The sequence below is a fragment of the Athene cunicularia genome (assembly GCF_003259725.1).
Source record: "Athene cunicularia isolate RWA chromosome 2 unlocalized genomic scaffold, athCun1 chr2_part2, whole genome shotgun sequence".
Taxonomy (NCBI): Eukaryota; Metazoa; Chordata; class Aves; order Strigiformes; family Strigidae; genus Athene; species Athene cunicularia.
This window is the reverse complement of record NW_020799096.1, coordinates 6,320,345-6,464,523: the sequence shown is the minus strand read 5'-3', so window position 1 is coordinate 6,464,523 and position 144,179 is coordinate 6,320,345. Positions and strand designations below refer to the sequence as shown.

At 40.6% G+C, this 144,179-nt stretch overlaps 1 protein-coding gene across 2 annotated transcripts; it reads left to right on the top strand.

Annotated features, from left to right (window-relative positions):
• The first annotated feature begins 70,419 nt into the window (after nucleotides 1–70,419).
• NPSR1 (neuropeptide S receptor 1) lies at nucleotides 70,420–132,148 on the top strand. 2 transcript variants are annotated; one of them, XM_026843899.1, is made up of 9 exons: nucleotides 70,420–70,572; nucleotides 86,471–86,603; nucleotides 113,909–114,012; nucleotides 114,320–114,413; nucleotides 118,268–118,469; nucleotides 127,448–127,524; nucleotides 129,462–129,551; nucleotides 131,717–131,897; nucleotides 132,021–132,148. In XM_026843899.1, exons 1-9 carry the CDS (start codon nucleotides 70,426–70,428, stop codon nucleotides 132,112–132,114), a joined length of 1,122 nt encoding a protein of 373 aa, XP_026699700.1. In that variant the 5' UTR covers nucleotides 70,420–70,425; the 3' UTR covers nucleotides 132,115–132,148. The 2 variants fall into 2 exon arrangements, with proteins under 2 accessions (XP_026699700.1, XP_026699701.1); XM_026843900.1 differs by lacking the exons at nucleotides 113,909–114,012; nucleotides 114,320–114,413 and having other exon boundaries at nucleotides 132,021–132,114.
• The last annotated feature ends 12,031 nt before the right edge of the window (nucleotides 132,149–144,179 follow it).

Here is a 144,179-nt window from a genome sequence, read left to right as displayed (position 1 = left end):
AACAGAGCCAGATCTGGACACTGGTCTGATGAGAACTTAATGGACAGATCCACCTTATACTGCTGTGGGATTGACTTCATACAGCTTCCATTAGCAGCCCTGAATCAGAATCAGGACATTTAGATCCAGCTTCAAAGTCACTCTCTTAACATGTCCATCTGCTTTTTAATACCCTGCTGCTATACCATGGACAAGCAAAACACAAACCTCAGATTCTTCCTAAAGATGATCTTTTTATTAAAAATATTAGCTTATTAGCCATAAAAAATATATTCTACAGCAAGTTCTTTCATTCTTGTATTGCAGTACTTCCCAGCAGCCACACTCAGCTATTTTAACTCCTGACCCTATACCAGATAGTCTAGAAAGTCTAGTTCTAGATGGTCTAGAAAATCAACCCTTACCGAAAGAAGGGACAAAAGGTGTTCTGGGTTTGTGGGGCAAGGTTTTGGTAGCAGGGGAGAGGGCTGCAGTGGTAGCACCTGCGAGAAACTTCTTGAAAGTTCCCCCAATTCCAAGTCAGACCCATCTCTGCACCAAGGCTGAGCCAATTAGTGATTGTGGCTGCACCTGTGCGGTAATGTTTTTAAGAAGGGGAACTTGGGAGAAGGAGTTGGAGTTGTGAGGAGGAGTTACGAGAAGGACATCTATGTGAATACCAAGGTAAGTGGAAGAAAGGAGGAGGAAGGGGGGCAGGTGTGGTGGAGCAGAGCCCCCCTGTATCCCGTGGTGGGACATCAGCTCCACACCCACCCCGGCCCAGGAGGGCACCATCAGAACAGAGATTCACCTGCAGCCTGTGGAGGGTTCCCGGGACTCTGTGGGAAGAAGCAGCCCCCACAGTTGTAGTTTGGCACTGGGAGGACTGCAACATGTGGGGGTGACCCACACTGGAGCATCTCAAGAATGTATCCCATGGGCAGGACTCATGGTGGAGACACTACATGGAGGACTGTCTCCCATGAAAGGGACGCCACATAGAGCAGGGGGAAGAATGCAGAAGAGTGAAATACCCCTACCTTGGAGGAAGAAAGTGGCTGACTGACTGCACACCACATCCCCTACCCCTGCACTGCTGTGGGAGGAGGTAGAGAGATCGGGAACAAAACTGAGCCCAGGAAGTAGGGAGGGTGAGGGGAGGTGTTTCTAAGATGTGGTAATGCTTCCATTCTGTCTTTTAAGTGTTGTTGTTGTTGTTAGTGTTTTGAATTAAAGTGGGTTTTTTTCTTCCCCCAAGGAGTCTGTCTTTTGCCTGTGACCATAATGGGGGAATGTATCCTTAACTCCATTCTAAATCCTTTTAATTCATTTTCTCCTTCCCAGCGCTGTAGGGAAAGGAATGAGTGGATGGCTGCATGGTACTTTGTTGCCAGCTGGGTCTACACCACGACAAAAGGTTTTTCACAATTTGGGGTAAAACTCTGAGAAGAACTTTCTGAAGTTTATTACAAGCAATGACTAAAAGCTAAGGCAACGCTGAATATTCATTTCCATAGCAGAATGAATAATGATTATGTTATCAGAGTGATGTGAAGTATTGACTAAAAATGTATTTCCTCCTGTAATTGCATGGTCAGGTTTAACTAAAACTAAACAGCAGCTACATTTTTTGGAAAGAATTTCAAAATATACTCTTCAGTATATTTCATACTCTATATATAAACTTTTAATAAACTACCTACACTAGCAGGAAATAAACCAGAACAATTTTTAGTTGGACACAAATAGTGCGTTTCTAAAAAGGTATATAGGTTGTTTATAGCATTTAAAACAAAAACTACATTTTTTTGCTTATTTTGAAGGCAAGTGACAACTTTGCAAATTACTCTTTGCAAATTGTTTTCATTAGCTGTAAACAAGTCACATAGAATTTCATACCCATGCATTTAATTGTACAGAAAGTTTGACTAGGGTAGGGTAAAAGTGCGGTTTTTAGAGGACAGTTCCTCCATGAATTTGGTTTTAAGGATTCCTCTACTTATTAGATAGAAAACCCAACAGAAATAAAATTTTAGACGGCTGACTTTGAAGGCTGTATCTATGCAAACTGCCTTTATTAACTGTAAACTATCAAGAGATTTTGCTCGGAATACTAACAGACAATTTAAATTCTTTGTAAACCAATTAGTTCTCAACAAGTGGTAATTGCCAAAGGGGGAAAATAGTAATACCTACTGACAGATTAAGGCCTAACTCTTGCAGGGTTTTTTGGTGAATGTCCTCATTCACAAGAGGTGAATACATAAAAGGGTTTTGCTTTGAAGGTGGTAAGTTGAGGGAATCCACTTTGAAGTTCGTATCCTCAGCTATACACCAAGCTTGTCAGCCCTCTTTGAGGACTGTCTGATGGCCACATCTCAAGAAGAAGCAGCTCCCAATTCAGTGAGCATTTCACACCAGGGATTCTTTCAGCAGAGGAAGGGATGATACACATAGCACAGCAAGACTGCTGAAGGGCCGCTGGATGCTACACACAGCACAGTAAATCAGAAACACCCTTCTCATCCGTGATCTTAAGGTAGGAGTTGTCAGTGTGGTTTAGACCCACTATGGGCTGGGGCGTTTGTGTCTCTGCCATCCCAGGCAAGGTGCACACCCGTTTCCCCTTGTCTGTAACCAGTGATGGTGCCCATCCACACACCAAGGGCATGGAGTTCCCCCCACAGCGGTGCGAGGCCCAGACCTGCCTTAGCGGGAGCGCTGGAGGACGATGCACCGCAGGTACATGGCGCAGAGCAGGGGGACGGCGCACAACATTGGCTGGCGCATGGCAGCGGCCCGCCAGGCCTGCACACTCCAACGCCCGCAGCGAGTCCCTCCAGCGTGGCCGCTGCCCCGCCACCAGCCGCTTGGAGATGGCGTCAAGGCTGCTCAGCCTGACAGCCTCCGGCTGGCTGAGCACCTCCTCACTCCATGGAGCGTCCCCTGGTACCGCGGGGTGCCAGGTGAGGAGTTTCACGCCACCCATGGGGCCATGGCCAGGGCGGTCGGGGCCTGCCCGCCGGGCCGTGGCCGTTGTGGGACCGCTTGTTGCACCAGGGAGGCGGAGGCCTCCCTCACCTCCGTGGGTGGCGGTGTGGGTAGGGTACGTGGGGGGCTCTGGGGTGGCGGCCTCTGAGGCTGGCACGAACATCCACCCAGAGAAACAACGGGGGCTGGTTTTGCTGGTGTCTCCGTACAAAGCACTTTGTATTTCCACCATCTCTTCGTACAAACTGCTTCTTCCTGCTGTGCTAATAATGCTTTTCTTTTTTCTCCCCACCTGTCGTCAGAGCTAAAATTCATCATCTTCTCTCTTGATTATTGCGATCTGCTTTACTGCAATCTCCATCAGGGCGTGCAAAATAATTACTGGGCTCATCTTCACCTGCTGGTCTGAAAATACAAGCGGTTTCTCCCAGCTTGCTTAGGATTCCTCTGTTGTGTTGAGCTCAACTGTTTTTATCTGGCAAGAAATTAACAAAGCTTCCTTTACCCAAATTTTCAGCTGGAATTAATATTAAAAATTTTCTGATTATGTTGAATAACACTCAGTCTTCTTTCTTGGTTGGTAAGATTTTATTTCCCCGTGTATTCAGAGGCCTTGTAGTCTGCTTTTCTAGCTATCTCTGTGAGTTTCTGCTGCTGGAAGGTTTGAAATTTGGAGTTTGGGCAGATGCCTCACAAGGGAGAAGTCTGATCCTCTTTCTAGACAGATAGTATACATGCAGTTTTAGTTTTGGAGTGTTTTGACTGGCAGTTGTAAACCTACCTGCTGCAACACATGTTCATTTTCTTTCAGCTCAGGGTCACTGTGAATATATATCATGATGTGAGTTGCTGGATTTTCTTCTCCTTAAGGGGGAAAAGTTTGTGTCATACAGATGCACAGATTTTGCATAAGTGCTTCTGTAGAGATGGAGGGATGCTGCAGCCTTTAAATGGGACTGATTTGATTGTCAGTTAAAAGCCTCCAGCAGGGTGGGCTGCTATGAACAATAAAATGGCTGAAATAGAAGAAAAAAAAATGCTTTCCAGAATGAAATGGTTATCATGTATGCATTTTTTTTTATGTGTTTGCTTATTTTGCCAAAGGCATGTGCATAAATCAAGGGACTCTGTTAGGGATGACTTCTCTAAATCATGTTCCAGTACTTCTTACCATCTTGCTACACATTTTTTTCTTCAGCTGTAATGATTCTTGCAGCAAAGTCTCCTACAGAGCTAGCTTAGGTTTTCTCTGGTTTAGCAGCACAATGACCCTCTCCACCAGTGGAGAAAAGTGGTGTCCCAGAAATTATAGCCTGAAGTGGCAACTAAACTCATGAAGAATAACTAAAAGAATGACACTGGTAACTAGCTAAACTCTGCTGTAGTTAGTTAGCTTGGTCTTTCAAGTTTTGACTGACTTCCTTGCACTTGTAAACAAAACATTCCCTATAAGTTGTTCTTGTTTGATGTAAAGCTGTTAGAATATGTACAGTTGGTGTGTACATATGTAGTACATAGGAAAACGTAACAAGTGTTCCCTAGAAGAACTAGAGCACCTAAATATTAAACCACTTATCACTGTTACAAGAACACAAGAAATTCACAGACTGGAGTTACAGTTTACTTGTGATCAACAAAGAAGGACCCACTATGGCCTATTTAACAGTGAAGAATAAATTTTCATTTTGGATTAATCTCTCTGGGAATAGGTTCTTTAATTCTCACTAGCATCTGTGATTTGCATTAATATATGCAAAGCATTTTAACAACATACTCTTTCCAAAAGCAGATCTCTTCAAAATTAAATGCTCCTTTTTGATAAAGGGAATTATTTTCTGTTTTTAAACAAAAATCCCTAAACATGAAAATTTTTTTAACCCACAGTCATCTAGCTTTTACAGCAGAATGCACAGAGCATTTAGAAATACTGGTTTAAAGGCTTTATTTTCGCCTGTTATTAAGCTGGCTAATTCCTTCACAATATATGCATATATGCTGGTTACACTGGAGTGTCTCCATCCAGGACCAATGTTATGAGTGAGTATATATATATATATGTGTGTGTATACATATATATACATACGTATTTTCTACATATTTCTGTGTAAGTGGCAGGTCATAATATTCTTTCCTTTAGTGGATCAGGTTTTCAATCCTGAGTTTATTACTCAGCCCTTTAATTTAGGACAATTTCCTACTGATTTCATGGAGAGTTTTTCTCCGTTACAGTCTGAAGAAGAAATTAATGGTGGCTTCACATTTTGGTGCAGAGTTAATTCTGAGTGACTGTGATTTGTTACTTGTGGGCTTCAGAGACCTGGATACCTGCACACTGTCTCACAGTTCTTGATATCCAGCCACCTTTTTGTCCTGCTTGTTGGGAAACCCTTCCAGGGCATCTTTTTCAGATGCCAGCATATGGTTGGATTGTACCTCACTATGAATTCCTGGATCATGAAGAAGAATTTTAAAAAATAATTAAAAAACCTGATGGAGACCGTGCCCTGTTTTGTTGGTTTAATTATTATTTCAGTCTTGAATTTAACTGCATAGGTGTCTGTACTGGGTCTGGCTGAGCCAGAACTGGTGTTCCCCTATAGCAGCCCCCATGGTGCTGTGTTTTATGCTGGGAGCTGGCAGAGTGTTGGCAGCACCCTGGTGTTGTGGCTGCTGCTGAGCAGTGCTTACACAGCACCAAGGATCTTTCCAACATTTTCCCCATGCAGTGGGACGGGGTGGGCAAGATCTTAGGAGGGGACACAACCAGGACAGCTGACCCCAACTGACCAAAGGATATTCCAGACCATAGGATGTCTGCTCAGTATAAAGCTGGGAAAAGAGGGAGAGGTGGGGAGGTGGGGGAGTGGGGAGTGTCACCCTTGGTCCTCTGAGTCAACCACCACACCGGCAACCACCACACGTATTGGAGTCCTGCTGCCTGAGAAAGCCTGACATTGCCTGTTAATGGGAAGTAGAGAATAAATCTGTTTTCGTTTTGCTTCCTTGTGCAGACCTTTTCTTTGCTTTGCTTACATTAAAACTGCTTTTGTCTTACCCACAAGGGTTATTTTTTTGCCTATCTTATCTTATTTTCTTTCCCCTCTTTGCCCTGTTGAGAAAAAAAAGGGGGAAGGGGGGGAAGTGATAGAGTGACTTGGTGGGTACCTGGCATTTAGCCAAGGTCAAACCACTACAGTGTCTTTAAAAAGTCAGAAGAATATCCATTTGGAAAGGTAAAAATCTATACACACACACACACACACACACACATATAAATATATAAACACCTTTTCTTTATATCTTAATGATTGTTTAGTTTGTTTCCTGTGACTGAAGGCCTCAAATTTATCTTAGCATTTCCCACACTTAGCTTCATGAAAGAGCCCCATGGCCTGCAATTAGTGAGATATGCTATAAATGTCACCACTTTGCTCGTGAAACAGTTCTATTTTTATTTGATTCTTGACATTCAGACTTGTTAGCATGCTGACATGTGTTTTACAACATTTCACTAACTTAGCATCTTGACTGCGCAGGCTAAATGGCAAATACCTTTTCATGGCTTGGACAAATGCAGTTTAGAAAAAGGTTCTCAGTGGTCTATCCCATTATCTTTGTTATTAGATTATGGTGATTTTTTTAGTCACGTTGGTTGGAAGTTTAAATATATCCCTCTTCTGGTGTCACAGTTGCTGGAACACCATGAAAATGATCATACCAAGTCCTCTCTCCAGTTTTGGCCAGGGGCGCAGCAGTGCCTTCCCCTGGCAGGTGAGAGATGCAGCAGGCCTTGTAGCCTCTGGAGAGTGAACCATGCCAGAACTAAAAAGGCTGGTTTTCAAAACCATCTGTTTTCTTGTTCCTAGCTCAACATATGCAGGTACCTGCATAACAGAAGGTGAGAAGCACTAGTACAAAAGGGTGATAGTTTACATGCTTTTTAGCATTAAATTGTAGTATAAGACCTAGGTGTTATGGTAATGGTCTGAAACCTAATGAAAGATAAATACTTAGATAATTAGGATAATTAAAGAGTGCAAGACTCTGGATTTGATTTTAGAAATAATTCACATTCAAAATCATTCGTTCCTACGATTTTTTTTTCTTCTGTTTACTTACTCAGTTTATCTTAAAGGTTTTAATCTCCTATTTTGCCATTTTACCTACAATTTATATATAATCTAAACAAACACAGCAGTTTTCTTCAACAGTTCATGGTAGATCTTCCCTTCCTCCTGTATGCCTGATTATTTGCTGCGTAAGCTCATCAGCTTTCAAAGTATTTTGGTTTTACATTTTAATTTTGGTGTCATCCCATTTTACATGGTCAGATAGATTCTGATTTTTTTTTTTTTTTCCTTAGGGATCGCTGGAAGAGATTACATTTATATTTGCAATTGTGGCTGAGGCAGACACATTATCAGCTCACCTGGAATGAAGATAATATCTATATTTGGAGTTTTGTCATCTCATTTTTAGAAAAAGGAAATATGAGAGAGGCTCCAGTACCAGTGCCCTCCTAGGATCTTATCTGTAATGGGCCTATGGCTGTGCAAACAATACTATTAAATGCAGAGTCCTTAAGGTGAGCAGATGGGTGCAAGGTAAACAAAAAAGGGACTAGTAGCAGCCCAGAGGAAACAAGATTGTTTCCTGATTGCTAAATTTAGACCATTTTTTTTTTTTTTTTCCCCAAAAAATTTTTAAAGGGATCTAGAATACTAAGATCACACAGACATGTAAGTTTGTTGAATATGCTGCTTTAGTTTTAAGTGGTTTTTCTATAATGAGATAGTGCCGTGCTAGCCCGAAACAGAAGAACATGGGTATGTACTTGATATAGCTATTTTTTTAAAGTAGCCTATAATTTTTCCTATTCTAAAAGCATGTATTAAGCCCTCTTAAACTGAGCATCTTTTAGAGATGACATTTCAAACTATTCAAACAGCTGGGAAGATGTTTTCAACAGAACTCTGGTCTAAGACATAGTTTTACAAAGCACAGGAACAATGCAATGCATTCATAAATAACTGCTGCCATTGCTTCAGCTGTTAGTGATTTACATGCAAAAGGCCCCTCTCTGTTCACGGTGCACTTTTCTAATTCTTTTCCTGTTAGAGGAGGAAAAAGAAGCTAATTTTTGACTCAGTGTGTAAAATGATCACACAAACCAACACTGTGCTTCCAAGTAATGATTCTAGTTTTGCATCACTTTCCTCATTTTTTGCTCTTAACAAGAAAGCAAAGATTTCAGCAAGAATATTTTTATTTACTTTGGTCAGTTAAATCAGTCAGAATTTCATCCATGATAGTAAATCTAGTCAAAGAATCGTGCCTGCTACTCATCTGGGGGGTAGGAGAAGGCTATTTTTTTCCCTAAAATCTCCCACCCCCCAGATTTTGGCACTGGAGGTCTTCTAATATTATCCATCCTTCTCTTTGTTTTTCATGTTATGCCAATAAAATAGAAAATAAACCAAAAGGCAAGCCAAAGCACATGCTTCCTGCAGCCCAGCCTCTGGTTTTGGGGAGGGACCAAGGCAGCTAGGAGTGAGTGTGTGTGTGTGTGTGCAGACACATGAGGGAGAGGAGCACTGATGGCTTTCTGAAGGGCTGTGCAGGATGCAGGATGGATGCACATCCAAAGGAAACCAGCAATCTGCAAGTTCTGTTTCTTATTGAACAGTGTTTTTCTGTATCTGGCTTGCTCCTACCAGTTCCAGGAAAAGTCTGGTATTGGTTGTTGCTGGTCCTCTGCAACTTATAAGGAATTCAAAAGTGCCAAGATGCTCAGTAACACCCTGTTTTCTGATGGCTGCAAATGCTTACATGCTTACATTCAGAGTAACTTTATCGATAATAAAATTCTTTGGAAGTCAGCAGAGAATATTTGCTTTATTTAGGACACCCACTAGAGGGAGTAGTGATAATGTTTTAACGCTGAAGATGCTAAACAAATTGCATTAGTACCATTCATGTAAATCTGGGAACTAAGAAAAGGTTTGGGTTCCTGCCTCTTCCAAAAGCCCTGTTATGTACTAAATCAGGAATCAGGGGGTTTCTCCGTGATCTGGATAAAATGGTTTTGAAGAAAAGCTGATGTTTCCTTTCTAACTTACATAACTGCATTGTTGAAAGACTGTACCGAACAGAATTTTCAATAATAAAATGAGCTTTAGTTGCTCTCAGGAATAACTTAGGGATGGGATGTAAGGGGTTTTTTCTTCATGGATATGATTCGTATGTAAAAGTGTTGTCCTGATCTTCAGAAGCAGATTTTTTAAGCTGGATTTAGAATTAAGAGTTGGCAGTTAGATATTTGGTTCTTATTCTCTCTAGGTTTGAAATAACTTGTAATTGGAAGGGAGAAAATATATCTCAGGTGAAATATTTTTTTTTTTCTTTTTTTTTTTTTTTTTTTTTTTTTTTTTTTTTAGCAAACAGCTAAATATTACTATGCTGTTGATGAAAAAACTAGGCAGCTTCCAAAGAGTGCCTAGATTTATGAAGAGATCCAGGGGCTGTAATGCCTGAGTATTTACAATGGTTACATATGCATCCAGTCCTGTTATAAAACTGACAATCCACTGTGGGGTACCTACACTCTAGATACAGTTAGGGGAAGAAGTGACACATACAAACAGGATCTGTAAAAATTTGAGCACTGAATAGGAACAACTTAGTACAGGTAGTCATCTGGGCAGCACTGTTGAGAAGGCATATGCGTAGCTGTCACAATACTTCTTTTTTCACTTGGTTGAAAACGTCATAGTAAACATATTTGGGAAGAGCTATTCTTGTGAATCAATTTTTATTTCACTCCTTCACTTCTCTCCCCACCCTCCCTCTTTTGCTAGTTGTGTGAAGTGTGCATCTTACATGCCCACAGCTATAATGCCAATTTGAGTGTTTTCTGTTCTTTCTTTTTCTCTCTTTTTATAATCCCTACCCTCAGAAATACAATTTTCTTAGTATAATGCTGAGCCTGAGTAACAGCAATAAATTATTTCAGAGGACAGACTTCTATACTTTTCGGGCCACTATTCTACACCTAGCAGAGAGGGGAAACTGTAAGTAGTGATTTACTAGTATGGAACTATCTCTTTAACCTGTTTAAATTATTTCCCTTCACCTCTCCCCAACTTCTCTTTCTCTCTTAGGATTTCTGTCTCTGGTAGTACGCAGGCAGGGTGAAGGGAATGTGGTACTACTCGTGCAGTGCTCAGCCTGGCAGACAGGGTGGCCATTCTGTTGCTGGTGGTGATGGGGCCCCAAATGTCGTACCCTATACTGGTTTCAGAACAATCCCAAACCCCCAGAATTTGACGATAGCAGTCACAAAAGCAGTAGACATGACACAGATTTTCACAGGCTGTGAAAGGGAGAAAGTGGGTAACTTTTACACAGTTAGTGGTCCATTTCTAACCCCGTATCACAAATTACTGGTACTGAATTCTGTAGATAGCAACAACAAGCATTTCTTTATACCAAAGAGCTTAACCTTCCTGGTTAGAGATGGGAGTAGCATCTTCTTGCTTTTGACACTTGTTTCTTTGCAGAGTTTTAATCCCTCAAATTTACTTCTGTCGGGGTTGAACATGAACCAGTCAGCAGACATGCATAGCATCGCAGGAACATATAAAAGTCCAGGTTGGCAGGGACCTCTGGAGACTGTATGGCACAACCTCATGTTGAAAGCAGAGCCTTAAATTGAGTTATCCAGGACCTTGGATATTATTGGTATTTCCAGTAAGGGAGATCCCACAGGACAACCTATTCCAATGTTTTGGGTTTTTTTCATGGTACTTTTTTTTTTTTCCTTTATCCATATGGAATTTCTTCTAAAGCCATTTGTATCCATTGCTTCTTTTCTGTCACTGTGCATCCTTGTGGAGGGAGTTCCTAGCTCTCCTCTGTAATTATGTTTCAGGTATTGGAAAAGTGTGATTAGATCCCCCCCTGAGCCTACTCTAGGTGGTATGCAAGTGTGAGTTTAATGCTCAACTTCAGTGAGAAATGAGAGAAGGAATACAGTATTGTGATGAGGGTATAAATAGCCAAATATTTTTTTTTTCCAAATCTGATCTAAAATGACTCAATTTTACAAAACCATACCACCGTTTGATAATGCTGTCTTGGAGAATAAACTATTAGCATAGTTTTCAAAGAAAGTAGAAGTGGATGCCATTTTCCAGGTGACTTTGTAAATGTTCATAACATCTTTCCTATGTCAAAGGCTTATAATCATAAAAGGAGAGAACATGATAGGTGGAGAAACCAGCACTTAGGCATAGTTATAATTTCAAGACATGGTAAAAAAGTCACTGACATAAATTGATTGTGTGCCCAGAACAGTCCTGATAAGTGAAAACTGGGTTTAAAAAAGGATTCCATAACTGAACATATGTTTTTGTAACTAAATCTAAATTTTGACACAAAAAGTGAGGCATTCTAGAATTAAACGGCATAATAACATTAAAAGAAAAGTGTTATTTTTCACACAGTTCTAGAAGGGAACAAGAGAAAATGAGTCTATATATTCAAGCCTTCTTGTGGCAGTAATTGTTGCCCAATTGTAAATCCAATGTGAGATGAAGGGACTGTAATCTGAGTGTCAGGTCTGTGTTTTGTCAGAATTACTGTATCTGTTTTCAGGAGTGGAATCCTTTTTGGAGTGCATCTGGTGTGTCCTCATTACAGACTGAGCATACCTTGTCAAGCTGAGTGAATGGTACCAAAACCACAGGCTGCTATTAATGTATGGCATCTTGAAATATCTGCCATTTAAATTGCAGAAAAATAGCCTGGCTATTCTCTTTCTTTTTTCTTTTTTCTTTTTTTTTTTTTATTCTGAATGATGTATGTGGTCAGCAAGCAGGCTGTTGTATTGCCAGATGGCATCTGACTCCTTAGTTTCTTATCAGTACAAGAAGACTAACTTTGTTAGATGAAAGAAACTGGTTAAAAAGAAAGAGAATTATTATGTATTTGGAGAAATAAAACGAGGTTAAAGACAATACAACCATGTCATAATTATGGAACTAATGATGCAATAAAATCTTTGAGAAATCTTTGGAGTGGGAGAAGAGGGAGTTCCTAGTACGTCAGAATTTTAATACGCAATGAGAAGCACTAATATGTTGTAATTGTTCTGCAGCCATCTGTGCATAAGCTATATTTTTAAGCATGAATTTATTTGCTGTGGGACTAGTCATGCACGAAAACACTCCCTCTCATCTATTTTCAGAACAAAACCATGAGACTTATCAAATGTTTAACACTGATGCTTTGTGCTTAAACTAAAAATTCCTGCTGTTGTTGCTTTGTGCTTTCCCAGCAGATTTCATTGCTGTTTTCCACCTTTCCTTCTGGAGGAATGTTTTAAAGGTTTTTGGTTGCTTTAAGAGGCTTGCTGTTCTAACAATAAATTGTTGGTCATGGTCTCCTTGAAGTTTTGAATGTTTTTGAATAAAAATGGATTTGAAACCGGTATGGGATGAAAAACTCTTACTAAATGTAATGATTTTGACAAAGAAAAATTGCAGTCTGAATTATTGTATGTATTAGTGAATGTTTAAATAGTCCAGCAGCTTGCAAAATTTTCTTCTTTCAGCCTCATAGACACTCAAGTGACTGCTCTTTTCTCTCCACCGGAATTCTCTGTAGTCCTTCATAAATGCTTCTCTTCGTTGGCTGATCTTTGTCAAGACTTTCCAAAGCCTTCCTGCCAAAGCAGTCTCCTGCCCAGCCAGAGGACCTGTGTGGCACAGATACACTGTGGTATCGCTGCTTGGAAACATGCATAATGTGTTTGCCTTTGTCACACAATTATGTTGTCCCTCAAACTGCAGTTTCTTTGTAGAGAACCTCAGAGGCCTACTTCTCACCTCATACAAGCTAATAAGTTTAAAATTAACCTTTTAAGGTGACTGATGTCTGTTATGGCATGACACTTTATTTTGGAGTTTACAGAATACAACAGTAAAATTCTGACAAATACCAAGCTGACAGTCTTAATTTACAAAGTTAAGGCATAATAAAATACCTCATAGACAGTAGTGAAAGGCATAAACTGTGCTGTGTGTGGTGATGAGACGGAGCAGCAAATATATCTTAGATACACATTAGATCCTTTCCTCTATCTCCTTTGGTCTCCAACAGTACTTTAAATAATGGCAACAAAGTGACAAAAATTAATTTTCCCAGAGGAGTACTAAAAAAAATCTCCAGACCTGTCAAATTACCATTGCCTTTCATGCGAAAGAAGAAATCTCAGGCTTAAGACTCCCAATTTATGTTGCTTCTGAATAACATTTCTTGTCTGACTTTGGATCTAAGAAGATAATCCTGAAGAATATGAACAGGTGTGCTGAAGGAGCACATTTCTCAAGCACACATTCGTACTGCTTTTCAAGCAGTTTCAGGTTGTTTTCCCTTGTTTCTAGTGGAGGAAGAGGGTGATGGCATTGTTGTCTGTGCTGCATTTGTAAGTCTTGCACAGAACTGCAACTTTCACAGGTGACTGACATGTCCTGAACAACACAGGGAAGAGTATTCTTGCACAATGAGAGAAAAAGTACTTTCTAATCTCCCAGCCCCAATATAAGACCAGAAAGGCTTTAATGGTCATGCATTTATATTCTCAAATTCCCTATCTCAAGTGGTAAAGAAATTATTATGTCATTTGTAATTGCAATTTTTTTTCTTTGTTGATGCAGATTTAACACCAATGAGATGAGGATTAAGTGTACTCCAGTCTGTCTTTACTGCCTGATTCTCTTGCAGTGAATAATAATATATAACACAGGGGAGACATGCAGCTTTCCTCTGTGTTTACTGGCAATAGCTCAGTCCCTGCTGCTTTGTAGAACATTTAGTAGAATAAAGGAATTGCCATATAAACTGGATGTATATCTGATCAGGTCTAGATGTTTTTGTTTTTTGTTTTTTTCTTTTGGGCAGAGTAATAGTCTGGCAAAGCACCTGAAAGGCAGTATAAGTAACCATGCTGAAAGGAAAGGGGAAAGGGCATTTCACTTTTTTTCTGTGTACAAATAGGATTTTGCGGGTCACATGCTCCACAACTTGATGTCTCCATGAAATTTCATAAGCTGAACAAGAACAGTTACCTTTTGCCTAATGCAAAGTTCGTGTATGTGCAACTTAAGTGGTTTTGATGGTTACTCTTGACACGTGCAAGTGTTAATTAGAAGATAGCTAATGCAATAGTTCTTGCTCAAGGGTTTCTATGAGCTAGTAATATAAACTTGTATGCAAAGAGAAGTAAATGGAAGCAGACTGTCTGTCTTTCTACATTGCACTTGGAAAGAGTTTTGTCCACAGCACCAGCATGTCTGGCTCAAGCTCACTGCTTGCAAGGACTTGAGGTACAATTAGCACTGAGACTGTAAGAAAACACAATTGAATTGTGCTGCACAACGCTGCCCCCAGCTCATACGTTTTAGTTTATGATGGATAACTTGGCTGCAAAACCAAATTCAGTTACCTAGGAGGAGTTTGCTGGCAGTACTTGGGGCTAGATCAGCTTATTATGCCAGATGTGGAGGGTACATAGTTTATCATTCTGTTAGGACTGTGTTCGCTCATCATGGGAGCAGAGATAGCTCGATCCTACAAGGCTGTTAATGAGCTCAGACTAAGAGGGATGGAAAATGAAGATTTTTGATTGGTGTGGTTTTAGATGTGAAGTGCAGAATAATTCTGGAGTCTGTCCAGAAGACTAAATGGCTTACCAGAGACTTAATAGGCAACGTATAGTTAAACTGGGGTATTGCCATGTACTGATTGGAAACATAAAAATCTTGTCTGTGTTCACTGAACTAATCCATTACTGTCATCTTGCCCTAATAGTGTCTGGAATAAAAGAAATCACTATTAAAGGAGGAAAAAAAATTACTACTGCACTACATCTCCTGTTTTCTGTTAGACATGTTTGAAGAGGGAAAGATGTTAACAGATAGATCAGAGGATGATTTATTTTAGTAATGGACCTTTGGCAATTAAAGGAATGAGTACCTCCTCTCATAGAAGGTAAAGACATGCCCCAGGCTTACTCCCCTCACCCCTGCGAGCTGAAGTTGAGGTTCTCATTACATATCCGTTAAATATCACGTGGAAGAGGCACTGTGTTATGCTGTATGTAAGCACAGCTGTTTGTTCCCTATGTAGAAAACTGGATGAGGATCAGAGAGGATGAGACCTGCTGGACATGGAAGGACAGTTCTCAGTGTGAGAGCCATCTACTATCTAAGGACTTTGTAGCTGCTAACATCTGTGATTTATGTTAGGAAGGAGTTATTGTGATGGGGACTTTTAAAGGTGTTGACAGGTTGGATAGTCCCCTTCACCAGCGGAATGGTTAGCCCAACTTAGCCATCAAACCATGGGAGAACCCCTCTCCAGAGCAAGCTATGAATTTCCTGTCAACTTAGCTGATCCCTTATTAACAAAGCAGATCCACAAGGCTCGCTTTAAGAAGAGGGGCTGAAACTTCATCTTTATTATTAATCTTATTGAAAAAATAAGGTAAAGTCTATTTTATATAATGTAAAGTCTATTTATTAAAACATTGATAAAATGCCCATGGAAGGCATTTTTACCCTGTATTCAAAGGCATCATGAACATAATTTTGGAGACATAAATTAACTACACAAGACCTTTAGTGAAAGCAGTGATAGAGTCTATACTAATACTTCTAAAACCACTGATCATCTCTTCTAAGATAAATACCATCTAACCAAGAAGTTGCAGATTTATTTCATAATCAGACACTGATTATGCAGGAAGGATGATGGTTACCAGTGAAAAGTGGCAGGTATTAGTCCTGGGCACTGTAGGTTGTCTGTGGTACTGTTAAATTATTAGGAACATCCTTGACAGCTATGGTTGACAAGTAGTGATCTCCCAAACAATTTCTGAGTGAGGGCCAGAGGCTAGCTCTCACTAGGCAGTTTAGATGGGGCTACCTTACTTTGGAGCATTGGAGAGATCAAGGGTATAAATGCAGACTGCTCTGCATGAATTGACCTTATTGCCAGAGGGTGCTCCTGTGCACATTTAATCTAATAATACTTGAAAACAGCTGACTTTTTAACAGTTTTCCTTGTGCAACACCACAGGCTTCACTGGATTTTGCAAACCTGGGAAGAGACAAGCGTCTCTTCTGACAAGATCTTGGAGCCAAATATATATTGACTTTTATCTTGGATACTTCTACTACTACTACTACTACTACTACTACTACTACTACTACTACTACTACTACTACTACTTATTATTATTATTATTAATAATAATAATAATAATAATCAATATGATAAACCATAATGCAAATTTTCATTACATTCATTCAGGGTTTTCTATTATACATCCTTCAAGAAGTGCTGTTTCTAATCACAAACTAGTCCATGTTCTTTTGCTCATTTCTTTGTTCTGGCATTATACCTGCACTGCAATCTTTAGGGAATTGTTTCCTCCCCTCAAGCAGCTTATTAAAATGCTGTGTTGTGGCTTCTAAAATATTGCAGTATTTGGGTGAAAAATATATCTTATCAGGAAATAATTTTGCTACCAGTGAGTTGCAGTAGTTTGTTGTCCCATTCACTGACAGCTGTTTCACAGGGTTAAAGTATTAACATGCTTCATGAACAGATCTTGATTTCTTTTTGTTAATAGAGATTGCGCATGTGATTTGACACATAAAAATTCTGAAGAAAAGTGAATACTCTGTCTGCTTTTGCCCTCGACCTTTTTCACTATTTTTATTCTAGACTTTGGTGCCAAGGCTTCATTCAGTGCTTCTGCAGACAAGAGATGTAAATCAGGTGCCCTTCTTGTACCCTTGTGAATCATTGTAGCGTATGCATTTTTTTTCCCTGGTGTTCGTTCACCAGCTAGAAGAGATTTGTGAAAAAGGAAATCTGAATGTTCTGAAATACTGATCACTTTAAGCATCTCTTGGTTCATAAGCTGTTAAAAAATTCTGTGTGTTTTGCTAAACTTTCAGTAGCCAAGTTGTCTGTAATGTATCAACTTTTCAGTTTAATGGAGGGCACTTATAAGAAATTCTATGTGGATTTCCTTCTGACTTTTGAGTGTTTATTCTTCCTGCAATTTCCTTGCTCTTCAAACAAACTTTTTTGGTATGTTTTTTGTTGTTTTGTTTTTTTTTTTTTTTTCTGATATTACGAGGATTAAATAGATTGTAGCCTGCCTTCACAATGAAAATGTCATGCAGATGATTATTAATTGGCAGTTAATGGGGTGGTAACTTCTAGTGTGTCTGACTAGGCTAATATGACTGACTGATGTTCTTTGGAGCAACTTATGATGTGAAAGTTTGTCTTCATAGTTTCCATGTCTTTTAATTTTTGTGCAGCCTGATATCTGAGAAACAGAAAGAAACAATAAAAATATCTAGGCAGAAAGGAAGTATGCATTGAACGCATCTTTTTAGGTGGGAAAGTATTGCTTATCAGAGCTGTAGCATTTTTACAGCAAAAGCATTCTCCCTACTGCTCTTCTTATTGTGAGAACTTTGTATAAAATCCCTTTTTCTGACTTTTCCTCTCATCCATAATCTTAGCTAAACTCTCATGCCATCAACTAAAAATGCATATATTCCTTCCTCTGTTGGTTCTGGGACATAGAAATTAGATATCTGTCATATCTATGGTGTTATATGCCAAAGGGCTAACACAGGGTACTGAAAGGGCAGCATGCCAGGGATGATTAGCAAGGTCATTTCACTGTGTGTCCACAAATACATGAGGCCATTTGGCTTAGACGAAAGAGGCAGCTGTCTCAAAGCATCTCACAGGCTGTGGGACCAGCAAGCCCAGCAGCATCTGGCTCATATAGAAGTAGTATCCTTCAATCAGCTACTTGAGTGTTTTATATTATTATCTATGAAGTGGGTGATCAGCGCATATAAACGTGTACTCTCAGTAGCAAAACTGTAACGATAATTATTGCTTTCATAGATCTGTGATTTCTGTAATTGGATATTTCATCTGAAATATAAGAAACCCTAAACTGTAGAAAGTCTGTGCTTATTGGAGAGGCAGGAATTGGGTGAGGAGGAAGGATGCTGTAGCTGTTGAATTACATTTCCTTCACTTCCAATCACTGCTACTGTAGATTTAAAAAAAAAATACATAGACTTTTAAATAGAAAAAACAGTTGTGTTGAGTGGATTTTTACAACGGACAACAGAAATTTGGCAGTTGACAACATGGCGGTATTTTTTAATTGATCTTCTTGCACCAGGTCCACAGCCTCCAGTTGACAAGTTGAATGGTTGCCAAGAAATACAGCTGGAACGTACCTGCTGTTACAGCGCTGCATGTGCAAAACCAGATGGGTTTTGGAAATCATTGTTTCTGAGCTCATTCATTATTTACTGCTAGCCACTACAGGCAACTTCTGGGTGGCATCTCACTGTTTGCGAGTCTGACTGCTACCAGTTTACCTTTTTTTCTTCTCTGTGGTGGTGTCTTGATTGCCTATTGCCTGTCAAATTCAATGGGAGATGAGTTAGGCTACCCCTTTTAAAGACTCAGGTTCTTGTCAGACTGGGACAGTTTTGAGAGAGAAAATGTCATTTATCTATGCTTCACTATCATTTGACTTTTCCAGAAAGCCCTAAGGCATGTTTGCTTATCACCTGCAAAATCCTAATTATAAGGTTTTTAATACTCAGTAGCTATTCTAACACTGCACACATTCACCAAACATCTAATTAGAACTGGTTTAGTTCAAATCCTTTGCTTATAGAAAGAATTCTAATGATCCTTGGCTAACTAGAGAAGCCCTATTACATATTGCAAATATGGCAAGTCCCTTCTAGAAATGCAACAGGGAAGGCAGATGTATGTTTTATTGCAGCGTCTACATTTTAACATGCAGTATTGTTTTACCATCAAATTTTAACTTGAGAAACCGTTACTGATATGCAGTTTTGCAGAATGTTAATTCCTGATGCTACCAAGCTTTGAAAACAATTATACAAAGTGCAAGTTTATATCTTTCCATTCTACTAATCTCAGAACACATGCAAAAAACATTTTAGATGACAGTTATGTATGCAAATGTTGATTAACTACTACAGTCAGGGTCTGTGCATTTTACTGTCATTATTGCCTTACTCATATTTACAATGTTACAGTGCCTTACATGCCAGACTGAGATCTTTGGGGATGGATGAACATTAAACAGTACCACAGAAGGAACACAAGAGTTAATATCATTAAATCACTCTGTGATGCTATCATTAAACAGGACATCAATCCCCCAAAATCTCAGTTTGGCATGTCAGGCACTTTAGCACTGTAAATCTGTGGAGTAAGTGTATTGTCCATGCCTAGACAGTGTGGGTCCTTCAGATAACATGATGTCCCACAGGAATGTTCTACAGAGATGGATCTTCCAAGACCACAAACCCACAAAGCAATGTCTCCCTCTAACCCACAGATGTAAAAGGACAAAAAGACACAGACATCAGGCAGAAGCAGAGTTATCAAGAACAGACTGCATTTCTCACCTACCTCCCATGGGGCCATGTAATAGCAACTTCCGTTTGTGCTCCAGATGGGGAAAGCACTAAAATCCATGGATTCCTGCTGTACCTCTCACTCACCCAATGACAGCTCTTTCCTTTGGCTAGTTTTGGTTTTCCTTGGGATTCATGGCTTCCAAGTCAGACAGGTGTGGGGAAGGATTGCATCATGAAGGAAGCTAAGCTACAGATTTAGTTTTGAACACAGAAAGTCCTGGTACAGGTCTAATAACTTTCTGACGCAGTTTCCCTTCTGAAGATAAAGGAGGCTGTGTTTTTCCTCTGGCTTTTGCTCTTTTGGTTTTTTGCTTGGTTTACGGGGATTATATATATCCTTACAGAATTCTGTGCCTGGTTTTTATTACTTGAGAAACACAGAGCTACCTTCCTGGATGTGGTAGAGTTGGCTATATGACTCAAAAGAAGTCCCTGAAGTTGCTGTTTTGCTCTTCCAGGGCTGCATATCACCTCACTGTCTTCACTGCTGGGGGACTGGAAACCACGTGACAAATGGCTCCAGAATCTCCTGTGCTTCTTTCTACATGGCTTCTGCGAGGCACATGGCAAGCATCCAATCTGGGATGAAAGGAAACATGCCACCCATTTTCTCCGGTGTCTTCTCAAATAGGGGCTATCCAGTTCTGCAAGCTGACGAGCACCTGGTCCTCATGAGGCTGATAGATGCTGTGAGCACTTGGGAGTACTGAGACAGACATGGGTGGCATCAAGTTAGATTCACTTCATGAAGCATATGGGAAAGAGACCAGCCCATCACAGCCCCTGTTCACATAGTCTTCAGCTTTGATTGCTACACATGCAGAACTAAATTTTATTTTCCCACATTGAATTTCTTACTAGTTTCTTATTTCAATTGAAATTCAGTGCTTCAGGAGAAGCTCCAAGTTTCCCATGCCTTTGACATTGGCACAATTAACTGGTGTAGGCTCTGAATCCTGCAATGAGTCCCAGAGGAAGTTCCAGACTGGCACACAGCCAAAGGATGTGCAGACTACCAGTCTGTGGACATAATTTTTGCACAGCAAGAATCAAAACACTATTGTTTAGAAATTGGTAGGGAAGTAAGTAAGTACCAGGTACTGCGATAGTCATAGTCCCTTTGGTAGTTTTCATCTAAGCTTTTAAATTTGGATGAAATTAGCCGGGACCCTGCAGCGTTGTTGGTGATGTTTAAAATGCTACTTTCATCTACAGTTCTTGCCTGAGACTGGTTCCTATGGCATTTGAATTTGCACAATGATATATGGGACTGGAATGCTGGGTTTGCAACACTTGTCAGACAAAACTCTATTCCCAACATCACCTGTAATGACACCCGTCAGTCCCTCTTTGTGCTGTTCTTTTGTCTCTGGCATTAATTGCAGAACACCCCATCAGTGCTCACTGGCACACAATAAGAGTGATAAAAAGTGATCGCTGCTGTTTGCAGACAGACTGGCATATTCCATGTGCCACACCATTGTAAAGAGCTGATTTTGCTCTTGGAAGGGCCTGAGGAGGCAGAGCTGAGGCTCGGGAGGAAGTGGGGCCATATGGGCAGGCACAGGAGGTGATGACCTGCAGCATGATAAAGGGGTGCAGCATTGTTCCCTTTTGGCATCAGGGAGCCCCTGCCCTTGCTCTGCTGCCTGCTGAGCCCTGGCCTGGAGGGGTGCAGCGAGCCCCTGAACCACTGCAAGGGAGATAGGAGAGCAGTGTGGCTAAAGAGGGAAGCAAAGGCCCTTTTCTGCGGCAGTGAGTACCTAATGGCATTAATTCGCTCAGCTGATGGTCTAGAACTTCCCCCAAATTCTCCCTAGGCTCAGACTATGTCATTAGCTTAAATAAAACAGATCAGCAACAACACTGAGCGCAACTCCAATGAGCAGCTCGCTTTCTGTTTTCCATAGCAGGAAATCTGTGTCCCTGGTTCCCAATATGTGTATGTACATAACATAGACATCTGTCAATTGTGTATTCATTATCTCACTGCGTCACATCTGTCAGGCAGATTCAATTAAGTGAACATGCTTCCAGCTCCATTGAGACTTTCTTTGCATGCAAAATGCATCAAACCCCAAATATGGTTTGGGTAATCAGAAAATTGAGCAGAATGAACTAGGGGAAAAATGGGGAGTTAACAGTGTTTGTTAATATTTCCAGGTTTGCTGTCTCAAAGACTGTGTCCTCAGGTTTTTAGAAGTGCTTGCAAATATCACGTTGTACAGTGTTGTGCAAAGAGAGGATACTGGAGACTAGTTAGACAGTTGGAAACATTTCATTACTATCTGTTACTTCCTTCTTTTGGTCATTCTTTAAAGAAATGCTGTTTAATCTTAGAAGTTTCCTCTGTTAAACATCAAATGCTCTCCATCTTTTTGAAGCCTGAAGTGCAGGCATGGTTTTACATATACGTGTGTCTGTGCTTTTCACACTTCTCAGCTCAGTGTTCTTACAAACCATCATTAATGTACAAGGTCATGCTCATTCTCCAGAAGCCTTTTCCAGATGGCATGAAAGTGTAAGCAGCCTTTGCCACTTTACAGGGAAATGCATTGCAGGATTAAGGCCCCCTCCTCTTGAATCATCTTCGACTGAAAAAGTGATATGAGCAACTCTAGCATCTGAGTGAGCAATAATCACCAGAGGATCACCCAGGGACTGTGATGGAGACACGCCAGCACACACATGTTGCACATGATGGGCAGCGATGCAGAAGTGGCTCTCAGCACCTTTGACAAGCTCCCTGCTGCTAGGAGGGGCCAGCAGTGCTTGCCTCTGGTGCAACTCAGAGCAGCCTGGCACCACTCTAGCTTGCAGCAGCTAGGTAACGCAATGCCTTGATTTCTTGCTAAATTAACTTCTGCCTTGAACTCTGAAAAGAAGGAAATGCAGCCCTGAATGTTTGAGGAAGAAAATGAACTAACAAGAGTCAAACACTGAGTTCTCAGGTGGATTTTACATGTTTTGAATATCTGCCTGTGCTCAGCATTATCGCTTTGAACTTTGAATCCTTGCAGTAAAGCAATTCAAGGTAGCAATCCTTGACAAGGAATGACACAGACCTGTAGAGAATAGGAAGGCAGGCACCAGACTGTTTGTATTGGAAGATTCTGGAAAGGAATTTGCATTATCAGTCATAGACTAATTTAACTCTGCTGAAGTCCAACAGTTTGCCTAGGTGCAACAATAACAGAATGGGAAGGATCAGTCCTAAACGGATGTATTTGTACTGATTTAAATACCTTCCTTAGCTTGGCTTCTATATGAAGAAGATAAAGGTGCCAGATTTCATTAATTTTTACATTAAATTTATTTGAAATGCTAGTGGTGAGGATTTTGTGTGTTGAACAGTCTAACTCAAATATAGATGTTCTGAAACTCCTTTGTAAAACTAGATTTAAGATCTAGAACTGCCAGGAGTTTCTGAGTTCAGGAAAAAGGATTTTGTGACAGCTTATTATATTCCAAACTTAATGTCCCTCCTGCACTAGATAACAATACAGTGTTTGCCACAGGAACTTAATTAAGCAGGTTTTCTAGGTAGATCAGTCATGAAGTTGCTAATATCCAGAAAAGACATTTCTTTTGAAGAGGAAATTTTGTCTGGGGCACTCTTACCAAGCAGCTTCTCCACTCGGCCAGGATTGAAGGTCAGAGGTAGCTGTGCTGTGTATAGGGCTGTGTACAGTGCTGCATCAGGAACCCAACCGATGTAGCCTAAGGTAAACTGATTTGGGTCTCTTTTTAAAAAATATTTAGTCTTGTGGTATTGGGTGTAGTATTTCTTGATGTTATTTTTAAAGTTCTAGCATCTGGATTCATGTTATTACATGAAAGTCAAAATTACAGGTGAAGTAAAATGCCAATTTTTAAAATTATGCTAAAATTTGAAGTCTGAAAATGGGAGCAGGACCTAAATTTTCAAATGTTCCCACTTTCCAGGGCTCTGTGTGAAAAAAAAAAAAAAAAATCATGTCTTGAAAAATAATGAGGGTTTAGCAGTACTACTGATTTTGTCTCACCCAATTCAGTGGACAGAGTTCTGGCTCCCAAAATTATGTAGGGTTATGGGGTCCCAACCCCTGCCTTTATTATTGCACAAAGATATTTTCACTGAAATGTCTACCTGCCAAAAAGATCAGAAACTTTGAACTTCCAAAAGGAAACAAAACTGTGGAACAAACCTGTTCATGGCCCAGCTGTGTCACAGTCCCTGGGAACTCCTGTCCTGGTCTTTCCTGTCTCTACCTGCCACGATTCTCTTCTGAAAAGTCTACAGGGGCTTTTAAAAATAGCTCAGTGGCTCCATGTAGATCAGGAGAAGGAGATGACCCAACTTCAGCTGTGATTTTTAAGTATGCAATGTATTATTAGGTAATTTCAGAGCAAACTTAACAGATGCTTGAAATCAATTTAGCTGCAACAATTTGAGCTATCTAAGGTGTTTTGATGTTTCTCTCTGCTTCTTGTCTTCACGAGGTTCAAAGGCTTAAAATATAAAACCCAAATGTTTGTTTGTTGTAGGGAAGCGCATGTGTTGTACATAAGCTCATGCTTTTATGTTTGCAGCTGCAGCCCTGTGTAAATTGCTGTTTCTTGAAGCCTCCCATTCATGGTCATGGTGGTAGATTACACATTTTCTTTCTGGAGGGCTAATTAGTGTCATCGAAATTCTGAACAGTTAATTTCTAGGTAGTCTTGAGGCAGCTGCAACATCTATAACCAAAGAAACACTTTTTACTTGAATAAATGGCCCATACGGTCTTTTATATTTTATCAAGCTAACTTGGGAAAGGCAGATGTTTAACGCTCAGATACTGTTCTCTCAAATAGGGTTCATCTGGTCCCTGCTGAAATCAAGAGGATTCTGCTTAATTTGCAAAAGTGTGAGATTAAAATCACAGGAGGAGGTAAGGTTGACTGAGCCAGTCAACCCAATATTTTTTTTGCGCAGCTCCTCTCTGGTGGCAGTTGTTCTTGCTGTAAGCATGAGGGGAAAGGAGTCATGCTGTCAGAGCAGTTAAGGAATGCTGACAGCCTTTGTGGGCACCCGTAGTGTCTGGGTTTAGCGCTTGGATCTCCATGGCTGCTTCAGACTAGGGAAGCAGACCCCTAGTCAGAGACTTCAGCTAGACTTCAGCTCTTTTTTTCTGAATGTAAATGTGCCTTTTGGGAGAGGGTTTCCACAGCCTGTTTTCTTTGACAGATGATTTGCTTCAGTGGAACAGCTGCATCATTGTGGGCAAAAGAAAAGATTAACAGAAATGTGTGTGTATTTAATGTTTAGAATTAATTTTAAAGTTTTTTAAATGTGTATTTTTTATGAACCCTGCTTGAATGTTGTCATCAGATTCCTCTCTTTATTTCAGCACTCCCTCTCTTTATCTCGTGCTCTCCTTTTTGACAGCAGCAAGATATCTGCTCTTTCTCTGGCGTAGCAGACCACAGTATTTTTCTTTTCTCTCCCTCTATCAATATTGTCATGAAACAAGAAAGTAGCCAAGCTGTCAAGTGGCCTTCCTTCTAGTAGGTAGCTTCACTCATTTTTTTTTTCCACCACTGCTGCTGAGACATATGCCCAATAGTTTTTCTTTTCTTTAGCAGTCCTGGCAGGAATGAGTTACTGTGAATCCAAGGAACAGACTAATCTTCACCTTAGCACTTAAAAGCTAGATGTCCAGTTTGAAGTGTCGTCTAGACTCTCTCCCTTGGCTAGGCAGAGAAAGGCAATTTCAAGGGTGATCCAATACATCCTAGAAGAGGAGGAAAAATTTTCTATAAAACTTACTTTTTCTCTACTGAAAACCAGCTGAATGACTGGTTTTATTAATCTAGAGGTTTAATTTCTTATCAGACTAGAATTAAGCGGGATGAATGTTTGTTCTGCTCAGGAGCATTTCCTAGAAATGGAAATGTGATCCTATTCAGTTCCTTCTGTCCTCAAGTGAAGACTTGTTAGGCTAGATCTGTCCTAGCTGAAACTAAAAGAGAAACAAGTGAAACTACTTCATTTAGCTCATTAGTGGAAAAAAAAATAATCAATATTACATCAAAGAATGATAGAACAAAAGAATGTTTATGATTTTCTGTTTGGGTTTCTCTTGAACTCACACCATTACTTTCATCGGTGCCATCCAAACAGGAGTTTGTATAAACTCATCAGCAACACCATCACAAAAATACCTGCAGCTCAATGCTCTTAGCCTTGCCCTCTCCTTGCCTAAATGGAGGTATTAGTATTCAATTATTACCACAATTTTTGGGGTTAATACAATTCAGCAAAGTCTGTACTTTCAAATACAGACTATCAGAGATGAGAACTCCACTGGGTAAGATTTTCTTTTTTTCCAAAAGTTTTCTTACTGTACAATAAAAAACATTTTAAGGTATTATTGATACTTTAAAGTGCTACTTTATCACAGTGTAAGGTCTGGATTTCCTGGCTGGGATACCTGCACGAAAGTAGCTCGATTGTTTGGCTGAGAAAATATTAAATAACAATACATAAGAGTTGAAAGCAGTAAATCTGATAGGCTGCTTTACAGAATTCTGGAGATAATGTCATCCTGACACAGAAAGGCCTTGGCTATGAAGACACAAAATAAGTAGTTCAGTCAAATCGGCAGACTTCCACACGATGACGCAGGGCTATCAGACAGGGATGGATTAAAAATACAGAACTGACGTGGAAAGAGTGCTTACTCAGCCCTCGTGTCTCTGTCAGCGAAGTGGTGCTCTCTCCATGTGTTTTCATGTGGAAATTTGGGTTCAGGCCACCTTAGACGTGAAGGAACAAACATTGAGTTCAAATCCAGACTTATTTTTCTTTCTGCAGTTCACTTTCTGGATCTCAACATTTGTTTCAGGTCAAAACTTTTTCTCCCAATAGAAGACACTGTAGCGAGTAGTGGTTACATTGCAGTCCTGAAGGCCCTAAGAAAGTTATGTATGAACAGGTGAAGAGAAAAAAAAGTGGAAAGGACTTTGGGGTACACAGGCCCTTCTTTCACTCTCAAAGCTACAAATTTCAAGCTAAACTATTATAGGAGAAGTTTCTTTGGGAATAATTTAGTTATGACAGGAGAGTTGTGAACATACCTGTCACTGGTGTAAAGCAGGAGTGTCAGCAGTGGAAGAGGGGAAGTCTTGAGGCCCGTGGGGTAAAAGAAGAGACTAAGAGTTTTTAAGCATAGATCTGTACAAGCAGGAAATCTGTACAAGCAGAGGTGTGGATGTGCCATAGTGAAGTTACATGGCACAATGAAGGTCTTTATTTGGTTCCCTGATATGCTGCAGGTTTCTGTTGTGCAGCACAATAATACTTTGTCTGTATGTTGCTCTCCCACTTGTGAAAGGGAGATAGTTTATACATCTCTCCAAGAAGTGTGAGCTAAAGGCTGTGAGCTATGTGCACTGGAATGTCTTGGACAGATGATTTGTAAAAGCCAAGGTAAATGCAGAGGTAGTCAAATAAACTGCTAAGTCTTTGAAAGGAAACATATGTTCAGTTTATAGGTTTCTTTTTCTGAATATGGCGAATTCATGCTTTGTTTTGCATTAAGGCTTACATTGTGGTATATGCTTTACCAATCACAAAATTCATGGCCTAACCAGGGAAGGCTATTCACAGCAAAGGTAAGAAAACTAGGGTCAAGGGATAGATACTGAGTTAGTTTTAAATTTTTCTCACTGCAAGAAGATGAAGTTGATTGGGAAGTTCAGAGAACAAATCTGAACCTACTTATTAGCAAATCCACTTCCAAAGGCTGAGATTTTATTTTTTTTTTTTTAAAGAGTACAGCCTCAAAGCTTTTTATTAGCTAGTAGAGCTTTGCAAATACTGGAGACACTTAATACTTCTAGGCAGGACTCACTGGGCTGATCCTTTCTCAGCTAGACTATCCTCAACAGTTCTGTAGTGAGAAAGATAAGCTTTAACCTGGGTGTGTGCATCTAACCCCCACAGCACCATATTGTTGGTAACTGTTCTGAAGTAAGAATATTGTGGTCATTTCTGTTCTTGCATTTACCAAGTTTTTGAGCCACATGGAATTGTTTGGTGTTGAACTCTTTGCTTACGAAAAATAGTAGTGTTCTCTTGATGTCAGGGATGGGGATGAGAGTGACAACTTTTTGGAAGCAGTAGCTGCCATGGGCAGAAGATATCTGCAAGCTGAGCTCTTGGCTCCTTCTTAAAGGAAAATTAAAACTTTCTTCTCTTTCCTTCCTAAACAATGTGATTAGCCTACTAGTTTCAAGCAACCAATTATTATTTCTTTCTCTTAATTAATTTGTATTCAGGACCTTTTAAAGTGAAGTAATAAGAGCATTGTGCGCTGTCTGCATGCTTCTGGGTTTACCTAGAAAGATGGGCCTCTAGAAATTAGTATAGCCCTGGGGACAAGATGTGTTACTGTCACTCAGGTGTTACAAGGAACCTCACTGAAACCTTGTTGCAGCAAGGTGGTTTCTGATCATTAGAAATAAATGCAAATCTGCCTCCCAAAAAAGATTTTCCTCTTCCTTTGTCAAGGCTATATGCTGGTGTAATTGAGCATAGGCAAATTAGAAGTAAACTGCCTTTCTCAAATCATCCTTCCGTAATTTGATCCAAAAACCTTAAGCTGTGTGTCAGTGATGATAACTAGATGCACAGACACAATTAATAAGATTGTCAGTGGAATCCAGGCAATCTGCCCCACTTCAGACATTAGAAGTAGACAATCAGTAGCTTATAAGACAGTGGGCTGTGGGTTTGGGTTCAGATGACACCCCAGAATATTGCAGGACCGCTTCAGGAAGGATAATAGGGTGGGGGGAAAAGGTCTGATCATCTCTCTGCCTTCTTTACTGCTTGCAGTATGACCCGAAGGCATTGGGTTGGGGTGAGCTTTCATTAGGCAAATTTTTGGTGCTGCTCCATCACACCTTCACAGCACTAATTTAGAACTTGCTGTTCCTGGCATTTGGTCACTGAAAGGACTGATGGGATCAACAGAAATAGCATCACTTTAATTAAAAATAAAAATGGTGCTTGGCAGGAAATGTGACTGGCTTGTGTTCACTTCAGCCCAGATTTTAAAGGTATTTAGGTGCTTAAAGATACAGGTAGGTACTTGGAAATTTTTTCAGAATTAGTTATATGTTCAACTCCAATTATTTTTAATGAGTCTTATGTGACTCCTTATTTCAAAGACACCTGATAGGAACATATGTGAGGCACAGGAGGGCCTTTACACGTCTGCTACAATGTCACTATTGAAAATGAGGCTTCATTATTTAAGCATTACAAGACTGATTTGACATTAAAATGATCTGTAGATTGTATTGATGCCTTTGACCTTTTACTGGTCTTATGGCATTCACATTGAGTAGCCAATCTGGAAAAGTAGGATTTTCTAGTTCATCAAAAGAATAACTGTGTTAAAGATAAAGGCTGGAATTATGCAAATGCATAAGTGTGAGGGAGGAGGCAGGGAAGTGTGTATCGTAGCACTAAACACCAAACACCAGAGTTCATTCTGAGACCACTGCAAGGAGCACCCGAGCTTTAGTGCTACTGTCAGAGGAGGAGTGGACCTCTGGTTTGAAAAGTCTCCTCTCAGTGGCCTGAAGGGAACACTGGGTAATGTGGCCCAGCACATGGGGCACAGGACGTGGCACCAGGGTTCTGCCCAAGCACCTGAGCTGGCACAAGACTGTAGGCACCTTACCCCTCTTTGCTGGTCCAACATCTCCTCCTTGGAGGGTATTTTGAGATTCCCCAGTGCATGAAGCTACTAGCAAAGAGTCACCATTACACGGTGAGCTCTGTGCCACAAATATATGGGCCCAGCTGTGTATGGATCAGGAGCAAGAATAGGTAATCAGTGGAAAGAGACACATTGCCAGCCAAAGTGGGTAGAGAGGTCTGGATATCCCTGTAACCAGAGACCAGGAGAAGTTTGCCTGTGCTCACCCATATTCATGGTTCATTTTACGCTCACACACAACAACACAGACACATCCTTTTTGCTCCCTGGGGAGCTCCCTTGCATATGGTATTTCCGCTACTGCAGAGAGTAAAACAAATGTTGGGCTGTAAATATGAATTTTAATGCTAGACAAAAAGCTGTGCTGATAATGATGCCAGTAAACGCTATGTCTTCTTAAAAGCATAAGTGTTTTTTTCAAATGATAAATTATAAGCAGTTACGGAAGTGGGGAGGAAAGGTAGGTAAAAGCAAACTGTATTGAAAGACTAAAACGTGAGCATACATAAGACATTATGTGCATTATGTAGGTTTTAATTCTTTTCAAAGCAGGATATGCAGAAAAAGTACTGAAATCTGAAATTGAGACAAGCATCAACATATAGCTGAATAATAATAATGTAAATAGTTACAAACAACATGTTGATAATGGTAACTAATGAGATCATAACCGTGATAATGATTTCTTTGATTACTTATGTTGTTCTGATGTGACTCTGAAGCCACATGCCAGATTTTCATCTCAAAAATCTCCTTTTTCTCTAAAATAGAGAGGAGAGGGACTGAAATATTGTTATCACTGTAGCTAATAACTTAGTTGCTAGGTTGCCATGGGTGCAAGATGTGTTCCCAAAGGGATGGCAAGGTCTGTTGTATTAGTTGTATTAGCACTGAATGTATCTGTATGGAGTTTGGTGAAAATTTTGGAACAAATAGCCTTTTCTTTTTAAAAGAAATGTACTTTCAGGCTGTCTGAAAGCATTTGTGCAGAAGTCAATGTAAAAGTCAATTTAGCCATAAGCAAAAAGAAAAATGAAAGCAGAAGAAATGTAGATCTTTTTAAATCAAAGCATTGCAATACTTTGTTTCAAAATTGCGTAGTTCTTCAAAGCCTGTCCTAGTATGCACTTGAAAAATAATACAAGACCCATTTATTGCTAAGGAAAAAATTTTTGTTTTATATAAAACAAAATATGAGTAATATTAATAAATTTTTACAGTTTTTGTCTTGACCAAAGCACAGAAATCTGGACTCCATGTGCCAGTGTGTGTGTGTATGCAATAGTTGAATTAAACCAAGATTTTAAGAAAAAAGGAGCAGTTTTGAAAAGAAAGGTAGCAAGAGTAGAAGCTTGTGATGGTTTCGATGATGCCTTTTGTGTTTTGATTCCTTTCTGACATTTACTACAGACCAAATGTAGCAATTAGCTATTCTTGGTTTGCTCTTTTTATCTGTTATCTCACAGGGACTGTCAGTATATCCCTTTGAAATACTACAATGCAGAAAACAATTTTCTACTTTTTTGGCTTTCTTTTTGTTTTTATATAATTGGCATTTACAAGAAGTGCAACACATTTCCATAACAACAGTCCAGAGCCTCTCCTTAATTCCAAGCACAAGGGCACCTCTTTCCATTTCCTAAGCAACACTGCAACAGATCATTAATAACAGGTAGGGTTTTTTATGTATACATATGCAGTAGTTAGTAGCTTTCCATACAGTTTAAACCTGAGAATCTGTGCATATGAAAACAAGTGGGACACTGGAGATGAATTAATTTTCAGACAGTATTGCTTGAACACACTGTAAAATAGTGCAGAACACTGATCTCGTATGTACTCATATTAAGAGGAGGCTGGTCTAAAACCAAGCAGGTAGTTTACAGTTTATAAAGAAAAGGCATTTGCATGTTCACAGGGTAATAGTGTCATTCCCAAAGACTGTAATCTTTGCTGCTTGGCAAGCTGGAGCAATAAACTGTGTAGTAAGAGATGTATATCCAAAATTAGAGTTGAGCACATGATCCTCTATCTATATGACAAAGAAGAGTGCAGGCAGTTACTTTTGAGATGTGGAGCCTTACTTCTGTCTAGTGCTGCTGCTTTGAGTGTCCTTAATGCTCATCCAGACAGGATGCAAACCTACCACCCTTGTGCTGTGAGAGCAGAAAGTTTGCTTCCTTCTGCACGGGGGGTGAATAGTCCCTCGTGGCTTCTACTGACTTTGGGATTTGATGTGGTCCTTATGGAATTGAGTGGGACTTTCTGGTGGTAGTCCAGCATTGTAGGCAGAAACAACTAGCAATTTCCTCTAGAAAATTAATGAATTTCCCCTGAAAAATCTGTCTCCTGGTTTCTGCTGGAAACTAGTTTTGCATTTCCAATTCCCCAATGATTAAAATTCTCTTGTTTTTCCAGACTCTGCTTACTTGCTGCCATTTTGTGTCCTTTTGCTCTCATTCCAATGTCATCTTGAAATTTAAAAGCTCTTCTTCCTGGTGAAGAATTAGATGTCCCTTTTCTGTAGTGTGATTACCAAAAGTAATCTTATTCTTTGCCAGCTATGCTCCAACAGTGTTCAGATGCTTGAAATCAGGTGTGTTTTTTCTATATAAAGCATAAGCAATAGTCAACGTAATAAATGACAAGAAAAAAATGTTGTTCAGCTCAGTGGAAGAAAAAATATATGGTACCGTTACGACCTGTTTGATTAGTTCTTCAGTTCTTGGCAGAAAGATTTCAAGTTGGCCAGACTTTTAAGTGGATTCCTCTTTTTCATCCTCTCTCTCCTCTACACTTTCTTCCCAGTCACATTGTGTATCATGGACTAAAGCTGCATTTTGGTAACATCAATTAAACACAGAACAAGCACTTAGATTAATGGTTTTGTTTGGATCGGAATGCGGGTTTGAAATAAACCTTCTGGTTGCTCATACTTACTGCGCTTTGTTTTGTACCATGGAGTGGTCTCAGCTCATGAGCTGCACTGTTTTAAGAGGAAAATAAGGTGGAAGATGTGTTGGAGTGTAGCACTTCAGCCACTACATTGAAGCTGGAAATCAGGTTCTCAGCACCAAGTGTTTCACTGCACAGGTCCACCCCCATGGTTCACATTACTTGCTGTTGCAGGCGTAAGTTTAGCCTTCTGCCCCTGTTTCTTGGCTGTCTGAGGGGGTGATTTAGGCAGGTCATACCTGCACGAAGCTTTACCTCTACCCTTATAATATCTTTGCATTCATCTGTATCACTTTTAATCTTCTATGGTGTGTGTATCCTACCTTTGGGAAAACAGACAAAACTACCCAGAGGAGAGCAAACCAACTGTTTCTCCCATGTATGAATGCAGTCTCACAGAAGCGCATCACTGGTAATCAAGATTAGGAACCAATGATGTATTCATCTCCTTGAAACAGATTCCTTTGAATGGTATCCCTTGGTTACCTACTGACTCATAAATACCAGTTTGGGGATAGAGAAGACTATTGTACTAGTAAAACCTACACTGAGATAGGTAGATTAATATTTAAAGGCTTGAGTTAGTATGGCAGATTTAAATCCTGTATTTGCATGTATTGACTTTTCTTTCATTGGGGCTATAAGCCTAAAGATTTGTCTTTAAATCTTGCCTATTAGCTTAAAAATTCTGTCTTTTAACAGAAAGAATAACACACAAACTGGTTATCTGCCTTCTAGTCAGATACTTTTACCAGAGCTTAGAGTAGGAATAAGTAATGTTTTTGATGGTTGTTCATCTCATTCAAGGTGAGCTTTGCAGTCCCAGTGCTTGGAGGGATGCTGAACAGGGCTCATCTGACTGCAGTGCTCAGGACCTGATCCTGCACTTACTGTGCTTGAGATGCTCTGACTTGCGAGGAAGGGCTACATTTTGAAGGAATATTTAAAAGACAGAATACTTGAATTAGCAGCTGATCTAACACAAGCCATGGGCTGTGCCTCTGGTCCTGCAAGCTTATCAGCTTACTTTTCCTGTACCTGAGGGATTTGCAAGGCAGAGTTTAAATGGAGATTTGGGATTTCAGTGGATAGGCAGGAGTTGCAGTTCCTGTAGCAGTAGTGGCAGGATTGTTCCTGGTGTTAATACAACAGTGAAGACAAGCCTGAAGCAATAACATTTTATATTTTCCTTAATCTGGCTTCATTGTGGAATGTCCGCCACTTCCAGTGAAGATGAATCCCAAGTGCAGTACATTGTTGGTTGACTGTAAAATTATATAATGCTAAATCAGTCCTTCTTTCTTTCAGTTTATTAATTTTATGGACTGGGTTATGACAGGGGAATGAGTGATCATGGAGAATATGAACAAGGAAGTTGTATACCTCCATGTATTCCCCTGTTCACGTAACTTCTGCAAATGTAATTGATCCTTGCATGCAGAGAACATAAACTGTATGATTGTATGGCTTTCTATAAAGTATCTTACTATTATTGCCCAAGGAAACATCAAAGTTAATTTGTACTTTATACAACTCTGTTCTTGGACAGAATATGTTGTGTTTGTCACGCTAAATCTTTGCAGATTTTACTTCATTGTTATTGACACTTTTGTATAGGAAGAGGAAATCACTCTTGTCATGTTCATTGTGGGGGCTTGTGACAAAGACTGAGATGTATATTTTTAAGAGCTCTCCTCAATGTGGGTTTAAAAAATAATGAATCAAACACAGAGAGATTGGTAATCTCTGAGAAACTGTTTCTTTCCACTACTTGATCCAAAGCTTAGGTATGGAGTCTGCGGTATCCTGCCTTGGGTGAGTGAATTCTCCTTCTCTAAACCCTGAAACATTTGTAAATTTTGATGTGAATGTGAGTGCACTAAATGCCATAGGGACAGTATGCCATAGGGCCAGTTCTCCTTCTTGACCGATGTACTCTTTCCCAAGCACCAGTTTGCACACCTTGCCGACACCCTGAGCCCGCAGGACAGGGCCCATATGAAAGGCAGTGCTAGCTGGCACTGTGATTTGGGAACCTCCCACCTCTTACTGCTCCAGAGCACCAGAGCATCGGTACTCCCTGCCAAAGGGAAGGCAAGGGGAAGAGGGAATTGGTATGACACTGCTCCCTCCTCATCCCCCAGTCAGGAGGAGGCCAGGCTGCTGGGTGCTGTGCAGGTCTCTCTGCACTCCTATGGGTTGGCTTGGAGGTTGGACAGGGGCAAGGAGGGATGTGGGAAAAGAACATTCTCTTGTTGCTTGTGCCTGGTTCTCATCCAGTTGGGAATGGCTTCACAGGAGCTGCACAGGGTTGTTAAGGCAGACTGACACACTTTCCCCAGGATACAGTTCTGGTTTAAGCTAACTTTCTCTCTTTCTTGTATGCTTTTTTAGTGCAGACATTATTAATTTGGAGACAAGTCTTTCATAAAGTGTTTCTCCTCTTTCCATTTAAACACTCCTTTTCAGTTACTATAATCCTGCCAGATAGTGTCAGTTCAAAGAACAGCTTATATTCTTGCCTTCAAAATAGGCTGATGGATATATCGTTTGGGGATACTGCTAGGAACTCCCGAGAAAAGCAGGCAGGAGGCGGGGTGGTGGAGGAGAAAGCCAAGTGACACATCAAAGATGGTGTCTCCAACAGATCCTAGTTGTCCATGGACATTCCGCCACCTCTGTGCTGAGGTTGCTGACCTGGCATGGGGAAAGTCTCCTTGTTTTTTCACACAAACACTGTAATTTGATACTCGGCAGTTTAGAAATATCTTCTCATACAGACCTACCTATATTTTTTTTTTTTCCCTAGTTATATATACCAGTTATGACAGCAGAATTGTGAAGATCATTGGCTAAATATGAATTTTGAGAGGGAATTGAATGTAGGCTAGCTGGGCTTTGATTCCCTAAAGGTCTTTTAATGTGTTCAATCTGTTTCACCACTTACTGAACCTGATAATTTGATCCTAACATATATGTTTTCTTGGAGTGTGTCCTACTGCAGACTTTGTAGCAAAGCTCATGTGCAGCATTCTGGTAGACATCCTTCCTTTTATTCAAAATAAATACAAATGGACAACCTTTACTGAGCCACCATTTTAGTAGTGTTATTTGGTGTCCACTGTGTCTCAGCATGTCCTGGAACTACTCATGGCCGCTCTTATGTTATTAGTTGAAAAAAGATTAGGCATCCATTAAAAAAAATCACTAAATTAATAGCTCTGCCATCCAGAGGGAAACTTTGCTTGAGTCCCCTAGGTGTTACTGTTGTTAAGTTCACAGATGAAAACCAGGATTTTCAGAACTGATGAGTGCTTTCTGAATGATGTGGGTTGCATTTAGAATGACATTTTAGAAGGCCCTAATTCTCAACATTTGGCAGTGCTTCTTGGAGAATTAGATTGTTCCCAGATAGCTCAGGCCGAACAGGGAAAACAGAAGTATCTAGTTTCCTACAGGTTCCTCAGACTGAAATCCAAATTTCATTTGCGGAAAGCTTTCCTCTCTCCCTTGTCTTTATACAGTGGCTTCTGAGATGTGAAAGAGACATTTTTATTTTTTCAGTCTTTTGGATATTTATTTTTAGCTGGATGATATTTACTTGGACCCAGTGCCTTGAATTTGACTTGTTATGTTTTTATTTCTGTCTTCATTGTTTTATAAATAAGTCCATGCATTTATTTTTAGCGCAGCTATTTTAGGAAAGTTTATCACATGCTGCACAAAGGGACACATGCCCTGCTGTGCAAGTAATCTTACAAAGATGCTAGCAATACATTTATAGCAGCAGTATTCATGGATGACCCTGAGAGGGAGCAGAAGTCGTCTGTATGAGCCATCTGGAGTGAGTCCCCGGCTGTGAGTGATGAGTGCTGGATGCAGCAGTTGTCCCAACGTGCTGCCAGGGCAGCTGCTCACCGGGGCTGGGGCATCACAGGGGTTCCAGCCTGGGGCATCAGGCACTTCTGTGGGGCTGCGGATGGGCTGAGGTCAGGCTAGGACATCAGCCCATAGCTGGGGAACAGGATTGGCGGATGTCATGGCCAGGCAGGGCAGGGCTGTGGGGAGCTGGAGGATGGCACTGTTGCATGCTGGAGCATGGGGTAAAATGGGGTCCAGGGCCATAGGTAGGGGCAGGGCTGTCCCTAGGAGACGCTGGGCAGGGACACAAAGGCCTGTCCATACCTTCAAGGTCCTGGCAGCAGCTCTAATGTTAGCAAGACTCACAGAGCCATCAGTAGTTTGGACTTTATGTGTGTTTGTGGGTAACATACTGGCAGTAAACAAGGCTGAAATTTGCTAAAGATGTTGGCCACTATTAATAACTTCCCTTGATCAAATTAATGCATTTCATGATGATAGCACATGGTAATCTCTCCTTGGAGACCATTCTTGGCAGGGAATAGATGCACGTAGCCATAGTCTGTCTGTGTATATGTGACAGGACAGGATGAAATAATACGGGTGAGCTGCTTATATGTGGTTATATTTGTATTCCCTTGCTTAAATGAATAAGGCCTTACTTCTGTTTTGAATTTGGCACATTGTTGGTATTAAAAGTGCCTTATAATGCTGCCTGTCTGAGTCTTTCTTCTAAGGATTATCAGTCTGTACTGCTTGCTCCCAGCTGTTCCTTTTCGCTGTATGCTGCTAAACTGCTGTACTGCTTCACCCCAGAAATTGCTGCTCATTGATCTCTGCCATGGTGTTACACTTACCAGACCATACATTCATCCTTCTGAGCCTTGCAATCCGAAAAGTGACACAGCACTACCCAAAAGGATGCTCAGAGTTGTCTATAAGTGAATTGGCTGACTTAAATAGACACAGACTTCTCAGCATTTGAAGACTTCAGGCTGATCTTTAACAGTTCACGGCCATGTATTTTTCAACTGGGCCAGAACATGAGTGGGCTTATGCATCTCTAACTTCACTGGGTATTATGATTCATTCTAGTCAAAGAGTCATGTTTTAGATGATTGAGGGATGTTAGTTATTTCTGGTTTATTGCCTTGTGTTTATTCATTTTCCTCACTGGTTTCCAGCCAGGCGTGGAAGAAGAATTACTCAAACTGCAGGAGAGTCTGCATTATGTTACCTCCAGCAGAAACACCACATTTCTGGGAAGCGAGTAAATATACACAATATTTTTAGCCTTGTTTTGCTGCCTTGAGAGGCATAGGTGTGTTTGAAGAAATATCCTAATGTTTTGAGGTATAGCTGAATTCTAACTCTGAAACTTCTGAAAGTTCACAGCAATGAAACTAAGCAGTAGAAGGAGGAGCCTGAGAAGTGTGACAGCTGCGTTGACCTGGGCTGTCCGCCTGCATCAGTAAGTACAGTGGACCGGTATGAGTGGATCTGTAGAGCAAAACCGCTGGCACTGCAGACCACACATCCAAGATGCACACATTTCAGGGGGATTTGCTTTGGGTTAGTCTAGTCTGTTCCTGTGGAGTCCATGTCCGTCAGCGAATGGAGTGCCATAGGGGCAGTCACGGAAAGCTTCTTTCAGATAAATTTCATTTCAAAGACATCTAGTTTGTGTTCCCCAGGACTCTCAGCCATGTGGACCAAAACATGGTAAGTGGAGAGATTCGAGAAGTTCACTTCAAAAGGGCATTCTTGATCTGAACTGAAGGGCTGACATAGACACACTTGTAATGTTTCCCAGTCTGTCCTGGATTTCTAGTAAGTAGGGAAATGCTCCACAAATCTGAAAGCACTACAGAGGACTCACATTTATTTCTTACCACAGTGCTGACAAAGGTAATATTTTTCCCAAGCTAAATGTCCAGTTATGGCTCAAGTAGTTTATTTAACTGGTGATAAAACCCACTGTGTGTATTGGGGTTTCTAAAAAGGCCAATCTGCTGCAGTCTAGCAGCCCACACAGATGGGTTGCTTGAAAGCACACTTACAGTTTTTATTCAAGTATCATTAAGGGCATGTGAAAACTGAAGGAATTTCTTAAGACACATGGGAAAGAGAATCTGCATTTAATGAAATTTGCCAGAGGAAGTAAATTAGGGCTTATGTTTTCTGTGATGCTGTTTCTGAAATGAAATTGCCAAGGGGGCCTTATGGAACTGTGATCCAGAAGCAAATGGATCAGCATTAATTGTCTTTTCCTGTGGAGTAGAAGCACAAGCTCAAACACCTACCAGCATTTCTTGACTGAAGCTTTCATCTGTTTTATACTGTGGGGTTTTTTTCCCAGCTGAATGTGAAGAGATGTGAAGAACAATCTTTCAAACATGTAAGAGCTGAGGAGGGTGAATGGGATGCAAAGGTGGATGAATGTTTTTGTGCTAAGCTTGCTGGAGTTTTGTGCATGATTACAGAAGTTGTGATCCTTGTGTGTTGTGGTCCAGGTGGTAGAAGGAAGCTGAAGCCACCAATCAGGATTCAGAATGTGAAATAATTTCCCTACTGTAAATTCAGCAGGGGTTTGCTAATGACACCTGTGAAGCCAGGATCTTATGCAGAAAATTTTGATGGTTCAGTCATCCTATGGTGACTTGAAAAAGATGAAGTTAGCTGGGGAAAAAAGCAACTAAGATAATTAATGTAGTTTCAGAGATGGCTTTTCAGCAAAGACAGGGAAGGAGCTTGAGTAAATGGGATGAGACAATGTAAGACCTTAGACCTTATCTGGAAGACTGTGTAAACTTTGTCTTTCCTCTTGAAAGACAAAGTCAGACTGGGACAGTCACAAAGGTGATGAGGGGAACAGGGAGCCTAATGTCCATGTAGAGAACGTTAAAAGAGCATTGTTTGGTTATCCAAATGAGATGAAAACTTGGGGCAACATGATGGCTCTAAATACTTGAGAGTCCTAACTTCCCAGTCAGAGGGACAAATCTAAGAGAAGTGACAATAGTGGCACATGAACAAATGAAAATTTAAAATCCATGAACTTAATTCCCAACAATCAGAACCATGAGGTTCTGGATCAGTTTTCTGATAGTAGTGGGGGCAAAAATCCCATGTCTAAATCAGAACTGGAAAAAGTTTCGTCAAAGGAATGGTGTTGTGCCTGCAAGAGGAGGGAACAGGGTACAATGATCCTTCAGGATGTCTCTTCAAGTTCTATGTTCTGATACAGAGCTATTGAAACACGCTAAAGAAAACAAATGGAAAATTCAACTCATGTAAAAGCAGGTATTTTTATAAATAAATAAGTAAATAAATTTGGCTTATTCCTTAGGATCATGTAAATGTCAAATACCATCGATTTAAAGGCAGTGTTGTATTCTTTACTGATAGAAGCACATTATCCGATACAGAGGTCAAATGATTATTGTGCTCTTGCCTGTACATTAGGTTTGGATATATTGCACCCGTTTTTACTTGCCTGGAATTTTGCTTGAGATATGTACATGCTGTAACAATGCTATGCGTGCCTGTAAACAGGAAGGCTAATTATTATAGCAATATGGATGAGGTAATGGAGCGTGACTGTCAGGAGTGCAACTGGTGAACAGGCAGATAGACTAACAACTGAGGTTTTGTAGCCTGTCAGAAAAGCAGGCATTCTATGCAAGATGCCTGCAGTATTGTGCACTGTGGATGTGAAGGCTGGAAATGGCCAAATATAGCAACTGAAGACACAGGGTTTAAGTTGAACACATGCTGGTGGTAATGGCTAAGGCTTGATGGTGTGTTTAATGAAACAAAACTTTTTAACTAATGGGAAAGTGTAGGATGCAGTGTTTGAAGATTTGACTAAGTATATGCAGACAGGAGTTGTGATCTGGCTTCTCTCTTGGGTGGCTACAACTGGACCCTCCTAGGTGTTGTTTGATCAACTAAACATGCTAGACGTTGTCCAGAAAAGGTCTTACAGGTGAAGACGGTCTTGAGGGAAGACTGTGGTTAAAGGGGACTTGAGGATGAGATCCCTTGCCAGTGAGAGAGAGACAGATAATTAGTCTACTAATTGTGGCTAGTGCCCCTGTTAGGCAGTTTCCATGGCTCCAAGGACTTCAGAGCACCAAGAGACAGTGTGGAAGAGACATACATTAAAAAGGAGAACTTCACACTCATTTAGTTTAATAAAAGTAGACTACTGTAAAAGATGTCTTTCCTTGCCCCCCAGGATATCTGCAGTGTCTTGCCCTCTAAGTGCCTTAAGGGAAGAATAACTCAAAACACAGTGTAGAGAAGGCTGTACAATATTAATCTATATTGGAGAAGTCTTTCCATGATCAGTACATGGAAAGGGTTAATAAATAACTATTTGAAGCAGGGTAATAGCCTTTACTTCTGACACTAGAGGAAATACAGTCTAACATGTTACATTGCTCACAGATAAGATTTGAATGAATTAAGCACAACACATACCAATTCAGTAAACTTGCTAATGAAAGCACTCCTTTGATTAAAATTGCTCATTAAAGTGATCATGTGGAAATTTTAACGAGCAGCATGCCTTGTAAAAAACTGAACAAAACCATGCAAAGTTTTGTCTAGTATTGGTCCAGGGGAGTATAGTGCAGGACTTCAGCAGGTCCCAGTAGGGCCAATGCAGCTGTTGAACTTTGTCAATATTAGTGTTATATTGCAGTGGTCTTGTGTCTGTGGGACATTCCCTGAGGCAGGAGGGCAGAAGTGCCCTGAGGGAGTGTATTCCCAGAAGGTTGCTGGAGGAGCCAGAGAGAGGAGAGAACAGCTGGAGGAAAATCCAGCTGGGAACAGGTGGGGGCTGTGCCAAGCACCTTTGGGCCAGGAAGAATATTGCAGCAGAGCTGTCAAGTGCATTGCTTAGGGAAGCTTCTGCAAGGTGTCCCAACAACAAGGGCATGCAGACTTACCAAGGCCAGGGGGACAGATAAAAGTGAGTGTTTGTGGGTACTCAGCAGGCCAAATGCAGTGTGCTCCCTCGCTTTCCATCCTCTGTGCTCATAGGACCCTAGCTCCCTTTGGGGTCTTGTTTTGCCAATTATCAGGCCTAGCATAAAAGACACAGCCAGAATAAAGATGAACCAATAACCAAATTGTATTTGATACAAAAGGGTCAGTACATGGGTTGAGCGTTGGGGTACAGAAAACTCAGTCAGATTATACATAATTGACATCAACTCCACTGACCCCAACAACATCACACAACAAACAATGGGTGGAATAAATGGTGAAATGCAGTCTTCCATAGAAGGGACAGGAGACAACAGTCAACAAGCCAAACACATCAGACCAAGGAAGCCACATACTGAATCTCTACACAGACCACATTTACAAAAACCAGGCCTGACTGGAGCCCAGTCCCAGGAGGTCCTTCCCCACCAGGGAACTCCGCACAGAGCATCCACCTCACAGACAGACACTGCCCCTCCTGCAAGTGGTCCCAGCTTTTATCCCTCAGTGGGACACCTGACCTTTGCTTACTGAATGCAGACACCTGGGGCTCATTTACCCAATGGCTCTCCCTGCAAGGCCGGCCCCACCCTGGAGGGAAGCCTAAAGGTAAACTTCCCTTTGGGAAGGGCTGTGGGAATCACCCATATGTCAGCCTTAATTTGGGGTTTGGGGTTGAAGCCCCAGCATTTCAGGTATTGATGTGCTGTACAGCTATAGATACCTCTCTGAGCAGGCTGTTGGAGTGAGTTTAGACTGCCCTTTGAGGAAGGTGAAAATGAGGGCTATTTAGGCAGCAAACCTGGATATATGCTACTAACATAGCAGGTAGGATTCTGCATGGCTGGGTAAGTGGTGAGTTTGGAGCGCCTCAGTTTACACGGCACTGAGCAAGCTGACTGCAGGGCTCCCACATACTTAGAGAGGAGGTGGTTGCTCACCTGAGATAACCTTGGTAAGGCTGCTGAAATTAAAGACTAACCCTTTATCCTGGGCTCAGTGTGTCATGGCATTAGAAGTTGCTATCAAATGCTCCTGAGCTTACTATCCAGCAAGGAGTTAAAGCAGAAAATCAGTGGGAATGCATGTTTTCGTTTGAGCCACAGCAGATCTACCAAATTCAAACTAGAAAGAAACTGTGTGCGTGTGTAGGGGAAAAACTTCTCAGATACATTAAAAAACCCCCTCAAAGCTATTTTAAGCTTGAAAGTGGCTTTTAGTGTTTTTTTTTTTCTTGGTTTTATTTGCTTTTTGTTTTTTCTTTAATAACACCTGGTTAAGAGTACTTTATATAGTTATGCTAGAAATGACAAATGGAATAGAGGTGATGTAAGAAAGCACATGGCCATCCTTTGCCACTTGGGGGGCAGTGAGGAGGGCATGGAGGGCATTTTTTACTCAATCCACTTCCTTGGCTATGCAAGGGTAGGAGAAATCTTGGATAGAGCACTAGGTCTTGAAGTGGAAGGATCATGCACAGATCAAGACTACTGTGCAGCATCTCAGACCTCTTACTGTTATTTTTCAAAAAATACATTGCTACCCTTAATTCAGTTCTGTGAAAATGTAAGCAGGCATCTCTTCTGCCTCTAGTTAATTCATAAAATGATACTTCCACTGTATGTTACCGCAATAGTTGAGCTGCAGTCAGGGAGAGAATAGAAAATAAACATTCCCCAGGAATGTTTTTTGAGATATGACAGTGCCAAAGTAAAGAAACAAATTTAGTGAGGGTACCAGGGCAGCAGTCTGCCAGTGTGAAGACGCTCAAATACACCAACCTAGGAAATCTGCTGCACTTGTCTTTCTTTCAAATTCTAAGTAACTTCTTCCTTGAACAACACATTCTTGGTTAAATCCATATTCTAGAAGGCTACTACAAGCTTTGTATTTCATAGTCATTACTACAAAAAGTGCAGCAAATGACCTCCTGTGTCCTCTCCTAGATTCAGTCACTCTAAGTGTTTACAAATCAGTATCCTGCAAGATAAGTTACCCTATACTAATAGGACTTTAAACTTTGACTAAATGCTGAAATTACTAAGTCCTGAGATGTGTAAGAACAGTGACAACAGTCATTACCATCAACAAAAATTAAGGGAAGACAAATTTTACTGACTGAGCATTTTGCCTCAAGACCAGAAGGCATAAATGTGTTGTTGCAGAGTGTTCTCTTACCCCTAAAAATGATCCATTTAAAATAAGAGGGAGATGTTCTTCCTTTCTTTTTCAAAGTTAAATTTAGTGCAATCTTTTCTATAATTCTTAAGGCATGATATGTATGTTTCCTTAAAAAATAATTGCTAAATACCGTACTGTATTTGCTGTAGTGTTCTCCTGTGTTCCCTTTTGTCTTTGGCCAGGCAGAAGTAATCATGTGCGATAGATTGTTCATGCATTGTAGTGGCTGTACGATGCATTTTGGTAGCTTCTGAGTGTGGATGCCTTTGTGTATATGTGGGGTGGCCTGGTGTTGCCCAGGAAAACAGAGAATCATTCCAGCAGAAAAAAAGCATTCTCCTTTGTGTGTCCTCTGTAGTGACACCAGTGCTTTCCACAACTGATATTAATGAAGTTGTAGGGTCTTAATGTCTTGGACACATCCAGCTCTCTTGGAAGGCCTGACTCCAGGTTCTCCCAGCTCTTTAGGGAGCAACATGCCAAAACATTGGACTGAGAGTAGTAGCTGTTGACTTAGTGTTAAAGAAAAGATGTCAGACCATCTAGTGTTAAAGAAATGATGACAGATCAGCAGACATTTTTGTCACACTCTTCTGTCCATAGTAGGGTGGGAAGAGAAGGAGAGGAAAATAGGAGGAATAAAGTCATATTCCGTTGTAGAGAAATGATGAAAAGGTTGTGTTTGCATCTCAGCAACTTATTTCAAGATTGATGGCTAGCTAGAGGGGAGCTGTTGACTTATGACTGTATTTTACTATTGCACTGAATTTATGTTGCTTGGCAACAGGAACACACATTAAGTAAGGGTGCAGCACACCTTCTGGCTAGTCCAGCCTGCATCCCTTCAATCATGCCGACCAATGTGTGAGACAGAGATCGTATCTGTGGCCTCTACCAAATTCCTTGTAAAATTTAAGTGCAGCTGCTTCTCATAAAATTAAAGGCTATTTTAACTATATTTCTTTTCCAAAAATACTTGTCATAACACAGGGAGGACTCTTGCTTCTCTTTCAAGGCCATGAAATTCTTAGTACATCTGGGTTTATTATGCCTCTCTGCAGTGCACAAGGCACTGTATTACACAAACTCTGTCAGGAAGTAGCTGGTGTTTGATGTGCTTTTGCTGCCTTCCAGGAATTTTTCCTTTCCATCACAGGTAGGGAGTCAAATATTTCTCTTGGTGTTAAGGGACACTCATATATGAATAAAGTGACCCCCCCCCCCAAAAAAAAAGAATGCTGACCAGGAATAGATGATCTTTACCTGTTTGTTCAAAAAGCTTGTTCAGTTAACTTGCCCATTTTTGTTTCAGACCAGTTTGCTTAGATTACATCTTTTTTTAAAAGAAATGAACAGCAAGCAAGCTAAGTCTTAAAAGACCCACCAGCACATTGCAGCTTTGCCAGACACTGCTCAGAGCAAAAAGTACAAAAGGAGTCCCGTGCATCTCTAGGTGACTTTCCAGGTAAAGCAGGATCCCTCAACTACCCCTCCACATCTCTCCCTACCTGTGGTGGGTTGACCTTGGCTGGCTGCCAGTTGCCCACCAAGACGCTTCCTTATTCCCCATCCTGAGCAGAACAGGAGAGAATATGATTAAAATGCTCACAGGGCAAGATAAGGACAAGGATTACTGTCATGGGTAAACCAGACTTGACTTTTGGAGTAGTAATTTAATTTATTGCCAATTCATAACAGAGGAGGATAGTGAGAAATAAACTACAACCACCATCCCCCCACTCCCCATGCCATTCTTCCTAGGGTCAACTTTATTCCTGACTCTTCCACTTCCCTCCGCCTCCACTCCCCTAGTGGCACATGTGGATGGGGAATGGGAAATGTGGTCAGTTGCTAACTCTTATGTCTACTGTCTCTTCCTCCTCAAATGTTTCACCTGCTCCAGCATGGGGTCCCACCTACAGGACACCGTCCTTCATGTGCTGTTCCAATGTGGGTCCTTCTCACAGGCTGCAGTTTGTCAAGAACTGCTCCAGCATGGATCCTTTACACAGGGTCCATTCCTTCAGAAATAGATTGTTCCTGTATGGTGGGACCACCATGGGCCACGAGTCCTGTCAGAATACTCTCTGGGCGGAGTATTTAGAAACAGCCCTGGGAAGGCTGTTGGAATGATGCACCCTTCTGTCTCTCTGCTGTTGGAGGGAATGAGCTTTTTGAAAGGACAAATGTGTTACATGTGTCACTTCAGGTTGGATCAGTGCGGCATTTGGGGCTTTACTAAAAACATGTCTCCTTGAACAAAAGAGGAGATAAACCGCAGGAACTTTAAGTGGTGACAGTTTCAGCAGCTGAGGGTGTCCATGTCAGAGATTTAAAATAAGTGGACAGAGGAATGAAATACCCAACACCTTCCATGAGAGGAAGAGAAGGGGTCCCTTGCCTCTCAATCAATCCTCATTTGAAAACATTTGAAAACCATTCAGTAGAGAGCTAAAAGAGGAGAACTGAAGTTGAAATGTATCAAGGAGTGCAGAGTGTTAACATTTCTTTCTTGTGCCATTGGATGAACATATAAATAAAGTACCTACTGACTGTTTAATTTATTTCAGCGAATTTGGAGGAAGTGGAAAAGGAGAGAATAATGACAAAATATTTATTATTACATTTGACTTACCAAATGGGAAAATTATATAAGAGTTTAATAAAACATTGTTTCAGTTACAATTAACTAAGCTAAAGTTGCATGACAATATGGTGCGGCTTGAATGCTCTGCATGTACCTTAAACATTTAATGAGAATATCAACTTTTAAGCAGCTAAGGTCTAAAGCTCTACAACTGCACGAAGACAAAGTCACAATGACAAGGCTACTGAGTTGAAGTTTTCTGAATGTCATTTCTATTACTCATTCATTAAAAAACGTTGCCTTTCATTAGAAGCAGGATTGAGCAAAGCACTTAGGGAACTGGAAATCTGATGGTTCAATTTGAGGGACTGAAGTCTCAGAATTTCCTGAGTTTTGCTTGGTTTACCCCAAGGTAAGTTGGGTATGTCAGCTTAACTTAGAAAATAGAGTTGGGTTTTGTTTGTTTGTTTTTTTTTTTTTTTTTTTTTTTTTTTCTTTTTACAGAGAATTAATATTTGCAATTAACTTCTGAGTGCTTGACTTTATGAAGATACTAGGTAAATAAAATAATGGGAAAAGGACAATTGCTGTGAAACAGTAGTTTAAAGAAATGTGTTTCCACCCCCCCACCCCCACCCCTCCCAACTGAACTAGGAATAACATGAGAAAGAGAAAAGAATGGGAAACAAAAATGCCTCCAAAACTAAGGCAACAGTAAAAACCTGAAAGTAAAAGATGCTTCTTGAATATGTTCTTAACCCAACATAGCTGGTGGAACAAGCCTTTGTTTGAAAAAATACTGAAAATGTAATGTAATTATACAAAATCCATGTGGGTACTTTTTGTTTCTCTGCTGCACGAGAGTGTTGCTATATAGGTTTACTTTAAAACAGTTTTCCAGTTACAAGCTTCTGAGGAAACTCATTAAAAAGAATCAGTCAGGAAGACTACTTAAAAGATAATGTTTCATGATGTCAGATTTAGATTAAATTTTTAAATTATGACTAGGTATTTTTTAAATGGCAGAAATGCAGTTCTATTTTGAAAGTATAGTGCCTTTTTCTGTCAATATTGTTTTCATTGTGCTCTTTCTTACTCTCTCTCTCTGCCTATTCAGAAAGGAAAGGCAAACAAAATAGCAAAGTGGAAGCTGAATAACAATACATTTTGTTCTTTGGGAAAGGTGTGAAAAGTTTTACACTGACTACACATATAGGCAGAGAAAAATTCTCAGGAATGTGCAAAAATCTATTGCAAAATAAAAACAATTTGAAAAATGCTATGAAAATATCTCAAACCTGTATTTTTTTTTTTTAATTGACAGTATGTGATATTTTGTAATTGGGTGATTGCTTATTATGATGGCAATTACACACTGACAGAAAACTGCACAATATACTGGTGATGTAACAGCACTGTTATTGAGTTTCATGGCAAATGACAGTTCTTTAATGAAGATCTCTACAATTGATGTGAGTTCTGGGGAAACCAAAATGCTACTGAAATTGTGTTTCCCCAGTCAAAAACCTGTACCTGCTTGCTTGTACTGCTCTCCTGGAAAACTGTCTTTCACCACTAGCAACTGTGTGTGTGGTGGTTTGACTTTAGCTAAATGCCAGGTATCCACCAAGTCACTCTATCACTTCCTTTCCTTTCCCCTTGTTTTCTCAACAGGGCAAAGAGGGGAAAGAAAATAAGATAGACCGACCCTTGTGGGTAAAATAAAAGCAGTTTTAATATAAGCAAAGCGAAGCAAAGGTCTGCGTGTGGAAGCAAAAAATAAAAAAGCAAACAGATTTATTCTCTGCTTCCCATGAAGAGGTGATGTCGGGCCTCCACAGGCAGCAGGACTCGGATACATGTAGTGGTTGCCTCAGAGGACCAAGGGTGACCCCACCCCCTTCCTCCTTTTTCCCAGTTTTATACTGAGCAGATGTCATATGGTCTGGAATATCCTTTGGTCAGTTGGGGTCAGCTGTCCTGGTTGTGTCCCCTCCCAAGATCTTGCCCACCCCGTCCCACTGCAGGGGGAAAATGTTGGAAAGATCCTTGGTGCTGTGTAAGCACTGCTCAGCAGTAGCCACAACACCAGGGTGCTGCCAACACCCTGCCAGCTCCCAGCATAAAACACAGCACCATGGGGGCTGCTATAGGGGAACACCAGTTCTGGCTCAGCCAGACCCAGTACAATGTGATAATTACATTATGGCAGGACAAGGGTTAGGACTTTGTGATATCCATGCCAAGATGTTTCTGTGTGGGATGTGCCCACACTAAGGATAATGGATGCCCATGCAGCAGTATATAAAGGTCTTTAACAGGCTTCAGAGTACGCAATCTTACAAAAAAAACAAGCGAGACAGCAGATCATTCAACAAGGATGCCTTTTACAATTGTCTAAGTATAGACAGAATGGATTCCCTGTATTATCAGAGCAGGCATTATATTATTCCTGTGCAGTAACTGTACCAGGTGAAGGTAGCAGAGGGAAGCTGTGACATGCACAGTCATTGCTGTAAAAAGTGCATTAACTAGTATAAATGTTGCTTCCAGATATTTTAATGGTGGATTTTTTTTTTTTTTGGTTTCTGGCATGGGAAATTAATATTTCCCTGACCAGTTCCTGTTACTGATTTAAGTTAAAATAATATGTACATGGTGATGTGAAGAAGCATATGAAAAAACCCGTGACTGTTCATGGATATGAGCCAGTACTAGAAAAACTGCTGTTCTTTAGTGGATGAAATTGTCGCCCTACTGAATTTGTGGGAGGTTTTCCATAGATTTCAGAAGGCCATTTAATTTTTTGTTGTTGTTGTTAGAAGATAATTCATGTTTTCATCCTAGATCTCCCACGAGCTGTATGTAAGAAAAAAAAGAGTCCCCACATCCTACTCATGAAAAGACCCAGAAGAAGAATGGGGCAGTTTACTTAAACAGAAAAGACCTAGATGGTGCCATGGATTAAAATAGCTGCTGCTTTTTTTTTTTTTTTTTTTTTTTTTTTTTTTTTTTTTTTTTTTGAAGGAGGAAAGGTTATGGAAAAGGAGGAAATGTTCAAAGGAAGAAAGTGGTTATGATGATGATTTGCTGTAGCATAAAATACAGATTGGAAGATGGAGAATTTAACAGTAGAATTTATGGCTTGGATATGAACCTGGAGGTTTGTTCAATTGAGATTCAGACCCACTATGTGAATGGAAAAGCTCTAAACTAAGTAAATTTGAAATGAATCCCTGAAGAGGGAAGAGAGGTTAGGAAAGCGTGTCCCCTTCAGTGCAAGACAGAGAAATTCAATAAATAAGGATTAGTAGCCCATAATATTTTTGCTATCAACAATATTCCCTCTAAAAATGAAATACTTCTATAACAATCTCTAATATTTCTGTGCTGATTCTGGATGAAAAAAAAATCATATATGTACATAGGTTGTGACATTTAAATAAAATAGCACCATATATAAAATGTATCCTGAGATATAGCTGGAGAGAGTTATTGTAACATTTTTCCTAGTGGAAAATAAACCACTGTTTATTAAATTAGAATCAGGATGCATCAGGTATGCCATACTTGCAGGAAGGTCAACTGCTGAGACCAGTGTCACTTCACCTAGATAATTTCAATCCTGTTAGGACTGCCAAACACAGATAATTTTTACAGCCTGGCATAAATAGTAAATGGGTTGTTAAAAACCCCAGATGAGGATACAGCAAACCTCATTGTCTTCTCTTTGCAGTGTGTTGTTTTGTGCAGCTGTTCAGAGCATGTTAAAATAGCTACCATGCAGTCCTGGCTGTGTTTTACATCACTTCTGTAGCTTCAGTGTAATGGACTGATCAAAGCACCAACTGGCGGATAGATAATGTCTGATACTTGAACTGTGGGCTTTACTGGTTGTTGCAAAAGCCCTTCTGAATGCTGTACTGGATTATTTCCAGACAAGGTTCCAGGCATCGGTGGCCAAAATCCTACAGATTCATACACTGAATTAAGCAAACTTTGTTGACATATTTTTAAAATTGAGCTAGTTGGAATTGCACTTCTAATGAGTTAACTAGAGAAGTACCTAGTATAGAGCAGATGTGCAAATCTGGCCAGTATTTATTAGTCTTCAGCTATTTGTTCACAGAACACTGAAAAGATGCTAAAACTGCAACTAGTTGGTTTTTATTCCTTGCTTGTATCAATATCATTGACTTCAGTTAATATTGGAATGGTAGGGTAAAAGTCGTCTGAAATTAATTTAGTATGAAGACAGTGGAGAAACCATTAAAAGAAATCTCATCTTCTCTGCAATACTCATGTTCTTACATCCTTTGGTGTTATGTCTTTGAGGGGAAAAGATTGTTCATTATAGATTATTTACACAAAACAGGATGCAGTTTCCTTAATTGCAACCAGAATAGTTAGGCCATTACAAAAGTTTTCAGGCAGGCTTGTGAATAGCATCATTTTTACTCCCTTTTAAACTTCACTGGAATAAGGGAATTCACGTATGTCTGTATTTTTCAACTTCTAAGGGATCAGTGGGAGTACTAAGCAAAGCAAAACCATCAGCAGAGGCTTAAATTCACTGAAGACAATACACAGCTTCACTGGAAAACTTTTATGGAGTCTTCAAACTGAAAAAGACCAGTGACTTACATCAAAGACTAGAAAACAGTTTTCCTCTTCTGGCCATTTCTCATTTGATTCATAAAGTTCTGCTTTATTTCTGTGCAAAGAAGGCTATATGCTCACATTCATTGCATAACTGAGTTTGCAACTCATTTTATGACTAACTTCGATGCTGACCTCTGCAGCTGCTCAGATTCTCAGTATTTAAAGAGAGACCGTGAGTCAAATGGCTTTCATTGCAATGACACTGTGACATTATTATAGACTCGGGCTGAAACAAATTTAGTGCTCTCTGCTTTTATCAAAGATTGCTTGCCATGGTCAGATACATTACCTTACATCACCAAAGACCAATATCAGGAGCTAGTTTTGCTAAGGCAAAGCATGTATGTATATGAAAATGGGAATGAAATCTATGGTCCCTCTTGAGCAAAGATCAAACTTTCACTGAGAGAGAGAAGGTGTATTTGCATTTATCTTAATAAATGGAAATTACCTAGTGGCTGTAAATGTCTGTTATGTGTGGGAAACGCCTCAGGCTGTGCCAGCCCTGTGGAGGGCTTTGTAGACCTTAGGGCATCTGGGCAGCTGATTGCTACTGCCAAGGTGATAAAAATGTGTGCATCATGGAGGGGAACTGTACGACTGTACAAGAACAATGTAGCATCTAACACTTCAGTCTGGCATGGGGAAGCTACAATGATTTCTATTCCATTCTCCTTTTCTCTATACTTTCTACTTAGCTTTTATCCTAGAATTAGGAAAAATACAGATGAACTGCATGTCAAGACATCTGTCTTCTACCTGAGTAGCAAGAGAAATTTATTCCTTAAACCCTTCCTGATGGATGTTTCACTAACCAAACTAGAAGAGTCCCCAGGATGGTCTTCCATTATATCCCCAGACAAATTGTCTCAGAGATTTCCCTTGCCTTACAATTAGAGATTCTTTTTATTCCTAATGTCTACCTTAAAATCCTCACTACAGTTTATGTCCATCATGTCTTGTCCCATCCCATGATGATGGATTTGAAGACTGGTTCTATGTCTTTCTTCACACATTTCCTCTCTGGATTAAACAGTTCTTTCATGTCTTTGTGTAGGCCACATACCCTAAGCTTTTGATCACTTTTACTCACTTTTTAATTTTAAATCAGTGAAAAATCAATTATTTGAATAAAACAAATGTGCTAAATATTGGAAAAAACAAATATTAATGTCTTGATGAACAGCACTTTTTTAATTAAAGTGTTGAATATGGAGATTTCTTTACATAAATGTTTAAATTGTTATTTAAGGTAATACATATGCATGCACACAGAGGTATTAAAGAATCCCACATATATGAAAATTATTAATTCAGTGTTTCATTCCTATGTTTCCCGAGTTGTTGCCCTAGTGTTGCATGAAAATTATGGGTAAAGAAGGAAGGTTTACCTGTAACAACTCCTAGATGTATTCAAGCCTCCTAAAGTAGTTTTTCATGAGCACAAACACTTTAGTGGAAGGTGAAAAATGAATGCTTACAGGAATGCCACTAATTCAATCTGAAATGAATGCTAATAGAGTTTATTCTGTCAGTGATATTTGTTATCAACTGAGATGTGCCTATGTGTTTGATGGCTTTATCAATTTCCCTGAAAACTGTTTATCCTGTAGACTTGGATGGAAATCATCATAAAGGTCATTCTCCTTTAGATCCTGACTCAGCAGAGCAGTCAAAAACATACTTAATTCTGAATAAAAACTTTAACTACTTCAGTAAGATACAAATATGTGCTTAATGCTAAGCACATTTTAAAGGGTTTTTACTAAATCACAATGTTATTTTCAGGAGGCTTCCTTTTCTTTACCATTCAACAATTCAATGTTGTCTGATTTATTGCTTGTTACAATGCATCTTTCATCGCTACCTTTCATGCTCCTTTGTTGTTCAGATGTGCACTGATGCTATAAATAATGCTGTGGTGTGAGTATGAAAGAACAGTTGCCTGCCGAAAATATCATTGTATGTTGTCACTATGTTTGCGAAGGTTAAAAATTAATGCTTAAATAAGGTACTTAATAACGTTCACGTTATATATCATATAACTTCTATTCACTGGCATTATTTTTTCCTCCTTTGCTAAGGGAAGAGGTGTTATTGAGTAAGAATGGATGCAATAGCTATTTGAAAACACTGAAGAGGACAGCTGCTTTATAGCTTCAAATGCTTCAGACTTTAAAAGTTTGGACCTTTTACTGATGACATGATGGGCTTGTCTTGCTTTGCTCCTGTGTATTACACAACTTCTGTAAATGGAGGACTCATCTTGGTATGTAGAAATGCTGTGATGCCTACCTACAGCTAAAGGAGGGGCTGTAAAGGTAAAGTTTCTTGCAGCTGAGAAATCTGTATTTGTAAATGTAGCTGGGGTTTAAGCAACACTATTTCCTCTTAGCTCCAGTGTTCCCTCATTCTACTTGTCAACTTCCAGGATCTTTGCTGTAAGCACCTAACTCTTCTGACTACATATGGAGCCTACCTGCCTGGGTGTCACACAGGGTGGTGGAGAATAAAGGTGCAAAGCTTAAGTCCTCTTGTGAATTCATAACTGCACTGACAAAGTTGGTTTATCACTGCACTAAGGATCCATAGACGAGCCGATGTTGCCAGTAAACCCCTGATTTAGGAGACGCTGCCTTTTATGGCATTGACATGCTATGGACCATAAAAAGGATCATTACTAACTGAGAGGCAGAAATTGAAAAAACAGCTGCTGGTAAAGTAGGAGACAGGGTTCTCTTTTATCAAAAGGCAGTGATTTATTTGAAGTACTGGATCTCACACACATCATGCTTGGTGTGTTTTTTTCTGAATCCCAGGCAGTTCCTGCAGAACCACACCAGAGCTGGCAGCGTCTCTGAGGTTAGGAAACCGAAAGCTCATGAATTTTTGGCTCTCAACAGACAGCTGTTCAGAGAAGAGACCCTTCAGAACTTTAGCTTGTCAGTTTGTACAAAGGAAAGGCGAAGTGCAAAGGCAAAGTGCAAAGGAAAGGCAAAGTGCAATGATAGGGATTGTGGGAGTGAAGGGAAGAAAGATTCTGTCAGCTAGAAACCCTGCTTTTTAGCTTCCTCCATCTCAAGGTAAGCTCATGAAATGTGTCTGTGCAGCATCTGGGAATACTTAAAGGTGTAGGTATGCTCATGGTTATGAGACAGTGGAAAATTCAATGATATGGGAGAATTGTGCAGTAGTGTGACTAATATTGTGGTGAGCTCTATGTAATTTGTCAGTTGTGTCCTTCCTCCAACTTTTTGCCGGAACCATGTGGGCAGAACTGGTGTGTCAGTCACCTGTAATCACCTTGAGAAACCCATCGTGCTGCCTCCTACATCTGTAGGGAATTTTCTGCTGGTTCCAATGTGCAACATGTGGGGCTCCTGCTAGGGACACTGCAGTTTGGCTAGACAAGCGCTGTTGCTGATTTTTAAACATCAGCACAGTTACTTTTAATTTCTCTTTTTCACAGGTTCTTGTGGTAAGAGTCATGGAATACCAGCTCTTCCTCAGGATCCTCCCTGCTGTCACTGATGCTCTGTCAAGCCCCTATTATCTCTGCAAGGCAACCCATAAAAGTTTAGCTGGATTTTAAAATCTCTTTGTCCTCAAACTTCCACCTGAGTTTGGAAACAAGCATGATGCCTCACACATAGGCCTTTTAAAGCCTAGGCCTTGTACTATGTGCTTTATTTTCAGAGAATGCACGGAGTTAAAGTCATCTTTGTAAAGCTATTTGAGAAAAAAGTGTTACAATACTGCAAAATGCTAGAATCTGATCAACTGCTTGCAAGGTGCCTTATTCAAGGTTTCTTATACCTGACTGTGGCAGTGTGCTTCTGGGAAAGCCATTGGTTTTGGTAGCATCGATGTACCTTGCAAAAAAGGCATGCCGCAGAACAGCTGTGTTATTGGTTTTTTTTTTATGCAGTTATGGGACAATGATTGTGTGTAAATATAATTTAGTCTTGTCTCTTCAGGCTGGGGATCAAATCGAGCTTTCACTATGAGCTGGGGAAAAAAAATAATATTTGGTTTTGTCTCCAGAAGAAAGTTAGGTGCCAAGGGGTGTGATGTTTCATTTTAAAGTCACACAGTGCTGCCTTTTCCCAGCTGCACAGATAGATGGGATACACCAGGACAAGCCTGGCTATTCACCTCCTCAAGAGGATTTGGTTTCCTCAGACCCACAAGCAAGTTTCACATCCCAAGAGATTCTTCCATGCTGTAACTGAAACCCTTTCAGCAACAATCAGATGCAATGCATTCATTAGTGAGGTGCTGTTATGGAGGTAAGTACGTCATCAGGACATGGCCGCTCCGGCGGTGTGGTCACTTCATAAGCTCTAGCATGTATTACCTTGGGTGGTCTTCAAGGTGGTCCATGCTGTGAACTTAACTGTTGATCTCCTCTTTCATTGTAATTGTTGGTGTTAAATTGTCAGGTTAACTCTTCCATTTGAAAGATGGCAATGAAGGCACAGAAACCACAGATAGCCGAACACATTATTTATCCTCTTTATAGCATTCAGGAGGGACAGCCCAATGTGGTTTAATGGTCTATGCTGTAAAAAAAGTGTTTAAAACCTCAGACACTATGTTTATGCCACAGATGGTGGTCAAAGCTTTAACCTACCTGCCACTCAAAGTATGCTCCTAACCCTACACCACTGTGTTCCCTAATCTGGAAAACATGAACCTCTCAGGGGACACCCAGGACTGAAGGTGAACCCTTCTACACTCTGAGCAAAGGAGCTGAGCCCAGGTGAAGAAGGCAGGAGGATGTTCCCTTCTCCGTTATCCAGCTCTTACCCACTGGCTTGGCTGCTACCAGGAACAGAGAGGAGGAGAAAAAATAGTCTGCCTCTGTCCTGAGCTGAAGGGTGGTGCTCCTAAAAGATGCCACGCAATTGAAGTCTGGGTTCAACTGCAGGCAAACCACTAAGAATGAGTAAGAGGCCGGTGCTTTAAAGCCTTATGTCTTTTTTCTTTCACAAGTAGTGTTCTACTTAGTAAAGAGTTTCCACTGAAATAAAAAGTCAGAGAAATTACAACTTCAGCACTTTCCCCTTGGAAGATTTAATTTTCATAATTTTGCAAGTGTTGAAACATTACAGATACATCTACGCTTAATTAAACTAAAAAAACTGTTACCTGACCTGAAGCAACAAAGCTGAAATTTTCAATTTTCATTTCACTGCATCAGTGAGCTCACAGCTCCTCTCCCCATTTTTTTTTTTTTTGTCATAGGTCCAAAAAATAGCGTAGGTGAAGAGATATAAAAGGTGATACATGTACCCAGTCTCAGCTAGACTACACTATGGGTATGCTGTGATGTGATACAGTCTACTGTTAGTTTCGTACAGGTACCCCAAAGATCTTATTATAATTTATTTAATGTAATTGCTGACCTAATACTGAGTATCTAGAGAGTCTGGGATGAATTAATAAAACATACTTTTTTTTTTTTTTCCTCAATTACAAAAATGGAATGAGAAATTGTACATATATATTATATATGTCTGTAGAATTTACTGTTCAGTCTTTGAACTCTAATCTATTTGACAGCCTGAAACAGTGATTTTAAATTCACCTATTCCTAATTATTTGATCTCCTCCCTTGACTACCTTAACCTTCTTCAAACAGAAGAGATTTATCTTTGGAGAATGTTAGAATTTGAACAGAACAAATTAGATGCTGACATGACTTTTTAAAAGTATAATTAAAATGCATGACCAAGTCACACTTCCATACCTTTAAAAAAGCATTTTATTACATTAAATATTTAATCTAGGACAGTTAATCCATATTTATTTTACAGGACCATGGCAGTGACTGTAAAATTGGAGGCCATCGATCCTTTCTTGAACTCCTTGGAAAAGATCTATAATAAACTTACGGGCTAAGATTGCCTTATAAAGTTCAGGTAAATACTTAAAGTTGAGTGGTGCTTAAATCAGTAGACCAGATAGCCCAATATTGTGCTCCACTCAATCCAAGAGGTGTTGGTCCCTGTTATGCTATTTCGTAGTTCCTTGAGTGTGCTTATCAGTAGGAATATTACCTGCTTTTTTCTGTTCTTACCTGTGCTGTGCTTCAGGACAGAGATCTCAGCCACCTGAGCAAGGGACAGAGATGTTCATCAAAAAGAGTAGCAGAAGTTGAAAAGCCTTTGCCTTAGACATCTTGCTTTTGGGGACTGAAGAAATGAGCCAGATGGAAGGCATGAAACTCTAATTGAGGACACAGGTTTTTATGGGGAGAGGCTGTACAGGAAAGGTTGTAAAGTTCTTCATTAGAGCCTTCATTCTTGATTACTTTATCTAGATATTCCTCCCAGTTTGCCATTCATTACTTATTATTCTTCTGGTATGGGATATGCATTGATTGCATGGACTATTTTTTTTTTTATTGCAAACTAACTCTGCATTCCCATATCTATTTTTTGGGTGTCAAAGAATATGTGGGAATCTCTGAAATTTGGCCAGAGCAATTTAAAAGTCTACTCATTTGAGAAAGAGAGAGAGAGAGAGATGTATGTGTATATATATATATATATATATATATATATATATATGCATAATATAAATTTATGTATAAAATGTGCCGGATATTTAATCCAAAAAATGGGTGCAGTTTAAGGATTGCTGGTATTGAACTCCCCATAAAAGGGAAGGTGTTACAAGAGTATAATATTCACAAGTGTAATAAAAGTTATCCTTGTAACAAAATTGCTTGTTTAGAGTAAAACTAATTAGTTTGTAGTCAAATAATTTTGACAAAAATGTTAAGAATTGGAATTTTTTGTCTGGATGGTTAAAATGGATTTTTTTTTTTTTTTAATGCCATTTGCTCAGTAAAATATTTCTTTTAGACTTTCATATCAGTGCTGGAGGGAATACAGATTATGTCTGCTGTCATTTTTATCATGAAACAAATAATAGATGATTTTATTTTTTTTTTTTTCCACAGAAACTGTCATGGATTGGTGCTTTGTGGAGAAAGAGAATAGAGGGAGCCAGGCACCAGCAGGTTTCCCATGAGATGCTCTAATTTGTGTCATTCCTGATACAATGTGGTAAAAGCCATTTCCAGACTTTCAGACCCTGAGGCAGGGCCAGATTAGTTGGATTTTCATTTTAGTTCTCTAAAACACCAGCTGCTAAGGTCTGCAAATATAATTTCATACTCTGATTTAGCATAGATTCTTATATTCACATCTTTGTGTAAATTAAACAGAAGTTGGTGAAAGGCATTTTACCTGAACAGATTTCACTAAAGGTCAGATGCTATTTGTAGTGCCTGCTGCTAGCTGTGGTGACAGATGGTTGATAGCAAGATGACTGATAACAGGAAATGCATCTTAGAAAACCATGTATTAAGATCTTCAGAATGGAAAATGCAGATTAATGAAAGAAGATTTTCCATATTATTTCTCCGTTATTACTAAAAAGACTGATTTTCTTTCATTCATTCAGGCATTTAAACAGCAGCAGTGTGGACAGCTGAAACTGCACAGAGGGGCAGTGAATAAACACAGAAATAAATTCTTGCTTTTTTATTTCATGAGTGCCACAAAAACAGTCAACATATATTAGAAATCAGTGCAAATTAGTAAACACATCCTTCTCAGCATCCTATCAGTGTCTATCCCTACTTTTAGCATTCCCTTAAATTGTAAGTATTGCAGGATAAAAATCTTTTGCATATGCCTTCAGTTAACTGAAACATGTTGGACACTTGCACATTGCAGCTGTGCATTCAGAGCAGCCACAGCAATTCATATAAAAGTGTTCCACTTAACCTGCAAATGGGCATATAATTCAGCTAGATAGAGTGTGTAAACAGTACTTTGCTAAAACAAATCCTACTGTGAAAATGAGAGGTAGATATTCTTCTTGTAATTGCTCAGGGCTTTGACTGATGGTAAATACATTGTCATCACAGTTGAATATCAATACGTGGACCAAATCTGAGCATCAGAAAATGAGCTCTAACTATCTAGAATATCTGAATTTGGATGATCTTTCCAAGGTCTTTGCTTAAAAAGTAAGCACAAAAACCTGAATTATCAAACAAGGGAGATACCAGTTCACCCGTGAGCCATGCTTTAAAGCAGACACTAATAATATACTTGCTCTTGGATAAATTTCATTAATTTTTTGGCAAGTGTTGCAATCCAAATAACAGGAGCTTCTGTTGGTTTTGGTTTGCTGAAAATAAAGGTGCGGGGCACATAAATAAGTTAAATAAAGTTAGGCACTAATCTTTTTCCAGAGTTTTTAAAGTATAGGACATTGTCAATCCTACACATTATTACAGGTGAAATGAAATTACAGCCATGTCCAAAAACATCACATTGTTCTTATATCATCATTCTTATTAGATTCAGCAAATAATCTGATCTGGTAATAACAGCTATGCATTAACAATGAAACAATCCAAATTGCACTTGAGTCTGAAAGAATCTAACAGGGAATTCCTAGAATTAACCAGTAAAGATGGACAAAAGAAAAAACTTGCTGAAAATATATTTGATGTATCATTGGATTTTTTTTGAAAAAAACATATTTTTCATGGTAAATGTCTGCTTGCATTATAAAAAAATTATATCACAAAAGTCAAATCCAGAAAAATGTTACCAAAAAAAGGGTCATGTATGTATACTCTTCAGGTTTTTGATGATAATCAAGACCTTTCATGAAGAGTGGTAACACCGTTCAGGAGACAATCTTGGAAATGGAAAGTGCAGTTAGGTCTATCAGCTAGCCAGTAAACTTCCTAACCAATTTCACTGTTAAGCAGGGGAAAAAATGAAACAAAAGCACGATTCTTAATGATGTTTAAGCAGTATTTGCTTAGCTCCTAAAAATAGATTTTTAAAGTTTTCTAAAGGAGGCTCCCATGATGCAACTCCTTTTGACATTTCGAAAGCATGTTAAAATCCCTTCAGCAACTGCTATGAACAAAATTCTAAAATGATTAATTCTTTTAAAAGAAAAAGATATGAAAGGAGAAATCATCATATTCGTTTTATTTCTGTAGAGAAATAAATCAAAAGCTCTGTATACATATGAAATTATTTTGCTCATCACCTTCCCAAAGAAGAGAGAGTTTAATTAATCCTTTTCCTGAGATATTAAATCCTCATCTAATCCCCAAGCAGCAGTTCATATAAAGTCTAGAATCAGTTTGCATGTTCATGACCACAGAAAACATTATTTTCTCCTAAAGCAAACTGTGCTACAAAAACTATGAATGCTTCAAGCGTAGAGAAGTTTTGCTTTTCCTTCCTCTGATCTCCCCCTTATTTTATGCACATGTGGATGCATAACATTTTTGTTCTTTTCCTTCAAATTTTATTTCTCTTCCAAAGAGAAAAACTAAGGAACACTTCAACAATTTTGGTCTTTTTAAAAGTTCTGAAAACTTGACTCTGGGCAGCAGGAGCGAAAAATATCTCCCACAGCTTTGTTTCTATTTTTTTCTAATGACTTTACAAATTAGGTATTGTATTAGCTATCTTATGAATTCCGCCCACACCACTGTTATGCACTGGAAGCTGTTTGCACTCCTGTATAACTTTATTACAAGAACATGACCTGTTCCAGAGGTATGTTTGGACAAGGACTGGAAATTTTTTTCCTAGCTAATGGAGATGTTTCATCTGTATAAACAGTAAATCAGCTCTGCTTATACATATAAGCATATAATCACTAATGCGAATAAATTAATAACTTACTCCCAAGCAGAGTCATCAAGCCAGATCATCAGCTCACATGCTTGGGCACAACCTGTGACCTGAAGAGAGATGAGTTCACTTATTTTCATGAAGATCTGGCACAGCCTTTCCATAACTTGCTGCAGCCAGAGCAGTCGTCCCCAGCTAGGTAACAAAGAGTGCCTAAGTGTAACGTGATCAGCTGGGTAATTAATTACACCCGTGCTGAAAACAACAAGCTTTCACATTTTTCGGAGAATTTGTATCATAATACCTTTACAATGGTGAGCAAAGAAGCATTAACATAAAATATCCAAATCATTGTGCACATCTTACTGAAATGCTGGTGGTCTAAGAGCCACAAAAGTCTATTAAAATGTGAGGATATAAAAATACTGGACTGAGTTGATTTGCCTAGTTACAATTTGCCGCATGTTCAGTCACTAGGGTATGTGAATTACATCAAGTGTATCCAAACCCTGATGTCAGTTGCTAAATTTTTTATTTTTCTTTCGACAACACTGTTTCTTTGAACTACCGCTTCTGCTTCCAAGTCAGCATGTGGAGCAGTTCTGTTTTACTCGTCTTACTTCACTGAATCAGAACCGTAATCAAATGGGTTTATTTGTGCAGAAATGGAAATTATAGCAGTCAATTTCCCCATATTTTAATGAAAATATGTTTCATAATGTGATCAGGAGCAATAATGTGCTGCCTTTGATATTCTAAAGAATTCCAGATAATATAAAAAAAAAATATACCTGAAAAACGTATTGGGCAAAAGACTATGGTATTTTGGAAATGAAGATTTGAATGACACCAGATTAAGTAATTTATGTCTGTATTCTAGTCTAGCAAGAACTGGCTTGCAGGAGAGTATTTTTCTGTATTATTTGTCTACCACTGGGAAAAAAAAAAAAAAAAAAAGTTGTTGTATAGTGTACCAGATCTGGATTGCTGTTCTGGCCAATGTATGTTATTAAACACACCGCTTGTGGCAATATGCAGTGACATGTATCAGCATGAACAAAGGAATAAAGACTTTATCCACACCAGCTCTCTGATGAAGCTGACAGTTTCTTTGGTGAGTATTTTTTCACTTCTCTCTGGTCTGTCTCCTTTTCCCCTGCTCTGCAATCCAGTGAATTCAAAGTAAATGCTGGCACAAAGCTGCTGGGATTTGAATAACTCATCCCTCTTGCTGTCTGAAAATATACATCATCCTCCTTTAGGGAAATGACCTGGGACACAATTGCCTATTATGACCAATACTATCTTCTGACCCCCCCCACATCTGGGACATGTTTCACCTGCTAATGGAGGGTTTTTTTTCTGTCTGCTCGCTGCTTTTGGAGGAGAGAGCAGTGGGTGAAGTGTGTCTTTTTCTGAGCTTCAATAATTGAGGAAGTTACACTCTTCAAACTGTTCTTTGGGTGCTTGTTAGTGGTAGCAGTACAGTACATTTATTTTACTCTACCTCAGGCTTTATTAAAGGGAAATTGTAACTCATTCACCTTCATACAGTGGCTTTTTTTATTTCTCTATATGCCTGTGTGTGTGTCCACGTGCAAGCAGTCAGAAGCACGCCTGCTACTGCAAAGGATTTTTCCTCTACCTCTGTATTTCTTCAGCCTTTTTATAAGTAGAATTAAGCCTAAGAGTAGTTAGAATTCAACTGGCTGCTTCTATATTTAATAAATAATAACCCTGCCATGAAATTGTAATTGGCAATAAAAAGTCCTGCAATTCATCTAATGGCTTTCCACCTCTGTTGTAAATCTGTACTTCCACTCTGCTGCTCATCGCCAAAAGACAGAGTGTATTCATTACTTCAGATACAACTTCTTCCATAGAAAAGAGAACTGGGATGCAGGCATTTTAAGTTCTTTCTTCCCATACTTTCTTTTATTCTCCTACCTCCCTGTGGGCAGAGAGTTCCTCCATTTTTTTGACCTACACTGTGGTTTGTGCTGGTCTTTTCTCAAGCTTTTAGTGTGGACAGATCCTCTTCTCTTTCTGTAGCATCTGAAGTACCATTTGATTGGAGACTAATGCTAGTCATATAATCTTAAAACATGTTCTAATGTATTAATTATTGGGTTATACCATGTTTTGAACTTTAATTTTAAACTTTACTTAGAATTGTATTTTTTCAATCTTCTGCCCAACAGAAATTCACAGCAAAAATTCAGTTTGCTTTGAAACGAGCAGCTCACTTATCATGAGTTTGCCTACCCCTGCTTTGCAGGGGAGGCTCGGTACAGTTTTAGCTCACTGCTGACTTCATTGGTTCAGATTTGGCACTCAATGACTGTGGTGCTGCAAGGGTGCACCCTTCTTTAAACAGAGGATTAGGTCCCTGTTCATAGAGGCTCTGACAACACTTACAGTTGAATGTTTAGCTGGATACTCCAAGTGCTCTGCATGCCCTGAGTCAGGGACAGCTATGCAGATGGCAGACTCCAGGTGGATGAGGAATGACAGCCAGAAGGGTGTGAATTTGTACCACACCTTCACTTTTTAAAGTTCTTCCCCATGGAAAAGGAAATCACTTGGCCAAGGTCAGAATAGGAATGTGCAGAGGATCAAGGAACTTAACATCTCCCCTGAACTCCAAGTCTGTGTCTTAGACATTGGATTATTCTTCATCCCCTGCAGAGGAAGAAGGAGAGGTTTATCAGCTCCAGGCATCCTCTCCACTGTAATAGGGGACCAACTCCTAAATCAGTGCAGGTTTGAGTGGAAATAATTTAAATGACATCTTGTGTGCAATCACCAGAGGAAGCAGATAGGGAGGTAAGGAATGGGAGGAGAGAAGTATTTTTCTCCCAAAACAGGTATGATGTGATATCCATACACTCTAGTCTAAGATGAACTAAGAACAGGTTTAGACTAGACTAGACTAGAATATTTTCAGCCATAAGGAACCTACAATAATCATCTAGTCCAACTGCCTCTTAAATTGGTTTTAGTTCAATTAAACATGGGCAAATGGAAGAAAAAAGCTTTTAAGCAGCAATATGAAAACTGCATTGAGAAGAATTCCTATTTATATATGTTAAAGACCGTATGTGCCAGTAGTGGCTGTTTAAAACACTGCAAGAAGTTGGCTTGTGGAAACCTTGAACCCAGTTTTCTCCCACAGCCTTCCTGTACTGTGCAAAACAGATCTCTGGCCCTGCTGAGGCTCTGTCTTCTATCTCAGAAGACTGTATAAATGAGCAACAAGCTGCTGATGCCAGCTGTAGATGAAAGGGGAACTAGGACCTGTGTCTGCTTAGCCTCTTTACCTGCCTCTCAGTATGCATTAGTGCTCATTGTAGTTACCTGGGACCTTGCATGGAGGGAGGAGAAGGGCAGGACATCCATATGGCTGGTGTTTTGTTCTCTGTGGTTGCCCTGTTAATGAGCATATGGTGTGCTGGGTGATGCAGCCGGCCAGACTGGCTGTGGGCTGCCAGGCGTGCTGGGAGACATCCAGGGCTCACCTGCAGCCACCTTTCCCTTTTGGCAGCGCAGCTTTCTTTCTGAGCTGTTTTCCCTTTCCAGCCGCAGCACTTTGAGAAGGGCAGACAGTGCCTTGGCAATTGGAAGCAGAAGATTTTGAAGGAAAAATATGGTGACGATGCGAGCTGTGAATTTATTCTACCTACCTACTGGCATCCATATGCGTAACTACTTGCCAGGACCTGATGGATGCCATACATGTTGGCTATCTGCTCAGCTTCTTAAAAGCAGGAATACTCCAAGTGACTATGTTGACTGCCTCAATATTTTATAGGAATGCACATTTATCAGGCGTCTGTTTCTGTTCATGGGGCTTGGCTCTTTTTTCACTAAAGCTACTTGCAATTCCAGTCACTGAAGAGGAAGCAATCCTGCTCTGCAACAGACTGAATGAATGGAGAATCAGGCCCTTGTGAAATATATGATTTTCTTGATGGTTATATTGAGGGCAACAGAGCTAAAAGATTTGAAGTTTCAGGGTGTCTGACAGTTCCACAGACACAATATTTGTATTTAATGGCATTCCTTTACATGTTTTCTTCATCTGCTTGCTTCTTTTCAAAGATAATTCCTTAAAGATTGCTTATTCTTCTGCGAGGGTTTCTTAGCAAAAACAGATAAATGGCTCTGTATCCTTTTCATAACATGGACCAATCTGAATTAAGACTACAAACAGTAATGAAGATGTGAAAAAAATCTCCTCCTTTTTAAATTTGTTTAAGTTATCTATGGAAGACAAACAAAATGCTCATATTTTATCATTACTGTTATAGAAATGTTCTGTGATTTCTACAACTCCAGTGCTTTACTATGTTTTTGCAAAAGATCTGATCCAAAACTTAAATTAATAGGAAGAATCTGCTTGATGGCATTTTGTGGATCTGATCCAAATCTGGATAGACTCTGACAGGTCAGAGATCGGGCTGGAGCCCAGCAGAGAATAGTCATCTCATTCTGTGATACTTTTAATATTTCAAACCTGAGTTTGTTCAGATTCTGGATGAAAATCAAAGACAAATTTCTCCATAAAAGGGAAAGGCTTTTCAGTTCCAGCTGCCAACCTCTAACTCCAGAACTCAGAAAGTCAGGGAACAGGTGAACGCAGCAAGCTGTTGGCCCCGTGGCCTGAGGTGACTCGTATGGCACAGCTGGGACAGAGTCACAACCCAGGAGTCTCTGCAGCATGTAGCTGAGATTCACACGCTTGCAAAGAGCAGCCTGGCAGCGTCTGAGATTGTCAGTGTCAGCATGCTGCTGCCAGGCTCCCACAAGGCACCTCTCGATCCTCCTTTGGGATACAGATCCTGAAATAAAATGCTTGGGCGTGAGGTTGAAACCAGCTTCTGAAAACCTGCTGTGTCCTCTGAATCTTCAAATCCTAAGTTGCAGCCACTTTATTCAAAAAGGTGGAGAATGAGAGACGTTTTCTGTCAAGAAAACCTAGTAACTGTCTATTTAGCTCATAAACAATCATTGCTATTTCAAATCTTTGAAGATTTAGAAACTTGAGGTCTTCTCCACCTGGAGGGGCTAAAAAAATGTAAAAATGTGAGTGCAAGTGTGATGGGGGAATAGTTGCATCCTAGCTAAGGCACATATGGAGCAACCTACTTTGCAAACAGCAGTGACGTCCAAGAGTTCAGAAGCACGGGCGTCCCTTGCCAGCTACAGCACAGGCTCTGGAGCCAATTGTAGCCTTGGTCGGTTCCAGCTCTTAGGGGAGCACTTCAGCCTGGCTTGGGTATTGCCTCCCTGTTGCTGAGCAGATCCACATCCCTTTGGAGCCACAGCACCAGAGGAAAACAAAGTGCATGCTAAGCAGCTTGTAAGTTAAAGGAAAATGAGCTTATGTCACGCAACAGGAATTGTGGCAGTAATGTGCAAATTCTGCTGCTCTCCTGTGCAGCAGGGATGAGGGAACGCAACTCTCTAGTGGTCCTGTGCTGCCAGAGTTGGTAGCTGAACCCCGCTGTGCTGCCCCAGATGTTCCACTTCTGGGGAGAAGGGCTGTGCAATGGGAAGAGCAGGCTGACCTTCCTCTTCCAAAGACATCATATACGGCTTTGGATAAGCATGTTTTTTTACAGAAAAGCAATTATCCTGCTGTTCTTTTAGAAGCAAGAAATATCTCATTCTCATTCTTCCTGCAGCCTGATAGCATTATTTCTTCTTTGTGTTTAATATGATTATGCCCAACTACTCCAGAGCACAGGAAACTCCAAACAGTAAAAATCCAAATATTTTTTCGATTTAGTCCCAATGCTGCCTAAACAAAGCAAAGAGAAATCTACTGTAAATTCTCTCTAAAAAAAAAAAAAAATAGACTCGAGCAGATCTTTTTTCCATCCATTTCAGATGTGCCTAAGCTTTTAAACAATTAGGCACATAGGAACATTTAGATTGGCTGACTTTCAGCAAATTATCAACATCATGCACAACAAATACTGCCACACAACAGTTTCTATTAGGGAAGACAAAATAATGAAATACATAGCATAGGAGGAATAACGTATTCCTGCTTAGTCCTCCTCCTACTGCTGCTGGGTTTTGGAGAGCAACGTTCATCACGGCTGCGATGACACCTCTGCCTGCCATAGTGTCCATGCCATGGTGTACAAAATGACCCTTCCCAATCTATTGTGCTTCACAGCTGCTGTGCGGGAAAGATCAGAGTCTCTGCATGAGAAATTTCTGGCTTAAATAATCAAAATCACTATCTTGTACCTGGTCTTTAAAAATTTTGACTCGCTTTTTTTTTTTTTTTCCTCTCCCCAAGGTACCTACTTTCATCTATCTCATCACATGTCCTGGCTTCACTTTCTACAGTTGTACAATGTTTCCTCTTCCTGCCAGTCAGGAAGATCATGCCACTGTGGTGAGATATAGGATATACATTGCAGGTCTCCCTCCATGTGTCTGCACATGGATAGTATGAGTTTTGTTACACACTGCAACTGCAGAGTATTCTCTTCAGCTTTCACTGGAGCCATTTATGCTCTTAGGTTTTCTGCTCTTTTGGTTCAAGGCTTTATTTAATAGAATTAATTTGTGTAGCTTTTGAGACCAATATACAGGGAATGGCCAATGAAGTGATCTCTAAAACAAGTCCTCTCTATTCTCCTTCCAAATAATCCATTCTTATTGCTTAAAGATTATTTTCAAAATTGCTTAATCTTTTCTATTTATGAAGCATGCTTATGCTGTGGTGCAATACTGAAGTGTGACTTTAAAAAAGTCATTCAAAAGGTTAAGAAAGCAGCATCACATTTTATTATACATCAGAAAAATTTATGTCTTTGAATAATATTTAGAAAGCATTTTATATTAAAGCAAAGGGAATACTCAATTTCTCTCTCTGTAAAACTCTTCAACCACTGAAAGTTCTTTTCCATGTCCTGGCTGAAGAAAAAGCCAAAGTCAGTTGTAGGAATCAATCAGCTATTCCTTCACAGAGGAAGTGCTAGGATTTGATCTTGCCTTTTATAAGCTTTTGAGAGTCAATCATTACAGTCTTTTAGTTCACCATTCATTTCAGAGTTATTCAAACACTTTGCTTAATCTCAGGATGGGGAGTGAGGTGGGGGAGAACAAACCCCAAACACCAAATTTCGGAGAGCTGTTATGGCTGTGTAGAGGTTTAAAAATAAAGTGTTATATCCTAGAGTCTTAGGTTGATTCTAGATGTGGTACCAGAGACAGTCCATGGCTTCAAGTTCTGTGACTAAATGGAAAGAAAACAACATTTCAGCAAAACCAGCCATCAACAAACCAGGACAGTGACAGTGACTGAGAAATACTCAAAGACAGAAAAGCTGACAGTAATGGAAGACCTGAATTATCCCTGTGCAGCCTGAAAAGTGCTGGAGCGGGGCACGGTATAGCCTTTTATAATACCATAAGCACTACTTAGAGAAAGTAGCTGGCAAAGCCACAAGAGAAGTCACTCTTGGTAAGTCCTGAGAGCTGTGCATGATCTGGCATACAATGCAACTGCTGAAAAGCCTCTTAGTGCCTATAATATGCTCAAGCTAACAGCTCTGTAGGAATGAGAATGACAAAAACAGCCCCACCATTCAGTGTAATAAATTTTAACTCTAAGAAAGATAGTTCTGTAAATACAAGAAAACAAAGTAAGAAGGAGGAGGAAGAGTAAAATAACTGGTAGGATGCTTTCAAGAAGCTTGGATGCTACCTAAATACTTCATAGTAGAGGTTCAGAGTCAAGCTGCACAATCAGTCAGAAAAAAAAACTTCAAAGGTATTTCCTCCTCTCTTTTGGATAATATGTTAATGAGAATTTTCCACACGGTTTTCCACAAAACTTAGTCGCTCTGGGACATTTTTTATCTGATCACATTCCAACCTATGCATCATTCACTGCTGTTAAATATTAATCACTGGTGCATATGGATCAGTGCTGATCCTTTCTCATCTTGACTGGTACTAATTATCTTGGACTGATTCCCTCCTCTGAATGACTCCAGCATCTCCTGGAGAAGTCTGAATATTGCTCAGATGCTCAGAGGTTTCTCCAGTCCCTAGAACAGCCTGGTCCAAAGCCCCAGATCCAAACATGTCCCAACTTGGGAGGGTTCTGCACTTGGGCCACAACAACCCCCAGCAGCGCTCCAGGCTTGGGGAGGAGTGGCTGCAGAGCTGCCAGTCAGAGAGGGACCTTGGGTGCTGATTGACAGCCAGCTGAACAGGAGCCAGCAGTGTGCCCAGGTGGCCAAGAAGGCCAATGGCATCCTGGCTTGTGTCAGCAATAGCGTGGCCAGCAGGGACAGGGAAGGGATCTGACCCCTGTACTCGGCACTGGTGAGGCTGCACCTCGATGACTGGGTTCAGTTTTGGGCCCCTCACTACAAAAGGGACAAAGAAAGGCAAGGAATCTGGTGCAGGGTCTGGAGCACACGTACAAGGAGCAGCTGAGGGAACTGGGGGTGTTTAGTCTGGAGAAGAGGAGGCTGAGGGGAGACCTCATCGCCCTCTACAGCTCCCTGAAAGGAGGGTACAGAGACCTGGAGATGAGTCTTTTGAACCAAGTAACAAGTGATAAAACAAGAGGGAATGGCCTCAAGTTGTGCCAGGGCAGGGTTAGACTGGCTATTAGGAAGTAATTCTTTGCAGAAGGGGTTGCTGGGGGTTGGAATGGGCTGCCCAGGGCAGGGGTGGAGTCCCCATCCCTGGAGGGGTTGAAGAGTCGGGTTGACCCAGCGCTGAGGGATCTGGTGGAGTTGAGAACAGTCAGTGTGAGGTTCATGGTTGGACTGGATGATCTTCAAGGTCTTTTCCAGCCTAGATTCTGTGTGATTCTGTTCAGAGTCAAAACCTAGACCTGAATTTCACTGTCTGTGCCCCCATCCCTGCTTTACTGGCCCTGGGAGCTGGAGGGCCCTGCAGCCTCCTCTCTCTTGCTGGTCACGTAAGCAGGGGCGGGCACAGCCCCACCTGGACCATGGTCATGGATCCTGTGGGAATGTGTTGGAGACTCCTGCTCCAGCAGTTGGGGAGAGGATGTACTGTCTCCTTAGCTCCCCTATGGCCATCCATGCTTGTACATGCATAAGCAGAGGACTGGGTTCTGCTGAGAGGAGGTAATGGGAAATTGAGGTGGTGGGGAATGACTGTGAAATGCATCGTGTTCTGCTTAGGACTGCCTTGGTATTGAGGTAGAGTATCTCCACAAACCTGGATAAGTTCTGGATTTACATGTGATTTTGCGCTCAGGGACGGTGTGCATACTCTCATCTGTTATCTTGGTGTAAACCCGGAGTAATGCCTCGGGAGATGGGGAATTACACCCAAATCAACAGGTGAGATCAGTGACCAGAAAGTCAGTATGTAGAAAGAATGATGATTACCTTGTTCTGAAAAGTCCTTGAGCCTCTGAGTGACACTAGCAATCTCTAGGAGACATACTTTTCTGGTCAAGCTCTCCATACAGTGAAGAAAGCACTGCCTGTACTGAGTGTGCAGCACATTTGAGCTCTTTGCAAAGGTAAGTGCGAAGGCTTATTTTTTTTTTTTTTTTTTTTTTTTTTGGTAAAGATAACTTCAGAAGTCAGATAGACACTGACAGGGAAACTTGACAGCTTAAGCCTAAACATTTAATAGGGTTTTGCTAATACAGGAGTATTGCTGCTTGTATATGGGTGTACTCTAATTCTGCAGGTAAATGAAATCGAAGCGGGCTGAGCTAGGGTAAGTAAGCAAAGCCACTGAGTGACATAGCAAGGCTCCAGATCTTAATGCAGGGAGGAGATCCATGCTTTTACAGGTGTGCCTGACTCCAGAGCTGACAACTTGGGGTGTGAGGCAATCTGGAGTCCACAAGACAAACGATTGGGTCCATGTGTGCTGACTGTCCTACTGGCCGCTGTTCCTGATGCTGGAAAGACCGTGTCGATGACTGTCGTCAGAGTTTTACCGAAGGAAAGCTCAAAAGGACGATGCCAGCTTGACCTTTTTTTTTTTTTTTTTTTTTTTTTTTCTTTTTCTTTTTTCCTGTCACTCAGCCGCACTGAAGCCTGACACCTCTGGTAGCCAGTGGTGGAGCAGTGAGAAGCTGGTTTTGTTGCTGCGCTTTTACAGGAGAAGCCTGGCTGCATTAACTCTTACAAAAACAAGCACCTAGACAACTCGAACAAAATCCAGTGATGGAGGTTGGCTCCACAGAAGCCAGCAGCAGCTCCCAGGGAGGCACCGGCTGGCTGGATCTTACCCTTGTCACCTGCACTGAAACAGTGACTTTCACTGAAGTGGTGGCAGAAGAGGAGTGGGGATCCTTTTACTATTCTTTTAAGGTATTCTTTTTAGGTGTGCGTTACTTTTCTCACATGCTTGCAGCTTTGGTGCATTTTCAGCACCTCTGCAGGGAGACAACTAGGATTATTGAACTTTTTTGCCCAGATATTGGTGTTCTTTTCCCCTGCAAAGACAGTGGACAGCATGTGTGAGGCATTTACTGAAAAAAGAAAAGAGTTGTAGGAATTGGAGTTCAGCCTTACATGTCTTAGCCACTCATATCTCCCTCCAAGAGGGAACGGTACAGTTTTTCTATAGAGGTATTGTAATTATACATACATGTTTAATCAAAGGCTTGTATTAGTTTAGCACATTTTTTAATGTAATCTTGACGTAAAGGATTTCTTTTCAATTTTCCATCTGCAACAAACTTTGTACACAAGTGAGAAGGGTTTTAGGTGGTTTGTTGTTGGTTTTTTTTTTGTTTTTTTTTTTTTTTTAAACACGAGTGACAGGTTCTAATTATTTGTTTGCTTGTTTGGTTTTGAGTGGGGGTGCAGTGTCTCTTGAAAACTGCTGTTAAGAATGCACCAGATGAATCATTCAGTAGTGAATGCTGTTAAATAGCATGGGAGGTGTATTCATTCATCTCCAGAAACAATCACTCTTACAATAGGTGAATGTACGAAAAAGGTGAAAGAGGTACTGAAGTTCATCTTTCCCTCAGATTTCTGTGCGTGTTGTCATTGCTTATTTTCATGCTGCGTGCCACGTGTCACAATGTACAAGCTAAGTTCAAGTTCTCAAAAAGTCTGACAAGGAGTACCCTGACATTCACTCTGGAGCTCAGGACCAGAGATCACTTTCAATCAGAAAGATACAGGCACTTGCATCATTTGACAATATGTTAGGTAAAAGGGGATATGTTCAGAGGAAGTTCTGATTTATGTGAGAATGTTAATGCTCTGACACAATGCCAGTGGAATTACAACAGGTTTCCAGCCCTGTTAAGGAAAAAGTTGATCTGTAGTTCTACAATTAATTAATAAGGGTCTCTTAACATGCTGCTGACACTTTTTTTTTTTTTTTTCCCTTGATAAGGCAGTACTTTCTTATCTAGGATTTCAAGGATAAAAATTCTTTTTTTCTCCTTCTTTGTTCCTCATCATGTTAGACTCCTAAAACACTCTTGAAAAAAATCAGAAGCGACAAGCAAAATATTTTTAACAACTTTATCTCCTTTGTTCCTTCCACAGTTATGGCTGTAAATCTGAATGTCATGGGAGCAGTATTTCATAATGGTAAAAGTGACAATTAATTCAATTAAGTCCGCAGGCAGAAAAATGTTCTTTAATAGAGGAGATTGAGTAAATTACAATAATTAGGAAGCCATGAATGCTCATCCAGTGCTAAACGAAACGATTCTGTTAGCTGAGAGCTTCTCGTTAGACTTGCATTCCTCTGTTGGATGTCTAGCTCTGGCATACATAGCATGAACTTTGCAAGAAGGTTCACTGATTTCACATCAATTACTAGATGTTGATAGGCATGGAAATATTTTTACTCTGGAGACAAGTGACAGCTGGTGCCGCTGCAGGAAAACAGGGATAAAGCACTGCTCTGGTGGCTATAGTGCAGGTAATACAAGGATCCCTGCCAGCTCTTTCAGCTCCTGGTAAAAGCTCATGTGTGGAAGGTGCTGCTGATACTTACTGACTCGGCTGGATGTCCTCCACCAGCACTGCCCACATTGTGGCCATGTCCTTGCCCCTTCCAGTAAGACAAGCAGCATCTCCTTCCTCTTCACAAGAGTCTGGTTAAGCAGCTGAAGCAATAAAAGTTTCATCTTGGAATAGGCTGAATGAATTAAAAAACAGTGCTCAAAATGTAGCTACAAATGGGTTTTTTGTGCTTTTATTGGGATTTTCAAACACATTGTAGCTCATGGTTGACAATAAAGGCAGGCTGGATGATCAGCAGCTATGCAGATTGACTCCAGAGCTTGTGTGCCAGGATTCAGACAGGGCACACGAGCTATTTATGCTTGGGAAATGCAGGTGTAACCTATCTTACCAAAACGGTTACAAGAAAACACGATCTAAGTCAATAAATGGAGACAAGGGAGTGACACTCACCCAGCACCTGGAGCAGTTCCTATGTTAATGACTTTTAGACAATTTTACCCAATGACAGCTATGTAGGGTATCTGACATGCTGCTCAAATCACAGGAGCATGCTTTGGTTTCTCCTTTTCCCTCCATGCATCAGAAGGACAGCCTGTACCCACCTAAGATAATGTCTGTGTTATATTGTGGTGGCAATGCAACAAAAGCAAAATAATGCACCTCAGAGCATTTCAGTGACAAGAAGTCCTCTTACAGGCTGAGCTCAGAGTGTTGCCCTCCTCCCCCTTTCAGAAGTGTCTGTCTATTTCTCTTCAGAGCTTAACAACTAAATCCTGCATCACTTCAGTTTTTTTTTTTTTTTTTTTTTTTTTTTTTTTTTTTTTTTTCTTTTCTTTCAGCTGGGAAATGGAGCATTTCATCCACTTGGAGGAATGTACATTTCCCGTCTGGAAGTCATTACTGTAGCTCCTTGGCCAACTGTTTGCCAAGGCTTTGCCCATGAAGTCTGCTTTGGGGCCATGGCCACGTGTGCTGACTAGGCTGGCTCTCAGCATGCAGAGTTGCAGCCTTTGGGGCAGGATCAGGTGCACCCACTCACCAGTCAGCATGCAAGATGAGCTGGTGCTTCCCACGGCAAAGGGACTGGCTCATCCCCACCTACGTTCAGGTCTTGCTGCTGTGTTATGGCAAACAGTTCCTGAAAACCTAGACTGTATTTCTTCTCGGGTGCCTTTACATGAGGCATCCAGGTAAGTTACTGTCTTAAACCACAAGAAGTTCTGTTGGCTGTGTCAGCACCAAATTCAGAACAGATGTGCAAATTGGTATTAATTACAGCTCCAACCTCCCAGGCCAAAGGACAGTTTATTACATCCCTTTACAATCTCCCCCATATGCATTTTATCTATGTGTAAAAGGGCTCTAATCGAGTGTCAGCTGCCCTCTGCCGAGTACAGTAATCCGAGAAGAACAGAGATCAGATGAACACCTGTGTCTTTCCTCCACTTTAGGATTTTCTTATCTCTATGAACCTGACAAGGTGCAAACCAGAAGCCTGACAGGAGAGAAGTTGAAATCTCAGAATAGGTTTGCCCTGGTTGTCCACAGTGTTGGGAGGCTTCATCAGGGCCAAAGGAAGCAGCTCCCCTTGCCAGGACCCCAACAGCCCCAAAGCTTCTCCGGTGGCAGGAACATGTGCTCGTCCTCAGAGAGGGTTGAGTAGGGCTCATTTCTTTTTTAGGAGGTCTGCTGAGAAATGGGGTGCCCTACTTTTATCCAAGAAAGGTTGGAGTGCTCAGGGCAAAAGTCACAGCTGCTGTTCTTTTCTCAGTGGAACTGTGTTCCCATCATCATCTCCTGCCTCCCAGGAGAGTGGGCTGCCTTCCATCATCTAGTACATTTTCTTATTTTGTCTTCTGATGTCTGGAGTTGAGCTCTCACCTGTGCAGCAGGACACAAAAGTTTTGTTGTTTATGGCCAAGGTAGATTTGGAACCCCAATCTCTCCCCTGCCAGGTGGGAACCCCAGCCATTGGTGCAATATGTTGACATCCCCCTCCCTCTGGCCCCATGAGTCCACATGCAACATTGTCATAGCAGTGATGCTGTAGCGTCAGAGCTCTCAGGAGGAACAACAGTGCATATTGAATCCACCAGAAACGATTTTACACATATAATCTAAATTCCCAGTTTGTTTCAGGGAGGACCGACTCTCTGCTGTGACTGCCCCCCCCCCATAGCATTCCCTGTAATTGCACGTTTTAGCCCAAGTAATTTGGATATTAAGCAGGACTGCATAGCCATGCCAGAGTCAGCACAAATCTAAGAGCATGTGCTGCTTATCCATGGAGCCTAATGCTCTTTACAAAGGTCAGGGCTTACCCTCTCCAGAAAAGAGCTGAGGAAACCACACATGGACAGAAGGTTTGCATAGAATTGCTTTGTAGGATTTGGCTCCAGGTGTCCTCAGAGACTGTCTAAGTCAGAATCTGTTGTCTCTGTCACTTCATCCAAATGAAGGAGTCTCTATATCTCCTGGAAAGCACTCGTCTATGCTATTGCTCATTCTGATTTTCAAGCAAACCTCACAGAGCATCCCATTATTGAATACATAGTGGAAAAATAATAATGGGTGCTGTCAAATTTCTGGAGTAATCTCTGCAAATGCAATCATACATTTTAGAAAAATAAGCATATCAAATAATTCATAAGTAACTTTGCAATCTTTTGGTGGAAGGAGAGGAGGAGAATTAAGTCTACACAAATAAAGAACTTCTGAACACAGCCTCTGCAACATGCTGTAATGACTGTTGCTATTCCTGAAATGCTGCACTGAGAATGTGATAGCTGATCTCCTTGTGAAACAAATCTGCAGTGCTTTTGGCCAGGCTGGCTTCATCTAATAGCTTAAATGCAACACAGAAGTGATCTGGCTGTATGACAGCCCAACTGAGGCTAGCTCTGAGCCAACTAGCAACCCTCATATATCTGATTTTGGCATTCTTACACTAGCAACCCTCATACTTCTGACTCCAAAGTCCACACAGCCACAGGGTTTGTGTCTGTCTGCCTCTCCTATATATAAATATGCCTAGAAAGTATTAATTTCTCCATCTTTTTGAGATGTTTTATTTGTATGGATTGGCATACTTAATCATTTTACCCCTTTTTGTGATTAAGAAAGAACAGCATTTCATAGTTTTTAATACAGCTATCAAAATCATACAATTATGAATGGACCACTGAGTGACCTAACATTAACTCTTTATGCTGAAAATGTTCTAGGAAAAAATAGATAGGTACACCATGAAATCTGTCTTTCCTGATGACGTTAAAATCAGGGATATCTGTTTGCCTGCTTCAATGGAAGATTCTTAGGGTGCAATGTGTAAAAAAAATCCTGCAATAACTGAACAGCACTGTCCTCATTTATTACCTATCTTGTAACTAAACACTGCAGGGTGGCAAATGTGAGCTATCTATTAGTAAAACTGAATTGTTGCCATTTGTTACTGACGGAAAACCTTCCCCTCTATCCCAGTCACACCTATGAAGGATTTTGAGTCTGGGCGGGGGGTGATTTGTTTAGCTGTTACTTGAGCTTGGAAAAATCACAGCAATTCAAATGCATTAAATGTTGTGCACTGAAAGGACCCTGCCTCATTCTTGATGTTGAAGGCAGAGCTAAGAGATAAATTTTTAAAAAACTGGGGATTCACAAAAAGATAGATACAGTTTTGCTACATTTCAAAAAGAAGTGAAAGTAATCTTAATAACATAATTATCCCCTTCCCATGAGAAAGTGTCCTGATTTAGTGAATAGGCTTCCTCAGATTGTCTGTTTCTTTAAGTTTAAGTCTAAAAGGGAGAAGATATTATAGATTTTTCCTCTATATAACACATTAACAAGTTGCTGGGGGAGGCAAACCTCAATCCATCTCTACTCCTACAAGCTTGATGCAGTGCCAGCAATAGATGTCCAGAGACTGCAGAGGGATTGTGGGTCAGCAGGAGAGCACCTGAAGAGCAGCACAAAGGAATTTCAGCCACTCCAGCCAGTCACTCGGCTTCACTGAGGGCCCAACTTAAATGCCTCTATGCAAACATATGTAGCATGGGGAATAAACAAGAGGAGTTAGAGACATGCACATGTCTACAGGGCTGCGATCTTATTGGCATCACAGAGATGTGGTGGGATGGCTCCTATGAGTGGAATGTTGGTATGAAACGATACAGGTTCTTTAGGAAGGACAGGCAAGGGAAACAAGGAGGGGGTGTCACCCTCTATGTCAATGACCAGCGGGGGTGCAGAGACCTCCGCCTGGAGCTGACCAAGAGTTTATGGGTCAGGATTAAAGAGAAGGCAAGGACAGGTGATGTTATAGTGGAGGTCTGTTACAGCCACCAGACTAGGAAGACTGAGTGGATTGGGCCCTCCATAGACAGATAGGAGCAGTCTCATATTCACGAGCCCTGGTCCTCATGGAGGACTTTGGTCTCTTCAGGGATCTGCTTGGCAGAGTAACATGGGATAAAGCCATGGAGGGAAGAAGAGCCCAAGAAAGTTGGTTAATATTCAAGGATCACCTCCTCCAAGCTCAGGAGTGATGCATCCCAACAAAGAAGTCAGTTAAAAATGCCAGGAGTCCTGCATGGATGACAAAGAGCTCCTGGACAAACTCAGACACAAAAAAGGAAAACTACAGATGGTGGAAGCAAGCACAAGTAGCCTGGGAGGAATACAGAGAAATTGTCTGAGCAGCCAGGGATCAGGTTAGGAAAGCTAAAGCCCTGATAGAATTAAATCTGTCCAGGGACATCAAGGGTAACAGAAAGAGCTTCTATAGGTATGTTGGTGATAAAAGGAAGACTAGGGAAAATGTGGGCCCTTTCCAGAAGGAAATGAGAGACCTGGTTACCCAGGGTATGGAGAAGGCTGAGCTAGTCAACACATTTTTTGCCTCAGTCTTCACCAGCAAGTGTTTCAGTCACATCGCCCGATACAGAAGGTGAAGGCAGGGACTGGGAGAATGAAGAGTCACCCCCTCTAGAAGAAGATCAGGTTCAAGACCATCTAAGGAACCTGAAGGTCCACAAGTCCATGGCATCTGATGAGAGGTATCCACCACAGGTCCTGAGGGAACTGGTGGATGAAGTGGCTAAGCCACTCTCCATCATACTTGCAAAGTTGTGGCAGTCTGGTGAATTTCCCACTGACGGGAAAAGGGGAAACGTAACACCCATGTTTAAAAAGAGAAAAAAGGAAGACCGAGGGAAATACAGGCTGGTCAGTCTCACCTCTGTGCCTGGCAAGATCATGGAGCAGATCCTCCTGGAAACTGTGGCAGGGCACATGGGAAATAAGGAGGTGGTTGGTGACAGCCAACATGGCTTCACTAAAATCATGTCTGTTGAATTTGGTGACCTTCTATAATGGGGTTACAGTGTTTGTGGATAAAGGAAGAGCAACTGATGTCATCTACCTGGACTTGTGAAAAGCATTTAACACTGTCCTGCACAACATCCATGTCTCTGTACTGGAGAGACATGGATTTGGCAGATGAACCGCTCAGTGGATAATAAATTGCCTGGATGTTTTTAGTCAGAGTTGCTCGATGTCTGAACAGAGAGCAGTGATGAGGGGTGTTCCTCTTGGGTTGGTATTGGGATCAACACTGTTTAACTTCTTTGTTGGTGACATGGCCAGTGGGATTGAGTGCACCCTCGGCAAATTTGCTGATGACACCCAGCTGTGTGGTACCATTGACACGCTGGAGGGAAGGGATGTGCCATCCAGAGGGACCTGGACAGGCTGGAGAGGTGGAACTGTGCCAAACTCATGAAGTTCACAAGGCCAAGTGCAAGGTCCTGCACATGGGTTGGGGCAATCCCAAGCACAAATACAGGCTGGGCAATGAGTGGGTTGAGAGCAGCCCTGTGGAGGACTTGGGGGTATAAGTAGATTGTGAACTGACTATGAGCCAGCAGTGTGCACTTGCAGCCCAGAAAGCCAACTCTATCCTGAGCTGCATCAAGGGAAGTGTAGCCAGCAGGTAGAGAGAGGGGATTCTCCCCCTCTACTCCACTCTCATGAGACACCCCCAGCAGTGCTGTGTCCAGCTCTGGGGCCCCCAGTATAAGTACATGGACCTGTTGGAGTGAGCCAATAGGGAAAGGCCACAAAGATGATCAGGGGGCTGAAGCACCTCCCCTGTGAGGACAGGCCAAGAGAGCTGAGGTTGTTCAGCCTGGAGAAGTCTCTGAGAAAACCTTATAGTGGCCTTCCAGTACTTAAGGGGGCCTACAAGAAAGCTTAGACTTTTTACAAGGGCATGTAGTGATAGGACAACAAGTAATGGCTTTGAATGGAAAGAGGGTAGATTTAGATTAGTTATAAGGAAGATATTTTTTACTGTGAGGGTTGTGAGATGCAGGAACAGGTTGCCTGGAGAAGTTGTGGCTGCCCCCTCCTTGGACGTGTTCAAGACCAGGTTGAACAGGGCTTTAGGCAACCTGGGCTAGTGGAAGGTGTCCCTGCCCATGGCAGGGGGTTGGAATTAGATAGTCTTTAAGGTCCCTTCCAACCCAAACCATTCTATGATTCTGTGATCCTATGATTCACAGACTATGAATGTAATACCATATAGAAAGAAGTTCATGCAAAACTGCTCTCAAGTTTGGCACAATAGAAAACACCAGTTTGGGTCCCTTCCAGCTGTGCCTTTTTTCCAACTGTAAGGACCCCCGGAGAATTGATTGTTGTCAACACCTCTGATGTGTTGTGAAGACCTCATGTGGCAGTGCATCCCAGGATTGCCAGAATGACCTCTAGGCAGATGTTGGGAGGATAAGACAGCCAACCTGTGATAAACAATCTCTGTAAAGCAGCCTCTGTGCAGAAGATTTGAAAACTATCATCAAGCATGACCGTTGGCATTGAAATGGGAAAGCAGCAGTCCCAGAGGCAAACCGGGGGCTGCACTAGTATTTATGGTTTGAATCAGGCTCAGTTCCAGGCCATGCTACCAAAAAAACCCAGCTCCTATAGGGCTCGTTGCCTGCCCAAATGTGTTCCTCATAAATTCGGTCATGGTGGAAGCACTTTCAAAGAAAAAAAATATTTAGCTTTGAACTTTCTCAGTCCTTCTTATTTTCACATGAGTTTTCCCAGAGCTTTTTCGTGTCAATCAAACTGCTTTCCCCAACTTTTCAGGAACATATTGTGTAAATGCTGTATAGAAACTTCTTCTGTTTTGCCTTGCTAGATAGAGAGTGTTCCTTCAAAACACACTTGTGTTACAGGGTTGGCCAGTACAGTTTCTGGAGCTTGTTGACAACCAGGACATAAGATTTCAGTGATCCTCTCAGGTGTTAGCGTGTTTCTCTCTTACTGAGACAAGACCTATCAGCAAATGAATCAAGAGTGGCCCAGCCAGATTTGCAGATTTTCCTGAGCAATAGGAGGTGGCTTGAATTAATCATCTGAACTTTCACATTCCGCTGACTTAGTGTATGAAGCTTACTTCTAGCCTAAGTATTCTGTCCACTGTCCCTCTTTTTGTAAGATATTTGGTGCCTCTTGCTTTGTTCCCTCTTAACAGTCAGAACTGCTACCTACAACTGAACTATGTATAATGCACCGACAACTTAGCTTTGAGCAGATTTCTGCAAGGGTTTTTTTTTCCACATCCAAATTGTCTTTCAAGTTTCAACACAAGAGGAAATATAGATGTTTCCAGCTGGCAATTTAACTAGGTTTGTTCTTTTTTATGTATTAAAGAATATTTGTTTTGTAGCTCGTAAAAGTAGCAACAGTCATGATCCCTTCAGTAGCATCACTTTACTTCTGACAGCTCATTATTTAAGCTTGTCACACCCTGGCAGAAAGTCCTCATCTCAGGTCTCCACATAAGCATAAAACAAATTATATCTTATACTTTTCAAGTCCTTTTTTTGTAAGACTAATGTGTTTGTGACATTTCCTTGCCAGTAGCCTTTACACACATACTCTTTCCCTGCAGAGTAAATTTTAATTTACATAAAGATTCTCACAAAGATCTGAGTTGTTCATGTTTTTATGATATGATAAATAATATACTCGTGCAAAGTGCTCGTCTGATTACATCTGTATAAGTACCTTCTAGTTTTAATTACATTCTTTAAGAAAATAGGTCTTATGCATACTTGTGTGTGCATAAGGGCTCAGGTAGGGAAGGACTTCTGGAGGTCACCTGTGCCAATCACTCAAAAGCAAATTCAAACTATGTCAGATTGCTCAAGGCAGTGTCCACTGAAGTTCTGAATATTTCCAGAGATGGAGATCCCGCAGCCTCTCTGGGCTCCCATCCCAGTGTTTGATCACCCTCACAATGAACTTTTTTTTTTCCTAATATCTAATTAAAACGTCCCATGTCACAAATCTTACTTGTGGCCTTTTGTCTGTTCATTGTGCACATCTGAGTAGAACCTGGCCCCATCTTCTCTGCTCTCTCCCGTTAGATAACTGTAGGCAGCAGTTAGACCCCACAAGGCTCCTCTAGTATTTCTGCTGTGGAGGACTCTGGCACTAAGAGACAGAGGAATTTTTATTTATTTTCCTTTTATTTATTTATTTTTAAATCTTTATGAATTATGTCAGAGGTTGTGCCACTACCATTAAACTCCTTAATTAAATTGTGTCTGTCTTTGATTTCTTTCAGTGTTGCAATCCAAAGTGCAATTTGCCTTAGAGGTAAACTGACTATAAATCCCTGACTGGAATCAGTCAAGCTGCATGGCACCTGTCTGACTCAGGAAAACTAATCTTCCTGATTTGTTTTTTTTGGGGTTGATTTTGGGGTTTGGGTTTGTTTTGTTTTTTTTTTTGTTCCATCCTAAATGGAGGCTGTTAAAATAGCAAACACGTCCTGAACATTTTCAGAATTGAACATCTTTTACAACAGGGTCAAAAAAATGCAAATCTAGCCTCCTCCATTTTCTTGCATGGCCTGCAATTAAAGTTATTATTTCAGAGGATGAGAAAAGATTCTTCTTCTTTCTTTATCCTCCTTTAAGAAAGTGCAATGTAATCTACTAGTGGTGACCTGACCATGAGCATGACAGTTCCACAATTTAGCAAGGCAATTTATGTGTTCTTCTTATGTGTTAAGAACATCCTTACAAAATTGTTTTTCTTGCTCCGTGATTACAATCTCAATTGCTGAAATAGACTACACTAGAAACATATTTTTTTTAATATACCAAAGGCTAGCAGTAAGACCATTTGCATATTCCCAGAATTTAATAAACTGTCAACAAGAAACTGTTGAGACTTAAGCCACTACTGACCTGCGATAGGGGTGATCAGCGCCTCTTCTTCACCCAGATGATCAAGGACATGGAACAGGAAGGCACCAGGTCAGCGAGGACATGAATTCATTATAGGTCTCCTCTCCTCACATTAAGAGGTCAGCCAGTCACATCAGGAATGGAGTACCTCTCCCTCCATTTTTCTGTTTATTTACTAATTTCTTACCTGGCAACCTATTTTTACCAGGCTGTTTCCCAGCCAGTCTCTGCAGCTAGAACAAAACTGTTTCACATCAAGCTGTTTGTTTTATGTTTTTCCACTGATAGTTGAACCTCTCCTCCTATTAAACAACTGCCCTGATATGAGACAAAGCCTTCTGCACCTCCAGACATGAGCAACAGCACCTCCACTGGGATGGGCTATCAGGTTTATCCCCGTTCCACAGCCACAGCTGGTGCCCTCCAACAGAGGGGATACAAGTCCTGAGAAATGAGTCATCAAGGAAGTTGGTTGGGGAAAAGTGAAAGGAGGGATGGTGTTGTGGCACCAAAATGTCTCCCAATGGCTCTGAAAGGACTTAATTATGGCCTTGATTAAAGCTGCTGGCAGGGATAAACTTCATCTCAAATACAAAGCAGAATACACCTCTTGCTAGACTTACCTAACTCAGCCTATGGATTCAGAAATTTTGTCAGAGAGACAAACTAACAAGCCTTTTCTACAGCAAAAGAAAATGCACACAGTCTTCAGACAGGTTTTCTGGCTTTACATTTCACCCATGAAGATGCTTGCTTCATTGACTAAAGCTAGTTTTACCCTGAAAGCAAATTAGCAAAACATGAATATGCACTCCAGACGTCAAGCACTTCCATGCTCCAAACACAGCCGTCTTGTGGAATAGCAGAGCATGCAAAGGTTGTAGTCAAGCCAAGGAAATCCTCTTGGCTTTGATTTGTTCTGTGACCTTAATTAAGTCAGCAGCAGCTTTAGTTTTTATAATCTAAAAGAACTGTGTATGACACTAGTCTCTCTCATGGCATTCTCATGTAATGTAGTTAGCAATGCCCATTGCAAAAGCAGCCCTTGCCAAAAGCTTCTAGACAGGGGTTTGGAGGATGTTATTATCTTTCTTTTCATGCAGAATGCCTGTGATGTCTGTGCAACATGTTATTAAACAATGTTTTTGTAAATCACCTTGCTGAGGATTGCTACAAAAGGAGGATTTTTGCTTGATGGATAAACAAGACATGAAATCAAACACCTCTATGTCTAAGCAACCTTAAGGTGATGAATAAAACAAAATTATAGAAAATGCAGCTGGAGTGAAATTTGAGGATCAATCGGTTCTAATCTAATAGCTATTTTTAAGACCTTCACAGATGGAGATTTCACTGACTCAATCAATCTATATATATGTATGGTATACTTTTAAGTCAATTTTTTTAAATTATCAACCTGAATTCTGTGCTGTAGTTTTCATTTACTGATTTTTGGCCAGTCTGCAGTGGATCTGAAGAAGAGATTATTCATTTCCTTTTTTACGTGAGCCTTTTTGTGTCTTCAAGGCTATGTTCAGATTTTCCTGCAGTCTTCTTTTTGCTAGATTAAGCAACTTGATTAATTCAGTCTTTTTGCCTGGCTGTATCCTCTACACTCAACCCGTTGCTCTGTGTCTCTCGTGAAGCACAGCGCCCAGGGGTTGGCATATTACAGCTGCTGGGTACAGTGGAAGGGTTAGAGCAAAGGAGATTTGTGTCGATCCCATGATGGTGGTTGTAGCTCTCATGGTAGGGTGACATTATTAAATCATGTTCCACTTTGGGGGGGGATGTTTTGAAGGCTTGCTCAACCCAATGAGTTTACACCCACTGCATTGTAGAGTCCTGAACTACTTTGTTGAACAGCATCTTGTTTTTTTTTCCAGTGCATTTTTCCAATTCATCAAGATCATTTTGCATTCTAATCCTAGCCTCCATAAAGGCCTTTATCACGGTGGGCATCCCATTAATAACCACAGAAGTTTTCATTCTGAAAGCTAACACAGACTGAGAGGCTGCAGTGATTTTAGTTGCCCTTTATTATAGCTCCTTAATCCCCAAGAACTAGATCTTTTTCTCTTCTTTCTAAATGGCAGCTACCACAAATAGATTAATAGAAACTTTCACTTTATTCCTTTGTCCTTTCAAACTTACCACTCCTATATTCAGGTTTTGTACCATTTAGGTTATCTTTGTAGTTGAGTTTAATTGTATATTTCCATAGAGGCTTAGCCCAAAATTGCTTAACTCTTCAGTACTGCTTTTTAACTTGGCAGGAGGGGATTTAAATTGTCTGTATGTGCTGTGTCCCTATGATGGGGAAACACCCCTCTAACACAGTCTCTATTGCTTCATAGCTATTTCTTTCTGTAGAAAGGTTTGAGTGTCAAATCTCTGTTTTGTTTGTACCCATATCAGTGTAATAAAGGAATACAGAATTTCTTTCAAGAAAATGCTCTCCTGATTTTATACCAGAGAAAATGGGAACAAGTCTTGCCCCTCAGTTTTATTCATGAGTGAAAGATCTTTTCTGAAATGGAAAATACAGACCAAACCCTGAGGAGAACCCATTGATTTCAAGGGAAAAAAAAAAAAGTTATGTGAAATCTTACTTTTAAAAATTTTAATTACCTTCCAAAGACACTTTCTTCTAGTTCCTGTACAAAGTAAAGCATCCCCATAAAAATAGTTCCACACATTTTGAAGGGAATTTGTTTCCAAGAAATTCAAGATATTTGCAAACACCCAAAAAAGGTGGAGGTTTTTGTGTCTAAAAGCTGATCATCCAACCCACACAAGTTGTCTTATCTAGGTCACTCTATAATCCATGGAGACAGGCAATCCCAAGGTAGGTGAGATGAATGGTGACTCATCTCTGAGAGACTGCTATTATCTAGACTACACTATGAAAATTTACAGTAGTTGTCTCTCTTTAGAGCTTTAAAGTTAGGTAAGATGACCCAAATTGTAGATTATGCTGGCAAAAGTTATGATGCTGGGAAAAGCAAAACCATCTAAACACAGCCTTCATTGTATGCATAAGCTGATCTCTGGGTTTGGGCACAGAGCACAGCCTCAAATTGCTCGTAACTGGGTCTTGCCTTTCCTGCATGCCCACACAACCCACAGGGCAGCGTGGCTACCTACCTGGAGCAAAGCTGAGGTTGGTTCCCACAAGTGGCTTCCCACTAGAGGAGGGACCGTGACTGCTGGCTAGGAGGGGGCTAAGAGCTGAGGAGGCACTAAAGGTCATGGCAGGGCAAGAAGCTTCTTGCCCCCTCTCCTTTCCTGCCATTTCATCTTCCCTTTCCATGCTCGCAGCTGAGCCGTTTTCTCTTTGCAGGCTGCAGGACCCCCTGGTTTCTGATCACTGGTTTCTGAGTAGTGGCTGCCAAATGCTTTTAATGAGTGCTCTCCCCTCCTGCTCCCTCATCAGTCCAGTCAAATAGGCATGAGTCTCACTGACAGCCTCCTCCCCTGCTCAGGACAGTGCCTTGGGGTCATTTCTATAGGGCTGACAGCTGGGATCCCTCTTCAGCTGCAGCCCTTACCTGTCTCCTCCATTTTCCACTAGTTCCCACATTCTGGTTTGGTGTCAGGAACTAGAAGATCCCAAATGGCTGCACTGACATAATCCAAAACCCATCCCAGTTCCGAGGACGTGAACCCAGGTGACCAACACATCTGAAGCACTGGAAAGCCACAAGAAGCAGAGCAGGGGACTGAAAGCTGTTCTGTAATTCATTCATACGGACTGTCTCCTCCTAAAACATCTAAAGCAGGAGTCTACTCAGGAGCAGCACGCTCTGGGAGAGAGGTCCTTTATGGAAACTGGGTTTACCTTTATAACTACCAGTTCTGCTGAGCCATATATGTGGCTCTAATAATAATGTGCATATTATTGCTGCTGGATACATTAAGATGTTTTTTTCTCCTGAGCTCCCCTGCTCTATGCCCCCCAAAACTAACTGTTACTGTGAAAAATCCTCTCTCTTCTACTCGTCTTTGCAGAAGAGCAGCAGAACCATCTTCCTCCATGTCACTACATGCAGCTTTACACAGGACAAGTTTTAATAAGCGAGAATTTTGCAGACATGCAGACTATATTCTCCCAGCTGACCCCATACTCACCAGACTTGGTGCTTTTCAGACATCGGAGCTGACTGGCTGCTATGGAGAAAATATAAACTTCATACTCGCACATGGTGAGGGGAAACCTACAGAGCATCCACTGAAAAATAACTATCCTGCATCTAGAGAGGACCCAACGGGGTTTGGTAGGCCTAAAGGGAGGGAGAAGGTTGGGTGTGCCCTCCTGGAACGAGCAACCGTGGCTAGGTACGCCCCTACTCTCGCAGCCAGAGGATCCTGATGCTTTGAGAGCACGAATAACTTTTTTTTCTTTTTTTTCTTTGTACACACTACCACTAGGGGACGTTTTGTCATCACGTATCGCTCGCTAAACAATTTTCCTTACAGTGGGTCATGCTTTCTTTTCAATCTTGGTGCACACCTAGACCATGGAGTGGATATTTGAATTTCGTAGGGCTTGCGGATGACCCAGACTTACTGGAGCTGTGAAGGAGAGAAGTATTTATTTCCACCATTTTTCCAAAGGAGCCCATCTATCAATATTCCTTACAAAGTGAGGAAGCTGGTTATTTCACAGTTTGCTGGAGCAACACGAGAAAACTGAGGGCTGCCTCTCATTTTAGTGTTAAGTGCTGAACACAGACACTGCTGGTGGTTTTGTGAAGATAAAAAGTAATATACAGTTGCTGCAAATCAAACTGGAATGAAAATCACCGCCAGTGATGCATGTTAAAGATTTTCTGAAAGAACAAGAATGTCTTTTAGACTAAATAATTAGAAATCAATTGGCAAAACTCACATTTCACTCCTTTTTTCCATTCTCATCTCATTTGTCCTAGGATGAGTGACTCGTTTAACCCAAGTCACTACCCACCCACCTACCGATATGCTTTTTTTCCTTCTCTCCAATGCAGACAGAGCAGCTGGTGACACTTTGGATTCTCTTTATTGTCACAATTTCTGGAAATGCTGTTGTGCTCTTCTCTACCTGGAGGAGGAAGCGGAAATCTCGAATGACCTTCTTCGTTACACAGTTGGCAATCACAGGTAGTGTGTGGGAGGGAAAAGGGCATCTGAACCGCACAGGAATCAGCATTAAAATGACAAATAAGAAATTGTAAGTTGAGTGGTGAAGAATTCAGTTGGCATCTAACATCCAGCTGCAGCTTGCCATAAGACAGATGGATGGCTGCTTATCTTAGGACCCAGTCTGACTCTGATCTAAAAAGATGTTGCTAGATGTAGTAGCGTCAGATGCAGCAGCTGCAACTCATTGATTTCACTTAATCTTATCTTCCACTTTGAATTTGCATCTACATTTCCCAGAAGTTATGTCCCCAGCTGTTGTCATGGAACTGTTTAGATTAAACTAGTTGAAGATGAATCTCTTGTGTTTTTCTACTAAACCCGTTTCTAAAGTAGTTCATAACAGTATTGCTCCATCAGTTACGCTCTTGCATTGAAGAGTGAAAATAACTTCATGTTGTCTGGTTTAACCAAGTAAGGGAAATATGAAAATGTAAATGTGGAGAAGAATTCATTTAGTTAATTTTTTTTGCATGGAAAAAGGATGGTGATCCAAGAACTTTGTAGTTCTGAAACAAAATGGAAAATCTACAGAAACCTGGTTTGTAAAAATGTTGATATTGCAGCAACTAGGAATGAAAACAAGAGAATAACCAGCACATTGTTCCCCTGTGGCCTTGAATGGACTAAATTTGTAGGGTTTTAAGTTTCCCAAGGGAAAATATGCGCTGTTTCTATAACAGTGTCCTTCTACTAATCCCTGCTTACAAGACAGCTGTGTTGTATTCTTTGTGTATATAGGATATATTTATATGCTTTCTGTTGCTTTTTTTTTGGTAAGATATGGCAGGAATTACAGCACTTTTCCACTAAAGAGCTCTCTAATATGTGATTTCTCAGCAATATTGTAACCTCCTTTGATGTCTGTTGTATCTCTCTTTGAACCGGAAAAGCAAAGGACTACACTCCCTAATTTTCAACATGCGTTCTTTGCAAATAAATGAACTCTTGCTCATGGTCTCAACTATGTCTGCTCAGGAGCTTGTCTCATCTGAAGAACTACTCTCAGTTGAAACAGTTAGACCAAGTTTTGCGAAGTGATGCAAAGGGACTGTCCCATAGCTACAGGTGATGTAAGAGTTATTGCAAGGTGAGGAGGTGAAGGTTTACAGTGAATCCTCTTCTGAAGTGTTGACAGCTGGTTTTCTTATTCTCCTGTTAGTCATCTGTAACAAATGGTTTCACTTCTTTTCTTGATCATGACTTTCATGTCACTTCCTCCATGTGCCAGCAGTATTTTCCATCAGGTAAGGCTTGTTGGTGCAGCCTCACAGCACAGATAAAGCATTACAGTGTTTGCAGAAGTTGCAAAATAGCCGATCTCTGCTCACAGAGCTCCCAATCTTGGATAGATATATGGAAGATGATAAAAAGTAGGCAACCAAGCAATAATATGGGAAGAGTGCAACTGAAGCCCCAGATGGACACCATCCATTTTCTACCTACTGTCATCGGGGAGCAAAGTATGAAGGACAATTGCCATGAGAAGGGTTTTGGAAGCAAGAAGGGTGGAAAATGGCCCTGTGTGTCCATCTGGCACAAAGGGCACATGGGCTGGGCTTTCTGCCTGAGCAAAGGCACAGGTAATACATACACAGGTAATAGAAGATGGATTCTAATATGAAGAGCTCAACTAAACAGCCAAGGGTCTTGTCCTAGTAAGAAAACAAATGTATTTACTGCAGCAGAGTAGCATAAGACATGAGTGTCCAGGTGAAAGGAATAAAGCAAGAAGCAGACAGAAACGTCTGGACCAAGAGAACTCAGGAGAAGGCTGGTCGACTTGAAGTGTACCTGGAGGATGCTACTGCTGTGGGTGGGAGTTTTGTTATTTTGGACCCATAGAAAAGGCTGACTTTTTAGTTTAGAATGGAAGTGGATAGAGAGCTATTACTAGGGGTTCAGTTTGAATGCCACCTACACAAAGGGAGGGAAAGGCATTGCAAGTGCAGTCTTGAGGGAGCTGTAATAATCAGTGGCAAAGACAATAAGGCAAATATCCCATTAGATGTGGACAGCAAATGGTGCTATAGAGCTAATGGTACACAATTGACTGAGGTCCACATGTTCAACTTGTTGATTCTTAGGACCTTCCCTTCTCTAAGATTATCCCTGACATTTAAAATCAGAGATTTGAAGTTCCTGAGTTCAACAGTCTGTTCCATTTCATAATACAGAAATTCACATAGAAGACTCACTTGACATTCACATCTGCAATGTTAAAAGAATTAGCACCAACTTGAACAGCAAGGTTCCTTTCAAGCAACGTTGACTTCTTTTTTGTGATTCAGGAGTCAGAACTCTAATTTATATTCCCACACCAAGAATTCCTGTCAGTATTTTGGCACAAAGAAATGACTTAATTCCTGAAATGGAGCCATTTCACTTTCTTATCTTCAAAAATATTAATAAGAACAAAGCAATCTGGCAACAGTCATCATTCTTTCACAACAAGTTATGAGGTAGGCACAGAACATTATGAAAACACTGGCTTGTCACATTGCTTTGACATGCCAAGCATATTTAAATCCTACCAACTAAAGCCTAATATCCTGGCAAACAGTTTCTGCTTAGTCAAGATTACTACTTCCATCTATTTTGAGATTCTTAAAATATTTATTATTTCTGCCCCAGTAGTAGAGAGAAGAATAATGGATATAGCTTTACCAATGCAGGCATTTCAAAGCCATTTAAAAACTTTTTGTCTATTGATCTGTGGCTCGATAGTTGAGTAGTGTCCTCAATTCTCACGCCTTCCCACTAATGTAATACCAAAATGAAATTAAAATATAGCTTTTGTGTTAGAATAAACAAGGTATTCAAATCAAATTGTGCATAATACATGAACAGGAAATGAGTGCTGTTGTTCTCCTTGACTGGTTGCCAAGTCAGATGCAGAAGAGAACTAACTGATGGAGGCTTCTTTCAACACCGCCAGAATTCAGTGGTTCAACCCACATAGGAAATTCAGAGATAAGACTCATACTCATCCTTTACTACACCAGAATTCAATGTGGTGCTCAATGTTGCAGGGATCTGTAGGAATGCGAATAATCCCTTTAAATTCAGTGTGTTCAGGCTTCTTGCTGAAGCCTGGATTCAGATGATTTTGTATTGAATACATGCCTATACAATGCCTGTGTCAGTACTGTATTTAAGTCTGTGTTTAACTCTCAGCTCATGCATAAATCTCTTTGAAATTATCTGGGAATTAAGCACTAGGAAATCAGCTAAGAGTTAACAGCTGAGTGGAACAATAGCACTAATCACTCAGCATCAGCTAATTTAACAGAAAGGAATATTGCCATGTTTGCCTTGCGTTCAATTTGCTTTTAGGCACATCCCTTTTTTTGTAAAAATGTTTTTCTTAGAAACAGGCTCGCCTGTGAAGACTGAAACTAAAGCTAGGTTTCCTACAGATTTCTATCTCCAAGGCAATTTAGTTTCTCAGAAAGTGTAAACTCTGAAGATTACCCTGTGAGGAGGGTATTTCTAAACACTTTCTTCCAAATAGATTTCTTCTGAGTTTAGCAGAAGTTATGCTCATGGCATAGCTATCTCTCCTGGCAGGAAACCTCTCTGTCTGATGCCATTTCACATAACTCGCAGAGTCTTAGTGTCTCTAAGATCTTTGCCTCTGACTGAATTCACTGAGTGGTTCAAGAACAAAGACTGGTCCGACAGACGGGTGAGTTCACAGGCACTGTATCACGCTGGAAATTTTAAAGCAAAATACGGCTGTTTTCAGAAAAGATGGCTTGTCCACACATTTATATCCATTTACCCAGCTCTACCAAATGAAGTCTTCTTAACACTACTTTCAAACTGTAAAAGCAGCAAAACATATATAAAGCACGATTACTTGAGTAGCCTTGGAGAAGGATTGTCAGTTATTGACTAAACAGTCTGTTCAATAAAAACTGTTATTATTTGACCAATTCTAAAACCAGTCAAGGAGTACATTAAAAATACCTACTAAAAAGGTGGTTTTACTTCTCAGTTTTCTTCATCCAATTTCAACTACTGATGACAGAGGAATATATTTTAGTTCCTTTTAATGGGTGCATAGTTTATTGAGGTTTTTTTCTCCAAAATTAACATCTGGAAAGTTGAAGCTGGAAATATGACCATTAGAAACTCTGTGAGTTTCTCTTTCTACTCCAACATTTAATAGAAATCAGTATCTTAAGAACAGTGTTAGAATTTGTTCATTTTTAGGTGTAGAAATACAACTAGGTACTTTACTGCATGCCCAATTTTGAGCCACACGCTTATAGACTTGATTGGAAATACATGCTCACTAAAGTATTGCTGTGACTGTAACAGAAAATTAAAAGAACATCAGCTAACTCCTATGGTAGCTTGCATGCAAAGAAACCCCAAAAGATGACCTGTAAAAGTATTTAGCTACCATCTGTATTGTGATATAAACATCAAAATGTAAAGGATTATTTGAGAATGACATTAAAAAGACAAGGAGGTATTTTTAAAAGAGCCTTTTTATATTGTTGCTACCTTCTTCAGGTGCTCCCAGAAAGCTAGACCACAGGAGGTCTTGGTCCTTAAGCAGCTGTGCTCATTTTATTTAGTGTTCAGTAAAAAGCCAATATGCTGAATACTTGCTAGGAGAGGGTTCTGTGAGTGAATAGGTGGACTTGGAACCTGCTAAAGCAAGGAGGGTTTCTTTTCAGCACTACTTCTGTCCAGAGAGAGCATGATTATGGGGCTAAAACCAACAGGGCTCAGTCACTGACTTCTGGCACGGCTTTTTCTAAGATGACTGAAGGCAGAAACTGCTAATTAATTTGCTAGTTGGACACACTAAATAGGAGTATCTGACTCTACTGCTACAATGACTAAACATGAACAAACACATTAGAAGTTGTCCTTCTCTTTTTTTTTTTTTTTTTTTTTTTTTTTTTTCCTACACCAAACCCACTATGGCACTGGCTGCTTTAATGGATTGTGCCTGTCCTTCATTATTTTTCTTCCTTGTCTGTGACTTGAAGGAATGAAGATGACTTGTTACTCCCTGATCTGTTACAAAAGCCTAATATAATAACACCATTACCAAAATTAACATGTAGAACAATATTAACAGATAATTGTCCCTGTTCCAGCTTTTCATCTGGAAAATGGTACTTGTAATATTTTCTCACTTCAGAGAAATCATACATAGGAATTCATCAGCTTTACAAGTACCTTAGACATCACAGTGATTATGAGCATTGGAAGTTAATTGCATAGAGCCAATTAGCAGCCAACTCAGCAAGTCACCTTAATGGAGGTAGACTGTTGGCAGCCAAAGAGCCCATAGAGTTACCAGTTACTGGAAAACTTATACCTTGCCAGCTGGGTCTTGGCTGGAACTTGCCATCTGATTTACATGATTGCCTACCCAAGACACAGAAACCTAATGCAGACCGCTGAACTGAAATAGTTTATTTCAACAGTTCCCAGAAATCCGTGGTTTTGTCCTTTTTCCACACCTCTATTTTCGTTAAATTATGGGGAAAAATTAAAGGCTTAGGAAAGGACAGAGGCATTTGCTTTTTTTTTTGTTTGTTTGTTTCTTTTCACATTAAGGAAATGGTTCAATATCCTACATGAAGAAAAGAAGACTTGGAAGAAGTTACAATTGTACTTCACAGTTCACTGATAAAATTGAAAGAAGAGTTTCTGCATTTCTTATGTTCATTATGTCCTAAAAGCTCTTGAAACTGTAATTAAAATATGGTAAGGAAATTGTCTCTGCTAATGGATCGTCCGTTTTCTATACTACATGTTCCCATCACTACTGAAAAGGATATGTCAAAATTTGGAAGGAAGAGTGCATTTGTTAATATTCCCTCAGGCACAGACACTGAAATTTGCTGGAGTACCCAATGGCAGCTGAATTCCCCAATTTTGGAAGCAGCCTGATTCCTGAACACCATACTGAAAGTCTAGCAACTATGAAAATCACCTGGGTGTACACACAACTTGAAAAACAGGGAAAAAGATTATATCCACCTTTCCTCTGCAGGCTAGAGCAACTATGTTTAGTACAACTGTTCCATTTTGAATTCACAGAATAAATGTGAATCAATTTACCAAGAGTAGAAATGGTATCCAGGAGCAAAACCAGCAATATTAACATTGCTGATTCAGTGCATCCCATGAAACTGTGTCATAGGTCTCTGGACTGCGAGTGAATAAGAAAATTCATTGCATGGCTGCATTAGTTGCCTGGATAAGAAGAAATCATTATCCATCCTGATTCTGCTAAGAAGACTAATTGGGTAACTGGAAAACAACATGGGACTTATATTAAATTAGGTGCATATTAGTGTAGCCCCCAAAACCGAGACATAATGCAGAATAACATAAATGTGGTCACTGTCAGCAATATTCCATGGTAGCACATGACAAACCAGATTTTATATCCATTGCCAATACCACCTAGCAGAAACTCAAATTCTCCTTTAAACTAACTCAGATTTGAAGCTGAGTCAAAGTACCCTAGGTCATAATAAGTTACTTGGACACTGATGCTATATTATTCCAGTTTGATATTATGAATCGTGTTTTATTATACTCTTAGATTTCTTATGTGAACAGCCAGGAATATTTCTGTATGTGTATATATAATCATTCTTGTCTGCATATATGGTTAGTCAACTCAATCTTCCCTGAGGAAAATAAAAAATACATGCCTCCCTCTTCAAGTGAATTTTCTCTAACACCAAGCCTGAAGTAAATGGAGTAAAAAGTAGAATATCCTCAGAACTTAGGCAAAGAAATCAAGAGTGAACATTAACATCAAAACTGAGTGACAGAAAGAAACTATGCAAGGGAGGATACATAGTTTCTTGGAGGATATCAAGACTTCTATTTCACAATGTTTGGTCATAGAGACAAAGTAAAATGGTCATTGAAAACAAAGCAGGTTTCATTTTTTAGAGGTGAAATCATGAGGCTAGAGGTCTGATATAGAAAACTTGGCATCCTGAAAATACATGGCTTCAGTCCAGCCTAGTAGTGTAGGAACCATTAAATTTGGACTAGTACACAAACTTTTGGTCTAGTTACACAACTTCCTTTGAGGTTTAATGTAAAATAATGCTTTTAGTGCAAAATGAACTCTTCTTGAAAAGGTAAAGTTATGCTCCCACAAGACTGGGACTCTAAGAAAAGAGGAGGCCTTGAAGAATTGGTGGTAATCCTACGGTCTAAAGGCGCTGGATTGCCTTTGCCTTCTGTGTATATGGGCAAGACAATTGGAGTCAAGGAAGGACACTAGGAAAGACAAAGAAACAGCAATGGAGTTCATCTCAGTGCAGTAGCTAGAGAGTTTTAGCCTAGGATATGGTGCCCCAAAAAGCAAGCTGGTTAGTGCCACACCAGGGAGCTCTTGTAACAGGTGGGACACTCCAAGAGTGTAGAAATGAGCTGTAGGTCTGCTGACAAATACTACTTCTGCTTTAATTTCCAATTCCAAGCCAAATTAAGTGTTTTCAAGCAGACTGGACCCAAGCTTGTCTACTCTATAATTTGCCTAATGCTCACTTATTTTTAGATACCATCTTAAGAGCTCACTGGAAAGTTTAGGGCTGAACACAATATTTGTGTTTTCTGTGATTCTACCCATTGTAGCTCACTGTAGTAGGAAGCAGTAGCACTGGCACAAAAGCAAGAAAAGTTGCAGTGCTGTATCTGTAACAGTAGAATGCAATGTCTCTCCCATTAGTGGAAATATAAAGATAATGAACTCTCCAAATTTGCTACTGGATGCAAGAATGGTCATTCACTTAAAAACCCTGTAATGACTGTTATTTATATAGCTTACTTTAATCTTACAAATGCAGGAACAAGATGTCCATGATTCATGGTCTGTAATTAAAGCAATCACAACCCACTAGGCAGACATTCTCAAAACCAGCATTTTTCAGCCTGTTGTCTCTGAGCAGTGGTCTTCAGATCTCTTGCAGGTAGCAAAAACCGCTCTGCAGCACACCTCCAGGTATGAGGTCCCCCCAGGCAAGGAAAACTAATGAAAAAACCCTCCTCTTTCCTCAATGTACAGCGTCTAAATATTGTAATAAATTGTTTTGAGAGGGGGCAGTTTGTGTGTTTGTCATCCATAGGTGCTCCAAGTGTGATTTTCAAAGTGTGTAGTGGTAGAAACTCCATCCCCTCTGCAACTGCAAACCAGCCAACACACTCTCCCAGCTTGCCAATAGCTCCAGTACCAGTTTCAGTGTAGGATATGGTGATGTGGCTTTACTTCACATTGCACAGGACCACCCGGGACTCTGAGAATTTAGCCACAAAGATAAGATGTCCTCATTTAATCTGTATCTTGGTCACACTAACACTCTTCAGCCAGAAGAATCTTTTTAAACTTTTGTTTTGCAGAGCCATGTTGTATTTTCAGTAGAAGTGTGGATTCCTGTACAAAGAATTTGAGTCTTTCCTTATATAAGCTTCAGGTGACTTAACAAGCTTTTGTCCACAAATCCCCCCGTTTCTAAAGCAGAGGAAAACTAGCTACACTGTGCCTATAAATATTCAGTACAGTATGCAATGATTATTCCTTTGCAGTGTATATGTATGTTTAAAATCACAAGCAGGCACCAGACTTCTGTTCCTAAATCTCACAGGAGTGCCTTTGACTGCCATCCCTAAGGCTTGAGCCCATCGACACGACCACAATGGAAATAATAATATTAGTAGAACATTCTGTGACAATCCTATCTCCCCAAATTCACCCCAGACCTTACATTTTTTAACTAAGGTGGAATCAGTCTCTCTGTTTGCTTTTCCTGAGTAATAAGTCATTTCTGAAAGGATTAAAAAATGATGAATGGACCTTAGATGCCTGATCGTTATACAAAGGCACCATCTTCTCATTACAACAGACACACACACAGTCTAAACTTCATTCCACTTACCCACCTACAGATTTCCACATAGGAGATCCACATTTACCACTTCTATTATTTTAAAAGGAGCTGTCATTATTTCAGATCTTTGCATATAAATGCTTTTCCTGACTAGACATCTGTGTGACTAAAATGAAAGCGTTTCCTTTCAGGTGGTTTTTGCTAGTAGGTTTTTTTCCCGCTTTCACCTTCAATGTAATTTCTGTAACCCTGTGCAGAGACCTGCGCTGTGCAGCTAAATTACTGCACCATCACAGTTCTGCTGATACCAGTAGGGCTGTGTGGGGATTATAAAGGTTCGTCTGGCTGACTACAGCATTTTTGAGGGCTGTAAGACAAAAATGCAACATGGTCTGATCATGTATGCTGGAGTGACCGTGTGGTATTTGAAAGAAACTGCAAAAAGAAAAATTCTAATCTTAGTAACTTGCCTAGTTAGCCTAGTGAAATGTGAATTGGGCAAATATTTCCAGACACCTTTCTCCTGTAGCTGGGCAGTTGAGTATTTTGGTGACAACCTACATTTACAGGTCTTTGAGCCAAAGGGATTTTAATCTGTGACCTTCACCTGAGAAAGTTACTGTTATTCAGAGCTTTATACGCATCAATATTAGCAGAAGGCTGGAGGAAAAATGCTGTTAGCTTCTTGCCATGCGTACAGAAGTAGGTCTAAAGAAAGCATATGGCTTGACATCAGTCCTGGGAAAGGAGAATGGGACATAACTGTCACAGAGATAATTGGATTAAGTTTCGTGACTGCATTCTTGAACACTGATATTCATATTAGGGATTATTCATGCCATCTATTTTAGGCACCTCGCTGTAGGTATTTAAGATACTAAGTCACTCTCCTGGTGCTCCATTTATAGCCAACAGAGGAAAACACCCTGAGCTGCCTCTAAGTTTCACTGACTTGTAGAAAAGGATTCAATTCTTAATTTAGATCCCTAAAGTTGACTATATAAATCCCTCCGGTGTGCGTATGTCACCAAATATGTCAGGATTACTATTCATCTTTGACAACTAATAACCTAATCAGACCTCAGAAGGCTCTGACTCAAAACCCATCCTCAAATATAAAGTTTTACAGAACAGATATTTAACAGCATTTATTTATTTTTAAGCACAGCAAGGCTTATCAACATGTTACCTGATGGAAATGCATGATTATTTCTTTTGTGCTCAGCTCTGTTTCTAAACAGCCATCTGGAATTTGTCCAAACTTGTCTGGGCTCTGCCCAAAACACAATTTATTCAAGAGGGGTCTGGAAAAAAAGTATAGCTTCAGTGACAAGTTATTCCAGACCTGTGCAGTAACATTACAGCTGTATGATTAACCTTAAAAGAGAACCTTTGCAGTGCAGATAACTTATGTGCCCCGCTGCATTAGCAGAAAGAACAACCTGAAATTGCTGAAGGATGCAGTGTGGATATGGATGCATTTTATCAGCTCATTCTGTTTCTGCATGCATTTAATATACACACATAGGCAGAAAAAAAAGAAAAAAAAAAAAAAAAAAAAAGGGCTTTGTCAATGTTAAACTGCTGTGGCTAAACTTCACAGTCCAAACTTTGAGAAGCAAAAGAAACTTGCAGGTAAGTCATTCCCATTAAGTCAGGCAGGCAGTAGCAAGAAAGAGAAAAGGGTGAAGACCTGATTCATAAGAACAGGAATAGTCAAAAATGGAATGGAAATTGTATCTGGACAAACCCCCAAACATTTCACTTCCAAATCAGACTTTTTGGTACTTCATAAGTCACGGGGGGTAACAGCACTGAAAAGCAGAAATGTTTAGTTGATCATGCTGATTTCTTAGACTGAGAGGTTAGGGATAATGAACACAAGCAATTTTTCTTGCAAGATGTTTGTACTTTTCAGTATTTTATATGTAGGTATGTCTAAGTATTTTTACAAAGTCATTTATGAACTGAGGAAATAATGATAACAACAAAAATCAGATCCCATCCACTGGATGCACCAGGACCGCTTTTTATCTGCTAATTTTTTAGTATAGCCTTAACTGGAGATAAGTAATGTACCTCCACATTTTAAGATGGTGTTGTTCTATGTATGGATCTTTTCTAGTCTTCAATGGAAGAACTGATTTCTCTATATTTTGATTCCAGCTCACATAGGCAGGAAGAAAACCAGGAACTGATGCCGCATGTAGAAGGGATGGAGAGTCTTCTTAGAAAATGGCTTTCCCATGCTACAGAGACAGGGATTGTATAAACACTGGTTTTCTAATGTGTTATGGGATTGCTGGAGTTCCCTGTGTTACCACTAAGTCCAGAAAAACAATTTAAGGTACATTATATATGGTAATTTCATACTGATAGTTAGGAAATTGTCTCTCCGGTGATACCTGATGTCAACTGAAATACAAGAAATTTCATTTGTTGCCCAGTCTTTGTTTTAACGAAACATGCAAAATATTAAAAAAAAATAAAATCAAGGGGACATCTTTTCATTTAAATCTTTACTCAAGAGCTGCAAGGCCATGGACCTTTGCTCATGGAATTCAGGAGCAGATCCCCTGTAAAAAAGCTAGAAAGAAAAAGTGGCTTTTTCTGTCAGCTCTAGCATGGAATCCAGTGTCACCACTTCTGAGGCCAGCTTTGTATATAACCCTGGAAAAGTGAAGGTCTTTCAGTGTTTTGTATATCTCTGTAACAGCAGAATACTATGTCACCTCTCCCATCTTTCATTTACAGTATCAATTTAAATTTGAGTTCCTGGATTTCCCTGACAGAAGCACATGCAGGCACACAGCAAGCCTGACATGTTTTAAATGCTGAGTTTGTTAGATGGCACAGCCCCTTTGGAGTAAGCCTCTCAGTACTGGCTGCATGGGACCCATGTACTATGGCACTGATCCACTCATGAAATGGATACATTTCCAATCTCTGATCGTCTCCTGTGATGAGTTTTTACAGTGCTGTGGTTACTCAAACTCCCTATGAAACATCAAATAATTTTCTTTGCGTCAAAGAGTTATTAGTGGCAAATCTCATTTCTCTGTCAGAAATTCTCATGAAATTTTAATGCACAGAAGACAACACAGTGATAAAACTATCCACCTGAAATCTTTGCTTTGCAGAGGTATCTAATCTAATATTAATAAGTGTCAACCACATCAGCTGCACATCAGCCTAGTTCCTCTGAAGGGTCCTCTCATAATATTATGCTGCAAAATCTTACCTCTCTCAAACACTGAAGCTTCTTAAACAAATAAATCAGTAGTGACTCCCATATCTTTGCAACCTGGCTGCAAGTGAATACCGTCTTTAAGTCCCCCTGTATGGGTATGCTAACACTTAGAACTTGACAAGGTAATTGGAAGATCACAAACATGGCTTTCATCAAGTACCTCCCAAATGCCCAGTCTGCCTTCCGTGCAATAAGTAAGCAAACTGGGTTAGTTCAAAATATGTGCCTTCTGCACCCCTCAGGTGTTTTTCAAAAGCACTACTGTCTCTTCTACAGAAAATGTTTGTTCGAACAAAAGTTTGGAGTTGTGTGGCCATGTAGCACCTTGGATAACAGGGATCTGATTATTGAGTGGGTGAGACAGAGGTTCCATGTTGGCCACCTTCTGAGGCCTCGCAGCAAAAGGGTGGTCGATGGGAATTGGCACAAAAGTGTTTTGCACTGTGTCTAGGGCAGGGGAATGTGAGCATATGTTACCTCAAGTATGGATTTTCTGTCAACAATGGCATTAAAACACGTATTGCACTCTGAAGCTAGCTTACTGTCGACCTCAAACCATCTCCAAAGGCACGTAATATGGAGCAGCTAGTGTGTGTAAAATTAGACTTCAGCTCATTGCCTACAACCTTCTTCTGGATACATAAACTTCACCACTGAAAATAACTTTCAAGTGCTCTTTCTGGGAGGAATACTCACTCTCCTATATAGACCAAAGCTATAAATTATCAACATTTAGAGTTGAGAGTAGAGGATGGGGAACGGAGCAGTGGAGAGGAGGAAAAGACAGTACAATTTACTCATTATGAAAGGGAAAGTGTATTCCACTAATACACAAAAAGGGAAAAATAATTTCCCCCCCTTTGGGGGGAAATAATATGCCAATAGAGAAATTGTTATTTGGGATAAAGGTCTTGAGGCCAACTGAAAAAGCAAATAATATGTTAACAGTTTGATACTGGCTAGATTGGTGCCTGTTTGTGTGAAGGTCTTACATATTGCATCATATTCTGCATCATTTAAAACTGTGATTTACAGAAAGACTTCTTAGGCTACAAAACCAGGACCCTGTAGACAGTACAAAGTTAATGCTTAGTTACAGCAGAAATAGGCAACATAGACAAAAGATGAAGAGAATTACGGCAAAATTTACAACAATGAAGGAAAGAATACACTGAACCCAGGGCAGCTGCCATGATGGAAAGAGTCCCCAGCACACTATGAGGATTGGCAACACTCAGACGCTACAGCAGGTATCATTGCTCTCCTCTACCTGGAGAAAGCTCCAGGCCACCTGTGCAGGGTCTGATTTTGAGAGAAAGCACATTCTCAGATGAACCCCTAATTCTTTAGGTAAAAAAGTAAACTCATGTCTGAGCATTATATTCATGGACATTGCTGAGCAAGGGATGACCTCAGGAGAGAGAAAGACAGTTCTCTGATGCATCCAGAAACTAAAGCAATATGCCACTTCCTCAGTGAACATCAAGGATGTCTTTAAAATAGCTCCATTATTATTTTACTGAGTGAAGTGCCCACAGCATAAGGGCACAGAAAGGCTTCTTTCCCTCTGTGGCCTTCGCAGCTCTCCCATAGTCCATATTTTTGGGACAGACTCACATTAACAGATGAGCCAGAGCACCTTGGCAGGACTGGGCATCTCCAGAGCCTCCATGATTTGAGAGGACACCCACTGCTACCGGGGAGATGCTTCAGCATGCTCTGGAAAGGTTCCCTCTGTAGGAGATGAGAGACAAATCCAAGAAGAATATATGTGCCGCTTGCTAGTCACTGCTTGCCAGCAAACCACACTCAGACACATCTTCTTGAACTGGAGGGAGCGTCAGAGTCAAATCAAACTGCTAACTGACAGGACAGCACAAGCTGTCAGCTGGAAAGCCATGGCACTAACTCCAGCAGAGCACATCTCAATAGACTACAATGCATTAGAAGTATTAGAGCACTTCAGCTTGCGTAGTTTAGAAGTTATGAGCACAAAGGGCATTTGCCTTTTAATAATGTTTTTATGAGCTGCCTGAGTGGTTTGCAAGAAGTTCAATATCCACTGCTGCATACCATTACTGCTGTATTTTCTAGAAGACAGCTTGGGAGACACAAGAAAGAAAATGACTGTGATCAAAGTGAAATTACAATACACAATTGCATTTCTGTGAACACTCTACCCAGCTAATACAAATAGACTGGAAAAAATTGATTCAACAAGATCCATCAGAAAAACAAAGCAGTGCTTCCAAAACCATATCCCTTACAGGTTATGCTTTTAAATAACTCTGTGCTTCACTTGTGTGGTTTATAATGTCAGTATAAGTTTGAAAGGATCTGGAAGAGGAAAAATTTTTGAGTTCTTCCATTAGACCTCTTTGTGTGCCGATAACGTCACAAACAAAATATTTTGCTCTTGCTCAGGACTGATTTGGTCATTCTGAAATATCACAAACTAATGGACTACCTACTCTTGCAAGATAGCATCGCACATTTCCAATTGTATTTCCAAATCCTTAAACAACCACTCATTAGTATATCAAATACATTTTTAAATGAGTGCTTTGGCAGGTTAGCATTGTTTTCAGCAAACAATGTTTCCACAATGCAATTTTTGTGCTTTGCAGAAAATGTTCTTGAAAAGGTAGTGATGTTATAAATTCATCGGATTGCTGGATTTATACAGTCTGCGGCTTATGTTATCTATTTATTCTAAGAGATTGCTAAAAATATTCACATCCCCTCTTGGTTGACCATTCATTGCTCCAGAAGTGGAGAAAGGCACTGATCTGAATGAAGCTTTTCCCACAGAGTTACATTTTTGGTGTGAATTATAAATAAATATGAAAGTTCATACTCATTCGCTATTTCAGAAGACATTCCAATTTTAGAACTTTTCTAGGATGCTGACTGAGAGGATGTGGAAAAGGCACAAGTACATTGATTTTAGCTTTTAGATGAGAGTTGTTGTTTACACTCTTTACACTCATCAATATCACTGAAATACGTGCAGGGAAAATCCTAATTTATGTTTTTTCACCTCAAAGATACCCAGATCTTTTTGGTCAGGAAAAGAAGCCAGACATTTTTAAAAACAAATATCCTTTATGGTTTTAGCATGCTGTGGTTTTAGTTTTGGGTTGGGACTGCAGGTTTTACCCAGCTGCTGGATGGCTTAGGGCTTAAACCAAAAATCACACAACACTGGTGGAAACTTTGACTCCATTTTAGCAAAACTCTGTGCAGGTTTTAAGGGGTCTGTGTGCCCTCATACTGAACTGTTTGGGACCCCAAGGAAGGATTGTGCACATCCAGCTCTGTCAGAGTGGTCTGACTTGGCCACATCAACAAACAGGTGATCCCACAGCCTACAGACATGGTGTCGTGGGTGGCATAGATACACTCTTTATTTCTATTAGTGATGTGCTTTGGGAAAACTGAGCAGCAGCATCTCTAAGTCTGGGTGGCAAAACATTGGTCCTGTTTAATATATCTTTTCATAAATTACTTTCTTCAAAGCAACCCATTTTTTGGACAAGGTAGATTGCAAGAAGAGCAGTTGGGTTTATATTCCTATCACGCTTGGCACGCACTGTGAGGCACAGGGAAACGTGAAGGGCAAGAGGTGAACTCAGGCTTTTCTTTGGGGCCCCAGAGCAAAAGCAGACATTAGGATGGCTGGTATTTTGATAACCTTTCCTGTGTCCCAGTGGTAGCCCTGCATATGCTTTGTAGATACACTCAGCAGCCAACAGACTGAACTATGTATTTTTTACATTGGCAGCAGACGGCTTTTGCAGTGTCAATTTATGCCAGTTTATAGGAAGGCTTAATTCTTGTTTTGACAGCTACAGAATTGTTCTGTGGTCCTGAAGGACTGATTATGGTTTTCCTACCTTCAGCCTGTTTCAGGCATGCAAATCCTAATGACAGTTGTGCTATGTTTGTTTTTGTTTTTAATAAAAGGTGCTTGGCAGCCAAGCTGCGTAACCCTTTGGGTCCAACATTTCAGCATTAAGAGGGGAAGCGGATTTCTTCCTGAATTGCTTGGAAAATATGTTGCCTCTAAATTATACGGATTTGAAAGTAAAGGCAGGATTGTCATCTGACAGGGGGGACACTTATTTTTACATTTAATCTATGTGAGAGTTTGTCTCCTGTTGATAAATGAAGGTAGGTGTTGTGTCTCCTGTTGATAAATGAAGGTAGGTGCTGAGTTTTCTGCCTGGCTTCTTTGTATGCTGGCAGTAAACACTGAGAGGATTGCATGAGCACGGCGCTGCCAGCAGTATGGCCATAATGACTATGCTTTACTCGGAATCATCACTTAGGATCTCATTAGCTCCCGTTAAAAGACATGACTAAACTTTTGACATTAGATGTACAAATACACCATTAACACCTTTTAGTCCATCATTTCTACTGCAGCATTTCTAATTGCGATTGAATGGAAATAATGCTGGAAATAAACTTTGCATACACTAAAAAGCACTGAAACAAAAAGTTACATTAAGAACGTAGGGATTTTTTCTATTTCCTTCTTGTATACTAAAGCAGTGTTATTTATTTATTGTTCTGTTAGACTGTCTTTGTGCCACCATCGACTTTTTCCCATCTTTCCACAGGATTGTATCATAGTATTTTTATGTGACACTTCCTCACCTGCCAATCAATATGATTCACATTCATGTATTTTACAAGTTTTCTGCGGAGAGTTACTTCCTTTAACTCCATTGCCTAGCTGGTTAGCAAATGCTTACGAAGGTTTAACAGGATTTATGGAATTCAGGTCAAAGATATCCCATATGACGCTACAGAGACTTAGTTATTCTAATAAGACTACTACTTAGAAGTCCATTTTGGACAAGTTCAGCCCAGTTATCAAACTGAGATCCAGATCATATGTAATGAAATCTTCAGTCTGTTCTGTCATTACTGTATACTTAATGGAAAACAGCTCAGTGTACATTTTCACGTGCTACCTTTTCCACATTATGATTTTACAAGGCAATTCTGCAATGAATCTTACCAGAATGTTTTTGTTCATGCTATCAGCTAGCACCGGGGGAGACAAAGCAGGTACAAAAATGGGAATGAACATTTTTCTGTTCTGTAATTGCAAGCCTAAGGTTGGACAAAAATTGAGCTGCAGCATGCAATATCACTGCTCGAGCATCATGGGAATCTGATTTACAGTTTGCCGTGAGGGAGGAAAGGCGGCTTTATTCTTACCATTCCTACTTAGACTAAAGTATCTACATCAATGATATCTGAGCCTACTAAGACAGGATTGTAAGAAGTGTAGGTATTCAGTGACATTAATCACTAGAATGAATTACACCAACAGAAAATATTCCCTGGGTAGTCCACATTTTTTGGATGAGAATAATCATGCAGGTGCCGTTGTGACCGAGATATGAAGATACAGTCTTTAAAATACTTGAGGTAAAGAATTTCTAAAAGGATCGGTAAGGGGGATTCAGAGGAAGTAACAAAAGAAACTGTCTACAAGATGTTGGGGAAGGACAGAATTAAAATGGATTTAGAAGACAGAATTAAAATGGTATCTTAGAAAGTGTATTTCTTCTCAAAAATGCTAGAAGTACAGGCACCTTGATTACACTTGAAATAAATGAAGAGGCAATGAATTACAGTGTGATTTCTATGTCCTTTGAGGAGGAATGTCTTTGCTTTCCAGTGCATAAGACACGCTGATCCTTAGGAGCTTTTCTTCTGCATTTACGCTGAGGCCAGCCTCCCCTATGAAGGTTTTTCCCCCCACTGCTTTTGTTCTTACTACCTGTTCTGCTTTGCCCAAAGGAGGAAAGTGGAGTTAAATTAATGAGTTGCATCTGAAATACATCTTCCCAACAGCTAAATAATAGTGATGGAGCACTCGTTCTTGCTTAACTTCGGCTTACATATTCAGGCATGCATAAATCATGTTTGTTTACCTAGAGAAGCTTGTTTCCTTTTTCAAAACCTGCAGCCACAGGACTCAACAAAACAAGAATCTTAACTATGGATTTTTCAGGTTGACTGTTACGTTTTGTAAACAGCTGCTGAAACTCTTTGTCCACTCTTCAAATCCCAGTGTGAAACTATATTCCACTGATTCTATACCATCCGTTCAAAAAAAGTCTCTCTTTATACAGATCTTCCTGCTGAGCAACTGCACAGAACAAAATAATGTTTGATCTAGTAGCCCATGGTCTCATCTACGTGTAAGTTACACAAGATGGTAAGTGGGAACTTTGTCCTAACATTCAAAATTATTGCCAACTTCATCTGCCCTCACACATTCTCTCCAAGGAGAACTGCCAATTCCAAACCACGGGATCAGCAGAGGTCTGAAGAAGGGGCATTTGAATGGAAATCATTTGCCTCACCCAGTGTAACAAAATTTCCTGTCACTTCCTATGAGCCTGAAGGAGAAAAAAGGCATCACTTCTGCCCCTGAAAAAAATCTCTACAGCTTTAACAGGGGAACAGAACCCTTTTTGATTGGTTCATGATACATCCTGATTTTACAAAACACTTCTCCAGTGAGTTCTTCACTTTACAGGGGGAACCAGTTTCTCTGAATGACTGAAACCACTGCTGATGTGGATGACCTGGTATTATAAGCCAAATCCTCCTTCTTGCTCACCCTTCGCTGCATTTGATGTGTAGCTGCTGTTCCAATTCTCCTGCCCTGTTTAGTCAGGTGCTGCTCCTCCTGCAGCACTGCCAATTTGAGTCTTGCCCCTCCAGCTGTAATTCCCACAGCAAGAGTGGGGTGGGAAGGAATGGCAGGAAGAGATTTATTAATAAAGGTAAATTAAACTAAACCTTAATGCCTTCCAAGTGGGAGGGTATGCTGAATTTTAATTCTTAGGGACCTACTCTCCAGCTCTCTTCTAAATGCTGTTTCTTGAGAGGATAACATTGTGCAGTTTGTGCTTTTCTCAGCCCTTCATCTTTTAACGTGGATGAGCTCTGGAGTGAGGCTGGACCCTCACTGCATTCACCCTTTACAACACCTAGCCTAACAAGGCCTGCCTCACCTTAGGAGGAGGGGGACTTCAGAGCAAAAATGTAAGAAATGTAATAAATAAACAAAATGCTCACCTAGTGCAACAAAATTTCCTGTCACTTCCTATGAGCCAGAAAAAGAAAAAAAGCATCACTTCTGCCACTGAAAAAAATCTGCAAAGTTTTAACAGGGGAACAGAACAGGCTTCCTCCAGGAAATTTTCAAGTGGGGTTTTGTGGGAGACATCAGCCTGTCAGCCCTACACAGCCCTTGAGAAGCAGCAAGGCTTTGATGAGAAAAGGGCCTTGGGAGAAAGAGAAGAAACTCCTGCGTTGTGCCAGGCTGGTAGGGAAAAACAGAGGAGAGCTGCAACACTGAACTGTGAAAAGTCCTGGACTGTGAGAAGTTACCGCTGCATGAACAGCGCGTGAACAGGAAGGTGATTGTTCTGCACTGCGTGTGTTAGAGGGGTCTGATGCTGATAGGAGAAAAGGTTGATAGCTGTCTAATTGCTGATTTGCTAATTAGGAAGTAAGAGCTTTAACCATAGCATAAATATGTGCTATTGTAATAATAAAGGGTCTTTCCTTCTGCACTTCAATGCAGAGTCCGTGCCTCAGTTGCCACAGGTTTTGTTTCACCCATTGCATTCTGTGTCCTGCTCCAGGCTGCCAGGCCCAAAGGAGAAAACACACAAGAGCAGCGTAGTACACATCACTCTTTCATGCAGCAAACGTGCTGCCTCACCCATTCTTCAGCACAAGCATCTCAACAGAACAAAGCGCTCATGGGTGTGCTTGCTGATTCCCCACAAAAGCTTAGCACACCCCCAATTTTGTCTCACACTTTTCCCCCCTTTGCCGGGGATTCTCCAAGCAGAGAGCTGGGATGCTTGCATAAGCACAACTTCCTCTGCTTCACATCAACCCTTCTAAAAGAGTTAAACTCAGGGTGGACAGGTTCATGGCAGCCCCTGGGGGTACCAGCCAGGCCCCATCTCCAACATCAAGTGGAGATGCTCTGCAATGTTGGAGCAAGGGACCGCAAACAAACTACCACAGACTAATGCACCTGGAGGGATTGTAAAGAGGACAAACAGGCTATCAAAGGGTAAAAGCGTGAGGGCAGCTCTCGCCCCCGGGCCCTTAGCACCCAGCCATGCCCCACGTGCGACCCCTTGCAGCAGCATGGCTGCACAGAGAGGCACTGCACCAGGCTCCTGGGAGATCAGAGCTTTCAGAGCTAAAATGTAGTAATTTTAAAAGGTATGTTCTAGGTATCTTGCAAGTATCTTGTCTCACACATGCCCAGATCAGGTACATAACCTATTTCACCGTCAACTGCTGAATGAGAGCAGAGGGCTGGATACATTTTCTATCTAACATGGTCACAAAATTATTTCTAGTGCAGTGAATACTTGCAAAGCCATGTATGTTTTTTTCAGTGGAAAGCGCAGACTAAGGGAAGAATGGGAATAAGATCGTAATGAAATGAGCTGCAAGGGTGTCTGCAGGAGGTAGGTCAGCTTCTCCTGCTCTCTCTACCCTGTGTCTGTCCTCAAGCCAACCTCACACTTCAGGAGCCCTAAGTACACTTAAATTTAAATTGCTTGCACCCCCAGGTCTGTAACGAGTCAAGTCTTAGCTGACAGCACATCAAGCATGATATGATACAGAGCAGCAGTGGCAGAGCAGCGATGGCTGCCTCATCACTTCAAAAATCACAGACAGGACCTTATTGTTGTAATAGGGCAGTGATGTAATTTTTGGTTTTAAGGGTCTATCACTCCGTTGCAGACAGGTGTTAGTAATCTGCTGCCTCTGATGCTTCCAGGAGTTCGAGGAGTGGTAGGTGACAGGAACGCACATGGTGAGGTCCAAAAAAAATGAGCCATGTGAAATGCTCAGCCCCGACGAGGAACTCACACCCCCTGTCTTGCCTTACAAAATGTTGCTGCTGCTGCTGTGTCTTGTGTAGCTTGGTGCTGTCAACAAAGCGGAACAAAACATGCCTTGTTAAAATGGAATCACTCTGTAAATGACATGAAAAGAGGGATGAAATTTCAGTAGGAGGCACAGCTTCACCAAAAAGTCATGGATCACCACATCCAACTTAATAGGACTGTTCTCATCAGGGGAAAAAATGATCAAACTGCAGCTGAGATGATGTGTGGAGCTTTTTAACCCACTGCAGCTTACCAGCAATCTGCTCTCCACTTCTGACAGAAAAGATTTTCAGCATCTTTAGGGTAAGTGTCTTAAGGGAAGAGTGGTGTCAGTACTAATAATCAAATGATAGAGATATTTTCTTGCAGACCTTCTAGCACAGATTTTTGCTTTAACCTCCTTAGTTGTAACGAAAGAAATATCCTGAAGTCTGCACAGCATCCCTTCGGCAATCCCATCAAGTCAATGAATTTCTATGAACAGATTAACTGGGACAGTTGTAACCTGTCTCTATTCCCATGCCAGATCACTAATTACCTCCATTTGTTTTCTATAATGGACTTCTATCTCAGCGGAGGATTTTTTTCCACAAAAATTTGTCTCATTCTCAGCAACAGCAAACCTGTATTCAGATTTCTCCTTCCAAGGACAGTGTTTCCTTTTTCACATTTTTGTGCTTGCTGGTCATACAAGGGCAGCGCCCACCACCCAGGTTGCTGCAGTCACGTCCTGAACTGAGTAGTTCCTCTACTCAAATGCATAGAGGCAATGCCTGCACTCAGTCATGCCCATAAAAAAATCCAGAAGGATTTTACTGAGCATGACAGAGTCTTGGGTAAAATTGGTCTTTAGGGCCCAAGATTTTCACAGGTTGTTTCAGTACCTGCTGTATTTCCCAGCCATAGATGCTCTAGCACTATATCCAGCATATTTCAGTCTCCCCTAGGAACAAACTCAGACATTTTTTTTTGTCTTTTTGATAAATGCTGTTTAAAAATGCTGCATTTTGAAATGCTGACAGGTTTGTAAAGGCAGATACTAGCTCTGCCTTTGAAGACTGGCTGTGGCCATGGTGGCCACAGAGAGGAGGCAGCTGAAGGCTCTTAGACCTGCCCAGTTCATGCGGCTCCAAGTTGTGCAAACCCCAGCAGGCCATTTTCCCTCCCTCTGCACTCCAGGCAAAGCCATCTTTCCTCCCTACCTCCCTCTACTTGTCCCTATTACTGAAGTCTCATGGAAGTTTTTTTTTTAAATTAGCTTATAGAAACTCCACCTCCCCTCAAGAGCAAACTGCTACCGTTCCCATCATACCAGTGCCATGTCCTCTCCTCAACAAGGAATCAGTTTTTTTGCATTATTTCTGAATATACATTTGACTTATGTTAAAAGTCACAAACTATCACTTGCTGGTATTTTTATTTTCTATCAAAAGAGAATATATGTCATTAATTGATTTTCTGCCTATTTTTCTGAGGAATTAAATGAGCCTGTAACCACACAGTTGCCTAGCAATGTAGACGCACAACCACAGCATACACACCACTTCTTGGTTAAAAAAAAAAAAAAGAGTATTAAAAAAGCAGCGGCAATGACAAGCTCTCACACAGTTAGGAGTGAAGGTTGATTGGCACTGTTTTCAGGAGTGAGCTTGGTGCTATTTGGCCCAGGAGCATTCATCAGTGAAAAACACATCTAATATGCAAGCCACCAGCTTAGTAAGAAGCAGTGAGGATACCAGCAGTAATGAGAACACAGTGGTTTGGAGCAATATATAAACCATGTTGGTTTCTATACCTGACATTTACCGCTTAGGATGTCAGTGATGTAATCCAGTGACATGCATTGAGGTGTAAGCTTGCCAAAAGCAACCAGGGAATGTGTGATCTGCTGAGATCACGTCGCTCAAATCAGCTGACTTCTAAACACTAACCTCTACTACAGCAATTCAAATTACATGACGAACGAGGATTTCAGATACTGTGATCGTGGCTGTAATTGCATCCGAGATGATACGTGGGTGAGGAGAATTCATCTACCAGTGACTAAAGCTCTGCTGGTAATTCATGACCTGTGTATCAGATTTATAGAGCTGACACAGTGGGGCTTTGCGTGAAAGGTGGCTTGTAGGCTAAAGCAATGTTGTGAAGATGTGGAAAACATGAAGTCTAACTGTTGCAGCTGTGATGAGCAGTAAGATAACAGAATAATGAGCAGCACACTCATTGCCTAAATCACTAAAAAGTTTGTACCAGGTACTTGTGGCACTGGAGGTGGGAGGACACAAAGCAAGAAATGACCAGATGGGACATTCAGGGCAAGAAGCGCTGCTAATTGGTGGAGCTTGCGTGTATGCTTAGCACAGGGGTTAACCAGCTAGCTGACTGGAGAGTGAATAACAGCTGCATAACAGAAAACCATGCACAAAAGCAACAGATTGGAGTATATACAGCTGGGAGCAGTAGCACGAATTCTTTGTCACAGTTGTAGGTTTGCTGCATGTTTTCCTGCATGCGATCTGATCCCTGCATGAAACGCATTATTTACTTGGCAGCCCTATGTAAATTAACCTGTGTCTGCATTACAAATTCTCTAAAGGTGTGCGTTTGGGTCAGACTGAGACAGTCTGGTCCTTTGAAGAGATGGGATAAGAAACAGCCTCTGTAACAGTCAGTAGGAGAGCAAAAGCATGAGAAAAGTTGGTCTGGTACTTGGTAGATCGAAAAGACGAGCCAGATATCCGGAACCTGCAGAGAGCATGAGGAGCTTGTGTGGGAGAATGTTTCTATAGTTAGAGGGTATTGAGAAATCTGGCTAATTTGACACACACAGAGCTGGCTGCGCCTGCCTGGGCACGCACACGTGTGTTGTGCTCAGGGGCACATGGTCGGAGGAGTGTGTGCTGAACCCTTCGCAATGATTCACACACTCAGCACGAAGAGCTCTTAAAAATGTACCTCTGGGGGAGAGGAGCTGAGGCTGCCAGCACAAAGAAGCTGTGAAGTTTAAACCTTGCTTAAAAGCCTCCCCAGACACCAGAAAAACCTCACTCAAAGGCTTTCAAGGGAAAGACAGATTCGAGTTGTCTTTAAAGCTCCCAAAGCACTTAAGGCTATAGCTATATTGGTAGGTAATGCTGTGCAGCAGGAACAGATCTATAGCATGACAAAGATGGTATTTCACACTGTGCATTTACAGGGAGGGGTCTGCTTCAGCTGAGTAAAACCTCTGTTGTCCCTCAGCTTGAGCACTGGCTAGCAGATACATGTGTGGGGCGCATGAGGGGCACCTCTGGAGAGCCCCTTCTCGTTGAGCATCAGCTGAAGAGAAGGCTCATTCCCCTCTGGATTCTCCATCACATGAGCCAGTGAAGTGGGGGCCATGCACAGGTTAAAAAACACACTCCTGATGCAAATGAAAAAGCTGACATGGGCATACACTGGAAGTGTGCTTCTGGGCCTGCCCAAATTGCTTACATCCAGCAGGCAGTTCCACAACCAGTGTCCTGCAGACCACCAGGACACTGACCCATCTCTTACCTCACCTGCAGGATGCACCTGCAAAACACTCTCTTAATGCATTGGAAAAGAATGGCAAAATGGTGGTGAGGAAAGGAGACAGCTGAGGTGACCTCCCTTTCCTCTAGAGAGCACAGAGATGGGTAGGAGGGAGGGCAGTCCCTGTGCCCTCCTCCTCCGAGGGAAGCTGACCCCCCATTTAACACCTGCTTGGCAGATGCTCAGACCATCAAGAGCTGGAGGATACCCTGCGGTGGAGCTCTATTGGCATGTATTACTTTGAACCTATGAATATTTCATCACTGGAGAGAGAGAGAATATGAATCAATAATTCAGGAGTAAGGAAAGGGGAAGGGTTGGGTTTGAACCACTGCTGGAAGACGTGTTTCACTTTTTGAAACACTTAAACCCTGTATTGTCTTCAAAGACCACCTTAACTATATACAACTACAATCTTTTCAGTAAAATCTTAATGCCACTATACTCTTCAAAGAAACAGCCGTCCCTTGCCCCATCACCTTTATCAATGAGCAACATTTAACATAAGGTTTCAAACCATGATTTTCTGCTGCCCTGAGTGGGTATGAGAGCAGAAATAACAGAAGTGTTGGTTGGAGGGGCCTTCTGGAGGTCATCTCTGATCCAGCACCCCTCTGGAAGCAGGGGAAGAGAGAAGAGAGAGAAAGTGGGACTGGGAAACAGCAGCAGGGGAAAGAGCAAATCAGAATTAATTGAACAATAAGGTCATAAGGAGGGAGGCAGTGTAGTCACATGCAACAACAATGATATTTCTGCTCTAATTTAATTTTGAACTGAGCCTTGAAGAAAAAAAGGAGATAAAGGATTGAAGAAAAAGAGGAAATAAAGGGTTACTGATACAGAAAAAATAATCCTAGTTTTCCATTGAAGCAAGACAAGTTGCTTCTTCTAAAACATTAAGCTGAGATCTCAGTTTCCAGCTAGAAGTATCCGGAATTTCTGCAATTTCAAAGAAAATAGAAGAAACTAATTTTGCCAAACCCATACCTGTTTGCTTGGAAGTACTGGTTCCAACTGTTTGCTGCTCAAAAAACTTTATTTTTAAATTGTTGAAACATCTTGTTTCCAAAAGCCTACATTTCAAACCAAAATCTTCTGTTATGGAGGTTAGGATGTTATCACAGTAAACTTCAGTTATCACAGTAAAATTCAGAGACGGTGTGTATAATGGTAGGATCAAAATAAAACATTTTACCTCACCACTCTAAATTTTTTAAATACGGGTTGAAGGTATTTCTTTTGTATTACTTGATTTTGTCCTGACAAATCACACAAAATGTTTTCCCAACCTGCTATCTCCCTTTGTGGTAGTCTGTCCAAGAGGAGCAACATGCTGTGTTACTTGAAGCCACAGAACACTGGATTGACGCACATTTTCTTCCATGGACAGCAGTTAAAACATTTATCCTGGCCTACAGGGAGAGAACTTTTCTATTATCTTGGCTTTAAAGCCAAAACTTAGTATCACCCATATGTACAACAGCACTACCAGCTTATGCAATTCCTTTGTAAAACTTACATCGCTGTGAGCGCTCATTTGTTCAATAAGAAGCAGAACAAAGGCTGGAAAATCTCCTTAGATTCCCTCACCAAAAAAAAAAAAAAAAAGATGGCCTGAGGTGTATTTATTTTGGTGAATGCAAAAGTACTGGCATAAGCAGGTTAACTTTAAGCTGACAGGGCAGGGTTAGCCATTAAATAATTAAGCTTGCCTATAAAATCCTGACAGAATTTCCACTATCTTCAGTAGCATTTGGATATCACCCCAGGTGCTTTTGCAGGAGACATATTTCTTTTTATAGTGAAATAAAAGTCAAAGAAAAAAAGACGTTAAGTAGTTCAATATTTGGCACAGCTGGGATCAAGCTGACGCACTTAAAGACTAACCTACAGTTTCTCCAATGTTATATTTTATCCACACCTCATGTAAAACCTGGGGGCCCTTAGCAGGCAGCGTTGAGCCTGGCACCTCAGGATCAGGCCCACCAGGCAGTCACCTCCACATCTCTCATAATGGACAAGACTGAAACCTTTAAGTGTATGTGGGATTAACACCCATAGGTGGTTTTTTATTCAGCTCTACTCACAAAAAAGCAAATTGTTATTTGAGGAGGAATTGATCTCAGTTAATTTTAGGCATCTCTGGTATACATTCAGGTATAGACCAGGACTTGCATCCACCCTAGGGCTGATGTGACCATCTCAGCTGGTCACCTCGCATCCTTTTATAGGCAACGGAGAGAAAAAGAAAGTTTAAGGGTGCAGCTCATCTGACCTGTTTGCAATGCCAGCCAGGCTGAACCTCAGCCCAGAGAACAGAGGCAAGTCATGCTCACGAGGAACCAGCTGCAGGCTCCAATGTTTATAGGAATCATGTCCTGTCTGTCTGAATGGACTGGCGTTAAATTAAGAGAACAAGAAAATAAATACACAAAACTTTAAGTGTTTTCTGAGGCTTTCCCAGCTCCTCTAGCATCTTGGGCTGACCTGTCATGGCGTGGCTGCCCTCAAGACTAAGGGAGCTGGTACATCCCAAGGGTCATACCTGCCCCTGCGGCTTGCCTGCAGTCATGTGTTTGCTTCTTTTAATACTTCTTCAATTAATTTTCTTTTCAGATTCGTTCACGGGACTCATAAACATAATGACTGACATCATTTGGCGCTACACTGGAGATTTCATGGCTCCTGATATTGTTTGCAGAGTTGTTCGTTACTTCCAGGTATAGAGATCTTGTCCTCCCCTATATGCCCAAGCTCATGTGGCTTTGTGTCCCCCAGCAATAAACCCTAACAAAAATGCTGTATAGACATTTTTCTAGCATCAGAAGTGCTAAATGCTGGGTGTTCAATTAAAGCTGAAACACTTTTAATTAAAACATATTAAATGTTTTAAATTTTGTGGACAAGATAAAGGAAAAAGACTGGGTTTTAATAAAAATTCCAAATATTCCCAGTTCAGTGTTCTCACTGACATTATTTTCTGCAATAAATGTGTCTCAACTGCTGTCTCATATACCTCTGCCCCAGGTGGTCCTTCTATACGCCTCAACTTACGTCCTCGTGTCACTAAGCATAGATCGGTATCATGCCATAGTTTACCCGATGAAGTTCTTGCAAGGAGGTAGGAGAATTTCTGTACCTTTCTACTGCTATGGATATTATTGGATAGTTTTTTAGTTTCAAAATTCTTAACCTTGTTGCCATGAATTATTCATTCCCACTATAGCAACCTTTGGACTCAGTTACAGTTTTCCAAATGGCAAAGGAGCTGTGGTTTCAAGATTTATTTAAGCTGCACTTAGCCCTCAGCAGTTCTTATAAGCATTGTGTTAACAAAGAATGAAATGACATTTTAAAAAGTATAGAGGTTTTCATTATTTTCTAGCATTTTGAGAAGGTTATTATGGGCAAAAGCTATCCCTCGTACAACTACACTGACTCTAGGAGCTGCAACAGCTATATTGTCTATTTATTCACTCACATTAAAAAATAACTTGAAAGTAGTACTGAGAATTCACACAATAACTGTATAAGAGAATTTCAAACACTGTAGCACACAAGTTTGGATATCTATAGTTTCTTATAACTTCATCTATTTGTTATTTTTACAGTACTCAAATGTATTCTGACTGCTTAGCAGTGCAATTTAAAGAACATGATTTATTTCCTACAGAGCCAAAGTGGGATGCTAAGAATGTTACACTAAGTGAATAAACAGAACTAGCAGGTGGAAAGGAAGGGAAACAGTTACAAGAACCATGAGGTCTGGAAGACACACTTTAATCTGATGCAAATATCATTCTTGTTTTGGGGTAATGATGGCTTTTGCCAGGCTGCTCTATTCAGGGGATCAGATTAATGGTCCTTTCTGGCCTTAAAAATCTATGAATCAATCACAGCCCAGGCAGTGGTGCAGCTTTGGAAGATGTTAAGTTCTGAAAACTTCAAATACTTGTGTGAAGTTTAGCCTCATATTCCCCAGCGTGCAGACCAACTTTTTCAGAATGGTTTTTTTTTTTTTTTTTTTTTTTTTTTTTAAATTGTGGTTTATTTACTAGCCTCAGGTCCTGGTAAAAAGCATTTGCAATGGGCTGTACTTTGTATGGCTTCCAAGAAAATGAACTTCACCAGTTAAATATTTTATACTTATTTAGCAAATACATAAATGACCACAGAAAGTCCAGGATGTGGAAGAATGATACACTTTAATTCTAATGCTTATACTGTATGACGTACCTAATTCAATAACCTAAAGGGTCATTAAAAAATAGTAAAATAATGATTGAGAAGTCATAGCAGAAGACATTTTATTAATATTTCACCATGTTGAAAAGGTATATGCAAACAGTATACAAACTAACCATCAGGTGACAACAGAGCTGCTTAAGTAAAAGACAAAACCCAAATAGTTTCAAACTGTCCCTTGCATGGCTTTGGGCTGAAAATGATGCTAAAGACCATCAGATCAATGAGATTCTGGAATCGCTCACTCTCTCTGGATTTAAAACCTAGTTTTTAAATGGCGCTCACTTTATAGAAGAATTGCATAACATTGCCGTTCATGGTAGTGGGGAGCAAAACTCCTCACAGGAGACACCTCCCTGCTGCATGTGGCTGGGAGCAGGCAGATGTGCCCAAAACCACTGCTGCAGAGCATGGATGGCAGGAGCCAAGCAAAGGGGACAGTGACATGAAAACATCCTTTAGGAGAATCAATGCCAGAGCTCAGGACGGAGATTCCCACTCCAACCCTGGGTGTTAGCCTTGACCACCCCAGTATGAAAAACCTTCCAGTTAAAGAGCAATATTGTTTTTAAAGGAAATTACTGAGACTGGCTGGATAGAATATCGTATTTCTAAAGCTGTTATTTATTTGATTCCATTTAAAATTGGTGTAGTTCTAGTTATATGATTTGCTGGCATTTAGAGCATATTAGAACATTTGCAAAAAAAACCCTTAAAAACCCCTGCTGGTGAAGCAGCCAATTAACATTAGTCTGATAAAACAAAAATCTACTTACCTAGATGCTATCAGTGACCTGTAAAGCCCTTTAGACTAGCAAGGCCATATTCTACCAAACACGAGGGACATTTAAAAACAGGAATAAATGAACATTGCAGGTAATGTTTTATAAAACACAAAGATAAAACACCACTCTTGACCAACCCAAATTGCTCACTTCTCAAATTACAGGTGTCACTACACAGTGCAAAAAATATATTATCCAAGTATGATCTTTTCCCCTTAAAAATAGATGAGTGGGCCCCACTGAGGCTTTTATGTATGTAGTTTAAGTAGCTAGCTCACAGCTGAAAAGCCCTTTCTGTCAGGAAATATTTTGTGAAGCTTACTCTTAATATTCCTTTTGCTAAGTTTATTCTGTTACGCTTTGGGAAACTCTGCAGTTCTCCTTTGCCTATGCAATATTTATAGACTTAATCTAACCCTCTCACTTACGTAGATGTCATCAGAGTTCCCTTAAGCCCTAGATTAGCAAGACCGTATTTTGCTGAACGTGGGTAGCATTTAAAAATGAGCAGGGTAAGTGAATATTTGCAACTGATGTTTTATAAAGCATAAAATTACTTTTTGAATATTTCTCCCACATGTTTTCATATTGCTCTTTGAGCTTCAAGGAGGGAAGAAGTTTTTCTTGATATGCATAATTTAAAGCGATTTTCTATTTCACACACAACCTCGGGTATTCTGTAGGACAATAAAGTATTTCAACACCAAAGCTTCCCAGATCAAAAAATCTGTCCCCATCTGTTCCTCTCACAATCTGACTCAGGAGGAATAACTGCTGCTGAGAATCACTGGTACTCCACAGATCAGCCCTTTTCCCCCACATTTTTCATCTAGAGCTGCCTGGATTTTAGCCAGAAGATGGAGATTATTTGTGAAAACAAAAGCCTTGGGAGTGGTTGCTCCAATCCACTGAATTTTACAAAGTCCCATAGATGCCACCAGACATCATTTAGTTTCCCACCAGTTTACCCCACTTGGCAGTGAAGGAAGCCAGAAGTCAAGAGGAAGCAGTAGCCCAAACCTGCCAAGTGTTTTGGAATCCTTCAGCTCCTGTTCTTCACTGTGAGGTCCAGCAGGATCTCCTTGTTGATGTGGCAGATAAAATGGGGCTGAGCACTTGAGCATCGCCTTCTGCCATTTATCAATCCACTCTTGGCATGGCTTGAGCATATACCCATCAACAGGAGCTGGGTTTGGTCTCCACCATGATGCAAGGAACTGCAGGAGATGCCCAGGCTCTGCAGAACCATGTTTCTTTGGGGCAGTAAAGTTGCAGATGGAGTTAAAGGCAGCTGGTTGTGCAGTTTTGTTCTGTTAGTGAACTGAGGCATTTTCTCTTTCCTGATAGGAAATGTTTTGTGAGCTTTCTCACTTCAAGGTGCATCAGCATGTTTATTTTCTATTCCAAGGAGGACATTTCCCTCACCGGTCCATCCAGCTTGCTCCAACATAGTTTATGCTTTAAGTAACCCTTCCCAGTCTCAGTCTTCCTCTGTTATCTTTAGCATAAGGTCTCCTTCTTTTCTGTCTCTGCATCCTCCTTCTGACCACTGTTTTGCTGTGCCAGAGTAAGAGCCTGCAGGCCCGCAGTCCTTTGTGTTTATTCATGATGTTGTCTTGGTGGTGTAGAGGAACCATTTACATCTCATGTTCCTGACTTGCTGGCCCTGACCAGTGCCTTTCTCATAGCACTTCAGATTCAATGGGCTCTTAGCATCTTTAAATAAAACATGTAAAATACAAGCCCATCATGACATGAGTTTTTATCACAAGAAACGGATGAAATCCCCATTCTCCTTTGCAGTCTTTTTAGCATCAGCCAGAAGCAGCCCAAAATTCCCTTTCTTCACCCAGTTTCCTCCTCCTCCCTACCTATCAGTAGAGATACAAGGGGACAGTTGTGCCAGTATCCCCATTAACACCGTCTGTTTGACTCTGTTGCACAGAAAGACAGGCGAAGGTTCTTATTGGAGTGGCCTGGAGCCTCTCTTTCCTGTTTTCCATACCGACTCTGATTATTTTTGGGAAACGGCAGCTCTCCAATGGGGAAGTGCAGTGCTGGGCTCTCTGGCCTGATGACTCCTACTGGATACCCTACATGACAGTGGTGGCTTTCCTGGTGTACTTCATTCCTCTGATCATTATAAGGTAAGCCTGAACCACAGTCTGCAAGTGTGTGATGAAAGCTGTCAAGTGTGCAATCAGATTAATGCTTTAATTTCTACTCACTCATTATGATTTCATTTCCACACCTGCCTTATAGCTGCTTCAGTTTTATCACATAATGCACGGGTCACTGTACTTGCCCTGGGTGTTCTCCATGCGGTATTAATAGCCAGAAACGTTTTATCTGAAAAAAGGACGGTATCTCTAACTGTGTCCACTTATCTCCACAGCTTCAGGCTTGAAACATATCTTTATAAATCCAGTATGAACGTCTAGCTATTATGACAAAACATAGTTTTAACAAAAGAACAGGAAACCACACTTAACACTAATTAAACTAAAATTAACTTGAAGTACTCTCAAGCTTCATAATACTAGAAGTGTGTTTCTTCACCAAGATTGGAAAGAAATCTCCAAGCATTTGAAGCTGCCAAACACTTCTAAAATATGAGCAAATAAAATTCTTCCCATTTTGTAATGGGAAACCTGAGCTGCAAATATCTGAGACTGATTTGCTGAAAACCACAAAGATGATCTGCAGCAAAATTTATTTTAAACTGAGGTCAACCAGTATCCCAGAGTGTGCTTAGTGATCACTGAATTTTATTTCCTCCCTCTACGGCACTGCTATTAGCTGCTATTAAACAAAAATTATCTAGCCATGAGGAGCTACCAATACAAAGGAGCAGTATAAAACAGATATGGAATGGGAGTGAGGCTTCTTAGCTTCCTTGAAAGGATGCTGGTGGCAGTAGCCTGTTCTCTGAGGCCTTTCCTTTCTTTCCCTTTTATTCTTTTCCAGTTGCAATGGTGTCCATCTCTTCTTTGTGGCAAAGACTTACTGAGACTCATTTTTCCCCCATATATTGGTATTTGGTATATCTCTCACTGGGACGTGAGAGAGGAGCTATGTTTGCATGTCCCTTGGACATCTCTCTTGGTCCATCTGCTTTTCCAGCAGGTGATGAGCCATGAGTGTCCATTAGCTTCCTGCTCATTAGCACCCCAGGTGAGAGCAGGGTTGGGGGGCTGATCCTTTCTAGGTGGTGACAGGACTGGCTACAGAAGCTAAATAGTAAAGACCATTCCTTTCCAGTTCAGTTGTGCCTTGAAGTTTCTTACTGTTTAATCAGAGAGATTAAGTTCTGCAGCTTCTAATGGCAACAAGTTTATCTCTGAATGATAGAATCAAAACCACATGGTGCTTGAACTCATCTAGCTTGATTTTTGGTACATGTTCAACATTAACCAGTATTGCTCCCTAGAGAAAAGGGACAATTTTTATACTTTGCTCATAACACATCAGTTTGCTGAGCCTTCCATTTTTGTGCCAGATTGAACAGATATAACAAACAAAATCATGAAAAGTTCTCCTTAAAGAAAGGACATGATAGCAGTAGAGAAACGCTACTCCCAGATTGTCCAGTCGCTCTTCCTTCTGAGACAGGATCATTTCTCTTTGTATGTTTTCCTGTGTATTAAACCCAGCCTTGGGACTATGTAAATAAATGTAGGTGGATCTTCAGCCCAACACTAGCAGCAAAAAGAATAAACAGACACAGAAGAGACAAAAAGTAATTTAACTGTGAAAAAAAAATTCCACTAGAAAACTTTTGAGGCTGGTTGTTACTATAAGGGGAGTTTTGTTATGAATTTTCTCAAGTAGCTAGCAATCAGAAAATTCTAGCCAGCATCTAAAGTGTTTTAGGAAAAAGGCTCATAACCAGTCCAGTTATCAGTCATTCCGCAAGTGTGTAAAACATCTCTTTCACACTCAAACTTAGAGATATGCACACTTTCTGTTCAGGATCATCCACTCCCTTTTACATGGCATATATTCTTGTTTGGCAAGAAATCTACACAGCAACAAAATTTTCAGAGCTGCTGACACTGTGCTCCCCTCCTCCCTGTCAAAGGAAGATACTCAAACAAGATCAGCTCTGTGACTTGCTTTACAGTAAATCCCCAGAAGCAAGAAGGTGATGAAGTCATGAGGGGAAAGGAAAAGGCAGTGAAACTGGCATTTCATGAAATTACCCTGACAGCTGAGACATGAATAAAGCATCCTAAAATTTTTTCAGCTTTGACCTTAAGTGACTTTCATGTGAGAAGTTTGTGGCAGAGCAGGAACTTAAAAAGCTGGTCTTGGAGCCACGGGGCAGTGTGGTCCCCGTTGACTGCCCAAAAATGTTCCTGGTTTCGGTGCACACTAATACAAATGCTCCCACATCCTTGACAGCAGAAGTCAAATTTTTGACAGGTCCTAAGTGTTGTCTGGCAGTGGTAGGAAGGAAGAGGGGTAGCACAGGGAAGGATTTTTTGTGCCTATTAATTTCTAGTGTCAGTGATACTATATTCTTCAGAACAGAGAGAATTAACTGAAATCACATAAGAAGAGTATTACCATCAGGGCAAGGTCAGCAGAGACATTATGAAAAAATGCCATGCAGTTTGGAAAGAACTGGGTACTTTTTAGAACATTTTTTTCAAGTTTCAAGCATACGACTGAAGGCTGCAACTTCCCAGATGATACATCTGTCAACATAGCCTCAAGGTGACATCTATTTCTTTAAAATTTGTCAGCAGTCCAGGAGTGTAAAGATAATCCACCTGACGTGACTGTAGCATATAAATACTCTGGTAAACATTTTGCTGTTAAAGAACATAAGGAATGGCTGTTAACATCTGCAGGGACTGGATTTCTCTGCAAGAGTTTTGTCCCACGGAATACTTTCAGATGCTAGTAGATTTGATGACAAATGAGACACTGTTTCATAAGGGTGAATGAGAGAGATCACGTACATTGCAGTTGTGTGTTACTTTGTTAGAAGGTCAGTTATAAAAATGAAAGGTGTTATTTAATAAATGAAGCAATTCTGTGATTTTTTTTAAATTTAATGGCCTTTAGCTGAAGATGTTATTAAAAAAAAAAAAAAAAGCCACAGTATAATGATGTCGACACGGTCCATAAATGTGCAACTGAAAAGTCAAGGATCAGTATCCAAGAAGCCACAAATACAAATAAAGAAGAAGAAACCAAGGCACACACCACACTTCCTGAGGAAGTGAGGTAGGGTGCACAAAGAGAAAGAATAAGACCTTTTCTCCAATAATTCATTTTGTTTGCGCAGCTACTTTATTTTTGCTACCGAAGCTCTCTGGGTTAGCTGCATGACAGGTGCCTGATGCAATGTGGGACACTGGCTGGCGGAGTTAATTCTTAATTAGTTCTGCTGCCTGAATATGCTGAAAACCTAACCTCTAGAGCAAAGCAGTTCACTGATGACAGCACTTTTTTCTGGCGTATTTCATCCGAAGTGCATACAAAGGATAAAATTTTACTTTTCAGGTGCAGGACTTAATTCCACACTAGATACGTCGCTTTGGCTGAGCAGTTTTCACTTGCTACAGTCCAGGTACCATCACCTTTTAAGCTTCTCTTATCCATCCCTCAGCAATCTTGGCAGAGCTGATTTCACACGTTCCTGACACAGCCTTCAACTAACTCACAGGAGGTGTGTTATTCATAACACCGCAGCCCATGGAATGAATTATTTATCTGATAACCTTATGCTCAGTTTGGAAAACCCTTCCACTGATGAGCTAATCCCCCAGACATGGTGTAAGCAAACCCTATAGATTTCAAGCTGAAACATGAACTAGAAGAAAACAACAATCTGTCCCTTTTTTTTTTTTATCATATCTATAAAAAGGCAATCTATGAACAAAACTGCAACAGCCCTGAGAGATTTAAATACTTGGGATGACTGTTCCCATCACTTCTTCACAACTGGAGAATCAGCAATCAGTTATCAAACAGCTTGTGGTTTTGTGAAGAGTTTTTTACCTGATTATAGTGGAAATGAACAAGACCTGAATAACAAAAAGAGAAGGAAAAGCTGTGAATAGATTTTTAACCCAAGAGTGTGGTTATCTTTGAGAGCTGAGGAAAGGGGAGAATATTTGTTCTTTTAATGTAAAAACTTCTTTCCTCCCCACTGTCTTAGTGTTGGGCAGGGAAAGCCACAAATCCTGCGACAGGTTCTTCCTTACAGCACTTGAAAATTTGGCCTGCTCTTCTCCCTTATTTAGACTAATCTACCACTTTTTCTGCAGTTGATATTAACAACCTACCTAAAACCCAGGAAGTTCAGAAAACCGAATTAGGCAATCTGCAGTAATTAGTTCTCTCCTATTTTGGGACAAGTGTCATCAGCTATAACCAAAGACATTTCTCCTGTGCCAAGATATGCAAAGCAAAGCTCAAATGGTATCTGTGATAGCTGAATACCTTTGGGACATTGCTCAGCAGAGGTTAAATATGGGTCAAATCAGGATTACAGACTTCTCTTCTGCAAATATTTGCACCTGGTCCCCTCAGGTCTTGTGACAGAGAGACAGGCAAGATACTGGGTTTCTGTTCTGTATTGCTACCCTCTGCCAAACCATAATTATATTCTGGCATTTGAGTATCCAGAAATTAAGAATCTTCTTAGCTGTTGCTCATGATTGCCAAATATATTTTTTCTATTTTAACCTGATAAATGTAATACGTAGACATTTATCTAATATAATTACAAATTCAGGTTTAAAAAAATTGCAGAAGTTCCTCTTGAAGCACAGAGGGAAAAATATCCATCTGTTTAAAATCAAAACTCCAAAGAGAACATTTGCCTCGGAGCAGCAGAAAAATAATTAGAAGAGAAAAACCAGAATCAGTTAAAAGGAAAGATATGGAACTAAAACCAACACATTGCAATGAAATAAAAAATAGTTTAAATAAAAGGTATTTGACTGAATTAAATCATAAAAAGGGAATAAAAATACCATTAATAAAAAACACCAAAGGTAATTTTTTGAGCTTGATTCAGGGAGCACAATCATTTTTGCCTGCAATTTTCATTTCTAAATAAAAAATCCTAGATCTTGCACATATGTTCTAATATCTGCCTGTCTATTCACTTTCCCATTACACATGCCTACAATGATTTGTTCAGATGAAGTTACATATGCCTTTTGTCTTTGGATAAATAGCTCTGTAAATTAGCTACCATAAAACATAATGCAGTTGCATCACTTTGCACAAATAAAGTACAAGGAACAATAGACAATGCTGGATGATAAATACAAGCAATTAGCAGGGAGCTTAAGTGTACTTTCTGCCATGGTAAAGGCTCATTTTACTAGTAAATACTGAGGCTGGATGGGACACTACCACAATGAAATCATTTATTTAAAAAAAAAAAAGTTAGAAATCTGTATTTAAAGAGCAGGCAGATCAGTAACTCTTATGATTCTTAATACCAATACATAGCTTTAACAGAAGACATTTTCTTTTCCAAAACAGAAGTGATCTATGAATTAAAAATAAAGACAGAATGGGACTATTCATGGTAGCATTTGTATGACTAACCATAACTTAGTTATTTACGTGGACAAAGAATGCTGTAATTACCAACAGGGCCATATTAAACAACATCATTAACTAATAACGTGCTACAATGAACATGAATCTTAGCCCTTCAGAATTTGTATCAAGCTGAATTGTTTCTGGAGGTGTAGTGAATTTCATCTGCTGAGATACATCCATAGTCTGAACCATATGCTTGTGTTTTCCTGCCACCTCTCCAGACATGCATTTTATCAGTGCTAGAAAAATTTTCAGATCAACATCATGTCCCTTCTATGCTATGGACTTCAAAACCTGAGTAGCTCCTTCTCAAAAAGTCTGGAATCACTTTTCCATCCAGGTTCGACTCCTCCACCTGAGCTCTTTCTTCCTCTTCATTAGTCTCTCACTTACAAGTAACAGCCCACAACAACTCATATAGTATTTTAATATCATAGTATGCAATAAAATGACTACAACACATGTTTATATAGCCCCTAAGAATCCCCAGTGAGGGCTGGAAGACCAGTGCACTGCGCACTTACAGACACAAAAATACCTGACAGCATGCAGACGTAATGAACTGTACATCACAGCTCCCAGTGCTTTCAGTGGAGACAAGAGCAAGCGTCATGCAGATGTGTTACATGTGCTGGAAAATGAGATTTGAGGCAACGGGTATGGTGTGCTTTTACATCTTGGCAGTGGAGGCTAAGTAGCTTGTTGTCAAGAGGAAGGAATCAGAGATTACGATACGGTCAGAATGGTACAGACCACTGCCTAACACCCTCCTGTCCATCTCAATACCAGTTGTCATCTGTCTCCCATTAATCTTTGTTCATCTGCCACTTCGTTTTCCATCAAGTAGGAATTTCTTTCTACCCTGCGAGATGTCACCAACTGCCACATCCTCTTCCAGCTGCCTTTACAGAAAGAAAGAAGCTACAAATGCGTTCTGAAACAAAACTGCCTTTCCCTTGTAAGAAAAATACCACTTCTTTTCTGTAAGTGCTCTCTTTTTGTTGTGGCCTTGAAACACAAACACAGATGCCTTTTATGATCTTAAGGTTTGGGTGACACATTTCCGGAAACTCCAGTTTCTTAGGTCCATGCCAGCCTAGTTGGGGGAAAAAAAGACAGGTTAGGCACTAATAAGATCCGGAGTCCCAGAGAGATCAAAGTGTAAAGGAATCATTTTGACTGGCAAAACGGTTGCTGGGAAGTGTAGCTAGCACGACAAGTGACACGTCTTTCCTGACACCCACCCTGAGCATATTTACACCACCTCTGGTCCCCTCCTGATAAGGAAGGCTCCAGTGGATCCAGCTATAGAGAAAAGAAAGATGAATAGAGGCAAAAGCACCAGTACAAATCCATTATGTTGGCAGCACTTTAGAAGCCACTGGATTAAAACAGGAATTAAACTTTCCCCTGGACTTCTAAAAATTAAGGATTCAAACGAAAGAGCATGTAATCTCCTATGTGAAATGCCAAGTGCATCCCAGCACCTGATGTTACATCCCATGACTGGTGGATGAAGAAGACAGCCGCTATAACGGCTTTTGCTGAAAGGGATGCTCCTACCAGACTCTGCAGCCAAAAGGACAGGATTTCTGGGGTCGGAGGGAAAGCAACTGAGGAGCCTGACTTTGTATTCAATGCTTGCAACACCTGGCTAGAAGTAGGGAGTCTGAGAATTTTGACTACAGAGTTAGGGTCCTTCATCCTGATGCTTAGGTAATGCTGAATATGTCCTGCTGGACATATGGAGGTTTGCATCAGAGGTGACATTGTTTCAACTGCAAACAAAAAGATCAAGCTAGAGAGAGCAGATTAGGGAGAAAATAGAAACCGGACTTTTAGGAGCTGGCTGGAAATTTTCTTGAGATGACAATCATTATCGTTATGATACATTCTTATTCATTGGAACAATCAACAGAGAAATGATACGTGAATTTTCCACCATTGTCAGTACAAAGTACAAAGGAACTCTGAAGTGCACCAGCTGATAAATAAACAGGTTCTTGAAAAGCCAGGAGATAAAAGGAAAATGTTCAAGTCAGCTGGGAGCCATGCTGGACCTTTGAAGGGATTAAGGAGAGCAAGCTGGAGTCCATGGCAGATGCATGCAAAACCCAAACTGGGCGACTACGCTACTGCTCTGCTGCACAGCCCAGACTGCACATTAAATTTCTAGCTCTCACCTATTGAGCCTGGAAGCCAGATGGCTCAAACTTCCACAGGAAGGAAACCTCCACAGCACACAAATACTGCCTTTGCAAGCATGTCTAGGAATTGAGGGGGCTGTAGGAAAGGCTTGTATATCGGACTGAAAGCTCTAATAAGTATAATGTCTCTTCGGATAATACAGTAAACCACATTACAGTAAGATACATTTTTGTCTCTATAAAACACGCTGAAATAAGCTCCCTAGCCGCACGTTTTTTACAGAGTCACCACTAAGTTTTATGGCGGTTAATGGTCAGGCTGACACCGGCCCCACAAAACACCACGGTGTATTGCAGACAGCACAGAACAACTTCTGTTATGGTGCTCGTTTTTTACATCAGGAAAACATGCCAACCTGAGTACATTAGCTGAAATATTCATAAATTATTTTTGTATTCTTTAGCAGACCAAAAAGGAAAACACCAGTCAAAAGTATGCTGTTGCTTAGTGATTTTACGTGCACATTCTGCATGCTTGCAGAAGAAAAGGCAGGCAGACAGAGCAAGGCCTCATATTTTTTTATGTAAACTGCTGAAGGGTATCCTCCTCCAGGGTGTGGGTTCAAACAGCTCTTTAGCTTGAAGGAATTATTTTTACCTATTCTATATTAAATAAATAAAATTCCACATTTGTTATTGTCTAGGGAAAGATCATAACTACTTCTAGTCATTGTGGACTAGGGCACTTCTTATCTTTCCCCTCTAAATATGCAAATCGTGGTGGATCTGGTTGTGAATCACCCAACTCTTCCCATGTACCTGATACTTCTGTCCTCGGTTTCCGACCCAGGACCTTGAGACCCGAAAGTGAGCACCGCAGTACTTCGTTGTGTTTCTCATGGATCTTGCCCCTATCAAATTCCCCATGGTATCATTTTATTTGTCAGCTTCATACTCATAAAGTAACACCAAAAGGGAAGTGTACACACAGCAAAACCAGGTCCCTCCCCTCACTTCCCCCATTTCAGGGATAGTGTTCCAGGGCTGGTAACCAACCAGATTTGGCCTTGGCTTGCTCAAACTCCCCAGTGAGATATTGCCTGCAAAATCTGGTCAAACCACTGCCTCCCTCTGAGCCTCAGACTTGACATCTGCAAAGCCAGGACAACGATAACGACTTCCATGGTGACAACTCTTCAGATCTGCTTCTGAAAAGTACTACAGGAGAGTCGTATGTTATTTATTACTGTTGTTGTCATTATTATTGTTATTCTTCCTATGCAGTCTCATCATCTGTATGAGCTCCTTACACATAGATAAGTGTATTCATAGAGCACGAATGTCTGGGATGTCAGTTAAATTTACTGTGCCTCATAATACCAACGACTCTTTCCTTTCTGTAGTGTTATATACTCAATCGTGATTCGAACCATCTGGATGAAGAGCAAAGCTCAAGCTGTCATCATATCCAGCTGCCCTGGTGAGTCTCAGCACACACATGTCTCCAGCCTTGTGATTCAAATCCGGCCGGTCCCCCCAAATCCAGGAATGCCTGGACATGCAGTGTCACATTGGGCCCTCGTCACTGCTGTGGGAATGGAGTTTCTGTAATTCCTCATTCATAACTCTTTTCTACATTTACCTTCTTTCCTTTGACACTAAACACCCTTTAGAAAAATTCTAGAAAACATCTGTGAGAAAATAATTAAAATGTGAAAGATCCTTATTGTAGAACTTAGAATCCCTATTCCTAGAACTTCATCCATTTCCAGTATAATTTTCTTCTAGCATATACTTAGATAACGCTTTTGCTGTGCTTTCACATGCCCTTGCAAGTCTGTATTTTGTTCAAGATCAGAAATTCCTAGCTACAGAAAGACATAAAATTAGTTGAGATTTCCACCCCAAGACCATAAACAGTTTGGGACTGTTCTGAGATATTTTGGCATAAAGCACAAATCATTTCAGGATCTCCACTTGTCAGCTGCCTTTCCTATTAGTTGTGAAGAAGAGAGTGTTCATTTACGCTAATGTGTTTTACAACACAACCAGTTAGTGCAGCCAAGTGGTGAATGGAAACATCAAAGCATGGGTCCAAACTGCTGGTACTTGCCTGAAGCAGGATCATGGATCATATCTGGTACAGGCGGAAGTGTCCTAATATGATGTTGCACATATTCAGAAATCTTCGTGTCATAACCTGGCATTTATCAAAATATAAGTTTTACTCCTTTAAAAAGCTTGAACAGGACTGATTTCTTATGATCCTGCCTTCATGACACAATCAGTATTAACTAGTCTGGAAAAATATGTCATTCTCCTCATCCAAGAGATATATTCTACTCCATAAGTCACCAAGTGATTTACAGTAAAATTAAATATGGACTAACTTCAAGATTCTACATGAGATATTTCTCTGATAACAAGTCCATATTATTTTTATTTATATTTTTTCCTTTACAGTTACCCAGCCTTGATATGCAGTTTTTATGAGGCACAAGAAGCTGTGTATAGTTATTTCTAACTACATTAATCAAAATTCCAATCTTAAGTTTAGACTACAAGAGTTTAAAGATGTTTTGATAAAAAATGACCTTCTTGTGTATTCACTATGGTGAACCTAATTATTCTGACCCAGCAACATGAACAGCAAATTGACATTAATAATGAAATCAGGCATGTTATTGCAATCATGCTGGTACTGTTATTCAAATATGGAACTTGATTCTCAAAAACATTAATGTGACTTCAGAGGAAATGAGATCAACCAGCTTTGGTGTGAGACTGAATAGAATTTGCTTCTCAGTTCAAGCCACACTTCATTTCTGAAAAGCTAGTCTAACAGCATTTCGTATTTCATTACTGAGTCAACATGGAGAGTAAAATGCATGACTGACTATCCAAAGCATCAAAAAGAGTAAGAGGCTAAAGGAATGGAGTATGTAGCTTTTAAAATCCTTCTGACTGAAATACAGTTAAAATTTAAAAGGTAGTCAGTTTTGCCAGGTTGTGCCTTCTCTTTTCTTAATTACAGCTGCCTGTTCCTTTCAGAAAATGTCTCCTACAACACCACTCTAGTGTTTCTGTGGCTGTGGTAGCACATGGGCACGTAGGCAGTGGGTTTCCTGACCAAGTGTTGAGGATCAGGAATAGCCAAGTGCCACAATGCTTCAGGACGATCTCTTCTGCTTACATTTCCCTTTTTGATTTTTGGTTGGCTCAGGTTTTGAGTGTACAATTTGAGCAGGTTTACAAGCGTTTGAATGTCAGGAAGTACCAAACCCTTTGGAACTACCAAACCCTTGGAAGAATCATGGAAGTATGGGATATGTATCACTGTTCTGCCTATGGAGGTACACTCTGACACATCCATGAGCCAGCCCTGCTCTTTTACTAGCTGAACTGTTCTTTCCCCAGGTGGCAAAACCTCTGCTGGCTACAGCAGTCGTGGGTTCATATCCAGGGCGAAAGTGAAAGCAATCAAGTACAGCATCGTAATTATCCTTGGTAAGTGAAAAGCCCCACAGCTGGTAGCTAGGGGGGATGCTGATGTTAGGAAGCTGGTCTTCCTCAGCTCCCTCTGTCAGCAGCAGATAAAGTGCAGTATATGGCTTAGAGAAGGAGCTTTACTTACACCGATTGACTTGCCTTCTGATGTTGTCCTTCCTCTCTCCCCTGGCTGATAAGTTCCTATTTTAGGCATCTGACATAAACCTCAAATCAAATTACATACACAGCCTCTCATGTGCATAAAGAGAGAAAAGGACGGACATTTCCTAAAAGGAACAAAGGAAAGGGTCATCCTCCTTCACATGGAAACTGACAAAAGACTTGACAATTGAGTTGTCTTAAAGACTATGCATGCGATGTTAGGTGCTGAGGTGATGCAAGGGAGAGGAAGGAGAGGCGAGGGATGCAGCGCAATTGAATTTGATGTCAGAAGCGTGTTGCCCACTGAAGTGGGAAGAACAAGCTCTTCTCTCCCGACTGGGCAGCAGATGACTCAGTACAGGTGTCTTCCATCTCCCAGGGAGATGACATTATTCTGATGGAATGAGGAGGGTGACATTCTATCTTGATAAATAAAGGCAGCATCACACAGGGCTTGTGATTAGCTGCCAGAGACAGTCAGGAAGGGAACGGAAGCTATTTACTCCTAAGGGCTGACAGCCATGCCCTACCACTGAAAAAGAGGTTGCTACTCTTTCCAGTGCTACACAAAATTCAGATTGGATGATATTGTTATAATAGCTACTACTGAGGTGCTTAGCTCATTGTTTAGCAGTATCTCTGCAGACATGAGAGGCTGGTGTGATTCATGCTGTTAAGAAGCCCAAGAACAGCTTCTCTGTGTCTGAAATTTTCTGTGTGGCAATCAGAGAAAGCTTTTGTCAGAAACAACTACTATTGCAATACCATCAGATGTTAAGTGCTCGCCTGGGTGCTTAGTATTTCAAAGGACCTTGATAATAAGGTGTCCCTGCCCATGGCAGGGGTGTGAAACCAGATGATCTTTAAGGTCCTTTCCAGTCTAAGACATTCTATGATCTCTTGATGCGTAAACAGATTAAAGCACCTAACCTAATTCATGGATTTCTTTAAAGCCGCTCAAAGTTCAGCATAGTCAGTGCTGTGATCCATACGCTGACACTGCATATTGTTATTTTCCCGGTATTTGTGCATTGACACCGCCTGTTTGGTTACTCTAGAAAACAAGAGGGGAGTCTACCTCTTCCTTGCACATTCAGTAAGTGCTCTCAGGTAATGAGAAATACTCATTAATGTGGCAAGAAAATAATCACGAGGTTGGTCTGCTGTATCACTTGGGTCAGGGATCTGATTTCACAGATACCTGTACATCTGCAGCTCAGGTACTTGTAGATTAGTTGAGTGAACTGCCTGTCCCTGTGTTTCTATGCAAATCTTGACTCAAAGACTTTGTGAAAGGAGATGACACAGAAATTTGTGAGGGACAGATTCATTCCCTGTGCCTGCAAATAAAGGTAGACCTGTGGCGTTTGTATTTCTACCACCTCTGAGTAAAAGCAGGGGCTATGAACAATACAGTCCTCTCTTCCCTTCCCCAAATTAATCTCTTAAATTGCCGTACAGGTATTAGAGAGTCTTCCTGCATGCTCCATGTACACCTCCAACCAGCATGCAAAATGACACGTTGGTCTGCCATGTGGCGTGAAACGGTGTCATTCCTTGCTCCTGGGTGTCTAAGAGCCCCTTTTTAAAGGTGTCTGTGACAGGCAGTGCTGTCACAGAGCAGCACTTCAGTGGTGTGTACATTTAGATTGGCTGCTCACTCAGGGGACCATTAAAAGAGCGCTTCACTATAACAGATGATGCTTTAACTGGCTACCTATTTAGCCTTTATGTGTTGTGTAGTGTTCAAAAGTGCCTCGATATGTCTAGAGGGAGCACTCTAAACACTTAGAAGAGCACACATAATATATTTTATGGGCATTAAAATAAAAATAAAGACAAATAAAAGCACAGTCTAATAACTATTCTCTTAAATAAGACCCTGAACAGGGAGAGATTTTTTTTTTTTGCATGAACAAATATTTATGTATTATGACAGTCTTTCTGTGTGTGTGTGATTACCTCCCTAAATAGCTAAACTATCTAATGTCAAGCTCTTCCTCTCTCCGACTGTCTTTCAGCATTTGTTCTCTGTTGGAGCCCTTACTTTCTTTTTGATATCCTGGACAACTTCAACATACTCCCTGAGACCAAGGAGCGCTTCTACGCATCCGTGATCATTCAGAACCTGCCAGCCTTGAACAGTGCCATCAACCCCCTCATCTACTGCCTCTTCAGCAACCGCCTCTGCCCTCCTTTCGAGTATCACCCCTTTTCTGTCACTCTTACTACCCCCTGACAAGGGAGGGAAGACATAAACACAGACCCTAAGACAACTACCTATTTTTTGCTATTTTAATTCTGACCATTCCTTATTTTCTTTAGGGAAAGAAGAAATCGAAGGCTGGGGGGGACTTTCCGGGACAGGAGTGATGGAGGGCAGGAGATGCAGGTCCTGTCCAAACCAGAATACATCTAGCACAGACGATGCTCCACAAAGCTACACCAGGACCTGCACCAAGGAAAGCAGAGGTCCCCCACGAGCCCCATCCATCATGAATGGACAGACACTGACTGGAAAGAGCCTGCACCTCATTTCTGTTGAGCAGCATGCATATTTTAGATTGGCGCTGTAGCTTCAGCAATTGCACAGTGCCAGTGTCAAATTCAGTACAAGGAGGGGTTTGCATGTCACTGTTGTGAGGGCTCACCTGGGCCCTCTGTTTTCAAGCAAGTTGTAATATATATGTACTCCAAATGGCAAAACCCAGTGTAAATGGTGTCTAGTCAATCTTCTCTATTTTTCAGGAGCCACTAAAAGACATCTACTGTAGCATCTGGTATAACTGATAAAGAGTATTTACAAGTAGTAACAGAGCAGGGACCCTCCTTAAAATGAAAACGCAGGCACTTTTCCAAGGAGAATACACCACCATCACTCTGTGTAGTTATATCTGGGTTTTATACACAACCACTTACAAAGTCATAGCCAGAGAAGAGGCGACTGAAGGACTGGGTTACTGCCTCCTGCCTCTCCTGGCCCCACTCCTCAGCTCATGCCAGTCCTCCCAGCCGCACCATCCCTGCAGCTTGTCCTCCCTTTCCCATGCAGTATTTCCCTGCTTCCCTACACTGACATGTTGGCACGCCAGAGTCCCTGCAGGGCTCCCATGTGACACATCCAGACAGTCGTTTATTTCTGGGCTACTGCTCCAAGGCAGCATTTGCCAGCCCCTCCCAGACCCCATGGTGCATCACATGCGCAGATCCTGACGTGCTTCTGTGACAAAGGCCCTGAGCAGTCTTTTGGGGACCCTACGGAGAGCTGCCATACAGGGCACTTCATCAACACAGATCAATCTCGTCACCCACAAAGGAACACTTCCCTGGCTTGTGCCCTATATAAATCATTCATGTCACTTAAATCGTGCAGGGAACCATGCACATCTTTATACAACCTCAGAGCTGGAAAAAGATCCGAGTGAAACCATAAAAATCAAATTACATTCAGAAAAAGTTTAGTGCTGATGGTCCAGTCTTGCAAACTCACTGTAGTGTCCACAGAGCACCAGCCCTCAGGCAGAATTTTGCTGCTCCCAAGCAGTTCAGCATCCCCCTCCTCCAGCCCTCGGGGCATCCTCCCGACACGCTGTTCTCAAGTTTAAGGAGAAACATTCTCATGCCAGGTTCAGCAGGTGGGTGGATTATATCGACTTCAGTGGGCATTTTACCACAAGGTAGTTTAAAGTGTTTGTATGACAATGCATTCTAACCAGCTGTATAGCAAGTGTGTTTGCTTCCTCTCAGTAAAAAAAAAAAAAAAAAAAAAAAAAGCAGCATTCTTACTTAAGTGGAATCAGTTTTTAAACACAGGTTTTTTTATTATTATTATGATACTTTGCAATGAGTTTGTTCTCTGCAAAACAAGAACTGTGTAAAATTTATTTATCATTACCTATATTACAATTTTTTTTTTTCCTAAGTAGGAGATACATAAAAACGTGGAGCTTTATGTTCTCAGGAAAACAAGTAAGGTTTCTCTTTTTATTATTATGAAGTTCTGTTATATCTAAATTTTGGTAGCAGCTTAATTAAAACCATGAAACTACACCAGCCTTTGCAGCAGCCACCTTGAATACTTTGTATATAAGAGCTAGACAACATTTTTTCTTTGGGCATGTTAAAACTTTCCCCAAACTGGACTGCTTGGTTTAAGCCTCATAGTGACATAAATTTATTTTTTTAACTTTTTCATCTGATACATATACACTTGCTACCTGCTTTTGAACAATTAATGGAGTTCATAGACTTAATATCTGGAAAACAGATTACATTTCTGAGTAGCAGTTTGATTTGCAAATTTAACATGACTCAATCCCACTCAAATTTACATATTATTCACTGGGGTCACCACATGAATTATCCCATCTAAATTAAGCATATGAATGAGCAAATGTAGGACTCCAGCCTTAAATGAAGACATTGCCCATTTATTTTCAAATAAATAGTCTTTTTATTCCATTCATTATTGTAGCATGTACCGTTTAAGTATTGTTCATATCCTTTTTTGTCTGGACATGATTGTGATGCTCTTCTTCAGATGAGGATCTTTCAGTTTAAATAGTCTCACACTCTTTTGGTCTTCATCTTTTCCAAGGTCTTAAATACAGAAACATATAATTAATCTCATTTTCTATCCTGCTTTCTCACTCTGCAGGAGATAGCATTTTACTACTTTCCCCAAAACATTTGTTGTAAAGAAAATTTCCAGATTAGAAAGAAAATTTCCATTAGTCTGGAAAATACTTGCATGGGCCGCCTTTGTCTCTTGAAAGAACAATTTAGGGAACTTCATCTGACACCAGTAGGTTTCTTATTTCATGTTTGCAACTTGCTCCACCTCTGTTGACTGTTTAGTTGCTTAATTGTGAGAGTTGTTATGAAAAACCCCAGACCTATGAGGAGAGGTAGCAAAAGTTGGTGTCAAGTCTGAATGCCCAGAGATTCTGAACACAAGAGGGTACCCAGCTGGTTTGTCTGTGCCAGCCCACCAGGAGCTGTGTTTTTCATCAGCTTTAACATTTCAGGATGCATCCACGAGATCCTTCTGACATTCCCACAGCAACCAGAAATATTTGTATGTATGACTGTTAAGACATAAAATCCTGTATGATGGTAAAGTCGTGTATGATTATAGATTCCCAGAAAGCTCAGATACTCATCACTCAGAGAAGTCACATCAAACAGCATAGGATTAGGAAACTTTTCAAACTAATACATTAATTCAAGACAGTAGAAAATGTGTGATTTCTGTGACAGGTTCAAATAAAACCTGAATGAGAAAGCTATTTAACTTGCTTTTGGATATTTTCTTGATGTAATTTAAAGTTCAATTCTCTTAGTCCAGATTTCCATCTACTGCTGAAACTGTAAAGCAGTATTTTGTCTTTCATCTTGGTTTTGACTTTGAAATTTCAGTCATCACCTTTTTTATTCTTACTTTGAAAAAAACTAATGCAAGACAGCAAAATTTAACATTCAAATCCCTGGGTGGGTATAACTCTAATAACGGAGTGCAATATTTCACACTGTGACCATGGGAGAATAGCAAAGTAAAAGCCTACCTAGAAGCAGGCAGCCACTGACTGGTTGTTTGTATGTTTGGGTGCTTTTCTGAAAGATATCTTTCATGGAAAAATAATTAGATCTTTTGATATGATACAGGATGATTTGTATTCCACAGAACAACAAGAAAATAATTCTTACACATCTTTAAGACTTGTAAGGCAAGAACAAATGAAAGGTTATACTCTACAAGTTACCTAGACACTTAAATATGAATTATTTTAGTGGGAATTGAGCATATAAATGTCATCACAGAACTGGACTTACACAATATATTTTTAGAGTGTTGCAAGCATCAACCCCCTACTGATAGGGGTCCCTAAGAAGGACACATAAACAAGAGAAGTAAAACCAAGTCTAGTACTTAGTTTAGTTCAAGACCTGGCACTTGAATAGCTGGAAGGCTTTATGTCTATTCAGATTTCATATTTTCTTGACACTACAAGATGAAAGAAATCAGGAAAATCCTCTCCCAAACCACAGGCACTTATATAAAATATAGGAAAAAATGACTCAATTAAAAATTTTTGAATATTTTCAAAGTGACTTTGGCAGAAAATTTCTCAAGATGTGAGCACTTTGGGGTAAATCTGACTTGAGATAACTAAGAATAGTCTCTTGGCGCTCGCTTTGCAAGGAATACACTTGCTGGCAAGGTGCCTCAAGTTCTGCGTCCCTTCAGAAAGCCATACCTTGCTGCTCGTGCAGATTCAGACAAGAACCCAGAAGGCATCACGCTGCCTGTCACTTCACCTTACCCCTCACAAGGGCTGCATGTACTCTTCAGAAATACTTGATGTGAACAGAGAGACTACAAAAGAAAGAAATTGCAGAAAGTACAGCAAAAAAAGTAGATATATACGCTGTGGGCACAAGTGCCTTCTCTCAAGAGAGGAATCATTCCACAGAGAAAAATAAATCAGTGCAGAAGCTATCTGTCTCTACCTTCCAACCCAGAATCTGGTGCTTACAGGAGCAGAGATTTTAGTTTATCCACCAACCTTGGGAAACATGATTGATTTGGGGAGTAAATGCAATTTTTAGTATAAGGTAAAATAAGTTTCATTTTCTTTAGTAAACTGTAATTTATTTTACACAGCGTTCAATTTAGATAAGCATTATATCTGAATGGTTCATTAGATAATCTTTTGTCATATTTGATGGCATCTTATCCTGCGTATGCATAAAATATGAGGGTAGAGGTTTAGGCATACAAACACAGGCATGAATTTACAAAGAGACATCACTGATTCCTCAGAGTGAGTTGGTTATAGTAGTACATAATTAGAAGCTTAACTGTTAATTTAGACTCAAGCGAGGCAAATTAAAATGGGCTAAAATTCAGCAGCTTTAATAAATTCAATGAAAATGAACAGAGACTGAGGCATCACATAGAAAGAACTGGATGATCTTCAGAGCCCGAATAGCAGAAATATGGTGAAATGTGCCATGCTGTGTGCTAATAATCAATTACATCAATTATGACAAATTCTGTTATAACTTGGGAGCTCGTCAGCTGGAACTATCTGAAGAGAAGACAGCCTTGAGTATGTTCATTGGTCAGATGATATCTGGTTACTTACAACAACCCAGCCCATGGGATCAGGGGGCTAATACAATCCCAACATGTATCTGGTCAAGCATTTTTCAGAAGAGATAAGGTTGTGCTAGTGTCACTGTTGTTCTCTGTTGAGATCACTTTGTGCAAAACAAGAAAAAAAAAATGGGAAAAAACAACCTGAGATTTCAGCTTGTTGGGACTGGTAAAATGGAAAGCTAAAAAGGGATATTTCTGCAATCTGTTAATACAAGGATGTCAATGAGAAAAGAACTACTTAAAATACATGATAAATGTGCAACAAACCCTGCCCCCTGGAACAATCTCACTATGAAAAATCTGAATAAATACAGCAGACACAATGATCAGCCTGCCCAGACCTTATTGCATGGGTCAAGAACAAGTTTTTTGGTTATAAGAGAGCCCTCCTAGTTTGTGCTAGGGCTGGTGATTGAGATTAAGGAAAAGCAAAATTTCCTGTGCAAGCTTTCCAAGGGGACCAGGAGCTGGTTGCTCTCATTTTGAATCGTGCTAATGGCTGTGCCTTTACAATGGTGCAGCAAGGAGATCTCATATGAAGAGTATCAGTGGGAGACATTTATTTGGAGAGAAAATATCTTCTTAAGTCAAGCTGATGGAGCTGGAAAAGCTAATGAACTTTCAGGCATGAGTATGCTCTTCCCACCTCTGCCATACCAACTCACGTCACAGGTTTCAGAAAAGTTCAAGGTAGCAGCTGGCCTTTTTGCTTGTATTCTGGCTTTCAGGTTGAGATCAATGCTGATGATAGCAGAGTTATACGAGCATTACTCTGTGAAGTACAATTCTCTCTCCTCTTTGCCCAAGACTCTGTGGCTCATACTGTTTGGTCTGACATGAAAACTTTGTGTTGGAGCAGCAGCCTAAAGCCATGCTGGCACCTTGCAGACAACCTGGGTCCACTCACCAGTAGCTGGGTTGTCACTCTACTACCTTCATATGTGCACTTATGGTTTTACAAAGAAGTGACTAAGAGCCTGTAAACAGGCATACATTTATACATGACCTGACTGGAAAACTGCACCTCGAGGGCAGTACAGACTAATGCCAAAGGGAAAAATTCTTGTAGCCATAAATTTATAAAGTGTCCTTGACTTAAAGGATTTGAGTCCCTTAAATGCATCACACAGAAAATTAAAGAGAAGTCAGACTCCCCTGATCATGCTAAAAGCTAAAAGGTACTTTATGAAGCTACCGTAGAGTGAGAAAAAACTTTAAAGTGATCGAGTAGAAAAATATCAGTAAGTCCCATTTGGAGCCCATGGTTTAATCTCCACATTTGGGAGAGAAGGATTACTCCAAGATAGTTTTAAAAAACCTAGACAGGGGAATTACTGATTTTTATAGATGTAAGGTAAGTGGAAGAAGTGTGCTCAGTTTTGGTACGGTGCCAAAATAACAATTTAAAGGTGACTTGGCATTGCAGTGTTTATAAAATGCTATGGATGTAGGATAATTCACAGGGGAAAGTCAAATGCTGTCACTCTTTTGGGAATCCTTGGCAATTCCCTGAACATCCCCCAAAGAACAGGCTGTTAATGTGGTTATTTCCATGGGACAGGGTGCAGTGTCATCTGGAAATATTTATTGTCAAAAATATTTTTGCAGCAAATTATTATTTTTGAGAAAACTTTGATTTTGAAGGGGTTTTTTGCATGCAGAGAATATCTTCTGGAACAAACAGAAGAGGAAGACAGCTCAGCACAGCCATGGCCATGGCCACAGGGTTAGGGGATGTGCTTAAGCAAGGTCTTGATGTAGCTTCCCAGATCTGAAAACCCCAAGGCTCTACAGTCAGCGGCCAAACAAATATTCACTCATTCAGATGAGAACAGCTCCAACAGGAGACGTAAGGAGATACTCTCTGGCAACTTCTCCCACATGGTGCCCAGCATCTGCCTTGTGATGGCGGCCCTTCAGACTCATCTCACCACTCCCCATTCAGAGAGGAGCACCCTGGAGGTGCCTTTGTTTTCACACCCCTCTGCAGTTGCTCCCCTCTTTCTCAGGCTATCTTCCTTCCCACACCAAGATTTTCATGTGGCTTGGCTCATTTTATAGAGCCTGGAAAAATGCCTGCATTCTTAAAAAAATGGGGGGAAAAAAAAGGACAGAAATTTCATGGAAATAAGTTTAACCAAATTCAAGAGGGCTAACGTGGCTCTGCCTCAGTTTTCTTAAAGAGCATCGCTTGGTAGGCAAGAATCGTTGCAACATATCATGCTACATGACTACAGTAAACACTCCCTTCAAATCCCAAAGTCGTGGGTGAGATACCTAATTAACAGCATATGGAGGCACGCTGTTGATATGGCTCACACAGGGACTCAGTAAGATATCAGAAGGGGCCTACTGGGAACCCAGCATTACACATTTGAACCTGTTTAATATTCTGAGCCAGATTCTCTGTTCATGTATCTCAGCAGGTCTTTATCACCTTCCAGTGAAGATATGGTGGTTTTTATTAGATCAGGCTTATGTCCATGTATCAAGGAATACACGTGTGAGCCATTCTGAACCATGATCAATCATCAAAAAACAGGCATAATTATCATTTTATAATTATGAGAATAATTACAAAAGATTAGTAGTCTACCCAGCTGGAGACTTTGCAAAAGCCTGAAGTCAATTAAGCTGCTATATTTTGAAAGTATCTAATAGATTTAATTTCTTTTCTTAGATAAAACAGCATGGAACTTCAGTTCTCATTGTCAGAGGAGGCCTGTTGGGTGGCGAATAAATATTACTGGTACTTCAACCCAACCCTATCACAAGTCAGGAAGATTCTTGCTGGTTTCAGTAGGAGTTGATCAGGCTCTATTCAAGGAGAACACAAGACCTGTTTAATGTGTTTACATCTACTATTTTGGGCAGGACTGAACTGATTTAAGTGTCACTTCAAATCAAACTGACATTTAAAAAATAAGTTGCAGACACTTTCAGGTTGGCCAAGCAAAATGCTAAGAGAAAATAGTGCACATTGACATAGGATTATCTAAGAAAAACCTAAGAGATAGGATGGGAGGAATGACTTAAATGGTGACAGAGGGGAAAAAAACCACAAATGCATGTTTCCTAGAAGCACAGGTAATTCCTATTTCTTGAAAGAAGATACTCAGCTGAAGTTTAGTGGATTCAAATTACACTACAGACAGAAAAATCATAGAATACCAACAGTCTTGAAACAGCATGTATTTGAGGACACTATGGGGCACAAATCTCTCCAAGAACACTGCATGAACCTCAAACATGTTCTGGATATTTTTATGAGCTCAGCAGTGGTAAAAGATAATTCCTGGATCACTGAGTGTGCTTAGAGTCACACCTATCAGAACTAAAGGCAATCTAAGGGATAATGTAAGCCTCTCCCTACTCGAGATCAGAACTCTGATGAATTTCATTCCTTCCCACCTGTTTTGCCGATTAAGGATACCAATTAAACTCAGACACCAGAGTGAAAAGTGTAGGTGTATTTTACTGGTGATAGCCAAATAATGTAACAGTGTAATACAGAAAGCGTGCAGTAAGAAAAGGCAGAATAATGCACCCAAAGCAACGAGTAGGAAAACACAGGGTAATGCATCAATCATTACTACACGAGAGAGAGAACAGTGATTAAGAAAGATCCCTCACCACTTGCACACGTTCCCATCACCCAGCCCCGCAGTGGCTGGGCAGCCCCGGTCACAGCGAGGGTTTGCAGAGCCCATCCGGGCAAGGGGGAAAATCCTACGCGGTGCCTCCACCCATAGGTGAGGCTGCCAGAGTCGCTGTGAGCGGGTCCAGCCTTGTATACCCCAAAATCAGCAAGCCAGAAGAGCTGGCACCTTTGTTTTGAGTGGAAAATTTCTGGTTTCATTCTCCAGTTGGATTCCACCCAAAGCCTGGCCAGAGCTCACGGGGGAAACCAAGGGAGTTTCTAACAAGGCAGATACTTGGGTTCTCAGCCCTGAACAGGCTAAACAAGGGAAGGTGGATACATTCTCTCAGCATTTCATCCTCACTACTGATTATATGCTAAGCCATATCTTTCACTAGCGGTCTTACATACTTTGTTAATGGCTACATGTGAAGTCAGCAGCCTCAGCTCGGGGCCTGTTGTTCAGGGTTCAGTATTTCAATGCTTTTGCACTTTTTACATCAGCATAAGTGGGTTGTTATAACTTTGTACAATACCTACTAGCACAATGGTTATCAGTTACAAAATACACAGGATTCATCTATAGGTCAACTCTGGCTTGGGCCTGTCGTCCAAGCCGTAGCACTTCACCACCCCAAACTGGGATTAAGCAGCACAAAATCCATAGAACCTGTTTCAGAGGTCTCAATAGACAAAAAGTCTTAAACACAATAAAATAAGCTACCCTGCCCTCAGAGTGTGACCAAGTCATATAATCTTTCAAGTCTGCAGTATTTCACAGGTGCTGAGATCTTCACGGAGAGCTTGGGGAGTCACTGTCATCTTCCCTTTGCACCCTGGGGAAACTCTGGTTACTGTGTGGCACCTGGTAACACTTGCTGGTAGCTGCAGTCTGAAACCCAATCTGGAGAGAGAAGGAATCAGGCTGGAAAAAGTCTGGGAAAGATTTACTCACAGATAAAAGTCACATCAAACCCCATCAATTGAGTAGTCCTCTGTTTGGCACTCCTGTGCATGTGCGGAGTTACAGGCAAGAAGTCAGGGGCTACAGTACCTTGACCGCTATACTTCATATTCAGAGCCAGTTTGGATACCTCTGCCCACTGCTGCACCCAGCTGCAACCTTAGACAGTGCTTCTGTATATGTGCCACAGTCACACCAAGTCTGACATCTACCTTTTAATAAAGGCTTTTGGATAAATGACACAGCATGCCTGATTGCTTTATTGTTTGTCCAAGAGACACAAGAAAAAGGTGAGCTTCAGAGTAAAAGTGTTTCCACCGTCAAGACATTATTTTTTAAGAATCATAATATAGCAATCTGAGTTTAATATTTCTGTGGTATATAAAAGCCACCCACCACTCCATCTCTGCTTCACAAAGCTAATATGACTCAGATAATTAACTCAAGGACGAATGATTATCAAGCTATAGGATGTTCACTGGGGGAGTCATTAAACTCTTTAAACATATAACCATTGCTCTATTGACCGACAATCTATGTGATTAGCTGAATTCAGTTCATGATCTTTTCAATCACTCACCAGCACAAAACACATGACTGCAGTTTCCCAGTCCTCCTCTTCCTAATTGCTACATTAGCCTTCTCTGAAGTTTGAATCACAAGGATTTGTGAAGCTTCTTCTGCTACCCATTAATGTGATTTATGTTTCATACTATTTCAGGTGGCATACCTGCAAACAGAGACATTCTGTTCTGAAGCTGCTTTTAAGTTCTTTAAAACCCTGTTGAAAAGGAGAGGGGGATAAAAAGATTTTTCTTAGTAGAGTGACTCTCAGGAAAGTTTGTTTACTGCAACCCACAGCTACCATTAAAACAGCTGCATGACATTTTGTCATATCAAAGCCCCACATTTAGGGCTTTCTCCTGCTACCCCATTGCAGCACCATAAATCCCTTATGGTGCATCAGAAATCCTCCCATCACCATGTTTCAGTGTGTTGGAATCCCTGAGCACACAATATCCTACTGATGTCAGGGATCCCCTTTCCATCTAATCCTCCACTTCCAGTTGCTATGCAGACAAGGGACAGGAGGAAATATGGGGATTGGCAGGGGACAGGCAAGTCTGACAGTAAGTGCCCTCTGACAGCACAGTGCAGGCAAAGGGGGCTATGAGTAAGCACCTTCCACTGAAGGTCCTTTCACCAGGGCTCTTGCAATCACTTTGCTACCAGGTGTTATGCAATTTGAAGCCTGTAGGCAAACCAAAAATTGTGTGGAGAAATATCATATTGATCTGAATCAGTGTCCTTATCACTGATTTGGAAATATAAAGGAAATCACTTCTACTCAACTATGCAGATGGCAAAGAGATAAACATGGACAAGGGTTGAGTGTTCACAAATACAGGACAAGGACATTCAGTAAATTAGTCCTATACAAGAGGTGTACTTGTTCAGTCAATTACCAAGTTATGCATCAAGGGGAAAAAAAATGTCCCCTCTATCTAGAGAAAGTGGTGCTGTGGCTGGAAAGCTCAAGACTGGAAAGGAACTAGAGAGAATAATCATGAGCAAACAACAGAGCATGAGCTCCCAGTGTGATCAGTGGATCAAAGGAGATCGGGGAAAAGAAATAAGGGGTTATTTGATACCCTTTCACACACAATGGGAAGGACAGACGTGGAAATCACATCTTCTCAAAAAGCTTTTACAAAACTTGACTAGGCTGCCAGAAAAGAGCCATAAATTAATCTGAGGATGGAAGGAAATCTCCTACAGTAAGAAATGTCAAGATCAATCTCTTTTGCTTAGAACGAGATTACCAATAACAGCACCTAAGAACTTTCACAGGGAGAAAAAGCACAGTGCCAGAAAATTAAGGTTAGTGGAGCAAGGCATTACACATCAGTGGTATAAAGCTGAAGCCTACAAATCAAGTCAGAGATCAGGATCACATATTAACAGTGAAACTTTTTAACTAGTGGAGGGAATTACCATGAGAAATACTGGATTCTTCATCTTTCATGTCTTCTAATCAAAGTTGAAGAGTTTCTATTTTATAAACACATTTCAACAGTCCTTCCTCATTTTAAAATCTTTGAAAATCAAAGTTATATTCTGCATAGCTTTGAACTATTGCTTCTAGCGATAGTTAGCTGTATTGGGTAATGTAAGAACCAAAGGTTAAATGGTTGGCCAGCTTCCAACCTGATTTTTGCATCTTTGGTTTTGGATTGAAACAAACTGAAGACATTGATTGCTTATATTGAATCAAAAGAAGGAAAATGCCCAGATATCTTCTAAAACATGTTGAAGCAGCACAGGGAAATCAGCAGATGGGACATTCAGTCTGGGTAAAGCAGACTCCTAACGTCATCCCAGCAGGACACAGAGAAAACAGAGCACGTTAAAAGAAGGGGTGAACAAGACCACAGCTGGGTAGCAGGAAGAAACTTGCAGGACTGTGAAGGAGATATCCTGGTCCTACTGCCATCAATGGAATTCTGCCTTTCAGTTCAAAATGAACACAAAAATATTGCTTAGTTTATCTGGAAAAAAGTCAGAATCTGGACAACATGATGTCATTTAAACACTGTTGGTACAGTTGCCTTAAGAGGACAGGAATAAAATATAAAAACCAGAGATATAGAATAGGTTGGACATTCCTATCTGTTTTCTCCTCCATAACCAAAGAAAAGAGAGTATTGGATCCAATTA

Bases quoted from the DNA above. Each gene is read 5' to 3' on its own strand.
- NPSR1 (XM_026843899.1), top strand. From the start codon at position 70,426: ATGGAGGTTGGCTCCACAGAAGCCAGCAGCAGCTCCCAGGGAGGCACC. The intron at 114,013-114,319 runs GTATAGAGATCT...CCTCTGCCCCAG, and splicing joins GAGTTGTTCGTTACTTCCAG to GTGGTCCTTCTATACGCCTC. The intron at 131,898-132,020 runs GTATCACCCCTT...TATTTTCTTTAG, and splicing joins CGCCTCTGCCCTCCTTTCGA to GGAAAGAAGAAATCGAAGGC.